This window comes from Dromiciops gliroides, chromosome 1, assembly GCF_019393635.1.
Source record: "Dromiciops gliroides isolate mDroGli1 chromosome 1, mDroGli1.pri, whole genome shotgun sequence".
NCBI classification, from domain to species: Eukaryota; Metazoa; Chordata; class Mammalia; order Microbiotheria; family Microbiotheriidae; genus Dromiciops; species Dromiciops gliroides.
Genome location: NC_057861.1, coordinates 532407073 through 532551251, shown reverse-complemented (window position 1 = coordinate 532551251; position 144179 = coordinate 532407073). Strand labels below are relative to the sequence as shown.

The window sequence follows — 144179 nt, the reverse complement described above, 5'->3', positions numbered from 1 at the left end:
CAGTCCTGCTTAGGTAAGATTCATTGCCCGGGTGACTGGGGTAAATCTTCCCCAGTCTCACTTGGCTCTCTCTTTCCCTTATCTTACAACAGACTCCCAGTAAGCAGGCAACAGGGATTTGATGGGAGTTCCACCATGATTTCTGCTAACTGTAAGGGGCTAAAATTCTAGCTAGTCTGTCTAAAATATCTAATAAGTGGTTGCCAATAAATTATAAGCTTTAGCAAGAGTTAGACTTTTAAGCATTTATTAAAGAGAATAAGAATTTGGTAAAAAGAAAGAGAAAGGCCTAGATTCATCTATCTATTAAAGAGAGAGTGCATTTCTAGCTCCCTTCTCCACTTGAGTCCTGAGGAAAAAGCACGAGAGCGCCAGCCTCGCCCCCTCTTCCTCCCACAAGCAAACATTACTTCCTGACACCAAAGAGCCGCATGTCTTGCCCTCAGACGCCTTTTTCTCATGGCGTAGTGTCCTGCAATAAATCTCCAGCAGGTGGCGTCATTCCAATCATTACACAGCCAAGGCAGGATTCAACATATTGCCACATACTTATGGTTAGGTCAAGAATCACATCCACCTAGTCTAATTCATGGTGAAGGGGTATAGAGCCAAGTTTTTCGAAACTGGATCCACCACAATAGGGATATTACATGCCAAGTCCTTTCCTAGTCTCCAGGAGGAGTGGGCATCTTCTCCATACTGTCCTTCTGCCAGTGAATCTGTTGGTTAACTAGCCATCTTTGCTCTAAGGGGCAAAAGTTCCCTTGAGCTCCCAGAGTCCTGCACTGGCAGTTGGGAGTTATCTTTAGTGGGTTTGAGGTTGAACCATCTGTGTAACACCTGTCTAGGATATAGGATGTTCCAAAAGTCTCAGTGTAGTTTTATACTTTTAAAGCTTTCACTTTAATTCAAGCAATTAAATTTTGTTTAATTCAATTATTAATTGATTGATATTAATTATATAATTATATATTTGGTATTATTTATTAAATTATTAAAGCTGCAGTAGGACTTTTGAAAGAGCCTGTATCTGTACTCATGAGCTATCTCTCTAGCTTATCTATTCAACTGCATTATCATATTCAACTGGACCATAGGCATTGATCCTGGGAGGATATATAGGCCAAACTCTGGAGTGATAGTGATGCGGGAGGATAGGGCTTGATATATCATTCTTATGTCATCTAAAAACAGGAGCATATGAAAAACCTTCTCTCCCCCTCCCCACGTAGGACTTTCCTTACCACTCTCTTAACTTGGACCCTGTACTGTTTCTCCTCCATGAGAGTGACCAACACCTTGTTGGGCATGAATCTTTCTATTCTGTACCTCCTTTGGTATTAATAGTCAGAGGGTGACCAAATAATCTTTTGTATAATCTGAAGGATTTTGTATGTTTTTGGGGGGGTTTTGTGAGGCAATTGGGGTTAAGTGACTTGCCTAGAGTCACACAGCTAGTAAGTGTTAAGTGTCTGAGGCCGGGTTTGAACTCAGGTCCTCCTAAATCCAGGGCCAGTGCTCTATCCACTGCGCCACCTAGCTGCCCTGTTGTATGTTTTTTTTTTTTTTTAACACATACACAAGAGAACCTGGTTGAAGAAGACTCTTTAAGGAGGTGTTTTGTTCTACAAAACCAAATGTGTGTTTATCATCATTCAACAGGTGATAAGCTCAGCGGGCTCTTGAATCTAATTTACAACTCAGTCAGTTCTGTGAGAGTAAAGGTATAGATATTTATGGTATGTAACATACAGCTATAGTATATGTATATATACTATATGTATAATATAGAATGCAGAATATACTAAACTATATTTAGTTTATGACATAGAATAACACCTGAGCTTGCCTGTCCCCTTCTAATGCCCTCTTCAAGGATGTCCTCAGCTTGGGTGCAGATTTGCCTAACAATTTATATAGATGGAAAGAAGGTATATTGGAGAACACAGTGGGTTCAGCTAAATGAAACTCCGTGAAAGCTACCTTGGCTCAGTCCATGGGGAATCATCCCTGGAGTGGGGGTGGGGGTGGAGAGGTGCCCAGAAACAACTTGTTCTGAGGAACCTTGGGAGACCACAGAGTCAAAGAGTCTAGGGGATCCCAGGTACTGTCAGGACAAGGGCAGCTAACTCCAACTACCATCTGAGTCAAGAGCAACAAATATTCCTCCCAGCAGAGCTGATTTCTCAGAAGTCTTAGCCATCAGTGGCTATAGCTCCATGATCCTGAGAGATCCCTGGCTAGGTGGCTTACAATCTGGCCCCTGGTGCTGCCACTGTCAGCAGCAGGCAGCCCTATTTATAGAATCAGGTAACACTGTCATGTTCCTTTGGAGGAAAGCCAACATGGGCTGGTCATTAAGGCAAATGATAATGTTGGGAGGGGTTGGGACTACATCATTTCCAAGAAGAGTAAATCAAAACTCTAAAGTGGATTGGTTTCCTGAGTTTCTTCTGAACACTTAAATCCAAGGGGATGAAGAACGGGGATCAGTTGTGATTTAGGCCAGGGGGTCAGTACTAGTCAAGATATAGGGAGTGGAGGAAAAAAAGAAAAAAAAATTTTTAAAAAGATATAGTGGTTAAAGCACCGGCCCTGGATTCAGGAGTACCTGAGTTCAAATCTGGCCTCAGACACTTGACACTTACTAGCTGTGTGACTCTGGGCAAGTCACTTAACTTCCATTGCCTAAAAAAAAAAAAAAAAAATGTAAAAAAAAAAAAAAAGATATAGGGAGTGTTGGGGAGCTAATTATTTCTATGGCTCAACCTGTCTCCTCAAAGCTTTGTCTTTGGGCTAGGGGAAGACCCTGCCTTCACTGCGTAAGGCATACCAGTGTTTTTTGGAGCCAGTATCCTTTCCTGAGTCAGTATTCCAGTAAAGCCACAGGCTTAGAAAATTCCATTAGGCAGGAAAGTGGCATGTGAACAGGGACAGGGAATAGTAAAATTTAGCTAGAAAATAGAGTAGAGAGGGAAATAGTATGTAGTAAGGCTGGAAAGGTAGGATAGGCTCAGGCCAGGTAGAATACAAGGGGTTGGAATGTTAGTAGGCAATAGTGAGCTATTAACGGCACTGAGGAAGGAGAGTGACATGAACAGATCTAGGTATGAGGAAGAATTTGGCTGGAAGTGATTATGAAGGATAGATCGGCGATGGGAAAGTAGAGGCTACAAAGAGTGCTAGGTGGTCATGAAGACTATGTGAATCATATTCTGAATTGTATAGATTATCATGTAAAATTATATTTGTCACATGTATCTGCTGAAAGGGAGCTCAAAAAATCACTTTGTTTAGACCCCTACCTTACGGCACAAAAATGATTATCCTCATTTTCACATAGGAGACAACTAAAACCCAGATCCCACTCCTACTTTATAAGGGGGGGGGGGACGGTAAAAGCTTGGGACACTTAGGACATAGTCCTGGAGCTATTGTGAGCCAGCTAGATTATGTGAATTAACACATTTGACATTTTCAAGTTTTAGCTTAATGGCCTGTGAATTTGGAGAAAACAATTTTTCACCCCAATTCGCCTCTCAGATATCGCAAGAGGAGATTTCAATGAATATGAATTCAATGATTTGGGGTTTTCAGAAAAGTGTGCCACCCAAGCCAAGATATTTTACTATTGATTGTGGTGGGCGAGAGGGAGTACAGAGTTCCTTCATTATAACTTCCATGTCATGGTAATCAGGAGAATGAAAAGGAGTTTACTGAAGACAAGTGCTACAGAATTGAGGGTAGAGGGTCTATATAAGCTTATTGCAAAGTTAGAAAACTAGGTTGGTTCACATGGATCAGGGAGGTGGTGCTGTGTTGGAGGGCTAGAGTGGACTCAATGCTGAAAGGATTCCCTGAAACAAAGTGGAATTACATTTTCTGGGGTGGCCCACTGAGATGGAAGAAACCTGCTGGGTGCTTTTCTTTTGGGGCTCTTCAGGGCAGAAAGAGAACATTTTGATCAATCCTTAATAACAGTCTTCCCAGATTTGGCAGGGCCATACATCCTATAGAGTCCGGCTGAAAAACAAGTCAGGGCCAGTTACCAACCACCAGCCTGAGCAGTGGAAGTTGGAGCAATGGAGTAAGCAAATTCACTGTGTTTAGGCTCATTCCAATGGAGTTCATATTTTCTATGGAGTTTAAACTTGGAAGTAGGAAGAAGGAAGCAGATAGAGAGATAGAGAGGGAGGCAGACAGGAACAAAGAAAAACAGAGAGAGACAGAGAAAGAGACAGAAACAGAGACAGACACACACATACATATATACATACATATAGAGAGAGGGATTTTTTTTATACATAGTTATAGAGATAGAAAGAGATATATAGAGATACAAAGAAAGAGACAGATTCAGAAGGAGACAGAGAGATACAAAGAAAGAGAAAGAGGGAGAGAGAGACAAAAAAGAGACAGAGAGAGAGAGAGAGAAAGAGAGAGAGAGAGAGAGAGAAACACATGGCATAAGCTTCTGGCTGGTGTTTTCATGTCACAAGAATGTCTGTAGGTAATTGTGCTCTGTCCAAGCTGAGCCAATTCATAGGCTCAGATCTTACGATTGCTCACTAGGAAAACTGTTTATAAGCACTCAGGCTGCACTTCTCCCTTGCTGGGTATTATTTCCAGCTCCAATTGTCTGTGACAGCTTAGAAATGTGTTTCTACAGTATTGCTGTAGAGCTGCTGATAAAAGGTGTAGTACAGCAAGGCCAAACACACCCAAAAGTAAAATGAAACCAACCTAAAGTGTCTATTCCCACAGGGCAGTAGAGGGCCCCTTTCTGTGGGGCTGGGGCTTGCTCAACAATTTACATGGGGGGACTCAAATCTGCCCCTAGTGGTGCTGTCAGAATTACGGGTGAAGAAACTTCAGGGAGGATGCTTCCAGCCTCTTGGCACTATGGGTGTGGAACAGGGCATACGTTTTCAGACATGCCAATGTGTCCATTCATTTTCCTGAACTGTGTTTCTTTGTCATAGGGGAAGGTTCTATTGGAGGTCAAAGGGAAGTCATTAAGGAGTGACAGTAATGTTGAAAATAAAAGCAGCCATAAACCATTTAAAAAAAGAAACCTCTGAAGGTATGATGATGCCATTAAAGAGAAACTTCTCTGCATATTTTCTTAAAGAAACAGGACACAAAAGTAATAATAATAGTAATAATAGCTAAAATTTGTATAGCACTTAGTCTGTATCAAGTACTTTACAATTATTATCTCATTTAATTCTCAAAACTACTCTGGGAGGCAGAAGAAACTGAGGCAAAGAGAGGTTAAGTGACTTGCCTAGAGTCACACGGCTAGTGTCTGAGACTAGATTTGAATTAAGATCTTCTTGACTCTAGGCCCAGCACTCTATCCACTGTGCCACCAAGCTACCCCAAGTAGATGTCCTGAGGATTTTAGTTGAGGACTATTTTTTAAAATAATAAAAATTTCTATTTATACACCTGGGCTCCAATTTTTATCCCTCTTTCCCTCCTTCCCCTCCCCTCTCCCTGAGACAGCAAACAACCAAACATGGGCTCTACAGAGAGAGGACTTTACATGTCTTAAGGGAACAAGGATAGCATGCCATGGAGGCTACCACTGACCAAAACACATCTTCACTGAAGAGAGATGAAAAGGACCTCAAGTCCTCACCCAGTCCAACCTGTATATGACCAAGTATACTTTCTTTCTTTCTTTTTTGCAGGGCAATGGGGGTTAAGTGACTTGCCCAAGGTCACACAGCTAGTACGTGTCGTGTTTGAGACCAGATTTGAACTCAGGTCCTCCTGAATCCAGGGCCGGTGCTTTATCCACTGTGTCGTCACCTAGCTGCGCGCGCGCCGCCCCCCCCCCCCCCCTTATACTTTCTAAATGTTCACTGATGCATGATCGGCCAGCCTAGATTTCCAGGGAGGGGAAAATCCAGTACACTTCCACCTTCGGAGAATGCTAGCTGTTAAGGACTTCTCCTTTACACTAAACTTAATCTGCCTTTTGGCAATTTCCACCCATTGTTCCTCTGGGATATGAAGCAGAATAAGTATAATCCCTCTTCCGTGAGATCTCTCTTCAAATATCTGCAGACAGTTAATGATGTCCCACACCACCCCCTAAACCTCCTCCTTTCTCTTCTCCAGGCTAAACACTCACACTTCTTTCAACTGATCCATGTATGGCATGGTTTTCAGTCTTCTCTCCATCCTAGCTGACCTCTTCTGGACAAACTCCCATTTGTCTATGCCTTTCCTAAAATGTGCCCAGAATAGAACAGTACTCTGGAGGCAATTTCCTTCCATCTGGACAACTCTTTATGTTGGTTTTTGTTGTTGTTTCTGTTTTTAAGGCTGTAATTTCATACTATGGAATAATTTTGAGTTGCAATCTATCAAAACCTCCAGATCTTATTCACAGAAACTGTCTAGCCACATTTTTTCCTCCATCCTGTCTTTTTTTTTCTTTTTGGCAGGGCAATGGGGGTTAAGTGACTTGCCCGGGGTCACACAGCTAGTAAGTGTCAAGTGTCTGAGGCCAGATTTGAACTCAGATACTCCTGAATCCAGGGCCAGTGCTTTATCCACTGCGCCACCTAGCTGCCCCCCATCCTGTCTTGATGAAGTTGATTTGCGGGGGGTGGAGAAGGGGAGAAGACTAGCAGAGTGTTGAAAGGGAAAAAAATTCCGGGTTGGGAGTTAGGGGAATCTGATTTATGAAAACTAGCTTTACTCTTTGCTACCTACGTGGCCTTGAGACCTTTTGGGGTCTGTCTTCATATCTGTAAAATTAGGAGATTGGGCTAGATCAGGGCTTTTTAAACTTTTCCCACCTGTGATCCCTTTTTGCCTGAGAAATCTCTATGTGACCCTGGTTATATAAAATAGGTATATACAACCTTTTACTGTTGCCAAATTTTTCCCAACCCCCACATTCAGTTACACAACCCTATATAGGATCATGACCCACAGTTTAAGCAACTTTGGGCTAGATGGTATCAGAAGGTCCCTCCCAGGTCTAAATCTATGATCCTATGAACTTGCCATTCATCCTTATGAAATTTTTCTTTTTCAGTTCAGCTGATTTTTCTAGCCTGTCCACATCCTTTTGGATCCCAACACATTGGGTTAGTATCCCTCCCAGCATTTATCACCTATAAATCTGGCAAGCATGTCATCTGTGACTTCATTCAAGTCCCTGATAAAAATATCAAAGAGCACAAGCTCAAGATGACATCCCTGGGGTATTCCATTAGAGATCTTCTTCCAAGTTGCCATTGACCTATTAATGACTACTCTTTGAATCAGGTCATTCAAAAAGTCCTAAATCATCTAGAAATGTCTTCTCATCCTGTCCATAAGGAGAGCATGGATGACTGTGTCAAATATTTTGCTAAAATCGAAATATTGCATTCATTTAGCATTTCCCTGATCAGTCAGTCAACAGGAATTTATTGCTTATGATGTGCCAGGCACTGTGATGGAAAGAAAGAGAGGCAGGGTCAGAGGGAAGAAAGAAAAAATGAAATTAGTTTAGTTCAACATGATTTTGCTCTTGCTGAAACTCCCTGACTTTAAGTGATCACTACTGCCTTTTATAAATGCTCACAAGTCATAATGTGTTATAGAACTTTGCCAGGAAAAGAAGCCTTGTTTTAAAACTTTCTTTAAGCAGAGGTAATTTCATTAGAATTACAAAATGAAAAACAAAAACAAATAAATGACAAATAAACAAACAAAAAAGAATTATAGAATGTCAGAGACAGAGAAAAGTGGGCTGGATAATAGTAAAATTTGGTGGATTAAGAATTTGTTGAGGGGCAGCTAGGTGGCACAGTGGATAAAGCACCGGCCCTGGATTCAGGAAGACCTGAGTTCAAATGTGGCCTCAGACACTTGACATACTTACTAGTTGTGTGACACTGGGCTAGGAGGCACTTAACTGTCAGCGCCCTGCAAGAAGAAAAAAAAAAGAAGAAAAAGAAAAAATAATTGTTTGAATAACTAGGTACAAATAGTAGTCTAAATAAATTTGGACGAAAGTATGTAGTGATTTGACTGAGACAGTCCTTTGACAGTCCTTTGGCCTGTTCCGTTCAACATTTTTATCAATGACTTGGATGATAGCATAGATAGGATGCTTACAAAAATTTGTAGCTGCCCCAAATTTGAAAGATAGCTAATGTATTGAAAAACATGAAGTCCCCAAAGATGTTTGATTAGAATGATGAGTCAATGATGACATTTAATAGGGGCATTTGAGTTCAAAAATTAACTATATATATAGTGGGGAGGAGGTGTAGCTAGATAATCAGGCTTTGTGAAAAAGATCTGAAGGTCTTAGTGGACAATATGGTCACTATGAATCAACAATGTGATGTGGCTGTCAAAAAAGCTAATATAATCATAGATTATACTAAGGGAAGGACAGTGCTCCTGAATGATGGGAATGGGGGTGGGGTTGGGGACGTGTGTGTGTGTGTGTGTGTGTGTGTGTGTGTGTGTGTGAGATAACTCTGCTCTACTCAGCTCTATAGTCAGATCATGTCATCTAGAATATTGTATATAGTTCCATGTACCATCTTTTAGGAAGGATGTTGGCAAAATGAGTAAACAAAAGAAGGCAACCATAAAAGCAAAATTTAGAAACTATGCCATGGGTGAATTGTTTGAAAGAACGCAGGTGTTTATTTTGAAGAAGAGGATACTTAGTAGGGCTTGGATAGCAATCTTCTTGTATATGAAAGGATTCTCCATGAGGAAGAGACTTTTCTGCTTGATCCTGGAGAACAGAACTAGGAGCAAGGCATGAAAGATGTAGTTCAGCTGGACAGGAAGAGAAGTTTTCTAAAAATTAAAGCTGTCCCCCAAAATGGAATGAGCTGCCACAAGAATTAATAGCTTCCTTACAGGGGTATGCTGGAGCCAGCTCAACCTGGCTAGCAAGAGAAGATTGTTAAATTTTCAGTGTGAGCATTTGTATATTGGAAGGGAAATCAGCAAACACTACAAATTTATTGTCAATTGTCTAAGCTTAAGAAAGTGATGGAGAGGGCAGCTAGGTGGAGCAGTAGATAAAGCATTAGCCCTGGATTCAGGAGTACCTGAGTTCAAATTTGAACTCAGACACTTGACACTTACTAGCTGTGTGACCCTGGGCAAGTCCCTTAACCCCCATTGCCCCTTGAAAAAAAAAGTGGAGAAAATATGAATAATGTCTGATTGCTTACTACCTCAAGGAGGGAGGAGGCAAGGTGGGGAAGGAGGGATAAAATTTGGAAGTCAAAACTATACATAAAAATGTTATTTTTTAAAAATGTGAATAATGCAGACCAGGATTAAAAGTGTTTTGTGTACATTTTTTGGGTAGTGAGCTCTTGGCATTTACCAGCATGATCCTACTTCCTTGTTACCAGAAGTTTTCAAGTAACGGCTGGACAACCAAGTGAAATGACTCTTCCTTTCACATTTTCAGGTTTTAATCTCTAGTTCTGTGATGAATTTTGTGCAAGAGCTAGAATATTTCAACATCTTCTACAGTCCAGCCCAATCATATTACAGATAGAGAAGCAGGCTGAGAGATCAGATGGTTAATTAGAAAGAGAGCTAGGGCTGGAACTCAGTTTTTCTGACTCCTAGTCTGGTGCTATAACACTTTTTCTTCAGGACAATCCATCTTTACATGAAGAGAAATCTAGGTGGCAAGGTGGATAGGGCACTGGACCTAGAGTCGGGAAGACCTGAATTCAAATCCAACATCCGACACTTAGTAGCGGGGTGACTCTGGGCAAGTCACTTAACCACTCTACCTCAGTTTCTTCATCTATAAAGTGGGATAATAGCACTTAGCCCTCAGGTTTGTTGTGAGGATAAAATGAGATATTTGTAAAGCATCTGGCAAACATGAAAGTGCTATACAAATGCTAATTATTTATTATGTATCATGACTGTTGCTATTATTATTGATCGAAACACTAAATTCATTGCCAACAAGTGTGAAGGACAAACGGGGGGGGGGGGGTTGGCAACTTTTCTTTCCTCCGCTGTAAATCCAACAAAACCACTGATGTCATTAGCTTTGTGGGTGAATTTGAATTTTAGTCCAGAAAGACTCCACTTGGTTTTTTTCCCCCTCTCAGTCCAGACATCTCCCATAGATTTTCCCAGGGCTGCAATGGAAATTATTCATTGAGAGCTCATTTCTAAAGCATACAATCGTTCCAGTCTTCACAAAAAGAGGGTGACAAGTTCCCCTGTGAACTAAAGCCAGAGCCAAAAATACCCTTATACTAGGGACATGAGAGAGAGTAGGGAGGAGGGAAGTAGATGGTGCTAAAGTAATTAAGAGCTCAGTTACACTTGGATGGAGGCCACTCCCCAGATGTTTCTGCTCCAACAGACCCCTGTATGGAGAGTAAAGAACAAGTAAGCAAGCCTTCAGTCTCCACAGAGGTGCTGAGGTTTATTGTGTATTTTTTTTTTTTTAGTCCTCTATCTTTTGTCAGCACTAAACTGAGCTTGGAGGGCTGACAGCTGCAGCAAACACTTGAAATAACATGGAGACCTGGCTGGATAGAGCCGACGTAAATCACCCAAGAACAGTTTTCAATCTGCTTGTAATACAAAAAAAGCCCAGTGCTATTAATGGCTGGAAGAAAGACTACACTGTCTATGGGAGAATTTCAAGCATCTTGCACAGAATGGGGTGAAGGCTTAATATTGACATTGCCCAGAGCTGGGCTGAGGTGGTCAAATAGTGGAATCACAGAATGTTAGAAATGAAAGGGACCTTAAGAGATCAACTAAGCCAAAATGAGGGAACCAAGACCCAAAGGGCCAGGTTAGTGGCAGAGACTGGACTCAAATCCAGGGTTCCCTACTTTATGGTCCAATGCCCTTTCTGTTTTTTATGATTCAAGGCTTTAAAAAAAACACCTTTCATTTATTTAGAGGTGATTTATGCATTAGCTTTCCTTACCTAGAGTATAGCCAAGAACCAGAAAGAAAGTGTGTTTATGTGTGCGTGTGGGGGTGAGGGGCAGTCAAAATCAGATATTACAAAGTCCATCCAATATGAAGTTTACTTAGCCCCTAAGTCCCTCTCTCAATGTCTGTTTACGCCTACTTAGCACACTATCCTAACAAGTTTAGTTATTTATTTCCTTATTATATAACAGGCTATAAATAGCAAATGAGAAAGGGGTGGGGGGAGATTGCTAGAGGCAGATATAATGACAGTGATCAGCAGTGAGAGCTGACATGGAAGAAGGATATAAAAAAATCTATAAGAAGCAGATACTAGCATAAAAAAAAGCCTGGGAGTCTGGTGCAATTAACTCTATAACATACTTTAGTAAGATCTGAGGATATCTCTTTATTATAGAACAGAACATTTATAGAAGATATTCCTAATAACTATGGAAGCATACCTCATAAGATCACTAATACTCTTTATTTTTCAGCTGAGGAAACTGAGACCCAGACATTGATGGAAAGAAAAAAGTTACAACCACATTAGGGTCTCCCTAGGCTTAATGGCCCAAAAGATCCATTGAGCATTACAAATTATGTTAAATAATGTGACCTTTTAGATTTGTCACTTCTCCGTTTGGGGCTTATCATGGAATGTGGTATAAAATGCTGATGAAAACCTAATTTCTGCCAAATTGGTTACCAGTTTTCTCCCAAACACTTGTTAAATAGGGATCTTGTCAATTCCTATTCCACTGATCTGTTTTTTCATTTTTAAAATTAATACTAAAGAGTTTAAATGATTACTGCTTTATGAAATAGGCTGAGCTCTAATAAAGCTAAAGGCCATTCATTCCTACTTTTATGATTATTTATCTTGAGATTCTATACCATTTGTTTCTCCAAATAATTACTCTGTCTAGTTTGATATAACACTAAATCTGTAAATTAATTTGGTAGTTTCATCATTTCATGTTGGTGTGGCTTAGAAACAATCCTCTCTAATTATTATTCATGATTTATTTTTGAAGTGTTTTGAAGTTGTATTTATACAAGTCCTGTGTGTGGCTTGGTAAACTAACTCCCAGAAACTCAATGCCTTTTGTAGTTATTTTGAAAGGAATTAATCTATCAATTCCTCCTAGTTTGTGTTAATGCTATATAGAAATGCTGATTTTTGTGGATTTTGTATCCTGTTGTTTTGCTAAAGTTATTAATCATTCTTGATTAGTTTCTACACTGATTCTCTGGGGTTTTCTAAGTAAACTATCATGTCATTTACAATAAGATAATTTTATCTTTGCCAGTGTTACACCTTAAAGTCATTTTCTTTAGTTTATTGCTATAGCTGTTATTTCTGGAATTGCCAAATTGTATTGAGGAAAGGAGGCACCCTGCACTTAAGTGTTCAGTGTTTTATCATGCAAATGATACTAACACTTGGTTTTAGAGATAGGCTTTTTATCATATTAAAGAAACACAGAATCATAGAATTTGAGAATTGGAAGGGCAATGAGGGTTAAGTGACTTGCCCAGGGTCACACAGCTAGTAAGTGTCGTGTCTGAGATTGGATTTGAACTCAGGTTCTCCTGAATCCAGGGCCAGTGCTTTATCCACTGCACCACCTAGCCACCCCATCATCTAATCTATTTTAAAGAAGGGTCCTTCCAAGTTTATGCCTTTTAGGGTTTTTTATATGAATGAGAGCTATGTTTTATCAAAGATTGTTATAACAATATGGTTTTTATTGTTTGTTATTAATTGTGCTGTTTTCCTAATATTGAACCATCTCTATATTCATAGTATAAATCCAACTCGGTTATAATGAATAATTTTTGGATATACTGCTATAGTCTACTAGCTAAAATTTTATTTTGTATTTTAGCATTAATATTCTCATGAGACTCATTTCTAATTATCTTCCTCTATTTTTATCCCTCCCTGATTTGGATATCAGGTATAAATTCTGTTAAAACAAATGTGTCTTCATTGGAGGGAGAACCATGAGTGTGTATTCCCTCAAAGCCCTACATATTCTTTTTTTTTTTTTTTGAGGCAGTTGGGGTTAAGTGACTTGCCCAGGGTCACACAGCTAGTTAAGTGTTAAGTGTCTGAGACCGGATTTGAACTCAGGTACTCCTGACTCCAGGGCCAGTGCTCTATCCACTGCGCCACCTAGCTGCCCCAGCCCTACATATTCTTAATGTGTTCCCTCCCTGCTCCTTCCCCCCCGCCGAGGTAAGATGAAGTTCCTTCCCCAAAGTCACGATTTCAGAGTCACAAGATCAAAAGATCATAAATTTAGAGCTGGAAGGGACCTATTATTGTTGTTGTTGACTCATTTCAGTCCTGTCTGGCTCTTCATTACCCCATTTGGGGTTTTCTTCGTAAAGATAATGGTTTGCCATTTCCTTCTCATTTTATAGATGAGGAAACTAAGGCACACAGGGTTAAGTGACTTGGCCAGGGTCACGCAGCTAGTAAGTGTCTGAGGCTGGATTTGAACTCAGGAAGATGACTCTGACTTCAGGCCCGGCACTCTATGCACTGTGCCACCTAGCTGCTCTAGGAAGGGACCTAAGAGGTCAGCTAATACAACCTCTTCATTTTACAAATGAGGAAGCTAAGGCACAGGTGAGTTGCCCAAAATTATACAGATAGTGATTGGCAGATTCAGGATTTTGAATGCATTCTCTGATTCCAAATCTGGTGATCTTTTTACTGCATCAGTTTTGTTTACTATACTGTTTATGAAAATATATTACATCTTAGAGAAATTTTCAGGCAAAATGGTTTAAAACAAAACAAGTTTTGGTGCTTAAAGGGGAAAGCTTCTTTTATATGGCAAATGTACTTATGTGGAACAGCTCATTCCCCTGAAGATGTTGTATAATGCAGGCCTTACTGTAGTTTGATTTGGCCTGTGAGTCTCCATTACTAGGAAGGAAGGAGATAAGCATGGAAGCAGGCTGGTGAGTGATAGCATATAAAATCCACATTGTATCTTCCTGGCAACCAGCCATAAGTGCCAGAATTCAGGAAAGCATAAAAGGGAAAAAATATGGTTCTTATCCTCAAAATTCTGTAATGAATTTGTAAAATTCCTGCTCGGCTGCGGCCAGAAGGGTCTTGGAGACTGAGGAGTTTCCGATGGTCATGTCATCTTCTTCCTGCTGTTCTCGCCAGTTCCTCCCAGCTCAAGGAGAAAGAAAAAACATTTGAAGAGAAAATCAGAATGAGGCCAATAACTAAGATATATGGCAACAGATCCAAGTCCTGGAACCCTGAGAGATGGAGGCAAACAATGGGATGGCAAAGAGTAGTCAATGAGAACATTACCTCTCTCTAGCAATGCTCTATTTTAGGGTGGATTACATCCAAGGCAATCCCTAGTCCATCCCTTTCCCTCCCTCCCAGGGATAGGACACCTTCCCAACCCTGGGCAATAATACTTGGCTACTGGATAGTGAGTGATTGACTTAGACAGCTGGCCGCAAGAGAAGTAGAGAGTTCCTTTAGCTGATTCTTAAAAATAAATAAATAAATAAATAAACAAACAAACAAACAAACAAATAAATAAATAAAAGGAGGCAGCATGGTATGGTACTGGGTTTAGAGTTTGGAGACCTAAGTTTGTGTTCCACTCCAACACTACCTAGCTGTGTGACTCTTTGGGTATCACTTTCCTCCTTCATAAAAAGGGAATGGATGATAACAACACTTGAGTCAAGTAACTCATGGTATTGATTAAGAAAGTGCTTCATAAACCTTAAAGTGCTATAGAAATGTGAGTAGTTACTATTATTAAAGAAGTCAGACTAGTGATCTCTAAGGTCTCCTTCTGGTTTGTAATTCTATGAAGCCGGAGGCTCAGCTACAAATAATCAATTCCATAAAATGTCTTCCCTTACTAAGGTAAAATCAGGAGAGACTACCCCTCTACCTTTCTGCTACCCTCCCCTTCTCTATATCCAGGCTCTACTATTTTGTGGCTTCAAAGCTTTCCTTGTTCATTATAATCTGTTTTCATCAGGGTAAAAAGGAAAGAAGGCATAAGAGAGGGAAGAGGAAAAGGGAACAGTGTGATCTACCCAGAGCCCTCCCTGTCCTCCACCAGGAAGAGTTTTGGTTACAATGTCTCATTGCCCAGGACTTAATTATGTAAAAGTTCATTTTCCTTACTCCGTCTATAAACCACACATTATAAAGAGAAGTTACTTCTATCATCAGGCTAATTAATCCCAGTAAGCACCATAGTACAATGCAGGGACATGACTAAATCCCTTTCTATGACACATTAAAAATCAATTACAATTGACTCTTTAGAAAGACCGTTTTAACTTCTGATCTCTTCTCACTGACTGAGCAGCAAGGTTGTATTCATAAGGAGGCAGCTCTAGTGAACATTTCATATATCTCACAATAGTGTTCATTAAACTCAAATCAAATGTATCTGTCTTCTCTAGTCCTCTCCCTCAAAGCCAAGTTCAAGTCCTCCCATAGTGTCTGTTCTCTTAACTAGGGCAATGACTGTATCATCCATTGAGCTCTTGGCATATGATCATGCATTTATACATACATACATCTCACACACACACTCAGGTCCTGTGAATCCGGGCTATACGTGTGTATACATATATGTGTATATACACACATATACATATTCATGTGTGTATATGTATATGCACACACACAGCACATCTATGTATATGCATACACACACACACACACAATAGGCCATGTGGTTTAAGTGGTGCTGGATTTGGAATGAGGACCTGGATCCAAAGGTCAGCTATGCTGTCTACTGTGTGACCTTGGCCAAGTCCCTTAGTCTATGCTTATGTTTTCTCATCTATAAAAGGTTCTCAAGGGTCTTTCTATATCCTTAACACCTAGTGTAGTGCTGCTCAATAAATGTTCATTTAATGCTTAATTCACATTCCACTCCACTCCCACAGATGTACTCAGGAAGCTATGAGTAGTACCTCAAGGATGTGTAATTTGGCACCACATTTTGGGAATGTCATTGAGGGAAGCTGATGCACCTCTACAAGGGGTCCTCCAGGATACTTAGGGAACTTGGAACTGTCATATAAAAACAAGTTGAAGGAATTAAGGATATTTAGCTTAGAAAACATATGGTGGGTAGTGGGGCTGGTGGTCATCATGAATGTACTTTTCAAATATTTGAAAGGATATCATGTACGAAAGGTGTTCATCTTATTCAGTCTGACCACAGAGAACAGAATTAGGACCCATAGGTAGAAGTCCCAGGGAAGCCGATTTCTCTCAATATAGGGGACTTTCTTATATTTTGGTTTTTTGTTTGTTTTTTGTGGGGCAATGAGGGTTAAGTGACTTGCCCAAGGTCACACAGCTAGTAAGTGTCAAGTGTCTGAGCCCGGATTTGAACTCAGGTCCTCCTGAATCCAGAGCCAATGCTTTATCCACTGCGCCACCCAGCTGCTCCCAGGGGACTTTCTAACAGGAATGGGCTGCCTCTAGAGGGTAGTGAGCTGTCACCTAAACTCTTCAAGCAGTATGCTAAATGATCACTTATTCTGGTTGCTTTAGACAGTTTTAGGATAGATGACTTCTAAGATTCCTTCCTTAATTCTAGGATTTTATAAGATTTTACAAAGCAGGGAAGGATAAGAAGCAGCTAGAAGCTATCTTGGAAACACAATCAAACCCCACCCTAATCAGTCTGTTCAAAGTTCTGTATTAAGAGATACAAGACAGCTAGGTGGTACAGTGGATAGAGCACTGTCCCTGGAGTCAGGAGGACTTGACTTTTTTTTTTTTCCGGGGCAATGGGGGTTAAGTGACTTGCCCAGGGTCACACAGCTAGTGTGTCTGAGGCCAGATTTGAAGTCAGATCCTCCTGAATCCAGGGCCGGTGCTTTATCCACTGTGCCACCTAGCTGCCCCCAAGGGTTCTAATATGACCTCAGACACTTACTAGCTGTATGACCCCGGGTAAGTCACTTAAAAGAGATAGAGGACAAGGGAATTACCATATATATGCTTTTATTCCTGGAAAGGGTGTTTGCCCTAGTCCCTATCTTCTCACACTGATGACCTGTCTAGGACAACAAAGTAGAGTAGTGGAAAACAGTGAGGATCCCTCATAGCCAAGGAGAACTGACTGGCTCTAGGGTTCAGTTCATTGGTCCTATGTGCCTATATATTCAAGCACTCAGTATGACCTGATTGAGTCACATGCACATGCCAGCTACATTTTCTCTCATTTGTTTGCATTAAAGATTCACTTAATCCAGATCCCTTGGGGAATCTGGGGGCATCAAAGGAAAGGATGATAGTGAGACTTGTAAGGATCCATGACTATGAATCTGGGGTGGTTGTAGGTGGGTGGGGAAAATCTGCAAATTCTAGGATGCTCATCTCCCGTCTGGGCTCTTCTAATGCTGTAGCTGCCATAGACACACCTAGTTACATCACAGCTGTAGCACTCTTCTCCTTTCCTCTCTTCCAGTAGCCAGGGACTTACACTTTCTCCACCCCTGAAAGTCCCATGGATGCCAGACTGCCTTTTCTCTTCTCAAGGTGGTTGCTATAAGAGCTCTTCCCATCTTCTTTTTCTTTTCAACCTCATTGGCTTGGTGGGCTTACAGCCTGCTTCTTTTGAATAAAAAAAAGCTGGTTCTTACTCCATTCCATGGACAAGGATGACAGAAAGTGAGTTGTGGCTGGAGAACAATTTAAGGACTGCATTAAGGTAAATGGCTGGCTTTATTTCCGAACTCGGAACAGCGCTTCTTACAGTGGGAATGAATTTGAGCCTTCCTTTGAACCTCATGCATGCTATTATGCTGCTGCCTAATTAATATACGGGTCATGATTCTTGTGCTCCGCCCTCTGCCTCTGTCCAATTGAGACTAACACCATGGAAACAACGACACTCAAGAAACTAAACTTTCCTCATATTCCTTAGGTCAGCAATGTCTAACAGACATGCCACTCAGAGCTTACACTGGACTAGATCAAATAAGATATTGAAGCATCTGCCTTTACCTTGACAGATTGACGGGGGAGAATGCTGGGTAAAGAGCCATGACATGGAAGGAAGAGATCCAAGACCTATTCCCCCCACTTTCCCTCCACCTTAATTGTTAAAGTTCTGAACCCTCTAGAAAGAATAACAGCTCACATTTACATAGTGCTTTACAATAGTCTAGTAGGAGGGATGAAACATGTACACAAATAACTATAATACAAATTAGAAAATGCTTAATTGCATTGGAGAGGTCAAACACAGTTGTCTAGGAAATACAAGAGCTAGATTTAACCTCAATAAATCATTTATGAACACCAATTGCATACAAAGAGTGCAAGCATTAGCACCCTCATTTTATGGGTGAGAAGCCTGAGGCCTGAAGAAGTTATAATGTCTACAATCCAACGGCTGAACCTGAATAGATATTTTCTAATCCCAGGCCCAATGCTCCTTCTACTATAAAACCTTTTTCAGAAATATGGAAAAGAATGGAAAGGTAAAGAAGTACTTTCCCCCTAAATATCCTAGGGTCTCCTACACTCTAAAGTATTCTGAAAATGGAATTTGGGGATAACCCATGGACACCAGTCTTTGAAATGGCCATTCTAGTAGGAAAGAATGTTCCAGAGGTATATGCGCTCCATCTCCGTGGGTTTTTCCTTTCCCATATAGAGAGCAGTCCAGAGCAAGAATGGAAACTCTTCCTTGTGGGAACCCTGAAAGTACAATTGTTAAATCATTTGTAAATGGTGAAATGCAGGGCATGCTAAGACTGGGTGGTCCCACCTTCCACAATTCCAGTGCAGAACACTCACAACACAGAATTTGACTTTCTGCTAATAAATACAAGTCTCATTGAAATAAAGGAACTCTTGGGGAAGATATAGGTTTGAGGCCTGAAGCTCTGTGGCAGAACACTGTTTCCAATGGTTAATGCAGAATCCTGCAGGTCTTTCTTCCTTTGGAGCAAATGCCAAAGTTTTCCAAATGAGTAACTTGTCACCGGAAAACACTGAAGGGAACAAAGATACTGCCCAGCCTCCAAACACAATTTACAAGGCAATCTTGAAGGGACTAAACCAACATAAACCTGGGATTTAAAGGGTCAGAGCAAGCAGAAAGCTCAAGCAAGCAAGAAAGGGAACATGTAAAATTTAATCTGAAAATCACCTTGTTGAAACTGTTCTTTGCAATCAAAGGAAAACAAATAGAAGAGATAAAACCCATCAAGTTTTTTTGTTTCACTGGACATTTCTATGAGTATTGTTTGAATTTCAAGGGAAGGCTTCTTAACAGCTCCTGAAACAAGTATTCAGTGAAATTAGCAGAAATACTCCTTGACTCTTCAGTTTTGTACAGCTCCACTTCTCATGTGTGTACACTAGACAGAGGATTAAAAGATGGATCAAGGAGCCATCAGTCGAAGTAGACCTTTTATGTTGGCAGGGTAGAAAGACAAACGCATCAATATCCTGCCCATTTCTAGATTTCAGGACTCATGTTATGACAAGAACAAAACTATGTAAGTCCAAGAAAATGGGATTTCTAAAGCCTTTGTGCCAAATGAATTAAAGCAATAGCACACCTGGAAGTAATTTTCAAAGAACCATTTATAGGGCAATCAAGACAATTATTCTGCAAAACAACTTTTATTTATAAAGACTAATAATGAGAGGCAAAGTAAAAACCTTTCCCATTCCAAGAGATTCATGTACACATTATTTACAAGATTAGAACAGTTCTAAATAACAAATTTAATTAAAAGCAATTCTCCTTGTAGCAATCCAAGTTAATAATTTTACATTTTATTCTTTTTAGAGTCTTCCTAATTTCTCCAACTCAAAAAAATATTATTTAACCTTCATCAGCATAGGACTAGGTAAAATAGTATGCCACATTTATTTGGACATAGGCACTTGAAGATAGGATAGTGTGAGAAATGCAAGTCCAGAATCTAGTCAAGGCATCATGGTATTGTACATGCTGCATCACACTCTTGCATCCTCCAGTCTACTGCAAATCCCTATAGATTATGGAGGAAGAGCAACATTTGAACAGACAGAGCTTCCGTAACAAGAAAATGGAACCTTTGCAATTATATTAGACATGTTATAATGGAGTTTAATTTTCATTTTTACCTTGAAGACTTTACAAGGTCATTGGTTTTTTCTGCAGGGAGCATTTATTTCTTGGATGTATTCCTTGGAGCAAAGCTTAGCTGGACCTGACTTGATAGATCCAAGCCAAGTTGGTCTATCTTTTTCCTAAAATCAATTGGTTTTCTCATTGGGAAAGAGGAAAAGAAGGTGAATGGGCTCTGATCCATTTGGAGAACCAAGGTTACATTTCTTTCCTCCATTTTTCTTTTTGCAATGTTTCTTTAATAGGAATGATATAAGAAAAAAAGTACACATTCCTAACATTTTAAGCCTCTTCCCCTTCACCCTATATCTCTGCCTCGTTTTCCATCATGAGGTCTAAGCAGAGTTTTAGAGTCACTGCATTTCAGTCTACTGGAAGACATGTCTTGTATAAACAGTGTTTTGTTTGACCCTCGCTCTAAGTGGGCACTTCTTCCCTTTGCCCTCAAATCCTTTTCTCTGATGGGAAGCAGCTAAACCATACCTTCCATGCAATAGCTTTCCCTTTCTCTGGGAATAAGACACAAACACTTCCAGCATCTGAAATTTAACTCCATTCAAAACATTTACAGTTCAGTTTTAAAAAAAAAATGGGTGTCCCTGTAATGGATTCTAATGTGCAGCTAATAGTTTTTCATTACTGTCTAATTCAGTAATGGAGTTTTCTTTTAATGGTTTGCATCACCTAAACATATCCCTACCCAGAAGAGACTGTGAAGCTGTGTCACTTTGGCCTTGACACCTGCATCATGCCACATATCCTGCCCCTCTCCACACTTTCTTTTCCCCATATCCCAAATGGGTGAATCTGAAGCAAGTGATCCATACAGATGTACCACCACTTAGATTAATTAGAAATCACTCCCACATGGCTCTCAGGGCATCTTCAGAAAAGCTAATGGAACAACCTGTCCCCAGTTTCTGACAAAGGTATTTTCCCCGCTATCTCTGTAGAAGAGAACGATTATGGATGTGAAAGCTCAGCAGGGGTAATCCATGCAATGGGGAAGGTCAGTTCCACAGAATGGGCAACAGTGGGGATGGAAGGTTCCCAGAAGCAGCCTATGGAAACTGTTCAGACAGTATTTCCACAGAAGGGATAAAAATGGAACAGCCTTATTGTGAAGCAGCCATCCAGTTTCCTTTGGCCGAGAATGCTGGTGTGAGCTATGATAAGCCATAGATAAAAAGCCCTCTCAGTCCCTTAAATTCAATGGAAGCATCATTTCATCAGGCACCATCTCAACAATGGTTACTGACAATAAACACACACACACACACACACAACCCAAACATGTTTTGGAGAAAAGTGATGAAACATTCTGTATCTATAATTAAGCTTTCTGTTCACAGAGGATGTCATCACTTCTACTTAAAGAGGGTATCTGAGATTGAGAAAGTTGGTGTTTTTTTCTTCAAGATTTAACTTTGTACATGCTAATAACAGAAAGCAGTATCTTGCTTCTTTCCTTATGTTGTTTATATTTTCAAGGGAATGCAGTGGTGTTGGGGTGAAAGATATTAAGCAAATAGGCCTACGACCTGTAATTCTATTTATCCAGAGAGGAGGTTCAATTGTTGAGTCATTTTTCAGGCATATCCAACTCTTCATGGTCCCATTTGGGGTTTTCCTGGCAAAGGTACTGGAGTGGTTTGCTATTTTCTTCTCCAAGAAAGGATGTAGAAGGTAGCAATACAAGTCCTTCTCCCTTCAGAGGAATGAGCCACCATCTTCAGGTGAGTGGTCTGAGCCAAAGCCTACCCATGAAGACTATTAGAATAAATTAGGCTTTTGAAGTGTGAAAACATAATCCTTAGGATTAAGGTCCCTAGTTTATTCCACAATGTTCTTAAATCTTCACCTTGAGATTGATCCAGAAACACTAATATAGGCATTTGGCTTACTTCTGAGATTCTTAAATGATTTTCAATAAATGTAGCTGTTTTCTGCTCAGGCAAATGGACAGTTTCCTAGGGAACTAAAAAAAAAGGTGCAAGTACACAGATGCATCACGGAGAGGGTCATATTGTAGGTAGCAGAATATTAAGAATGGTTCTGTTAAAAAAAAAAAAAAGGACAGCTAGGTGGTGCAATGGATAAAGCACTGGCTCTGGATTCAGGAGGAACTGAGTTCAAATTCGGCCTCAGACACGTGACATTTACTAGTTGTGTGACCCTGGGCAAGTAAAAAAAAAAAAAGAATGGTTCTGTTCAACTGAAGGAAAATGCACAATCTGGAGAAAGGGGCCTATTTTCTTCAGCTAGGCATGTCAGCCTGAGAAGCTTCCCTTTCTCTTCATACCCACAAGTCACACTTGGGTTTGGCACATCTTCTTTTCCTGCCAAACACTGCTAGCAGCAGCTTTTTCTGCCAAATTTAAGTAGCACACAACAGAAAGGACCGTACATAGAACGGCAGCCGTAAGACACACCAGAAGCTGACAACATCCTATGCTTTTCTCCAGGAAGAGAGCTATCGAAATTCCTGAGCACAGGCATTTCAGGAAACCACAGTAGTACATGCCCCTCTTCTGCTTAAAGGGGTTTTCTTGCTCTGACAGAAATGCAAAGAGCACCTGTTCCCTCAGAAGGCTAGTCGTAGATGAAGTTCAGTTGCTGCAAGATGAACTTATATATTTACCCCCTCCCCTCCAAAAAAGGCCCTTAAATGCAGTATTAAAGCATAACATACAGGAAAAAGAACATTTACAATTCTTACTGGTATCCACTTGAAAACTTAAGCCTACTAACAAAAACAATTCTCGTTACATCAGAAAGCTGAAGAAAATGGTGTGGGTTTTCCCCAATTTATTACTTCAACAGACATGTATGGATCACATCATAAAGGTCATCTGTACCTCCTCTTGACATTCTGGAAAAGAATCAAACTTCTCTGACTTGACTGCCCTAGTAATCAGTGTTTGGGTTGACAGTTGCCTGTTATCCTGTCGCCATACACAGCCTTATCTGGACAAGAAGCTTTGGGCTCAAAGGTAGAGACAACCAAATCTCCTAAGAGGAAAAGGAAGTCTATCACCCCTACCCCTTACCCTCTCCCCAGGAAGTTATAAATAACTTCTTGGATCATTAATTCCTAAGAGTTAAAAAGCAAAAGCAGAAAGAAATTGAATACATTTCTTTTTTTTTTAAGTGGGGAAGTAGTAAATAGAAATTTTCATTTTTAACCTATATTGGCTGAGCAGTTATGGGCAGGGATTTCTTGGATTTAACTGAATCCTCCTGGTCTTTATACCTTATTGAACAGATTAACTCTGGAACCCAGTGAAAGGAAGGAGGAAGATCACAAAGAAACATGTGAGGCTGAATCCTGCAAATGCCAAAAAACATCAATCAATTCAGTCAAACCACCAGGCAAAAATATTTTTTTCAAGGAACAATTATTTGATACCATGACAATTGATAACAAAGCAAAAAGATCGGGGCATTTGAATGAATTTTTCACTTTCCAACTAGTTCTATAGAAACTGCCTAACTGGAGAAAGCCGCTGGTGTAGACTGAAGGATGACTGCAGCAGACAGTACAAATATGACCTCTGAACTCTAAACACTCTACTGATTCGATCCTGTCAAACTTATGATGGAGACAGAACTTTGTAAGGGGACAGAGCATTGGAGACAATTCATCGAGTCACTGGACAGAAGAAACATGTCAGTCAGTCTCTCCCACCTGCTTCCCTGTTGCCAGTGCCTGCTTTATGCTACAAAATGATTGCAGAACCAGGTACTTGTAGTGGAACTCCTAGAATAACTCCGGAAATCTGGGCATTAATGTGACATTTGGATCTTGCTTTCTAAGAATGCATCACATGTCTTCTGGCCAAGGGGCATTTGAAGTTTCATCTCCTTCCTAATTCTTACACATATCCATTTAAATGGAAGATAAGTTCTGCGTGTAAAGAGAGCACTCATCTGTGATTTCCTAAGGGAAAACATATTCCTCCGAGAAGATAAGGCACTCTTCTGACATACACAGTCCCTAAGTTTCAAAAGCTGTTCCTTCCAAGGATGGCAGCTCTTTCCATTTGGGGCAGCTGGATTCTGGAGAAGTTCAACATTTGGCCTACTGTTGGTTATAATAGTCTTTACAAGGGCTGCTCAAAATATAAGGGTGGTCTTCACTATGCAGAAGGAACAAAACAACTGATGACGAGAATGAAGGGCTTTTTATATGTCAGAATGGGAGGACTTCATTTTCACTTTGTGATCAGTGATTTTTCCTCTCTTCAGTCTGCTTGCTAAACCAATCTAATACATTTTCAAAACTAATTTTAATGTAGCTTCTTTGGTTTATAATTGTGTGTTTTTTAGTTTTTATTTTCCCAGTGACAAAATCACCAGCTCCACTTTGAAGACTTATACTATTGTTCAGTAGAGAGCTCTAAAGCAGCGGGGTGGATATGCCCAGGAATGTGGGAAGTATCATGCCTGCTGCAAGAGGTCTACTAGAAGAAACTGAAATTCAGCTTTTGTTCTTCAAAATATAGCTCTCATCTACTAATAATGTTGATAATGATACTTTCAAAAACAAAGGGAAAAACTACCCAGGACTCTACCTGAAGTTTTCTTTGATCCTCTACCACTCATAACTTTTGCATTGTGGCTAGCTTGGTGCCTTAAATCTCTAAGGGTAAAAATAGATGTCATTTCCCTACTAATCAAACTGTTCTTCCAGCATTAGAGAATAAGCGCTCAAGGTGGTCCTATGTGCTTTTAGCCTTAACCTCATCCAAGAATAAAGAATAGCTTCGTGTGTGGGGCAGTTTCTGTGGCAGTTACAACAGCCTAAAACTAAAAATGGGGAGGATTTTTTTTCTTCACGGGTAGAGATGGAGAGATGACGATATCATCGGAATCGTCGGAGCTTACTTCATCCACTGGTGGAGCAACAATGGACTGCAACCGGGTGTGGGAGGAAACAGCTGAAATTAACCACAAAGAAAATGAGATTCAATAACACCATATAAGCTCCTCAAGGAAACAATTCTCTCCAGGCAGCTGAACTTCCAGAACAAACAGGACTCATTTTAGAAACACAAACATCATCAGCTCTCCCCCTACAGGCAGGAGTAAAAAAGCAGTACAATATAGACCACTGCCAGGGATTAATCTTTTCATTCCATTACAAATGCCACTCCCAAATGAAGGAATGTGGAGCTGAAAGCACCAGGGCCATCTCATTAAGGAAAATTGACCCAGTGAAAAATAGGCAAAGTCAAAGTGGGATGCTTCAGGCCCTCCTAGGTGAGGCCTAACAAAAGAACACAATTGTCCTTAAGATAACAACTGTACTAGAATGTACTAGAATGTATGCAACAATGTATGTGCTTGAATGCAGTCACCTGAGGATACACATTAGAAAGAGTGTTGCACTGGGAATCCCAGGAAGCATGCTGGCTACTTATTACTCCTGTGACCTTGGAGAAAGTCTGTCATTGACTCTCTCTTAACCTCAGTTTCCTCAATTGTAAAATAAAGGAGTTGAACTAAAAGATTGCTAAGGTCTCTTGCATCTTTAAATCTATGGTTCTTAAGAATTATCTTCAGAACCAGGTTGTAAGGCATGCAAGAAAATCAATTTAAGTACTTTATAGGATCGTAAGTTTAGAATAAGAAGAAACTTAGTCTAACCTCTCAATTTATAGAAGAGGAAATTTGAGGACCAGAGAGTGAAATGACTTGCAATATCACACCTTTGAAAAATGCACACATGCACAATGGCAGAACTCAACTTCAGCAATAAGAGGTGGAAAAGAATTCAACTTCATCACCCACCTTTTTTACCAGACTTGGCTCCAAATGACTTTGAGCAATTTCAATGATTAAATCCATACCTGAACAGTTAAAGTTTGCCATCACCAAAGCTATTCAAAAGAACATACCTTTTTGTGGTAACAAATAACTGGAAACAAAACAGATTCTTAATGTGGAATAGCTAAACAAATTGTGGTATGTGAATGTAATGGGATATTATTTCCCCATGAGAAATGAGTATGAAGAATTCAGAAAAGCTTGGGAAGACTTATGTGAACTGATCCAAAATGAAGTAAGCAGAATCAGGGAAATAAATACACAATAACTATGGCAATGTAAATGGAAAGAACAAAAGAAATTAAATAAAGTGCTGCATAATTATAATGGCTAAGCTTGGCTCTGAAGAAGAGATGAAAAATACCTCTGTTGCAGATGTGAGGAACTAGGAGTGTAGAACACTGCATAAACTATCAGATGTGGTTAACATGTTGGATAGCTGGGCTGAATTTCTTTTTTTCTCTCGTTTATATTCTTGTTACAAAGGATGGCTTTCTGGGTATGGGAGGGAGAAGGATATATTTAGAAATAAAGGTGATGTAAAAACAAGACTTATCAATAAAAATGTACAAAAAACAAAATAGAAGAGTGGGCAAAAAAGTTCCAAAGGCAACTCCCACAAAGGAATTCTAAACTTATTTTCAATAAGAAAGACACTCAAATAAAGTGACAGCTTTGAAAAGGACTGCACCCATTTGGATGCATAAGATCCAGTATGTATATTTTTAAAGACTCTTTTCATTATAGTCATACCTTACATAAAATGAAAAAAGGAAAAGATGATTCATAAAGATAAAAGTCATCTCTCCAAATACTTCATTGTATCACAATTATAATTATTTTTCTTTTCACATGCATTATGTATCCAGTCTTTCACCTATTCTCAGAAAAGAATTCTACAAACTTAATAGGAAAGGAGGGCATTCTGAAATACTACTCTGGACAATTCCAAGACTATGATTTTTTAAAAAACAACATAATTGCTATTCAAATTCAACCGTGCAACTGATACACAGTTGTTTGGAAAAAGGTGCACTCTCCCTCCACATACCAAGGAAAAGATACTTCTCTAATTGGTTCATAAAGATGTAAGTATTACACTTAAATGAGCTATGAGTATGGTTCCACCAACAGACCAGGACTGCTTTCCAAGGACCAATTATAGGGAGGTTCATCACCAAAAGGATGACTACTTGGTGATGAATTCTTTGGTTGTAGTAGCTATGATGTTTGAGATACGGAGAAGAAAACTGCAATTACATCCTGCTTCAGATATTGTAATTGTTCTCTCTCTCTGTGTTTCCTATAATCAGATTAAATGACAGCTTGAATACCAAATTGTCTTGATTTTAGCTTTTCTTACAGACTCATTTCCTAAGTGAAAACAGAATGATAAAAGTAAAGTATCTGAATGACATGAATACACATTCATTTTAGGCATAAGAATAAATCTTGACTTCAGAGTTACTCTTATTTAACAAGAAGACAAATGGGGAGCACAAAAACATTCTTCCACAAAAAATTTAGCACCGATTTAAAAAAAACCCTAAAGTCCACTAAAAGCCAGCAAGAAGCTAACCTATTCAAGCTTTTTAGGGGTCTGAAAGTTATTGGAAGGCATTTTCAGGACCCTGGTACATTGGAAACTAACTGAGCTTTCAGTGCCTTAAGCATCTGTTCATCTTTCTTTTAAATTCTTAGGCATTTGTGTGTGTGTGTGTGTGTGTATGTGAGAGAGAGAGAGAGAGAAAAAAAAGAGACAGAAGCAGAGACAGATAAAGAGACAGAGACAGAGAGAGATCTGTAATTTAGTCTGTGTTTGGGCCACAGGCAGATTCAGTGATGTGTCCATGGTCACTGTGCTAGTGTATGTCAGAGGGAGGACTTAAGCTGAAATCTTCATGACTCAAGGCTATACCCTGCATACATTGATTAGGCTTTAATAGCATTGCTGATAACATAATTTACATTTCTCTATCATTTTATGGTTTACAAAGCTTTTCTCATACCAACTCTGTGAGGTATCAAGTGCAAGTCTTGTGATCCCTACTTTACAGATGGGAAAACAGACAGAGGCTCAGACAGATCGAATGCACAGTCAGTAAAGGTGGGGGCCAGAACTCAGACCCTGGCCTCCTTATTCCAAGTCCAGTGCTCTCTCTACCAGACCATGCTGCCCAGATAATTTGGTCAAATTTAAGCATCTCAGAATTCAGTTCCAGGAGCTGGAACACTGGTGCGAATGGTCAGAAATATGACCTAAAAGGCAGTGATCTCCAGGAATGATATCCTGAGCTCACTTTTTGAGGGCTCATGGCAGGCCAGTCAGGAAGCGCAGACATGGGACTTGGGAACTAAAGGACAGATCGTAAGGCCTATGTGCTCAGATCAGTAAGCTATCCTGTCCTGTCCTCTCACCTACATTGTCTGGTCTGTTCCTTTAGCCAGGTCGATGTTTCCTGGTCAGCAAACAAATGAACGTTCCCATATGCCTGAGAAATTCTAATTCTGCTTGTGAAAGAAGAGCCTGTTCAGGCTTCTTTCCTGAGATTAGCTGAATGTATATGGACACTCACCACAACAGGATTGGTGAACCAGTGCCTTCAGCTCTTTCGGTTGCATACTCTCATCATCATCAGCTGGGAATTCTTCTACAGCCTCTTCACTACTAACTTCACTATCTTCTTTACCTAGAATAACTCAGAAGTCAGAAGCTTCAAAGATGAACATCAATGGCAAAGCAAATAAACTCTTGGATTTATAATACATTGCATCTTTTCTTCTCTGCCCATTTCCATTTTATTGGTTCTGCCCCACTTCTCCCCACCCAAGAGGTGATGCCATCTCTTAGATTAGAAAGAGCTACAATGAAGCCTGTAGTAGTCTCCTTATGATTGACTCTTTGAATGGCAGTAAGGAAGAATAGGACTATTAGTCTAAACATCGCCACACCAGAGGATCCCTCTATACTCCTTGTTCACTCTCCGTGCTATGTTCACAAATGAAAACCCCAAGACTATATTTTGTGGTTGAATGGTATCTCCAAATCTCAAAAGTTTTTACTCATAAAATCAAATGGTTCGGGGCAGCCAGGTGGCGTAGTGGATAAAGCACTGGCCCTGGATTCAGGAGTGCCTGAGTTCAAGTCCGGCCTCAAACACTTGGCACTTACTAGCTGTGTGACCCTGGGCAAGTCACTTAACCCCCATTGCCCCACCAAAAAAAAAAAAATCAAATGGTTCCTTATTGCTCGTGTTTAGTGTTATTCTGATGTCACATGAGACACGGCAGATGAAGGAACTCAATTTGTTATTGCTCCTCAGTGGGCAGATAGAAGCCTATGCTTCATTCACAGATTCATAGGGTTGGAAAGGACCTCAAGATCATATAGCTAAAATGCCAAATGTAATCTAGAAAATGCATATAATGCTACTCTGGGCTTTAATGAAACAAGAAAGGAAATTAAAAGAGATATGTTTCTTAGGAAAGAAACAAACAAAAAAAAGCCATTGATCAAGGTAGAAAAACCATTCTTTTCCAGCAAGAGCTGAGTCTAAAAATGAGAGAAAGAAGGAAGGACATGCTGGATTAGGTTAGAAATAAATAAAATACCCTAATAAAGAATATTAAAATATTCCTAAAAACTAAGTAATGTGAATAAATTGGGGTTCTTTCCTTCTGGGTACATTTTTTTAAAAAGATGGGATGAACTATATTGATTTGAAACTGTGTCAAAGATAAGCCTCAGTCAGGGTATAGTGTATAAGAATTATTTGGGCCCTGTTATTTTCCTGTATAAAAAGGAACTTAGAGCAGCTATCCTCTTGGCTTAAAATAAACATTCCCTTTTATCTAAGTTTTTAAAAAATGAGATTACCAAGAGAAGATGGTGCAGAGACTAGAGAGGTTGATTTCTTTGCTGAAATAGCTTTCTTTTCATTTATGGGAGAGTCAGAGGCTGTTTTTGCACTGGAAAAAAAAAAGAATAAAAAGATCTTTAAAGGACACATTGTAGTGGTTTGAGACCCAAAGCAGGGCTCATTATTTTGCCTGTGAGGATAAAGAGAGGGATCTGAAGAAAGATACAGTTATAATCAAGGAAACAACACAAACTTTAGCAAACAGGCTAAAGGCTTGTTTATAGACTCATAGAACGTTCAGAGCTGGAAGGTACCTTAAAGATCATCTAAACTAACATTTCACTGTACAAAGAAGGAAATGGAGGCCCAGCCTGTTGAGATTTTGAGATTTCATAAACAGGCTTTTTACACCATCCTTTTCCCCCTTCTAGTCTTTTGGTGCATTATGTCTTTAGGTAACCCCTAAGGCTTTTCAAAGAAAGTCGGGAAGCACTATAGACCAAAGGTAGGAGGAAGTGTGGTTGGACAGAGTCACTGTAAAGCCTCGGAAGAGATTAGATTATGGAACTGCTGTTGAAAAAAAGTCTGTGCAATGAATGAAGGAGTCTATTCTGGGCCTTTTGGGATATCTCATCTGTTAAATACCAGAATTATACATTTTTTAAAAAAAAGTAATAATACAGGAAGTCCACATACTCATGGTTACCTGGGCCATCAAGTGACCAAAATATTATCTATGTATTTTCCACCAGAGCAAAAAAAGCAAAGTGATCATGGAATCTTTCCACAATGATGAGATCCCAAGGGCTCTTCAAATCTGATCAGTTAAGGCTCACCATACATCCACAGTGCACCACCTGTTCATCAAAAGAATTGGAAAAAACAAAAAACAAAAACCCCCAAAACCATGGCCTTTGCTCACAAATACCTGACATGTTAACAGCCTGCTGCAACAAACTGTCTGCCTAATGCCTACATGCTATCAGGTGTTACTCCTGGGTGACTGTGGCACAGCAGTTTTCCCTTTTCTGTCTTTGAATCCTATGTTTTTTCTTAATACAGAAATAGGCCTAACAAAAAAATGAATCACACTTTGAACCAGCTGCTTCTGACTTACTGGTATCCCATCCGTGTTGAATGTGCCCTGAAAATCGACTGGATGACTGCAATAGCCTCGTCTTCCTCCTTGTCATCAGCCACCAAAACTGAGGAACTATGACAGCGGGATGTGTTGGATCTCTACAATGTAATGATATCAAAGGAGGAAAGTAAAGGTTTGACATCAAACCTTTCACAGTAATGTTAAGGTTCACCACCCTGGAAACAAAATAGACAAAGAGCAAGATCTCCTTCTTTGGGTGGTTCACTGGATTACTGCCGCAAATAAGTGAGCAACCACCTGATTATAGGTTTGTATACTTTGAAAGCTGTTGAGTTACAAGTCTTTTCTTGTGGGAGGCGGTGGCTAAAATGGGGGTTCTTATATCTTAGAAACAAGTTAAGATGTGCTACTTTATTCTCCAGTCCCCCAACAGTAATTTAACCTCCAAAACTAGGTTTTCCTGGGTTGGGTCAGAGGCAAAATTAGTGGGGTCTGAAAATACACTACAGCCTGGAGCATTAGGTTAAGCCCACTGGGTGAGAAAGCTTTAAAAGACTAAGTTAGAAAAATGTCTAGTACTTCCCCTAGTTGACAAACTGCACCAAAAGAAGAAGCAGTGAGTGACATATTGGGTCTGTGTCCAGCCGTCTTGATGGCTACCTTATTTGGAAAGCTGGGCATGCTGGGAAATTCTGAACCAAATGTATCGCTCGAAAACAGCTTCTCCCGTGCTAAATGTCCCCTGAAAACTGCTTGCAGCACAGCAGCCGCCTAGCAGGGAGAAAGAGAGAAATGGATGTTAATTCCCTGGAAAGATGGCAGCCACAAATTAAAGCAGATTCAAGAAGGAAAAGGTAGAACTACAAAGCAAATGAATTTCCTTACTGTTGTATAATCACAGAAATATTTAAGAAGAATCTTTTCCCCCCTCACTCACAAAACCTACTGCAATCAGAAATATCCCATTCCACACTGAGAACAAACCCACTGATCCTTGACCTCATGGTTAAACTGATCCTGAAAATCTAAAAATGATGTTACTTGTCAATGTAATTACATTGTAACTGCTTAATACTGGTCCATATTTGACAGCTCGAGGCATGTGCTAATGTTTTCATGTTAAGAGTCTAGTTGTCCAAAGGCTCTGGCTATTTCATACACAAATTCTAAAATCAGGCAGAGTGTGACAGGCCCTTGTGGCATGACAAAAAAATTTTTTTTCTTTTCTTCTATTTTTGGAAGTCAGTATGGAGACTTCACAGGTTCACAGGGATAGAAAGTGGGGTTAATAATAAAACAAACTTGAATGAGCCTACCTTCATTCTTGCTTAAAAATATCAAATGCTTGACAAGGAGCTCTCGTCTTATTTTAATCAAACAATAGACAGACATACTGAGCACAAACTTAACATTAGTTTCAAGGCCCAGACATTTTTGTCATAACTGTCATGTACAACGAAAGCATTTCAGTTTTTTTTTTTAAGGAAGGATCATAGTATTATAGATTTATTTGGATGAAGGACCGATTTTTGATAAAGGTGAGGAAACTGTCACATATACTGTAAGTAAAAAAACAAAACAAAACAAAAAATGACAAAGAAAAGAGCCTGAACATCAGTTGGTTGAAGAAAAAAAATTAAAAGAGCGATAAATTTTGGAACTAACTTAGGCTTACTTGGGCAACAATTAAAGGCCAGTCATTTCTCTTTACCAACATCCTACTTGCCATAGTTAAGAGGGTGGCTATCTTTAGTAGTTACTGAAATGATATAAAACCAAGGCCCAGGTAAAGAGGATCAAAAGGAAGTACTCCTCAGGCCAATGATAGGAAGGAATGGGGAAGCATTGTGATGGCTATGTTTAGCCTCTACGAGTAGAGAAATCTTTCTACTTAATGAATGAAAAAGGCCACACACTGGATGAACAGGGAATAGAACTTCCAACCTATAGAAGAAATCCCAAACAATACCTTCGACAAAAAGAAGGAAGTGAGAAAAATGGCGGGGGAGTCGGTCGGGGAAGAGTAGGGAGATTTCCAGGATGCCAGAAAAACACACATCAGCCTACTCTGTCCACTCTTTCCAGAAAAGATGAACTGATCCTCAATAAAGAGGCTGCTGAGGAGTGTCATATGTCTGGTACTATATATACACACATATCTATAGCGTTTAGAACTGCATATTTCATCCTCATCATGAAACATCAAAATCACATTATATATTTGAAAAAAAATGAAATGGCTTTAAAAATCTCATTGCTAATGTCACTTTCTTATTCTAAATTTAATAATGGGATTTGTTTTAATTAAAATATGAATACTTAAAGAGACACCTTTGAAACCCACACAAATTTAGTAAGCTTCAATATTAAAACATCCCCTGATGTTTCATGTTACATTATTGGTGTAATAACCCACACTTACCTCATCCAGATTAGCCTCTTTTTTCTGAAATAGAAAAACAAATTCTAAATTAACATTAGAAGGTCTGGTGGCCTTTTAAAATCACATTCTTCCCCTAGGGGATTCCATTTTTCCCCCTTACCACTGCTATTAGATCAACTAAGGGACTAAAAACCATGGTTATTGTGTAGATAAAAGCAAAATGATAACACAACTTGGACTGAAAGCACAATGAAATCTTTCTTCATCACCAGCTACTTCCCCTACTCTCTAGCTAACTTGTGCTAAGAGAACACAAACTCACTGATGACCCTAACCCAAGCAAAACAAAAATAGGAAGACAAGTCTGAAGAAAAATTCTCAAATTAAAGGTAAAGGGTTTCAATATTATTTGCTGTTTGGAGCTATCAATGCCCCAGCTTCTCTATATTAGTATGTTTAGTAGTCTCTGTTAGTGTTTGTCACTAATGAGAAACACTGCATTAACCAGCTGATCATTAATGATAACCTATATAAGTAAAGAGCACAGCATTACAGGGAGAAGACCTGTCCATCACTAGAACAAGAAATAGATGAGGATAAGGACCAGGGCAATGTAGAACTGAGTGAGATAAAGCTGCATTTTAATGGGAAGGAGTAAGGAGTGGGCACATGATGCAAACAAAGATGAGGTCCAAGGTAGAGGAGAAAAGATCAATTAGCACGTTACAGAATAAAAGCTGACAAAATTCTATTAGCAGAATGTAAGTTTCTTTGGAGCGGGGGCTACTTAATTTTTGCCTCTCCAGCATCTAAGAGTGTTTTGGGCAGAGTAAATGTCTTAATGCATGTCTGTTGAATTGTCACAATCCAGAGAAGAGAATTGAAAAGAATAATAAATTTTGAAACTATTTTAGGATTACTTTATCAAAGTTACTTCTATCACCACTATTCCTTTTTTTAAAAGTTGAATTAGAAAGGGACTTAATTTTCTTATTAGAGTTATTATTATAATATTACCATGACAGTCAGTGAAGCATTTTGCTTAAAGAACTGGCCTCAGAGTTGGTAAGACCTAGGGTGAGAGCCCTGCTTTGTGACCCAGAGCAAGTCACCTAATTTCCCAATGCTTCCGGCAACTCTTTAAGGCTCTAAGTAGTCTAGAAGCCCTTGATATACTTTAGTAGAGGGAGTTTCCTCACCAGATGATTCGATATACCAATGAAAATCACAAATCTAGCATAACAACAATAACAAAATTAATGTATGTGAGTTTTAAAACCCTACTATTTACTATTGTTAGTATATTAAGGGTGCTTATGGGAGTACCTCTGATGGTGTCAGATGTGCAATCTATAACTAGCCCTTTGCTGAAAATGATAACTCCTCATGTGCACAGGCACCTTGGCAAGGATCTAGGAAAGAAATATGGTCCAGTAGAACCACAATGGATTTGGAGTCAGAGAACCTGGGTTTGAGTCCCAGCTTTGCTACCTACAGGATCATAATAACATAGATACAGAGCTAGAAGGGATTTTCAGAGGTCATCTGCAGACGAGGAAACTGAAGCCCAGAGAAGCCAACTGATTTATCCAAGGTCATGCAGGATTGAGACCTAGGTCTTTTGACCACAGAGCTAGTATTCATTCCACTGTAGCACCACTATTCCTAACCGTAACTTAATATCTACAGAAATTCTAACTTTCTGAGTGTGCACTAGATATCAACCAGAAGTGGCAGCTCATGTGGCTATCGACCAATCCCTAACTGTAAGGTTAGCTGTGGCTTGGTTTTTTTGAAAATTAAAAGAAAACAAAATTTCTTCTGTAGCTTTGTACAAGTATTATCTCACTTATTTTCAAACTCTCTCTTTGGTGGAGAATGAATATTGGAAGATATTTTTGACTGAGAGTAGAATGGTTTTCTTTGGGAAGCTGTGAGTACTCCATCACTGGAGGTCTCCAGTGGTCAAAGAGGACCACTTCTCAAGTCATATTATAAAGAGTATTCCTGTTCAGGTACAGGTCAAACCCAGATGACCCCTGAGGTCCATTCCAACCCAGAGATTCTATGATTTCATATTCTTCTTATTTTACAAAGAAATAAGCATTTATTTATCAAGCACCTACTATGAGCCAGGAACTGCACCAAGCATTGGGTCTTTCCACTTATAGATTGATTTTTTTTGGAACACCTTCTTAGAGGTGTAGGTTTTACAATAAAACAGGCACAATATAGACAAATGATATTCAGATGATCGTATTAGTACTATCAGATTTATATTACATTGCAACTTTAGCAAAGTAAGTTGAGTTAGCAGAATCTGGAATTCTCTTCGTATAGCCTTAAAACTGGAGAGGGAAAACCTAACCCATCTTGTTAATTAGTCCATCAATAAACATTTATTAAGCACCTATTATGTACCAGCTACTGTGCTGAGCACCAGGGATACAAAGAAAGGCAAAAGACTCAATCCCTGCTCTCAAGTAGCTTAATGAGGAGACAACACATAAACAACTATGTAGAAACAAGACACATTCAGGATAAATTAGAAGTAATCTATACAGAAATGGCAGAAGGCATTAAGAGGGATCAGGAAAGGCTTCTAGTAGAAGATAGGACTTTAGCTGGGATTGATTCACCTATTCACTAACATCTGTAGAGTAAATAAGAGAGGGACGCTGAATGAAAGTGAAAAGCTGGGTGGTTATTGAAGATTAAGGGACAGAGGAATGGGGACAGTGTATGTTCTGGCCTACAGCATTGCTCTAGCAGCTCCGCTGTTGTATCTACCAAAATGGAAAGGCTCACTATGATTTGCAGAACAGTAATATATTCCTTCAACCAGGAGAAGGGGATTACAACTATTCTTTGAAGACAATGCAAATGGAATCTCATGCATTGGGGCATAGGCATCACAGTGATCAGGTAAACAGGTAAGTCCATGCTTGTTTTAGAAAAAAACAAAAATAAAACATCAACAACCCAATAAATCAATTACATTTTCTCTCTAAGATCCTTTGTTACACATTTAGTGTCTGACAAGTTCAGCAAGATATATATATATATATATATATATATATATATATATATATATATATATATATAGAGAGAGAGAGAGAGAGAGAGAGAGAGAGAGAGAGAGAGAGAAAGGTTTAATTTCTACCCTCCCTTGAGGTATTTTAGTTAAGCTTTAAGACTGTTTGAATTCCTAGTATTTACATCATGTATAAGTTTCCATAATCATGCAACATTCCCTACATATGCTTAATCTTTTTGGCATTTTTAGAGAAATTTTTTTTGGATTCTCTGTGCCCATACTTTTCATAACTAAGGTCAAGTAAATAGTACTTGTCTCATAAAAACCAGTCTGCATTCCTTTAATAGAATTAGAGATAAAATTCCCAGATATTAGAGTGTTAGAAACATTTGTCTGTTATCAGAGGCCTTGACTATATGGTCAGAGATACAATAAAGACACTTTTGTCTTAAAGAGTTCTGGAAGAGTTAGCTCAGTTGGTTCACCATGCAAATGAGACCAAGGCCCGAGGGGTTGATCCGCACATCAGTCAATTGGCTTTGTATCATAAAACTCGGTCTTGTTAAGGCAGATTGCACCTCTAATGCCAATTAATCATTTCACAAATCACATTTTGCTCATCTGATTGTCAGGTGAATATATGAATGGCTTCAAGACAATCCATCTTAGCTACTAGAAAAATAACTCAAAAGTACACAACCTTTGGGTACTGTGGGTCAATCGCATTGTTTTTCTATGGACAAAGCAAAAGTCCCATGATTTTGATGTGAAATGATGTGAAATACATATTTGCTACATATAAGCTGTAGAGTGTAGATTACAGGTGTGATTAAGAATTAATATAGGAATTAATCTCATCTATCTCTTACTGGGATAGCTTCTGGGATAATGCCACTCACCTACATGTCAGCAGTGAGAAAACTCAATTGGGAATCAGGTTCTGCTGCTGCCTACCTGTGTGTCTTTGTGGAAATCATTTCACCAGGCTAGGCCTCAGTTTCCTCATCCATAAAATGAGAGGGCTGGACCCATCGATGGCTCAGCTCTCTAAGCTCCCTTCCAGCTCTAAGAGTCTATGATTCTAGAAGAGTGCTTTTCTAAGAACACTCACTGGGAAGCTAGAGAGTCTAGAACAGGAAGAGGAGACAGCTACATGGAACTACTTTCTTTTCAGGAAATATCACCTTTCTATTGAATATCTTCCACTGAGATTGGATAATTCTGGCAGCTTTATCTCTTCTGTGCTCTTTTTTTCTTGCATCAGAGTGGAAAGTGGGAGGCTGAGAGGACACATTACTTGAACTCGATACAGAACCTTGCTGAGTCTGGATACAGGTAACGTTGGAGGAGATAAAGGCATCTTCCGGAGCCTGCAAGAAATTCAAGATTGAAACGAATGAGTGATGGGAGGAAATGAATAAGGAGAAGCAGGGTAGATGACTATCTGGTAAGGTGGCAGGATATTACTTCGCATGATAGCAAGATATTCTGATCATACTTTTTAATTTGGAGAAAAGTTGTATCCACTGCTCAGCTTGACAGAGTCTTTGGTGAAAAACAAAGTAACAACTGTAAAATGGATTCAAAGTCATCTTTCATTAAAGTCTCTAAACTTCTTTCTGGCAGTACTCTTCTTTTTGGAAAAAACCATGACATCACTTATGGTCCTGCCTGCATGGCAGTATTTCAGTCTCTTTCTGGTGGGTTTCAAAACCCTTCCTGACATGATCTAATTAATCCTTCTTACACCCCAAGATGCTAAACAGGTGAAAAATGTCAGCATCCCTATTTGATAGCTTGAGAACACTTAAAGCACAGAGAGGGTTATTAATTTTTTCCGAGGTCACAAAGCAAGTTAGCAGCACTAAAGAGGACGAGACATAGAATGCCTGACTGATCAATAGCAACAATAATGATACCTAATATCAAATGATGGGCCAAATTCTTCTGCTGGGAAAGATATTTCCTAGGGTTGGAGAAGAGGAGGGAGAGTTTTGAGTTTGAATTAACTTTCTTAGGCCAAGAAATATTTCTAGCATTACAACTATTTCTATGAGCCTGAGTCACTATGCCTATAAAATGGTTTATAATTTAAATAATCATATCTTAAATTAGACCGAATGAATAAAAGCACATTTCTGATGTTACAGAGATGATAACTGGAAAAGCCCCATTTTTTGTTTTTGTTTTTTAAAACCTGGCTTAATATACAAAGAGTACAGTTAGTAGAGTTAACCATGATAAATATCAGTTTTGGTTTAGGTTGGAAGAAAGAAGTTTTTGTTTTTTGATACTGTTTCCATATTGTCACCAACTTTCTGGTACATATTTTCTGTCTATACGTCTTGATTTCATATTCTTTACAACAATGAAAATACTAATCTCTAAACTCAGTGGAGACAAAGTTAATGAAAAGCTCTCACAAAGGAAGCAATCCAAAAAACTATTTAAAATTTATAACTAGGCCAAATGCCTAAGCCAGATAAATAACTGGTTTTAACAGAATACTGCCCAGAACAATTAGTTGCCATCATTTCTGTTTAGCTAAGACCACCAACCTAATTTCTCCCAAGGTTTCTGTAACTTGATTTAGTCACCCTGTTTTATTACCTGGTGAAGACCCCTCCCTTCCCTCTCAGAGTACTGTGATCTCATGGACATTGATGCTCTACTGGAGGGAGCAACTTGTCAATTTACTCAAAGTGTAATGGGAAAGAATGGTAATTACAACTGCATGTGATTATAGCCTGCAAGGTTTTTTACCCTTAGAACCTATTAACATACTTCATACTTAGTTGAAGAAAAGGAAGTTTTTACTTAAACAACTTGGCAAGTTCTAATTTTTCAAATTATAATACATTTCAATTCCTTATGGCAATGGCTAGAAGTAATTAGCTTGATTACACTGTTCCACTTAAAGTTATTAAAATGATCACTAACAATTAATAATATCCAGACCTCTCTTCCCTAAAGGACTACTCCAACCCTACCCAAAGCCTCACCTTTCTTTGAATTATCACTAGACACTCTTAGCTTCTCTGCTTTAAAAAAACAGAAACAACAAAGAAAAAGTGGCTATTCAAATAAAATAAAGTTGTCATTTCAATTACTTTATTACCCTATTTTCTAAAGAGATTCTCTATCACCTATTTACTATACAATTTATGGCCTATAGCAAGTAAATCCAAAAAAAAAAAGGAAACTAATTAGGAAGGAAAAAATAATTAATAGATTATCTCCCAGTAGAAGCAAAGGGATGTCTAAAAATAGCAATTGTTATGAATATCATGAATATAACTGTATAGGGGCCTACGCTTTAACAGAGTATCCAGTTTTTCACCACCTTAAAGCATTTATTTCTAATGACAAGAGTTTGAGACTGTCCAATTTGGGAAGAAAAAAAAGATGATAAAACGAAAAACACAGAGGTACACTGAAGAGGCACTGGACAAATTTCCTCAAAGTCTTAGTCAAGACAAATTTAGCTGCTGACTACAGTACTGAATACTTTGAGGCCAAGGCAATAACTAGGGAGGAAAAGGTGTTAGGAGCCCCTGCTGATATGGCAACTCAGCATTTAATTGACTTAATAGAGGGTTTCAATGCTGAATTACTGAGATTAAGTAAAAGGAGGAAACCTCTTGGCAAGGGTGAAAAGGGCATCAGATATATGCTTCCATCCTTTAAGTTCAGATATAACCAGCCACAATATCAGATCCTTAAGAAAATGAAAGGAGAAAGAATGAAGAAAAAGATGAACAGCATACAAGAGAATTGTCTTTCCTGACTGGATCTGGGTCCAACATAATGGTATAAAGATAGGCGATCCCTGCACTAAAGCCACTTCTTCTCTAAGTCTCCAAATTAGTATGCTGAAAAGACAAGAAAATAGGATAGATGTGTTTGTCTCTAATTTTTCTTCAATGACTTGGAGAACATCTCATGGGGGAAGAGATTAAGAAAAACTGGGATGAGCTTTAATCTAAAATACTCTAAGAAAACACATTCCCTAACATGTGGAGAAATCCTTCTTTCTCAAGGAACATGGAATTTTTCTTTAAAAGGGTTAAAATTCTAAGAAGAGTATCCAAATTTACTGAAGGAAACTGGAGACTCAATATACACAACATAGGTTTAATAGGGTTAACAATTTTTTGAGTCCAAGACAGCCCTCATTTCCTCATTCATTCATTCATTCAACAACCCTGATGAAGCACATAGTATGTATATGGTACAAGAAAATATAAAAAATAAGACAGTCCCTGATCTCAGAGAACTTATGTTTGTAGAGATGAGATGTACAAGATAGAACCTGATATGTACATAAAAGAAGTGTGAACGAGTTGCTATGAGAAATCACAGGAAAGAGAGACATTGCTTTTAGCTGGGGCTAATGTAGGAAAGCATCTCTATGTCATCTGAGAAACTCTTCCTAAAGTCAGCATTCTTTTGTAAATATTTTTTACAATACCTCCAAAAATAATTAGAAATATATGGCTAAATGTTAATCTTATCTGAAACCTAAAACAGGAAAAAATATAACTTGGTTATATAGAATATCATGTCACTGAGGTGACTAGAGATCCTGGTGTTCTTGGGATATAGAATAGGTGACTCTGAACACTACTTTGCTGCCATTCTGTTTCCAATCAGAGATCCTGCCTAATCTTAGAAAATATCTCACAGCAAATCTGAGCATTCAGGCAAACAAAGGAACTTTCAAAAAATGTTTCTGCATTACTCAGTATGTAACCCAACACACTGGCAAAACCACCACAAAAACACACCTTAGGTATAGTGTATAAATTATACTTTATTCAACAATGAAAAATGTTTTCCAGGAAGGATTAATAGGAATTTCTCCAGGCAGCAGTGTGTGTCAATAACAAGACAACACTGCACAAGCTATTAGGTAGAAGTCACACTAGCCTGTACTATTGGAAAACTTGATTTCTCCCTGCTTAGCTGTCAGGTTTGTGACTTATCTAAATTTGCAACTAAAACTGTGCTAGTGAGGTCTCCCAAATACTTAACAAAAAAAGTTTTTGCATCTATGCCAAAAGTTGAGGTGCTTATAGTTCTATGCTTATCACAGGATAAAGAACCATAAAATTAAAAGCAGCACATACATGAATCAATTTTGTTAAAGAAAAAGAAAAACTAAATACAAATTTCATTTTCAATTGGCTACATAAACACAGAAAACTTTGGTGGTATTAAATCCTTTTTTAAATGTCTCCCCACAAAACTACATAGAAATACAGCCTTTAAAAAAAAAGTTTCTCAAAGGAATGCCCATCAATTAGGGAATGATAAATAAACTGTGGTATATGATTGTAAGAGAACATTACTGTGCTATAACAAATGACAATCAGGATGATTTCAGAAAGGCCTGACTAAAGACTTACATGAACTGATGTATAGTGAAGTGAGCAGAACCAGGAGACTGTTGTGTATAGTGGCAGCAATACTGTTCAGTGAAGAACTGTGGGTGACAACCATTCTCAGCAATAAAATAATGCAAAACAATCCCAAAGGACTGATGATGAAGTATACTATCCATCTCCAAAGAAAGGGATGGTATTGATTGAACAGACTGAAGCATGCTATTTTTCACTTTCTTTTTTTTCCTTTTATTTTTGAGTTTTCTTACACAAAATGACTAAGATGATAATGTTTTATATAATTGCATATATATAACCTATATCCGATTGCTTACCACCTCAGGAAGGAGAGGGAGGAAAGGAGGAATAGAATTTGGAACTCAAAACTTTAAAAATGTTTAAATAAAGGTTGCTTCTAAAAGAAATAAAGCCTTGAAACTAAGATGTATTGAATCTGTGGTCCCTGTGTAGCAGGTAGAAGCCAAAGACATCGATCTGCCAGCTGAGCATCAATTTCAACCTTCCAGGTTCCTTTAAGAACAATGAACAAAGAACTATAGCCAAAGAAAGTAAAGATTCTACAGAATAAACAACTTCCCTATTTCAGATACGTGTTTTTGGGACAATCAAGCCTAAACTATCCTTCTCCATAACATACATACATTATGCTTCTCTCAGAGCATGTAGCAGCCTAAGGGATTTTAATGTTTAAACTTTCAGTCTGGTTTTGGTTCTATTTTGGTTTTCCATAGTAGGGATTCAAAAGAATCCATGAATAAGCTAGCAGGGGAACAATGGAGAAGAACAAGAAGCTTAGAATCAGAAGGGACCTCAGGGCTTATCTAGTCCAACCTCTATCTGAACAAAGGGTTACAGCCAGAAGGGACCTTAGAAATTCTCTAGTCTAAGCCCGTCCTTCTACAGATAAAGAAAGAGAGGATTTTGGGAGAAGCTGTGACTTTCATGGTGCCGTACAGCAATCGGACCTTTCTGACATGTTCAAGGTGGGCAAAGGTCAACCCAGGGTACCTGCTGGCAAAAAAAGAAAGCCTCTAACAACCTAGCCTGAGTGCCCCAAAGTCCACATGTTTAGTTCTGTTAGCAAAAAGGAGTGGATGTGTCCAGATGGACATCTGTCTGCTCACTAGGATCTGAACAGAGATCTACCCATCTTTCCATGTGCATCTAACAAGATGTTTATAGTCTAACCAAATCCCTGTCTTCTCAAGCATTATACTGTAATAAATTTCTCTTGTCAGCATAATTACCCATTTGAAAAGTTCCATTTTTTGAATTTTTTGCATATTTCAAGAACAGTAGTGAAGGAAAGTGCCAGAGTGAAATGTATCCTTGCTTGTAATGCCATACCAATTTACTATCCTAGAAAGAAATGTAACTGAAGAGCAAAACCAACTCTTGAAGTAAAAGCAGGTTACTGGTTCAATAAGCCAACTTATCGACAATAAATTAATTGTAAACTTCAATCTACAAAATAATAACTTAAGACATAGAAACCTGTTAGGATAACAAATGGTAAATTCATTTGTGAAAAGCCAGTCAAGAAAGTTTCAAACTGAGAAAAAGTAAAAACCATCCCTTAAAACTAACTTCATAGACCCTCAGAGCCTGAACATGGGGTAGGGAAAATACAGCTACGCTATACCTCATGTGTTATCTCCATGGGGTCATCTTCAATTTTTCTCTGGTCTACTTCCGTCTCTTGCAACTTCTTGGTAAGTCTTTGAATTTCCTCTCTGAAGTGGTAAGGGCAAAGATCAAATATTACTTGTAATCATAATCTTTCTTTTGAATGGTGGAATTTGATGAATGTCCCACAGTGAGAAATAGGCACTCATTAGGTTGTCCTGACACATTGGGGATGACCTGGGGATAACATAGTCATGTTGATATTAATAACGTGTTTTGTCTGACCCCAAAACCTAATGAGACAAAATGAAAATTACACAGGGACCAGATACCAAACCTGGCTTGGACTCAGATGTAGCATTAACTTAAAAAGATGTATGGGGGCAGCTAGGTGGCGCAGTGGATAAAGCACCAGCCCTGGATTCAGGAGGACCTGAGTTCAAATCCGGTCTCAGACACTTGACACTTACTAGCTGTGTGACCCTGGGCAAGTCACTTGACCCTCATTGCCCCGCAAAACAAAACAAAACAAAACCAAAAAACCAAAACCAAACAAACAAAAAAACAACAAAACAAAACCAAAACAACTTTAAATAGATGTAAGCCTGAGAGCAGGAACCATATAGTTCCATTATAAAGTGTTGTCTTATTTAGGTTAAATGGTTGTAATAAGCAATGAGAAGGGGGAAAATATAATTCCTCATTACAAACACTAAAGATGGAGAGAAGACAATATATTTCAGTAAATATATCCTTTCCCGATTTATTTAAATTCCCACTTTCTTAAAAAAAAATAGTTAAGTACTATTTATTCCCTTCATCTCCCCCTCACCCCCCAAACAAATCAAGTTGTCCTCTTCACTGATCATTTCCAGGAAATTTCTTACTGATGACTCTCAGTGCAAAATATTTCTGTTTAGCTTCTGCTGTTAGCTCCTCAATACTTTCAGATTAGATCTTCACATTTTTGCACTTTTTGACCCCATTCCAAATACACCAGCATGCACTTTGTATTCTCTTTACAAATTCAGGACACTTCAATCCATTTACCTCATGGTATCTTCTTTTTCTTTTCTGTCTTTCTCTGTATCCTCCACTTTTTTCAGCTCCTTCTCCAAAGCAGCTTTTGCCTGTAGTAACTGCTTCATTTCCAAACTGAATATACAGGACCAGAGGGAAATTTCAGTGTTCATTTAACATGTTCTTACTTATCATTATCTAGCTTAATCAAATGATTACAGAAATTATTTGCTATTCAAAACAATTACCTTAAATACCACCTATTTAAATGTGAAAATTTCAAATTTGGAATTAAAGTGTTTCTTTGTTCACACAAAACATAGTATTTTAATTATAAACAGAAGGATAATGGGAATTGACAGGATTTGGCTTCTATGGGATACAGTCTAGAAAGACAACTTAGTGGGCTAAACCACCTGGACCAAAGTAAATCGCCACCCAAACAGCGTGATACTCAGAAACTACACAGATAAACTCAATCTCTAAAAATTAGAGTTATCCTAACCCTGACCAAAATTGTGACTAGACGGAGGAAAGAAACAGCTATGCAACTACAAGAGGCACCACACTTCAATTAGGCCAAAAAACAAGGCACTAGAGAAAGAAAACTTAATAGGAAAAAAATTAAACATTTTTCTTTTGCTTTACCAAATTCTCACAACAAAAATGAAATGGATATAAGATTGGATCAAATACTGTTATAATGGTAAAAAAAACCAAACATACAAAAAACCAACTCAGTCAATGGCCTGTTTATTTCAAGCAGCATATGATAAAATTTCACTATAAAAAGAATTGGAAACTCCTTTGGAAGTTACTGCAATGGGATATGACCTGGCTTTTCATTTTAAAGTAATTTTTCTAATAGTGTGATTTCACCCATTTTGGATATATTGTAATTTATATTGGGGTAATATTGCATTAGGGGTAACTCAGCAAATGTTTTATTACCACTAAAGCAGAATTTGAAGCCAAAGTCTAAGAAATTTCAGCATTGTAAACAATTCTTTATTGAATACTGCCAGTTTTGGGCCTAGCATAAAGATGGATTTCCCCCAAACAAAGCTAGATTTACTTCAGGAGCAAACTGTTTAACACGAAGAAGCAAGAACTTTTTCACATGGTGGAAGGAGGGTAGCTGTGTTGCAAAGAGACGTACTCTTTATCAGACAGCTGAGCTTGCAGGGCGCTCCGGTCCCCCTTCAGCTTTCTTACTATCCCTCGAAGGCGCTCGCACTCCTCAGAGTGCTCAGATCTCAGCAGATCCTGCTGGACTGTGTTTGGTGCTGACTGAATCAAGGGAACCAATCTGACCTGTTCTGGAGAATGAGATCCTGTGTTCTCGAGCTCACCCACTTTCTGAAAACAAACACAAAATACTTAGCTATTATTTTTCTTATTCTTAGGTTTCACAGGCTTTACATCTGGAAATGACCTTTATAGGTCTCACACTGAGGCCCTTCTCAGGGACATAGCTTGCCCAAGGTCCCACATTAAGTAGCAATGCTGGGATTCAAACCCAAGTCTTCTGACTCTAAACCCAGTGTTCTACCATAGTACGATTATTTGATGAGGTCCAGGGTAAGCAAAAGAAACCAAAAGGAAATTAGTCTTAAGGCACAGGGAACTTTGTATGTTATACAGTATGCTGAAAGAACAGAGGTTGTGATTCACTAAAAATTCTGAGGCTTTAGGAATGCTATCCAATATAATACAGGGATTTGGAGAAAAGAGAAAAGTTCTTATGAGAATAAGCAGACTCAAAAAGGTTAACAACAGAAATGTAAATCAAAAGTTTGCTCTAGATCATTTAATAATATTAGCTTAAATTTTTATAACATTTTATAGTTTACAAAAGACATTCATTAGAACAACCCTGTGAATTAGATAAGTATTATTATCTTCATTTTACAGAGAGGAGACTGAGGCTCAGAGGTGAGGCAACTTGTGCAAAGGTATACATGGCGAGTAAGAAGAGAACCAGGATTTTGAATTTGGGTCTTGTCAGCTAAGGCCAATCCTCTTTCCATTCTAACATGAAGCATCTGGGGGAAAAGAGATTAGCGTTCAGGCCTAGAGTCCTGGCTAGTTGCATGGGATGAGGAAGCAGCCAAAGGCTGTTATAAATGGACATGAGCTGTAGGCTGGTGGGCCAACAAATGTTAGCATTTTTGATACGGTCATTTGTTATTTCTCATTCTCTGGATCCTTCTTATAACCTACAAAACTTAATGTTTGGTTTAAGAGAAAAAGATTTGTTCTGATAGCTATTTGAACCAGAAACACTTCCACTCTCCGTTTGTCACCTTTTCTCTAAAACTACTTACTTTGAAGAAACTTTCCAGAGATGCCCAAATTTTTTGTAACCACATTTAAGGTCCTTAAACTTAACAAAATTTATTTTTAAGATATTTGCCATTTCTCCTAAACAGATGCTTTACACCACTGAGAAATTTTAGGAAAAGATTTAAATTTTCCCTCTAAAGTGTGTTGACATTATTAAATTTCAAAGGAAGCAGTTTGGTTTGTATATTAAAGATTTGTATTAAGGATTTAGAAACGCAAATTATACAATAAAACTCTCCATTTGGTAAAGTGGTACATAACATTGTGCATTACATATACAAGTAGAATACAAAAAAAAGAGAGAAAAAATATTAGTTACTCAGAACTAAATGTAAATAAGTATAAACTAGGCTGTATCTTGAAAATGTAAGATTTTTAAGAAGCCACATCATATATATCTAAAGCTGGCTACCTGCACTATTGAAAATGCTAAAGGTATTTTGTACTGCACCAAGGTGAGATCTAGGGCAGGCTGCTTAATGTTTTCTTAAAGCCTCTGTGTCTTTCTTTATTTTTTTTTATTCTGAATTTACACCCAAAGAGTTCTCCACACATAAAGCAAAACATAAAAAAGATAATTCTATATGAAACTATGGATTTCCATCTCATATCACTTGCTTGGTAAAAAAAAATTAATAAATTCTACACATTACTGTCCTGTTTGTGCTTCCTTCTGAACTCTATTTTCTTTTTTGCATTCAAAAAATGATACAATGGGGCAGCTAGGTGGCACAGTGGATAGAGCACTGGCCCTGGATTCAGGAGTACCTGAGTTCAAATCCGGCCTCAGACACTTGACACTTACTAGCTGTGTGACCCTGGGCAAGTCACTTAACCCCCATTGCCCTGGAAAAAAAAAAGATACAATGGCCTTTTGGGGGCATCACTATTATGAACCCCCTCTCCCATTCTGGAGAGCAATTTGGAACTATGCCCAAAGGGCTATAGGACTGTTCATACCCTTTGGTCCAGTAATACCACTACTAGGTATGTATCCCAAAGAGATCATAGAAAAGGGAAAAGGACCCATATGTACAAAAATATTTATAGCAAAAAAAAAAAATTATAGCAGCTCTCTTTGTGGTGGCAAAGAACTGGAAATCGAGGGAATGCCCATCAATTGGGGAATAGCTAAACAAGTTGTGGTATATGAATGTAATTAAATACTATTGTGCTGTAAGAAACGATGAGCAGGAGATTTCAGAGAAACCTGGAAGGACTTATATAAACTGATGCTGAGATGAGCAGAACCAGGAGAACATTGTACACAGTAACAGCAACATTGTGTGATGATCAACTGTGATAGACTTGGCTCTTCTCAGCAGTGCAATGATCCAAAACAATTTCAAAGAACTCATGATAGAAAATGTTCTCCACATCCAGAGAAAAGAACTTTGGATTCTGAATGCAGATTAAACCATACTGCTTCTACTTTTTGGCGTTTTTTTTTTTTTTGAGGTTTTTCCTTTGTGTTCTGATTGTTCTTTCACAATATGACTAATGTAGAAATATGTTTAATGTGATTATATATATATAACCTAAATCAGATTGCTTTCCGTCTTGGGGAGGGGGGAGGGAAGGGAAGGTGGGAGAAAAATTTAGAACTAAAACTCCTATGAAAACAAATGTTGAAAACTATCTTTACATGTAACTGTAAAATAATAAAATACTCTTATGATTAAAAAAAATAGAGATAGCACCTAAAAAAAGGGGGGGGACCCTTTAAAAGATGGGGGCAGCTAGGCAGTGCAGTGGATAAAGCACCGGTCCTGGATTCAGGAGGATCTGAGTTCAAGTCCGGCCTCAGACACTTGACACTTACTAACTGTGTGACCCTGGGCAAGTCACCCCTGAAAAAAAAGAAGTATATTGATGCCTCACACAAAATAGGTATTTAAGAAATGCCTGTTTACTAAGAGACTGGAAGAGAAGTGGGAGAAAGAGGTGGGGCTAAGCCCTGGGTTCTCCTCCTTCTACCACCCTAAAACAGAGAACAGAACACAAGAAAGACCAAAAAGAATCATAGAGAAGCAGGATAGTTTTGAAAGTTATGTACTGAATTTATTATCTATTTTTAAAGAAAAACAAACTTTACATAATAGAGCTTTGCAATTTCTTGTACAGTCTTTTCCTGTTCTAATAATATGTGTGGAAATGCTCATTTTATTTGGTTTTTGTTAGGTTCAGAATTTTAAAAATTAAATGAAAATGTTTAAAAAGAGAGACAAGAGGACACAGAGTAAATAAGTTATGATTAATAATGTGCTGGAGGAACAGCTTAGAGGCAGGAAGAGCTGGTTCAAATCCCACTACTGAAGCCAAGTTTTTGGTGCGACTCTGTGCTAGTCACTTAACTACTCAGTGTTTCAGGTAACTCTCCAAGCTGCAGAACAGTGGCTGATCTCCATTGCTGAAGCTTCATCATTGAGCATTCCCTACACCAATGAAATCACAGGTCTGGACCAAGTTAAAATGGTCACAATTTGTCAAGAAGGCTAATATCTTACCCATTGGACCAGTTTTTAAAAAATCATTTAAAAATATAGTCATGTCACTTAAAAAATTTTAAATAGGGGGCAGCTAGGTGGCACAGTGGATAAAGCACTAGCCCTGAATTCCGGAGGACCTGAGTTCAAATCTGGCCTCAGACACTTGATACTTACTAGCTGTGTGACCCTGGGCAAGTTACTTAACTCCAATTGCCTCACCCCCCCCCCCAAAAAAATTTAAATAGTCTAAATTTAAAAAATAGTTTAAGAATTATTTTAAAAAGAATTATGTCACTCACCTTTTCCAATTCTGAGATTCGTCTCATTAGCCTTTGTTTACTCCATTCACTATAACCTAAAGGGAACAACAATGCCTTTAATAGACAATCAATCAGCATTTATTAAGCCCCTACTACAGGTTGGGCACTGTGCAAGGTTGTGAGGATACAAAGTCAAAAATGGCAATCCTTCCACAGAAGGCAAGATATACAAAATAAATATGAGGTACAGGAGGGAAAGAGAAAGGAGTGGCACTACAAGCAACACAAAAGAGGCTGGAAGAGGCACTGAAGCAGAGTCTGGAATGAAATGGGAGATGCTAAAAGGTGCAGCATGTCACAGGTGTGGGTCACAAGGGCACAGAGATGGGTAAGAAAGGTAGTTTGGCAAACCATAGGTATGTACAGGGGACGAAGGAAGGAATAACAAACAGAACCTAATTACAAATAGGTACAAATTACAATAACAAACAGAGGCTAATTACAATTCAACTTTCAGAAGTCAATAGAAAAGGTGAGATAAGGGGGAAGGAAATAAGCATTTATATAGAACTTACTATGTGTCAGGTATTATGCTAAGAGTTCTGCAAATATTATCTCATTGGATCCTCACAACAAGCCTAGGAGGTAGGAGCTATTATTATTATTATTATTATCCCCATTTTGCAGCTGAGGAAACTGAGGCAAATGGAGGTTAAATGATTTGCCCAAAGTCACGCAAGTCAGTAAATGTCTGAGGCTGGATATGATCTCAGGTCTTCTTGACTCTAGGCCCAGTGATCTGTCCCCTGTGCCTCTATAACATTGAAACCCTGAATAACACTCCTAGACCGTGCTAAAAGTAAGAGGGCATTTTTCAAGCTATGTCAAGGTTCACTTGCCTAATGGTAAATACAGAGACTCATATCAACTGCACCCTTTGACTTTTCAAAGGATAAAATCTCCCCATGGCTTTGCAGCCTTAGATGCTGGTGACATGCCACCTAAGTCATGTGTCTGGGCAGAGTAAGGGGCTGGGACTCCTGTGGTATCCTTGCTCTTTGCCCTTCATTTGGTTTTTTTTGTGTTGTTGTTGTTATTGGGTTTTTTTTGCTGGGCAATTGGGGTTAAGTGACTTGCCCAGGGTCACACAGCTAGTAAGTGTCAAGTGTCTGAGGCCGGATTTGAACTCAGGTCTGGTGCTTTATCCACTGCGCCATCTAGCTGCCCCTTTGCCCTTCATTTGTAAACATACTTGCAGATGATATTTGTAGATGATACCTTTTGCTTTATTAGAAATAGGGGAATTGCTTAGCACCCGGTCCAGATCTTCCTTCAAGCTTTGGTTCTCCTCCTGAAGTTCTTGAACATTCCTTGACAAGTGTAGAACAGTAGCACTCAATTTCTTCTGCCTTTTCTGAGTTGACTTCTTGTCGGTTGGGGACCTATATGTCAAACAAAATAAAAAGTACAATAGCTCAATGATAAACAAATGACTTCTAAACATCCAATAAATGTCATAAATCAGGAAAAGAGATATCTTTCTCTTCAGAAACCATTTAAACTAAAATAAACTAATTAGACATCCTTTTCAATGTCTAAGATAAACCTTAGCCCATGAATTATTTTTCCTATGCTTTAAAAAAAAATCACAGATAACTCTCTTACTTCATATTCAAAGAGAGATCTTGCTAATGCTAAAATACAGGTAGCTAGAATGGCAAGGGGTGGAGGAAGAGAAACACTGTCTTTGAAAATACTTTGGTGGGTTCAAAGATATGTTGTTCAATTGTTTTTTAGTTGTGTCCAACTCTTCATGGCCCCATTTGGGGTTTTCTTGGCAGAGGTACTGGAGTGGTTTGATATTTCCCTCTCCAGGTTATTTTACAGATTAGGGAACTGAGGCAAACAGGGCTGAGTGACTTGCTCAGGATCACACAGCTGTTGAGTGTCTGAGGCCAGATAAGAACTCAGGAAGACGACCTGATCCAGGACCAGCTATATATAGGACACTATAGCGCCACCTAGCGTCCCCCAAAAGTGATACGTTCCTTTTAAAACTACCTTTCTTTGAAACCTTCTGATTTGCCTATTTTTACTATAGTTAACATGAAGAATCTTGAAGTTCTATAAGTCTAATCTCAAGAGAAGTTGCAACCAGATAACACGGAAACTGTTCCAAATTGTGGTAAGGAGGGAGAATTTGAAGTCAAATCAATGATCCAAAAATGTGACAACCAGAACAATAAAGCAGAAGAAATCTATGCTAAGACAGAACCTCTGATTAGACCTTAGTTATGTCTCATCTGCTGGACCACTGGAGAGGGCTTCTGCCTGGCATTTTATGTCCTTCCCAATCTTGCTCCAGCTTATCTTTCCAGGCTTACTGCCCAGGACTATATTCTGTGTATTATATTCCAAATAATCTGCCTCTGACACTCAAGTTTCCTCATTTATGAAATGAAGACATGATACACTTAACTCCTAGAGCTACTGAAAAGAAAGTTCTTTGAAAACCTTAATGCATTATATGAAGGTATTATTAATAATAATCATGCAGATGTTTAAGAACTAGCATCGCTATAGAAGAGCTGATTGATTAAACATACTATCAACAATTAACAAACTAATTATGAGAATGATCTCTGTGATTCAAGCTCAGATGCCTAGATGTGAGAGGTCTACCTCTAACCTCTTTTTTTTTTTAAAGGAAGGGTGTTTCAAGGTGCTTGAAAGTAATAGACTAGGTGGTTATTTTCTTTGTTAAAATAGTTTAAATAATGTGAATCAATATACAAAATATGTGCCCCCAAAGAGACTAACATACTTCTTTCCGGTAGTTTCAGTATTTGCCAAAAGAACCTGGAGACGATGGATCTGTAAGATACCAAAATTAGAATGCATTTTTAAAAGCACATCACTAGCGTGGGAAAGAGCCTCCTTTGTGGACACTTCCACTAGAGTTCTGAGCATTGCTTAGGACCAAGACGAACCAAAGTGTAACATTATGTTTTTACCTAGAAGTTATAACCAAGTAAGAGCACACAATTCCGGCAATACTGACCTCAGCAGCAAGACTCTAGCTTATATAGTCTCTTCAGTTTTATTTAGTGTAATTAGAATATTGCTCTCTGTCCATGTTCCGTAACTTCCCTTTCCCTTGATAATACATTAGGAAAAAGAGCTTAATACCTCCTCATAATAAGTCTCCATGGCGATCCTCATTTCTTCCAAATTAGTCATCTTTATATCTGTCTGAAGTTTACTGAAAATCCAAACAAAAAGTTAGCACAGAGATCCTGGTATTGCTAAGATGAGTCTAATATCCTGATGGTCTTTCTGATACCAGGACATGGCACAAACGCTTCATGGAAGTCACATCATCTTAAAAGAACAGACCTTCATTAAAGAGAGCTGAATTTTGCTCCCGGTTTGTCATGGTTTAACTTTGTGATCCTGGGCAAAAGACTCAGGTTCTTTCTCTGTGATGGAAAACAACAATAGGAATGTTGGGAGGATATTGTGCTTTGCCAACTATTAAGAATAAGTAAACCTATAATTATGCTGGTTATTAAGAGTAAGTAAACCATCCAACTATTCTGGAGAACAATTTGAAACAATTACCAAAAGACTATAAAACTGTGCATACCCCCGACCCAGCAATACCACTACTAGGTCTGTATCCCAAAAAGATTTTTTTAAAAAGGGAAAAGGACCTATTTTTACAAAAATACTTATAGCAGTTCTTTTGGTGGTGGCAAAGAATTGGAAATTATGGGGATATTCAGCAATTGGGGAATGGCTGCACAAACTATGGTATATGATTGTAATGGATTATTATTGTACTGTATGAAAAAGCAAATAGGATGCTTTCCAAAAAACCTGGAAAGACTCACATCAATTGATGCAGAGTGAAGTGATCAGAACCATGAGACCATTGTACACAGTAAAGTGATATTCTATGATGAACAACTGCGAATGACTTAGCTATTCTCAGTAATAGAATGATCCATGACAATTCCAAAGGACTTATGATGAAAGATGCTATTCACCTTCAGAGAAAGAACTGATGGAGTCTGCATGAAAATTAAAGCACACTACTTTTCACTTTATTTTTGGGGTGTGTGTATGTATGTTGTTTTGGTTTGTGTTTCTTTCACATGACTATTATGGAACTATGTTTTGCATGATTGCAGATGTATAACCTTTATCAAAGTGCTTATAGTCTCAGGGAGGGAGAAGAGGAAGGAGAGAAGGAGAAAATTTGGAACTCAAAATCTTAAAAAATGAATGTCAAAAATTGTTTTTACATGCAATTGGGGAAAAAAGTATTATTTTTAGAAAGTTAAGTAAGCCTTTGAAAATGTTGGTACCCCTAAAACACTCGAAGTACTTTTGAAGATAATTATCAGTGAGTGGGGGAAAAAAGCAAACCCTCACCTTCAGAGTACAGGAAAAATGATAACTACTACTAGGTCTATATCCCAGAGATATAAAAGGAGGTGAATGACCCCTAAGCATAAAAATATTTTTGGCAACTTTTTGTGGTAACAAAGAAGTGTAAGCAAAGTGAGTGACCATCAAATGAGGAATGGCTGAACAAATTTTGATATATAAATAGAATGGAAGATTATTACACGTTAATAAATAACAAAAGAAATGGTTCTCTGAGAAACATGGAAAGACTTTTATGAACTGATACAGAGTAAAGTGAGCAGAACCAGGAGAACAAATTATACTATAATATCAACATTGTAAAAATGAACAATTTTGAAAGACCCAAGGACTATCTCTGATGAACACAATGATCAACCATTATTCCAAAGATCAGATGATGAAGTCTGCTAGACACATTTATGAACTTGGTCAATATGGGAATTTGTTATAAGGGCTTTGTTTTTCTGCCTTTTCTTCTTTTCAATTCCTTAATTTTAAATATTCTTACAAAAATGATATTTTTAAATTGACAGGCATTTATTTTTTCTCCCTCCTAGCCATGCCTCCCCACCTCCAAAAAAAGGGAAATAGGTGCAGAGTCACAAAGCTATTCCCAGACTGAGCTCACCCCTCACCTGGAATATTACAACTACATCCTAATTGGCCTCCAAACTTCTACTATCTCCCCTCTCCAATCCAGCTTCTACACAGATGCCAAAATAATTTGATCCTATCATTCCCCTGCTCAAGAGTTTTTCTTTCCTTCTTTCCTTCCTTTCAGACTACTTCAAAGAACAGTGACCAAATGTGCAATGATTGTGAAATACATAAACCACACAAGGTTGATCCAAATGACAGGGATATTCTTTTTTTTTTTTTTTTTTTTGCAGGGCAATGGGGTTTAAGTGACTTGCCCAGGGTCACACAGCTAGTAAGTGTCTGAGGCTGGGTTTGAACTCAGGTCCTCCTGAATCCAAGGCTAGTGCCTTATCCATTGCGCCACCTAGCTGCCCCCGACAGGGACATTCTACAAGATTATTATTCTAGCAATAGCTTCTGAGTGACTCAAAATTGATCCACTTAATAAGGCAGATAGAGGTGGAGTGTAAAGACAGAGAGTAGTAGAGGATATAATAACTAGCTCTGCAGGTCCCTGAGGAATTCACCCAAGTATAGATCATGCCAAAACCAAAATAGTGGTTAAACAAGACTAGATGGAGCTCATTAATGAAGTTGAAGCTAAGCATGCTGTCAGACCACTGTTTTGTATCACTCTTCACTGTGAATTTTGTAGACCCAAGTTCACTGTTCAAGGATGCTGTCCTGGGGTTTAGGACTTAAATTTTGAACCCAGAGGGGTTAGACAGAATTTTACTACAATTGTGGAATATACACAATGTCTCCACTCAAGAGTAAAATCCCTCATTGGAAGAAGTAATCTATCAGGTCAACCCTGGGAAGTCAAGGGGAGGCCAGGGCCTGGCTTTCTTAAGGCTCTTGGGAAATTAGCTCCTGCCATAGCAATTGTTCTCTGGTCCATCCTCCCTAGACACATAAGACACCTGTGTAGCAATGACAGTGACAAATATAGTTTCTCTCAATGCTAGACAAGGATTCTAGGTAACAATTATATGCTAGGTATTTTATGAAGAAAATATGAGGCATGTGTCTCTATTGAACCAGTCATCTGAGTGAGAAGAGCTTTTCATATCAGAATTATATCATAATATATTTTGTGTCTAGACACAGACACTATTTCTAGGGCTTTTATATTGATTAGAATTAACTCCAGACTGTTCAGAGTACTATCAAAGGACCTCAGGCAGTAAGTTGGGCAGGAATTAGTACCTGAACACTCTATCCATTCAAAATTAATGTGAGAAGCTTACAATTGCCCAATCAATAAGCATTTATTAAGCACCTCCTGTGTATGAAGCACTGTGCTAAGTGCTGATACAAAGACAAAAATGACACAGCTGACACTTTTTTAGAGCTTATAGGCTCTAAGGGGGGAGACTTCTATAGATGTGTCGTCAAAAAAAAGAAAACAAAAATACAAAACATTAATACTGTACTTTCTGTTTTAGGCCTAACTGCCAGAAACAATTTTATTTCATTCACCATTAATCTAACATTTAAGCATCTCTAGGCTAGAGAGAGCTGTCCAATCTGGCACAGTCCTCTGCTCCTGACCCCATAGCCTCACACATACTCTCTCCCCAGGAATACGAGGTTAACATAGGAATCTTGAATAATAATAAGGCTATCATATGTTAAAATGCAGTTTTGGGTTAACATTCCTGAATAGTTAGTACTCAATTGCTTCTGTGAGGGAAGAGAATAAAGAGAAATAAGCAATAGTATAATGCTTAAGTTCATTATCAGAAATTCTGAATAGGGGATAAAGTCCTTTTGTGAAATCTTGCTATCACAGGAAAGCAAAAGATAACAGATCCAGTGCAAAGTTTATTGTTGTTCAGTCATTTCAGTCATGTCTAACTCTTCATGACCCCATTTAGGGTTTTCCTGGCAAAGACACTGGAATGGTTTACCATTTCCTTCTCCAGCTCATTTTATAGATGAGGAAACTGAGGGTTAAGCAACTTCCCCAGGGTCACACAGCTAGTAAGTGTATGAGGCCAAATTTAAACTCCATTCTTTCTGACTCCAGGGGTACTCTCTCCATTGTGCTACCTAGCTAGAGTGAAAAGTTATTCTATATAATGCCAGTTCAAGAGATTAAGTATTCTATAATACAGAATTGATCCAGCAAATGACTACGCCCTCACAAAGGCAATGTATCACAGTGACTGGATGTCCATAAAGGTATTAGTCAGGCTGATGAAAAGAAGAGGATTATGGGAGAATTTGCCCCAGGAAGGTGCATTCATAGACAGAGAAAAGCCTATATAAGGATGATTCAAGTCAAAATCTAAATGAATGAGAGAAAAACTTTGGACATTGAGGAAAGATGCCAGGATTTCTTTAATCTGAGAAGACTTCTCCCTGGCCATGGAGTGTCTACCTCTGGCTACCCCTTTTCTGTACATTACTCCAGGTTTGGCAGTTCTAAGGCAACAGCAACCAACTATAGGGTCTGATCCTTAGGGGCAGGGATAGTCCCATTAGCCTCAGACCATCCACTGGCTAGAATATGGACTTCAAGTTGGCTGCCCAAGGATTTCTCTTGCTCAACAGGGGATAGAGAAACAATGTTCAGAAATGATAAGTCAGTATAGGTTCCCAGACGATATGGTCAGTGATCGGGCTAATGTACAATGTTCTGGAGATGATGAACAAGGATGTCACCCGTGTAGCTCACTGACATTTGATGGTAAAGGGCAATATATGCATTAGCTGGAGGATGGCACACATCAAAAAGGGGGAATATGTAGTCTAATATCAGTAACTGTACTATGTATAACTCAAGGACTGCGTATAATGAGATATCTCATGACCTATATACCTCATTAATTACATGTAACTTAACTGTGTATGACCCAAAGAATCTGTACCTGTAAATAGGACATGTATGAGGTGTAATGAGAAGGGATAACACATTTTTAGGCAGCTAAATAGCACAGTAGATAGAATGCTGGGCCTAAAGTCAGAAAGACACAAGTTCAAATCTGTCCTCAGACACTCCTGCTTGTGTGACCCTGGGGCAAGTTCCTTAACTTGTTTACCTCAGTTTCTCTAACTGTAAAACAGGGATAATAATGACATCGACCTTGCAGGGTTGTCGTGAAGATCAAATGAGATCTCTCTAAAGCACTTAGTGCCTGGCACACAGCAAGCACTATATAAATGTTTATTCTCTTCCCTCCCTTTCCTTCAACTGGAGGGAGGATTCAATGTAGCAGGTAGGTACCACAAAGAGTAAGTGGCACCCCATTTACCCTTATATGAAGGGGACTTTCAAGGCACTTGAGAGGAGCCCATTCCAAAAAGAACCATGAGGACCAAGGAGGAGAATGACACAGAGATACCATGCTACAATGCTGTGGTGAAGATCAGTGTATCCACATGCCCCAGAAAGACATTTTGTGTTTTGTTTTGTTGGGGGGTTTTGTCAGACTTTTAAATAAAAGCTCTTTTCATTTTTAATGTCATGTTAACTTAAATGTTAACATTTAGGGAAGTTTAGGGCACTTTTGGAGGGCCAAAGAGACAGATATTGAAATCCCTGTGGTTTCCCTGGGTAGGATCACAAGCTAAAGAGATTTCTGAAATGTCATATACAGAAGTTTCCTGGGATTTCCTTAGTGAGATAGGAGGCAAGAGATACTTTGTGAAAGCTAACTCCTCCCAGATTGTATCCAGGTCCTCAGGTCAAGAGAGACACTGATATCAAGAATTCATAAGTATCTAACCCTTTTAGTCAGAAAGTGAGTAGGGTGAGAGTAAAGATAGAATTGGAAACAGGGTCAGAGAGATTCTGAGGGTGGAAAATCAAGCTGGAGCTTGAGAAAACTTGGTGGAAGACGATTTCAATAATAAAGTAAGCTAAATGTAGCCCTTTCAAATGGCAAAGATGATTCTCAAGATTCTTCCCAACCCACACAAGAGCCCAATGCAAAAGTCTCCATACGTGATAGTATTGTCCTTTTCCTTGCACTGCTGTTCCAACTTGATAATTCTCTGTTTTAGTCCATTAATGACCTGCCAAAAGAATATAAACATATCAAGCTTGGAGGTTTCTAATATCCCTATTCCATCGGTCTCCTCCTGAAATTTGGTCTTTTTCAATCTCTCTTTATAGTGTTACGTTTAAACAAACATACAGCAGACAGCCACCAGTACACCAAAACAGGAATGAAATCCTAAACATGTTTATCATTAGTACTAAGAAAATATACAGGAACAGGATAATTGATTTAAAAAAAAATTTAAGGTAGCTCCAGCTTTCTGAAGATTAATTTATTAGACAATCCTGTTTACAGCTGCCAAATAAAGGAACAACCCTTTATATGATTTCTCTATTCTCTACTTTTAGAGTTGGAAGGGAAGACATAACAGATATTAGTTTATCTGAAGAGTATTCCCTGAAAGGGTGTTGGGTAAAGTCCAGTTGCCTTAAATATTTTTAAAGTAAGTATTACTGATACCTCTGATTTTTAAATCACAATCATTCCTGAATACACCTTATCACCACCAAATAAGCCCTTCTTGTATTACAAAGAAAAACAGCCAAAGAAAATCAAAGGACACATTAACTGTGTCTGATAGCATATGTAACACGCCACTCCAGTAAAACCCCCACCTCTTTCCTCATTTGCCTTAAATATGTGTACCCCATGCACTGTTATTAGTATCAATTTTGGAAATAGCATCTGCTTTTTCCTCAAACAATATCCTTTCAAAAGCGATCACCCATATCAGGAGAGCATGACTAGTCTGTCTTAGTAAGTACCACAGAGAAATCCACTTTACCACAAACTGTAAAGAATAGAGATCTACAGAAAGACCAGGGAAGGGATGTCTCCCTTTGACATCTTTCCATCTAGGAGTCTTTCCTCAGGGTTCTGACTGTAGTTCAGATATTCAAGTATCATTAATTATCAGACCTAAAATCCTTCTGTGACAAGAGTTAAGGCCTATACAATTTCAAAGCACTCTAGGAAAATGGTTCTCAAAAGCATGTAGGAGCAGTGGGAAACATCACCTCCCAGGTCAAGAGTGCTACCTCCTGTATTGACTACAAGTTTTCTTGGAGCTTCTGACCATTCTATACCCAACTCCTAGGTAGTGAATGAGAAATGATGAGCTCATGGCCCACAAGAAAACAATAGGGGTTTATCTATCGCCCCTCAGATCCAGAGCCCATGGTACTGTGAAATTAATTCTCTCCATATATTATGCAATAAAATGTCTTCTTTGGGCAAAGACTATTCACATACATTCTGAAGGAGTACTTCAGTGCTCTTCCTTCACATCTATCATTGTAATCTCTTTAAGGAAGGAATAGCTCTCGTCTGAATGTTGGTTGGCATTTTAATAAGGTTTCAATAGGAAAGTTATTTGCCTTCCTGGAGATCACACTTACCCAGCCAGTACCAGGCCTTTTGTCAACCATACTCCGGGCAAATTCACAGCCCTGTAGCAAAAAAATAATATTTTTAAAAAATAGTCTGTGGAATTCAAATTTTATTGATTTTTTATTTCACCTAATCTGAGGAATAGAAATTTACATTTCCCTCAATCTTAGGGGTTGACATATCAAATGAAGAATTGAACCATGAGTTAAGTGAATGAGCCCAGTTACTGTTGCCCCTGGGCAAGTCATATAGTATTGGTAAATGCAACAAGGGTGTATAGAACCGGCCTGGACATTTATAACCCATGTCTCCCTACTACTAGCCCTAAAGGACGAGCTAACTGCTGAACTCTTGTATTTACCAAAACAGGGAATTTTTGCCTTGGTTATAACTATAGATTATCCCATTTCCACACTCTACCTAGCTCCTTAATTGATCTAAGTCCGTGCATTACCCTCCAGCCCTGATCCACAGCTCTTTCCACTGCCATTTAGCTTGCTTCCATGATTATGGCACTTCTACCAGTCAAGAGTGCCATTTTATTTGTTCATCCCATAACCCATTCCCCTGATTCTAGGATAACAATGGAGAAAGCCAAGTCATTAAAGACTGTTAGCAGACCATTTCTTAGGATCATAGATTTGGATCTGAACTGGCCAAAGTAGTGGCTCCGAAAGAAAGAGCCAGTGCTTTCTAGGTGTAATTGGATGAAATAAAATGTCAAAATTAGAGTTTGCAAGGTAAGATGGCAATATTAAAAGGGAAACACTGAAAATGCCCACTGTACCTGCCCAGCTGAGTAAGCCCCTGGGGAAATCCAAGAGGCAGGCTGAAGAACTTGCTGGCTTATGGGTGAGGCCACAGGGCTTTCCCACCAACCAACTGAAAGTCTGATTCCCATCCTGTGATTATTGGTCATGCTGCCTGGCATTCTTGATAGGAAACAGTGACCTGCTAAAGAGGTTCAATAGTGGTATGACAAAGATCCCACAGCGATTTTAGGGCCCACCATAGCCTAAGGCTGCAAACCAACAGATCTGGTAGGTCTGACGAGGATTTGCTGGGAACACCCTTCAGGCTGTAAACTAAAATCTCAAGTAGAACACAGATGCCTGTACAAAGCAATCCAGGAAGTCCTTGTGTATGCCCAGGAAAATTTGGCTACTTCATTCCAGAGCCCCTCTAGCAATCCAGAGAGGGAATCTATTTCTGATGAGCTCAACACATTCACTTTTGTCAGTTTGTTTCTCCTGGCTCAGCCACAATGAGCTGGATAAACCGGAAGATAGGGAATACCTTTTATCTGGCTAGCCAGGCATTCAGTGGCCAAACCTCAATTCAATTGACAAACATTTTTTACTAAGTATCTAATATGTGCAAGACACTGAGGAAAGACAAAGAGGCTTTAAAGAAGGACCCAGGTCTACCCTGATGTCACCTAGTATGGATGAATAATAGGTCCAAGGCCTAGGCCAAGAACCTGGTTGGAAAAACTATGGGGTTTGGACCTTGCAATGGGGTTCTCTGAAGCTACTTCTTACACCTCCCCAATCATGACTGACAGTGTCTCTGGATTTCATCATGGATTTGCCCCTGTCCCAGGACCAGGTCTTCATGGTGGTAGATGACTCCCTAGAAGTAGTACTGGGTGATGGATTAGAGTGTTGGATTCAGGTCCAAGAAAACTTGGGCTCAAATCCTGCCTCAGACACTTCAGTAGCTGTGCAACCTTAGACAAGTCACATGACCTCAGATTCCACATCTGTTTAATGAAAGGGTTGGAACTGATAGACTCTAAGGCCCCTTCCAGTTCCAAATCTATGATCTTTTGTTATGATTACCAAACTGGCCCACTTTCTCCTCTGTGCTGGATCTCTACTGCCACAAAGACCACCTACCTACCAACTCTTTTAGGAAATCTGTTACTTAGATCACCTTTCCATATACAATAGGCCATGGATCTCAGTTTATGGCACACATCTGGGGAACAGTCCTCTGAGTAAAGTACACCTTTCCACTATATAACTAATTCTTAAACTGAATGAAGAAATTGTACCTAGAGTAATAACCCACCGTACAACTAGATCACCATTCTGCCCATAAGAGAACTCTTCTTTAACAATTCTATGCATGCTGCCACTCAGAACACACTCTTCTGCACCAACTACTGGCTTCCTTTCATTTCTGGTACTTTCCTTCATTCGCACTCAGGTACCACACATCCCTTTTCGCCTGCCTGCCCATAGTTAATAGCTACTTTGAAGAGTTAGAAGCTGCCCAAAGGAAACTTCATTATGACCATTCCTTATCAGAAGTTAGAAGATGGGCTATTATGAAGGACCCCATAGTTCTAAGGGATAGGTTCTATAGCTTTTCCATTGAATCTCCCTCAATAAATGCAGGTGTCATTCCAAAATTTGCAGGAGGACATGGGCATTCACCTCCCTGCTCCACAGCTCCCTTGGCATGGGTACATGGCTAAAAGGATGAGTACTGGACTCATGATGGCCAACTCCAATATCTGGTAGAATGGGAAGGCTATAATTCAGCAGAGTTCAAATGGAAATCTGCCCAGAACATCCATACAACTGAGTTTGTCTAGGCCTTTCGATGACAGTAGCTACATAAATCCTAACCTAAACTAATCCTGACCTATGGATCTGGATACTCTCAAGTTTTGATCTGTGCGATTAATGACTGAATGCTCCTTACCATGGGAATTACAACAATCAGGATTATACAACTTACTCGATTAGGATCTAGGAGGTGTTCAATCTGCCGATCCTTTCTGCTGTTCTCTTCTTCTAATCGTCGAAGCTTTGTTTTCATAAAATCCACATCACCTTTTTGAGAGTGTAATGACTAAAAGGAAAAAAAATCTACAGGTTTGGCTTTGTTGTTGTTTGTTTTTAAATATACCCAGATAGTCAACTACAAAGAGATACCATTTTTAATCTTTAACCACAGTCGTAAGCTTGGGCTATATAGCTCAGTCACCTAGTACTCAGGGAGTGAAATTCAGATTTGATCCAATTAATTAAGCATTTACTAAGTGCCCACTATGTGAGAGGCACTCTCTTAGGCACTGGTGAGATGAAGACAAAAACTGAAAGTCTCTATCCTCATGGAACTTATATTCTATTAGGAGAAATAATATGCACATATATAAACATATACATACATTTTATACACACATACACACAAGATATATATATATATATATATATATATTAAAAAAAATTTTTTTTTTGCAGGGCAATGGGGGTTAAGTGACTTGCCCAGGGTCACACAGCTAGTAAGTGTGTCAAGTGTCTGAGGTCGGATTTGAACTCAGGTACTCCTGAATCCAGGGCTGGTGCTTAATCCACTGCGCCACCTAGCCACCCCCTATATATATAAATTTAAATAAGAAAATTTGGGGTTAGTAGTTGATAGAAGATGGAAAGGCCTCATAGTAGCATTTAATTGTTCATGAAGCAGAAATAAGGAGGCAGTGTACTCTCAGCATAGGGGAACAGCTTGAGCAAAAGCAAAAAGATAAGAGACAATGTCCTGTGTGAGGAAAAGGAAAATGGACAGTTTGGCTGGAATGCAAAATTTGTGAAGGGAATTTTCTTATGATAAGCCTGAAAAGCTGGATCTAGGTAGGGGACTTCTGATAATGTTTAACAAGCTCTCTGAAAAAATGTATGCAGGACACACTTTTAAATGTAATCTATATCATTAACATTTTCTCCATCACTTTCTTAAATTTAGACAGTCAACAACAAACAATTCTTGATTTGTAGCACTTGCTGATTTCTGAGATACAACTACTCACACTTAAAATTTAACAACCAGCTCTCATGAACCAGTATGAATTAGCACCAGTACACCTCTGAATCGAGGTTGTAAAGGGCTCTAAATGTCAAAAAGAGGAATTTGCATTTGATCTCAGAGTTAATAAAGAACCACTGGTGTTTACTGATCAGAAGAGGATGTGATCAGACCTATGTTTCGGGTATATCACTTTGGCAGAGGTGTCGAGGATGAGCTGGAAAGGGGAGAGACTTGAGGCAGAGAGATCAATCATGAAGCTATTAAATAATATAAATGAGAGACAATGGGGGTGTGAGCTAGAATCACCCCCATACAAGTTAATTACCTTAAAGCACAAAATTTCTGTTTAGTGATCAAACTAGCTTGCAAATGCATATAGCATGTCAAAAAGAGGTTAGGTAATAAATTGTGAATAGTTCAATACAATTCATTACAATCACTGGAAAGACAACCTAAGAAGCTGGTTCTATGGACATTGAGCTAGAAGCATCATCTTCATTGTTTTTAAGCAAAATGCTAAAAATGATAACATAGTATGATTAGATACAAATAACTAGAAATAATATAAATCAGAGATATCAAATTGGCTGCCCATAGCTACCTGAACCAGATTAAAATGTAATTGGGAGGGGCAGTTAGGTGGCACAGTGGATAAAGCACTGGCCCTGGATTCAGGAGGACCTGAGTTCAAATCTGGCCTCAGACACTTGACACTTACTAGCTGGGTGACCCTGGGCAAGTCACTTAACCCCCACTGCCCCGCAAAGAAAAGGAAAAAAGTAATTCGGAAATGTTTAACAAAATTAATAAAAACACAATACAATACAGATAATGTTAATTTGTGGTTTTCAAAGTCAAGATGTAGCCCCAATCTGTTTCTATTTGAGTTTGACACCACTGATGTAAATAACTTAAAATAAAATGACTCTAAGTTTAAAAAGAAAAAAAATTCAACAGTAAAACTGCATTGATGCTTTAATGTTTAGTTGTATCCAACTCTTTGTGACCCCACTTGTAGTTTTCTTGGCAAAGATAATGGAATGGTTTGCCATTTCCTTCTCCAACTCATTTTACAGATAAGGAAACCGAGGCAAACAGGGCTAAGTGACTTGCCCAAGGTCACTCAGGTAGTGTCTGAGGTCACATTTGAATTCAGGTGGTCTTGACTCCAGGCCCCACTCTATTCACTGTACTACCTAGCTGCCCCAAATAGATAGGATTTTATTGTTGCTGTTGAGTTATTTCTGACTCTTTGCGATTCCATCTGAGGTTTTCTTGGAAAAAATATTGGAGTGGTTTACCATTTCCTTCTCCAGTTCATTTTACAGATCAGGAAACCAAGGCAAACAGGGTTAAGTGACTTGTCCAGAGTCACATAGCTTTCAAGTTCTGAGGTCAGATTTGAACTAATGAAGATGAGGCTTCCTGACTTCAGCCCAGCACTCTACCCATTGCACCACCTAGCTGCCCTACAAATATATATTTATCAATAATATGTGAAATGTTAATCATATTATATACCAAGTAAGTTTATCAATAATAAATCTCAGTGAATACACACCTTAGTTGAATAAGCTTAGGTGGCTAGCAGACTACAATTTGAAGGTTTAGGTATTTTCCTGGTCAGTGTATACTTTGTATTATTATAAATCAACAAATACTTATTAAGCATTAGTCTGTTCCAGGTACTATGCTATGTACTAGAGATAAAAATACAAAGCAAAAAATAGTCCTTTCCCTATAGATTAGAATGTAGACTCCATTCTAATGGGAGAGACAATATGTACGCAAAAAGGTACTTAGGGAATACATACAGAGAAGATGGAAAGTAATAAACAGGAAAGACACTAGCAGCTGGGGAAAATGATAAGCCCCATGCAAGAAGATGGTACATTGTGCTAAAGCAGGTTAAGATGTTAGATATGAAATGGGATCCCTGCTTTCTATAGAACTTAAAGCAACTCCTGCCCAGTAGGAGCTAAAGTCTTGAAGAAAGTAAGAGATTCTAAGAGGCTGAAGGGAGGTGGGAGAGCATTTGAGGTATAGAGAGGCAGCCAATACAAAGGCTCTGAGACTGACTAAAGAATTTCATGTGTGAGGAAAAGCAAGTAGATCAGTGTGGCCAGACTGTACAGTGCATGGAGGGGAATAACATATAAGAAGGAGCCAACTGAACTGATTAAGAACTTTAAATGGAAAATGAATTTACATTTCATCCTTAAGTTAATAGGGAGCCTTGTCAAGCATTATTTTTCTTTATCCATTGCCAGAAATTTTCATTGTGTTAAAACAGTAGAGAACAAAAGAAATACTACCTTCTTCAATTCAATAATCTCATCATACATATCTTCCTTCTCTCTATAAACAGGGGCCCCAGGACTATGACCTAGAGAAAGACACAAAGCAAATCACTTATAAGATTATTTGGAAGGGAAAACAAAATCCTTAGCTTTACTATAACCAGGATCAAGAACATAATGTTTTCTATAACCAAAGATCCCAATGTTTCAGACAGAAGAGAAAAAGTTATTTTTCTCACATAATACTAAGCATTTAATAGGATTTTATAAACAATCTATATTGTAACACATAACCAATTACAGAAATTTCCCAAAGACAGAAAGCAAGAGTGAAATTCAAGAAAAATAAGGATAGGGGGCAGCTAGGTGGCGCAGTGGATAAAGCACCAGCCCTGAATTCAGGAGTACCTGAGTTCAAATTCAGCCTCAGACACTTGACACTTACTAGCTGTGTGGCCCTGGGCAAGTCACTTAACCCCTCATTGCCCGGAAAAAAATTTTTTTTTAATTAAAAAAAAAATAAGGATATAAACACATAATTTTTAGTCAAAATAGAATAAAAGGAAAAGTGTAATAGGACTGGAACATTGAGACTCTGTTTAAGATCTCAGTTTAAATTCTTCAGATTTGAGGCTCCCAAGACAAAGACTGTGAATACTTATTTCTTTGTTGTTTAGTTGTTTCAGCCATGTCCAACTCTTTGTGACCCCATTTGGGATTTTCTTGGCATCTTAAAGATACTAGACTAGTTTGCCATCTTCTTCTCTAGCTCCTTTTACAAATGAGGAAACTAAGGCAAACAGGGTGATGTGCCCAAGGTCATACAACTACTAAGTGTCTGTCTGAGACCAGATTTGAGATTGGGAAGATGAGTCTTCCTGACTTCAAGCCTGGCACTCTATCCACTGGGCCACCTAGTTGCCCAAATCCTTATTTCTGAAAGATAATTAACACGCTGATGTTAAAGTTTATATAGCTTAAAATACAATGACCAGCAACCAAAAAGAGTAAACAACTCATGTATGGGACACAATAAAAAGGAATTAGAATTTAAGTCAGATTTTAAAACTGAAGTGATTATCCTGTGGAGATGAAAGTAAAAGTAAGTAAAATAGTTAAAAGTTTTGGGAAGTAGGCAAATACAAGCTCGGTAGAGATTTCACTGGGTCTTTTTCCATTAAATCTTTTTGTTTGTTTGTTTGTTTGTTTGTTTGCTTGCAGGCAATGGGGGTTAAGTGACTTGCCCAGGGTCACACAGCTAGTAAGTGTCAAGTGTCTGAGGCTGAATTTGAACTCAGGTACTCCTGAATTCAGGGCTGGTGCTTTAACCACTGCACCATCTAGCTGCCCCTCCATTAAATCTAAAAAGAGTGTATAGTTTGTTTAGCTCCTGCTGGGAATCACTCTAATTTTTTTTTTAATTTTTTTTTTTTATTATTATTTTGGTGAGGCAATTGGGGTTAAGTGACTTGCCCAGGGTCACACAGCTAGTAAGTGTCTGAGGCCGGATTTGAACTCAGGTACTCCTGAATCCAGGGCCAATGCTTATCCACTGCGCCATCTAGCTGCCCCAATCACTCTAATTCTTAAGTGGGCAGTGATCCTATTTCATATGCTACCTCCTAACCTGCTGTATAACAGCATGTATACCTGAAGTAAAAAAATCTCATTGTCACAGTTGTAAGGGCCCTGAAAGCCCATCTATTCCAACCTGTATCTGAAAAGGGATGCCTTCTACAACATTCCCAACAAATGGTGTCATCTAATCTTTTCTAGAAGACCTCTAGTAAAGGAGAATCCAATACTTCCTGGTGGCAGACAATTTTATTATCAAACAGTGTTAACTTGCTATAAAGTTCTTCTTTGTGTCAAAATTAAGTTGTCCTCTTACAACTTTCACCCATTGCTCCTATTTCTGCTCTCTGGGACCAAAAAGAATAAATCTTTTTGTTGTTGTTGTTGTTGTTGTTGTTTTTGTTTTGCAGGACCATTGTCCTGCAAAATGACTTGTCCAGGGTCACACAGCTAGAAAAATAATAAATCTTTTTTCTACATGTCATCCTTTCAGCTACCTGAAAATAGCCATCATATATCCATGTAGGTGGGTGGTACAATGGATAGAACATTGGGCCTAGAGTCAGGAAGACCTGAGTTAAAATCTGGCCTCAGAAACTTACTATCTGTGTGACCTTGGACAAGTTAACTTCCATTTGCCTCAGTTTTTTCAAGTGTAAAATGAGAATAACAGTAGTACCTACATCCCAGGGTTGTTGTGAGGATCAAATATTATCTCATTGATCTCAAAGGAGATAATATTTGTAAAGCTTTTAAGATAGTGCTTGGCACATAGTACAGCCTTAATAAATGGTGTTTCTTTCCTTCCTTAGTCTTCTTTTCTAAGGTTAACCATCCCAGTTTCTCCAACAGATCTTCATCTGGCATGATTGCCTCAGCATAGACTGCTTCCTTATGGATGCTCTCTAGGTTGTTACTACAGGTCTCAGAACTGAGCACCATACAACATATGCAGGCTGTTCATAATGCAGCAGGATTATCATCTTCCATGTCATAGATTCCAAGCCTCTTAACATTGCTTAAGACTTCATTAGTTTTTTGGGGTTTTTTTAACTTCCATACTGAACTGTGAACTCATCTTGAGTTTTCAGTCTAGTAAAACCCCCAGATCATTTTCACAAGGACTCTTGTCTGGCCATGCCTCCTCAATCTCGTACTGGTGAAATTTATTTTTTCAAACTAAACAATAAGATTTTTCACTTACTTCATTACATAAATGTTTTATCTTATTAGATTCAGCCTATGATTCCCACCTGTTGAAATATTTTGTCATCCTTACTCCCAGTCAATGTGTCTAAGCTTCATGTGACATCTACGAATTTGACAAGTGTGCCTTCATCCTATTTGGTGGTAAAAATCTTGAACAGAATAGAGCTATAGACAGAGATCCCTCTGTCTACTAGAGGCTTCCCTCTAAGTCATGAATGGATACTCTTTGGGTTTCATTAGTTCAATAGTTCTCAATCCACGTAACTCTGCAATCTTCTACTCCATATTTCTCCATCTACTCCAAAAGCAAGCATACAAAATATCCTGCCATAGCGATTAGAATGCTCAATTTGAAGTCATAGAAATTGGAGTCAAATTTTTGCTCTGGCATCGTCTAGCCATGTTAACTAAAAGAAAGTTACAATCTTTCTAAGTCTCAGTTTCCTCTTTGTAGAATGGGAATAATAATGTCTTTAGTACTTACCTCACAGAGTTATTATTAGAATCAAATGAGACAGTGGTTATAAAATATTTTGCAAAATTCAAGGTGCTATATAAAATCAGCTATTATTATTGTTCTTCTTGTAATTATTTTACAGAATTCTCTATTAGTAACCCTGTTAAAAATGAAAGTGAGTTCTTTTAGGTCTTTTACCCAAAGAAATCATGGAAAGGGGAAAGGGTCCCACGTGTACAAAAATATTTATAGCTGCTCTTTACGTGGTAGCAAGGAATTGGAAGTTGAGGGGGTGCCCATCAACTGGGGAATGGCTGGACAAGTTGTGGTATATGAATACAATGGAATACTATTGTGCTGTAAGAAATGATGAGCAGGAGGAGTTCAGAGAAACCTGGAGGGTCTTACATGAGCTGATGATGAGTGAGATGAGCAGAACCAGAAGAACATTGTACACAGTATCATCAACATTGAGTGTTGACCTACTGTGATGGACTATATTCTTCTCACCAATGCAATGGTACAGAAGAGTTCCAGGGAACTCATGATAGAAGAGGATCTCCAAATCCAAGAAAAAAAAAAGAAGGAAAGAACTGTGGAGTATAGATGCTGATTGAACCATATTATTTCTTTTGTTTTGGGTGCTGTTGTTTTTTTTTTCTATTTTGAGGTTTTGCATCACTGCTCTGATTTTTTCTCTTGTAACAGGATTAATGCAGAAATAGGATTAATGTTATTATGTGTATATATATGTGTGTGTATATATCTATATCTATATGTATACGTATAGAGATATATAGATATAACCTATATCAGATTACCTGCTGTCTAGGGGAGGGGGGAGGGAGGGGAGGGAGGGAGAAAAATCTGAAATTGTAAAGCTTGTATAAACAAAAGTTGAGAACTATCTTTACATGTAACGGAAAAAATAAAATACCTTATATGTAAAATAAAATAAAATTTAAAAAAAAAGTCAGACAAGACAAATGCAGCAGAATATTATGGTAAGAAACAATAAATATGTAGAATTCAGAGAGAAAAAAAAAATGAAAGTGAGTTTAGTTTGGTATGACTTTTGATCAAGACCATGCTGGCTCTTTGTGATCATTGCTTCCCTTTTAGATGTTTACAAACTGTCCCTTTAATAATAATGCATCTAGAATTTGCCAGAAATTGTAGTCGCTCACAGTTCTACATTCTATAGACTCTATTCTTTTCATTTTTTTTTTTTGAAAGCTGGTTCTTTTAGTACCCTATGAAGTAGTTTTGTCTGGGGCTAGTGATTTGAACATATCAAGGACCACTACCTTTTTACTTATCCTGTGTTACAACTCCCTATTAAAAAAAAAAGACAGACAGATGTATGTATATATACATAAGCATATGTAAAAGTATATGTATATGTATATGTATGTATGTGTGTATAAGGGCAGCTAGGTGGCGCAGTGGATAGAGTGGTGGACTTGGAGTCAAGAAGACTCATCTTTCTGAGTTCAAATCCAATCTCAGATACTTTCTAAGTGTATGACCCTGGGCAATTCACTTAACCGTGTTTGTCTCAGTTTCCTCATCTGTAAAATGAGAAGGAAATGGCTATTCCAATATCTTTGCTAAAAAAATCCCAAATGGGGTCACAAAGAGTCAGACATAGTTAAAAACAACTGAACAAATTAAATACTTTCATCTTTTCAATCCAAAAACCATGCTCCTTGACAGAGAAAACAAAAGCAAAATAAACATTGAATAATTCTGTCTTCACTCCATTGTGTTATTATTTTCCTATCCACCCAGATCAGTGGTACTATCCCTTCTTTAATCTTCCTTCTCTCTCACGACTCCCCACTAATGGCTAAAAAAGTCCTTTATGTTGTATTTAACATTCACCACTAGTCTTCATTTATTCTGAGCTTTGGCAGTCCTGATATTCTTTTTCTGTCATTGTTTTTGTTTGCGGGGCAATGAGGGTTAAGTGATTTGCCCAGGGTCACACAGCTAGTAAGTGTCAAGTGTCTGACGCTGGATTTGAACTCAGGTCCTCCTGAATCCAGGGCCGGTGCTTTATCTACTGCGCCACCTAGCGGCCCCCTAGTCCTGACATTCTTACAGAGATACACCATGCTTTTGTATTCAACCTCCTTTATCTGCCAAACCTCATCATGTCAAATGTCACAATAAACCCAAAGGTTCTATTGTTTTAACTCAAGAAAAGTGATTTTTATCTACACTCATATGTTCACATTGCTAACAAATGTGCTTTTGCTTTTTAATTCCTAGTGCTTCCTTCAAATATTATGGAGTATTACTAGAGGGGTTAGTCCACACATGTCCTAAGTCTAGGTCTGATTTCATAAGTTGAATCAAACTTCTTGAGAAGAAAACAGCATGAATTTAATGTGATGCTATCAGCACAAAACAGGTCAAGCTTTACCCTATAATAACTAACCAATATTCCTGGGTTAAGGTAAGCTGTGCCAGTACTCCTAAATTCATATTACCCAAAACCCCAAACCCAAATGTACAGTCATTTAGTTTGAGAGAGCATCATAATCTACAAGTCATATGACATGACAAATGCTAAAAGCTTTAGGAGTGAATAAAAGTTACCTAACTCAAACCATTAGGATAATGAGTTGCATTCTATAAGTTGCATTCTAGACCATCTTCCAAATTTTCAGGAACTCCTCCAGGAGGATTTCTCAGCAGAGATGCAATGAATTGAAGCAGTCATATACCTTGTTTTGAAGGTCCAAGCCATAGCTTCTGTGGGGTTAAAGCCATCCTGCCACTGAGAGGCATTGTCCCTGTTGCCTTTAAATATCTCCAAGATGCGATCTGTTTAGGCTTAGTGTGATAGGGAGACTCTAAAAAAGAAAGATGGAGACAATGTCAGAATAACAAAATACTATTTATCCCTCAATAAATTTGCTGAAATAAATATAAGAATAATACCTCTACGCAAAATTTTTCTGCTCAAATTAGTTATATGCACTTAGAATTATAAATGTATAAGCCAAGAAAAATTCAGAAAAAATTTTCCCTTCAAAAAACAAGAAAAAAAGTTTTTATATTTTTCCTTTATTTTCTACATGTCAAATTTCTAAATGACCAACTATCATAATTCAATGATCAGACCAAATTATACATAATATTCTTTATATCCCTAATAAGGTAACTATAAATATGTCAAACTCAAACTATTTGAAAAACTGTACTGGGATGTTTAGAAAAACCAAATACAAAAGCCCAAAGTAATATCTAATCAAATAAAGCTAGACTGATCCATCTTGAATATTTATAATGCCCTGAAATGCTTGCCTTTCAGGGATAATAATGAGAAAATGATCATTGTAGCTGAAAGATCATTCACAGACATGATTCAAAAATTAGAATGTTTAAAAATATGAATATTCGAACATTTAAAACCCACACACAATTTTTTAAATTTAATGATATAACAAATCCTCAATTTTATTATTCATGTTAATGGAGAATAATGCAAAATAATGGATAATAAAATTGTCTCCAAAATGTAATATATGCTTTGGAGGAGTAGTTTACCTTTCTAATTAAGTTTGTCTTAGGCTAATATGAAAATGAATTTGTGTTCCTCATGTACACACCAGACAGAATTTGCCATGATGCAAAGGAAAGTTAATCTATGATTTAAATTGTGCTACAGATAACTCCAAAGTAAATGATTCATAAACAGATGATTGAGAGTTGGTAGTATGCATATTACAGTAACATTAAATGCAAAAGAGGACAGACATATACCACACATATCCACAAATATTATTCTAAGTTTGATTATAAAAACATCTCTTGCTTATACACAAACAGCAGTTCCAGCATATCAAGCACTTCAGTACTAGAGGTATAGAGGCTATAACCAAGGAGAGTAAAGAAACCTGATTAACTGTGCTTTAAGGGAATCAATAATATTATTCACAACACGTGTACATGAAAAATATGCTGTTTATAATGTGAGAATAAACTATAAGTCAGAAAGCTAGGCATTAAGGAATAGAATATCTATTAAAAGTTATAGAAGAAATTGGAAACCTGTTCTCCTGAGGGTTGATCCACTGGGGTAAAAACAGTTGAGGTCTATACCGAGCCGAGAGTCAAGTCATGAACTTATATCACCTTTATTAAGTATATACCAATTGTTAAAACACTCTTCTAAGTGCTGGGGATACAAAGATGAAAAATAACACTGTCCTTACCCCTTAAGCAACTTACTATCTAAAGAAGGGTTAGGGAAGGAAACAGGTATATATACAAGTAACAACGATAAAAGGCAAAGTATGATTAAATAAGTAAGAGGACAAACAAGAGTGATGTGATGGGGAGAAATTGCAAGGAGGAACATTTAGTCTTGAGGTAAGGGGAAAAAATCAAAGATAACAAAGTTATCTAAAAGTGGAACAGGCTGCCAAAGCCAGTAGCTTTCTCCACAAAGGAAGTTTTCAAGCAGGCAATGGATAACTACTAGTAATCAGTTATACTGTAGAAAAGATTCTTTTCAGAGATAGTTGGACTAGGTGGCTCTGAGGTCCCTTTTAACTTTAAGATTCTGCAAAATTTGAGAGATAATAGACTTCTAGCTAAAGGGATAATGAAGATAGTTCCTGAGCTAGGCCTTAAAAAGAAAGATTTCAAAGTGTGGGGATAGAGTAGGAGTGTCTGCTCCAGAAATGGAAAAAAAAAATGCATGGAGGTAAGAGAAGATAGGGTGATATTATAGAACTTCCAATTGTCCAGTTTAGCTGGAGCGTAGAATACTTGAAGATAAATATTGTGAAATATAGGTGGAAATGTACACTAGAGATAAATTATAGAAGGTCTTAAAAACCAAACTAAAATGTTTGCATTTTACTCATTTGACAGTGGGAAACCACTATACAAAGCTCTATGATTTTTTTTTTTTTTGGTGAGGCAATTGGGGTTAAGTGACTTGCCCAGGGTCACACAGCTAGTACGTGTTAAGTGTCTGAGGCTGGATTTGAACTCAGGTCCTCCTGAATCCAGGGCCGGTGCTTTATCCACTGAGCCATCTAGCTGCCCCTATACAAAGTTTTAAAGTGAGAGAAAAGGACAGAATCAAAACTGTACATTAGTACTTAAGCAGCTGTATAAATGATAGAGAGGGGAGAGTCTAGAGGCAGACAAAACAGTTAGTTAGGATACTACCTTCAAAGTATAGGTAAGAGGTAAGAAGAGCCCTAATTAAAATGGTGGCAGTAAAAAGGGAAAGGAGGCCTGAATGTGAAGGAAAATTAAAAGGTAGAACACAGATAGATGACTTTGGCAGCTAATTTGATATAAGGGGTGAAAGAGAAGGAAGAGTCAAGGATTACTATAAGATTTTAAGTGGGTGACTGAGAGAAAAGTGGTACCCTCAACCAAAACAATGAAGTTAGGAGGAGAGATGATTATAATATTGGTGAAACAGCAAAATAGTAACAGTTGAGAGACTGAAGTTAAAAGTAACCAAAGTTAGAATCCTATGTCATAGATTTGGAGATATAAGGGAACTTAAAGGCTATTTAATCCAACTCCCCCTCATAGATGAAGAAACTGAAGCATAGGCAATTAGGGAACCAAAATATAAAAGCCTGGCATTTATGGCCTTCTACAATCTGGCTCCCACCTACCTTTCTAGCCTCATTTCATACTATTCTTTATAAATTCTATGCTCCCACCAAACTGGACTACTAGTGATTAGTAACTTGTGATACTCAATGTGCTAATTTGGGGGGGGGGGGGCAATGGAGGTTAAGTAACTTACCCAGGGTCACACAACTAGTAAGTGTCAAGTGTCTAAGGCCAGATTTGAACTCGGGTCCTCCTGAGTCCAGGGCTGGTGCTTTATCCACTGCACCATCTAGCAGCCCCCTCAATGTGCTATTTTAAACAGCTACTCCCCATGCCTGGAATGTACTCCTCTTGATATCTGTCCCTTAGTATCCTTTTGCCTTCTTTCAGGACTCAGTGTACACCTTTCCAAGAAGTCAGCCCTGATTCCCCATCCACCCACACACCCACCCAGTTGCTGGTCTTCTGTCTCTCCTCAATTCCTCTTGAATTTTACTTATTTTTTTTTGTACATCTTGTATACCCCTTCCTCCCCCCCCCCTTACAATAAAAGTTCCTTGAGACTATTTCATTTTGTCTTTGTATTCCCAGGGCCTGGTACAATGCCTTACAAACAGTCAACGCCTTAATGTTTAGAAAAATATATATATTTTTAATTAATCTGGAAGAGATATCTAATTGAACTTATCTGATTTTAAAATTCAGAACAGGGAAAGTAAAACTTAAATAAATAACTAGAATACTTAAAAGTATACTTCAGTTACATATTTTGAAAGAAAAAAAGAACGAAAAGGAAAATAAGGAATATCACTTGGGGAAAAAAAGGAGGACAGAGAAACAAAAGAACAAAAAGGAAGAGAAAAAGTGACACAGAAAGGGAAAATGTGACAGAAGATACAGAAGAGAGAGTGAGGCTCTCTCTCTGCCGGGGCAGTGAGACTAGAGAAGGAATAGTAAAAGAGATGGGTTCAAGAGAGTCTCAAGTTTGGGGTAAACTATTCTTTTCATAACCTTCAGTTTATTCACTAGGACTTTAGAGTAATAGAGTGTTTCAGGAGGAAGTGGGGCAGAGCCAAGATGGCAGAGAAAAGGCTGTAACTCTGGGGGCTCCCCACACCATCCATCCACATACCTCCAAACAATGCCATAAAACAATTCCTGGAACAGTAGAACCCACAAAAGAACAGAGTGAGATCATTTTCCAGCCAAAGACAGCTTAAAAGGGCAGCAGGGAAGGTCTTCTGTACCAGGGTGAGAGGGGCGCGCAGCCATGTTGCACAGATCCAGTCCCCAGCAGGCCAGGCCTCCAGAGCCTCGGAAACATTAGCATCAGCAGCTACTTCTGGAATTCAGCTCATGGATCAGTGAGGGAGTCCAGCGGTTGGCTGGGGGTGGGGGTGATAGCAGGGGTCTCTGCTGGAGCTGAGACAGAGCACCTGTGTTCTAAACCAGGAAGCAGATTTGAGTGGCAGTGGCCCAGTGGGGGAGGGACACAAGCACACCAAGCTTACAACTACAATGAATCAGATTTCTGCTTCCGTGTTAAAGAGTAAGCAGGCTCGTGGTTACTTACAGGCCAGGTGAGCTGAGAACATGCCTCTCCTTAAATTGTACCACCTAGGACCTCCTGACACTTGGGACAGTGAGTCCTGGAAGCAGAGCCCCACTTTAAATTGGAATTAAAAGCCAAGAAATAGGCTAGGATAATGAGTAGGTAGAAAAAGCTGTGGACCATCAAAAGTTTCTTTGGTGACAAGGAAGATAAAAATATACCCTCAGAAGAAGATAACAAAGTCAAAGCTCCTACATCCAAAGCTTCCAAGAAAAATATGAATTAAGTCTCAGGCCACTAAAGCACTCAAAAAGGACTTTGAAGATAAAGTAAGAGAGGTAGAAGGAAAAGTAGGAGAGGTAGAGGAAAAAATGAAAAGAGAAATGAGAATGATACAGGAGGGTCATGAAAAAAAGTCAACAGCTTGAAAATCCAAATTGGCCAAATGGAAAAGGAGATACAAAATCTCTCTGAAGAAAATCATTGCTTAAAAATTAGGACTGGGCAAATAGAAGCTAATGACTTTATGAGAAATCAAGACAAAATAAAGCAAATCCAAATGAATAAAAAAGTAGAGGGTAATGTCAAATATCTCCTTGGAAAAACAGCTGACCTGGAAAATCATTGCTTAAGAATTAGGATAAAGCAAATAGAAGCTAATGACTTTATGAGAAATCAAGACACAATAAAGCAAATCCAAATGAATAAAAAAATAGAGGGCAATATGAAATATCTTCTTGGAAAAACAGCTGACCTGGAAAACAGATCCAGGAGAGAGAATCTGAAAATTATTGGACTATCTGAAAACCAAGATCAAGGAAACAACTTAGTCATTTTCTTCCAGGAAATTGTCAGGGAAAATTGCCCTGATATTCTAGAAGCAGAAGGTAAAATAGGAATTGAAAGAATCCACCAATCACCTCCAGAAAGAGATCCCAAAAGGAAAACTTCCAGGAATATTATAGCCAAATTCCAGAACTCCTCAGTCAAGGGAAAAAATATACATATATAAATATATAAATAAATAAATAAATATATATATATATATATATATTTTTTTTGTAGGGCAGGCAGGGTGGGGTGGCTTATGTCTGGGGCCAGATTTGGACTTAGGCCTCCTGGGACCAGGGTTGGTGCTTTGTCCACTGTGTCACCTAGCTGCCCCATGATGACATCTTTAAAATAAAATTAAGGGGTGAGAGGAATACAATGGAAGAAAGGGAAACGGAGAGATGGAATAGGACAAAGTAGCTCACATAAAAGAAACAAAAATGCTTATGGAGTGGAGGGGAACATGGGGAAGGAGTGGGGGAGTGAGTGAACCTTACTCTCATCAGAACAGGCTCAAAGAGGGAATAACATACAGACTCAAGTGGGTATAGTAATATATCTTGCCCTGCAGGAAAGTGGGAGGGGAAGGGGATAAGGAGGGAGAGGTGAAGGAAGGGAGGGAGAGCAAATTAGGGGAGGGAGCAGTAAAAAGCAAAACACTTTTGAGGAGGGTTAAGGTGAAAGAAGATAGAAAACAGAATAAATATCAAGGGGAGGGAATAGGATGGAGGGTAATAGAGTTAGTAATAGTAACTGTGAAAGAAATGATGAGCAGGATGCTATCAGAAGGATTTATGAAAAATGCAATCCATCTACAGAGAAAGAACTGATGGTATCTAAATACAGATTGAAGTATTTTTTTGGTTAGTTCCTCTTTCTAAAGTTATTTCATCTGTTTTCTTGCACAATGTGACTAAGGTGGAGATGTTTTGCATGACTACACATATATAACTTATAGATTTCTTAGGAAGGGGTGGGGAGGGAGGGAGGAGGAGAATTTGGAACACAAAAGTTTTAAAAAATGAATTTGAAAATTTGTTTTTACATGTAACTTGGGAAAAATTCTAAATAAATTATTTAAAAAAAAGTTTCAACTTCTTAACATTGCTCTTTCAAGTCCTAATTAGTTGGTGAATCCTTGTTCTCAGCTCATTTGATTTTTATACTTAAAAGTTTCAGAGGGGGGCAGCTAGGTGGCACAGTGGATAGAGCACCAGCCCTGGAGTCAGAAGGACCTGAGTTCAAATCTGGCCTCAGACACTTAACACTTACTGGCTGTGTGACCCTGGGCAAGTCACTTAACCCCAATTGCCTCACCAAAAAAAAAAAAAGTTTCAGAGGCTCCTAATCTTTATAGGATAATCCCAGCAGCAAAAGTAAAGAAAATCACAAAGGAAATTGAGGGATGGTGGAGAAAGGGCAGGGATTTGCCTGAGCTCTCCCAAGTTCCCTTCCAAACATCTTTTAAAATGCCTCAAAACAAATTCTGGAGAGACAGAAGTCACAAAAGGACAGGGTAAAACAATTTTCCAGCCTGAGATAACCTAGAAGGTTGGCAGGATTCTGTTGCACTGGGATGAGAGTGGAGTGCTGTCTAGCACAGCCAATACCTTAACAGACTAGTAGCAGGCCTCACCTCTGCAAGCCAGCAGCAGGCCTTGGGAGCAACTGAATCAGCACCAGCAGCTTCTGGGCTTCCAGAACTCTCAGCTGACAGACAGTAAAGGGGTAAGACAACTGGTCAAAAAAAGATCACAGGCCTCCCTTTGTTGCCACTGGGTGCAGGATTCTGTTGCATTGTCCATATACAATTCTAATGTGAGAATATTATTGATATTATTGGGGACCCCTTGCTGTGTGAGCATGAGACAGTGTATGTGAGAATAGGTCCCCTGCTGTGTGAGCATGTGACCACCCTCAACCAATCAGTTTGAAGTAGTGTGTAAGGAAGATGGTTTAGTCAGTTGGTTTTGGGAATTGGTGGCTGGAACCTTGACGGGTTGGCAGCTGAAACAGGGGTGGCTGAGGTAGTTAGGGGTTCTCCTATTCTTTCAGAGATACTTGTTCTCTCTTTGTTAACCTCTAATATATTTTAATAAATGTTTAATATCTAAACTGTTAAACTGTTGTCCTAGTTAGCTTTCCCCACAAAGGGACAGATAGGGTAATCACACACATTTAGTTTTACTCGTTACACTGGGTCTAAGTCCTTGGTGTAGTTCCAGGGCAAGAAGGAATAGTAACAGAGCTTGTGGCCATAAGGGAGTGGGGGCACCCTGGTCACAGTTCCAAGGCAGAAAAGAATATTTGTGGTTGCTCACAAACCAGAAGAGTAGTAAACACATCTCTTCTTAGATCAAACAACCTTGGAAAAACTGAAAACTTACAACCCCGCAGAACTAGCTCTAAAAATAGTGGCATTAAAAACCCTGAAGCTTGGGACAGTGCTCCCTCTTCACCCTGGGAGCAAAACCTAATTTTATCATAAAGTTAAAAAGTCAAGAAATAGGCTGGGAAAATGAGCATAGAACAAAAAAATAACTTGACCATAGAAAGTTATTATGGTGACAGGGAAGATGGAAACACAAACTGAGAAGACGACAAAGTCAAAACTGCTATATCCAAAGCACCGCCCCCCCCCAAAAGAAAAATGTGAATTATTCTCAGGCCTAAAAAGAATTCCTGGAAGAATTCAAAAAGGATTTTTAAAATCAAATAAGAAAGGTAGAGGAAAAATTAGGAAAAGAAATGAGTGATGCAAGAAAATCATGGAAAAAAAAGCCAACAGCTTGGTAAAGGAGGCACAAAAAATGAAGAAAATAACACCTTAAAAAAACAGAATAGACCAAATGCTAAACAAAGCACAAAAATCCACTTTAGAGAAGAACTCCTTAAAAAGCAGAATTGGCCAAATGGAAAAATATGTACAAAAATTCACCAAAGAAAATAACTTCTTAAAAAGTAGAATTAGGGGGCAGCTAGGTGGTGCAGTGGATAAAGCACTGGCCCTGGATTCAGTAGGACCTGAGTTCAAATCCGGCATCAGACACGTGACACTTACTAGCTGTATGACCCTGGGCAAGTCACTTAACCCCCATTGCCCCACAAAACCAAAAACAACAACAACAAAAAAGTAGAATTAGCCAAATGGAAAAGAAAGTACAAAAGCTCAGTTAAAAAAAAATTCCTTAAAAATTAGAATTGGGCAAGTGGAAGCTAATGATTCCATGAGACCTCAAGAAATAATAAAACAAAGTAAAAGGAGTGAAAAAATGTGAAATGTCTCATTAGAAAAAAACAAGTGACCTGGAAAATAGATCCAGGAGAGATAATTTAAGAATTATTGGGCTACCTGAAAGCCATGATCAAAAAGATAGTGTAGACCTCAAAAAACTGCCCTGATATTCTGGAACCAGAGGGTATAATAGAAATAGAAAGAATCTACCAATACCCTCTTTAAAAAGATCCCAAAATAAAAACTCCAGGAATATTATAGCCAAATTCCAGAGCTCCCAGGTCAAGGAGATTGCAAGCAGCCAGAAAGAAACCATTCAAATATTATGGAGTCACAGACAAGGTAATCCAAGATTTAGCACCTTTCACATTCAAAGATCAGAGAACTTGGACACTTATATTCCAGAAGGAAGAAGAGCTAGGATTACAACCAAAAATCACCTACCCAACAAAACTGAGTATAATACTTCAGGGGAAAAATGGACATGTAATGAAACAAGAGGCCTTTCAAGCATTCCTGATGAAAAGACCAGAGTTGAATAGAAAATTTGACTTTCAAATACAAGACTTAAGAAAAGCATAAAAAGGTAAATAGGAAAGAGAAATCATAAGGGATTCAGTAAGGTTAAACTTAAGGGGTGAGAAAGAAGAATGCACTGGGAGAAGGGGAAAGAGAGAGGTAGAATGGGATAAATTATCTCACATAAAAGAGGCACAAAAAAGTTTTTATAATGAAGGGGAAGAAGGGGGATTTGGAGGAAGGGAGTGGAACGCTTGAACCTTACTCTCATTGGAATTGGCTCTAAGCGGAAATGATATACGTACTCAGTAGGGTATAGAAATCTATCTTACCCTACAGGAAAGTAGGAAGGAAAAGATACGGGGAGGGGGTGATAGAAGGGAGGGTGGATTAAGAGAGGTGGTAGTCAGAAGCAAACACTTTAAGGATGGGCATGGTGAAAGAAGAGAGAGAGTAGCATAAACAAGAGGAAAAATAAGATGGAGGGAAATTCACAATAGGACGGGAGGGAAAGAACTGTGAAAAAATATTTGCAGAGAGTTTCCCTGATAAAGGCCTCATTTCTCAAATATGTAGAGAACTGAATCATATTTATAAGAAAACAAGTCAGTTTCCAATTGATAAATGGTCAAAGGATATAAATAAGAAGTTTTCAGATGAAGTAATCAAAACTATTTATGGTCATATGAAAAAATGCTCTAAATCATTATTGGTTGGGGAAATGCAAATTAAAACAATTCAGAGGTGCCACCCCACACCTATCAGATTGGCTGATATGACAGAAAAGAAAATAACAAATGTTGGAAGGGATGTGGGAAAATTGAGAGACTAATGCATTGTTAAGAGTTATAAACTGGTTCAACCACTCTGAAGAGCAATCTGGAACTATGCCCAAAGGGCTACAAAACCATGCATACCCTTTGACCCAGCGATGTCACTACTAGGTCTGTATCCCAAAGAGATTTAAGAAAAAAAGGGAAGGGACATATATGTTCAGAAATATTTGTGGCTGCTCTTTTTGTGGTAGCAAAGAACTAGAAATTGAGGGAATGCCCATCAATTGGGGAATGGCTGAACAAGTAAGTTGGGGTATGTAACAGTAATGGAATATTATTGTGTTATAAGAAATGATAAGCAATATGGAAAAATCTGGACATACATGAACTAATAATACAAAGTGAAATGAGCAGAACTAGAACATTGTACACAGTGACAGCAATACTGTATGATGATCAACTGTGAATGACTTAGCTATTTTCAGCAATAAATGATCTAACACAAATTTGAAGGACTCATGATGAAAAATGTTATCCACCTCCAGAGAAAGAACTGAAGGAATCATAATGGAGATCAAAGCATACTTTTTTTTTACTAGCTATTATTTTTTTATTGGAAGCAAACCAAAATAAATCCTATTATTATTTCCTACTACTTATTACCTTCTCTTTTTTTTTTAAGTAATATATGCTTTTATTTAGTTTTGAGTTCCAATTTTTATACCTCTTTCCCTCCCTGAGGCAGTAAGCAATCATATATTGGTTATACATGTATAATTATGTAAAACATGACTATATTAGTAATTTTGTACAAGAAAACTTGAATAAAAGAAAAAATGAAAGCAAGTGAAAAATAGAATGCTTCAGTCTGTGCTCCATCAATATCAGTTCTTTCTTTGGAAGTGGATAATATGTTTCATCAACAATCCTTTGGGATTGTCTTAGATCATTGTATTGTTGAGAATAGTTGTCATTCGCAGTTCTTCATCAAACAATATTGCTGTCTCTCTGCACAGCATTCTCCTGGTTCTGTTCACTTCACTATACATTAGTTCATACAAGTCTTTCTAGGCTTTTCTGAAATCATTCTGCTTGTCATTTCTTATAGCACAATAATATTCCATCACCATCATATACCACAGCTTGTTTAGCCATTCCCCAATTGATGGACATTCCAAAGTATAATTTTAAAAGCTTTTTGACTTTTTTTTTGGTCTGTGTTTTCTTTCACATGACTAATATGATAATGTTTTGCATGACTACACATGTATGACAAATATAAAATTGCTTGCCCTCTCAGGGAGGGGAAGGAGAGAAAGAATTTGGAACTCATAATTTAAATAAAATGAATGTTGGGGGCAGCCAGATGGCGCAGTGGATAGAGCACCAGCCCTGGAGTCCGGAGTACCTGAGTTCAAATCCAGCCTCAGACACTTAAAACTTACTGGCTGTGTGACCCCGGGCAAATCACTTAACCCCAATTGCCTCACCAAAAAAAAAAAAGATGAATGTTAAAAATTATGACATGTAATTGGGGAAAATAATAAAATATCAAAATATTGAGGAAAAAAGCAATATTTTTGTTTTTTTTAATTTGTCAATGACAGGAAATCCTACTCTAAAATCTCATTCTGGTGCCTCATCATGATACAGTGTTTCTCAAAAATTATGCCAACAAAGCACAATCCTTGGCAAATGCTACAAAAAAGGGTTGAACAAGAATCAGGTGTGAGTAAAGATCACCTGAAGACAAGCCTACCTGAAGTTAGACAGGCTCATCTAGCCACCAAGTGGTGAACTGCTTTTTCACTGTCCCAGGAGGACTTGGGAATACAAAGACAAACAAAATAGTCCTTACCCTTAATAAACTGACATTCTGTAGGAGCAGACAACATGGATACATAAATACAAATATTTGTAGCACACCCTCTGGTTACCCCCTCAATTTGCAGTCACACTCATAATCTGGGTCCACAGAGGACAGCTACCCTGTGACCACAGCCTCCTACACTCAAGTGCTGCCCATTAACAGGCAATCAGTAGATACAATTAGCTCTTAGTGACAACATTTACTAAGATGGACTCACAGGAACAGTAATAACAAAACATTTCCCTCTCAGAAACCTACCACAAATACAGTGGCTATGAGGTAAGGGGAGGAATAACATGAAATATAATTTGAAAGATTGGCTAGAGCCATATCATGGAAAATATTAATTGTCAAGCTGAAGAGTTTCTATTTTATCCAAGAGGCAAGAAGTAGCCATTGAAGTTTCTGAATAGGGGAGTGACATGACTAACCCATTTAAGAAGGAAGATCCTTGTGAAAGCTATGGGAAAGATGGATTGAAAAATGGGACAATGGAGAAAGGAGCACAAGTAGGTGGCTATTAAAGTCATCTAGAAGAGGGGTGATGAGGGAATGAATTAGGGTGGTAGTAGCCAGTAAGGAAAATCAGATGGCTTTCCAAAGAAGTTGGACTAGAGTAAGACTTCTTCAACTTTTTCTACTCGCAACCCCTTTTTGCCCAAGTTTACGCAACCCTGGTTACAGAGATATATAAAACAAGTATACAAAACCTCTTACTGTTGCCTCTCCCACATTCAGCTACAGAATCCCACATGGGGTCACAATCCAGTTTAAGAAGCTTTGGACTAGATTACTTCTGTTACTGCTTCTAACTCTAAAATGATACAATTCAACAAAAGCCCAAGTCCTATCCCAGAGACCACTATAAACATAAGCCAGGAAACTGAGCTGTCTGACTTCACCCATCTGTAGAAAGAAATTATCTTGGCCTATTTCCTAGGTCACTAGTGAGGAATATAACACTTCCAATATAAAACACTTTATGTGTTTCTCTATACGTATAAGATCAGAGGAAAAGAACTATATCATACTTACTTGGTGATCTTGGTGGATATTTGTGAAAAGTTTTCTTTTTTGATTTCTGAAAGGCAGAAGAAATGATGTCAAAATAGGCTGTGTTTTTAAAAACTACCACTAATGAAACACTTAACGTGTGACCTGTAAAAAAGTTCAGAATAATTTGCAGTAATATGTCAGAGGGGGTCTCATAGCAATTAACTTATCTGACCTAAAGAAGAAGACTGAAAAGGCTTACAACACAATGGTCCATCAAAATAAGATCAGATTTAGCCTAAACCTAAGACTTATATGGGGATTCAAAGACATGTATGTAATAATACAAAGGAAATGTAGAAAGCCTGACAACTTAAGAAGAATTAAGCCAGATTAGGATGCTACCCAAAAAAGGCTATCGACAACTCCATAACTCCTTGTCCACCATAGCTTAGTTATAATTGGTAGCTTTTCCAACTGCTCTTGATATAACAAGCTACCACCACTATAAACAAGTGTAAGTCCTGTTAATGAAGAGGCAACCAATGCAAAAAAAGTATTCTCTCTGAAACATTGTTTTCAACAGTATAGAATGGCCCACTATACATCTGTAGAAATTAAGACGTCATTAAGAACTACAAGAGCCTTTCTTTTGGAGGAATTTGGATGTCTTTATTTCCTAGTAGAGACAATGAACGTTATCATTTATTTGAACTCTGCCACTGAACAGTTGAAATGCTGAAGATTTTAATTATTCAATTTGTAAAAAGAACTTCTTTGAGAATCTCAAACCTGAATTTTTTAAACCCTAAGGAATATTTTACATTTCTACTTCAAAACCTGACCCATACAGAGTAAAAATGGGACCAAAGTACTGTCTAGGATGTTTGAAAGAGTGAATTTGCCAGAGTACTGAAGCATACAGCTGATTGGAAAGTGTACACTTACCATCTCTAAGTCTGATTCGTAGGTAATCGCAGATAGACTGTCATCTCCCTAGAAAAAAGAGATGTGTACACCATCATTTTATGAATCTGACTTGGCTCCTAATACACTCATCTCATAAAATCTCCTAAGCTAGCAACAGTGAATTTAACTATACTAAGAGAAGAAACCAGACCTGTGAATACACACACTGGTCTAGGGAACTCTCAACAAGGAAAATCCCTCTTCCAATGTTATCCATCCCTGGCATCCTTGCCATTTACTCTCTCACTCCTCACCCCTATCCCACCTGGAATAGCACACTCCAAAATGATCATCCAGAGACCCTTTCTCCCCTCTCCTCCCAGGAAGAGTTAATTCACTCAGTTTTGGAATTCCCATCCTGGGGCTGGTCCTGATTGACAAATGAGTGAGTGCATACAAACTTGCCTAACCCAATATATCTAGGCAGCCCCAGACCACATTTCATATCCCATGGAGCTTTTTGCCCTAGGCAGCCAGATATCTGCCCTCCTTTGGACCAGCAGTCTGTTCCCCTTCCCCTTTCCACAGGTTGCTCTAGGAACAATAAGAAAATCAGTACTAACATTGATCCCGTAAATGATATGGAAATGAAATGACACTCGCTTGTTTCCATCTCCCAAGGCCAAAACTTCCTTTCCTGGCTACCACTCCAATTGGTATCTATTAGAAAATAAGCTGGGCAGCTAGGTGGCACAGTAAAAGAGTGCTGGCCTTGCAGTTAGGAAGATTCATCTTTCTAAGTTCACATCAGGCTTCAGACACTTACTAGCTATGTGACCCTGGGAAATCACTTAACCGTCTTTCCCTCAGTTTCTGTAAAATGAGGTAGAGAAGGAAATGGCAAACTACTAAAGTATCTTTGTCAAGAAAACCCCAAATAGGGTCACAAAGAGTTGGACAGGACTGAAGAATGACTGAACAACAACCGAATATAAGCTTCTTGAGAGCATGATGAACTACCCACTTCTATATCTGTATCCTCCACAAAAAAACCTAAATAAGTGCCTTTTCATACATTCAATGCAGATTTGTACCATAAGGACAAATAAAGTTCCCCACAGAATGGAGTTAATTAACTTACTCTAAGTTACAGAATCCATATATGTCAAAGATAGGAAAGACTTGAATTCAGGTCTTCCTGATTCTAAAGCAGCTCTCTTTTTCTACTATCTCACAGTGACTCTCAAGACTCTGGTCCAAAAAGAAGAAAATCTTACAGACTGAATAGCTGCTACTTTATTCACTCTTGCTATCGGACAATATAGGTAGAAAGAAAAAAGAGTGTTGATTCATTAACAATAAAACACACTAATTGTTTTCTACAGAAACTCTAGATGTTTTTGTAGTTCTGGTTTTAAAATAGTTCTAAATAAAAATGTTTCATTTTAAGGAAGAGGTGCTCTTATTTTCTCCTTCAATAAACGCTCTTGGTGATGAGAAAGGCCACAGACTATATAATGCATCTAGGAACCTCTTCTGTTAAATGCTTGTTGAAAATTCTGTCTTCAAAGCCCACTCACTGACGTTACCACATTGGTGAGAAAGAGACTTCTATTTACGAAGATCCTTTCCCACTTCCAATTTTTAGAGGTTAGATATTAGCTAGGTGAATGTGTTGTCAAGACTGGGTTGCCAAGTAGGGAAAAAAACCCATATTTCTTCATATGGAAGAATATGCCAATTTACCTATTCCTAGTCTAGATTCAGTTGCTCAGAAACAGAAAAAATGGAAAGTTTTCAATGCCTTTCAAATATAATGGATACTTTTATCACCAAGTGCTGAAGATCAAGACTAACAATGTTACATTCAGATTTTATAGCAAGTATGTTGCAAGAGACATGATTTGTCTCACGTATACTATTCAAGGCCAGGTAATAATATGCTGTTAGAATCCCACTGCATTTCTCATGCCTGGGGGCTGTTCAAAAAGTCATTTACTAGGTTAACCACTGGTGCTTTATGCACAGTACAGTAATTTTGTTGGTTCTACAAAATTTATTCAGACATGTATAGCAATTGTTATAGTGGATCCATTTCACAGTTGCTATACATTTTTTGGCTCTTTTATAATATATTATTACCTGGATTTGGATAATCTTCAGAAATAAAAACACCTACTGGAAAATGTGATCTTCAGCACTAGGTGCTGACCTTAAAAGAGGTTGATATATTCAGCCTGAGCCAAGACAAATGTTTGGTTACAAGATTATGCATAACCATTTCAACAAAGGAAAGAATATAAAGTAACCACAGTATCCAACAGCAGCATTCATCAGCTCCCAACCTTTGGTCTAGGCTCCCTAAAAATTCCACGTTCTAGTTAATGAACCCTAAAAAGAGAGAATCTCATAGTGGGATGCCATTTATGCCAATGAGGGAACAAATGATAGTCATTTAGTTGTTTGAAACACATTATTATTAATTAAAGTATTCACATAGGATAAGGATATGAGCTATTTTGAGGTAAAACATGTTTTGGTAAGTACTAAGCTATCTTCTTTCGATCTGCCTAAAAATTTCTGAAAGCATGTTTCTGTTCAAAATTCAATTAATAGTTACCAAATATCAACAATGTTGGCTGGCCTACAGTGCTATAATAATGCAATAGCTGCGCCTTCTTCCTTTATGATTGCAAATCTATTTCAATTGCTTGATTTATAGCTGAAGAAACCACAGCCCAGGAATGTTAAAGTACTTGTCCGTTAATCACACTAAAGGGCAATAAGTAAGTAGTGGAAACAGGATGTGAACCCAGGTCTTCTGGCTCCAGATATACTACACTGCAAATTATTCAAATATAGGATTCCTCAATCCCATATTTAAATTCTTTCATTAGAATGTAAGTTCCTTGAGGGCAGAGCCTCTCTAATCTTTGCGATTATATTTAGCACCCAGCATAGATCCTAGCACTTAATAGGCACATAATAATAAATGTCTGCTGGCTGACTGATTCCAACACCCTGAATAAAAGACACTATTCTTTATTGCTTATGAAGTCAACTTAGGTGCTTCCTGGTCCTTTCTGGTCAACATTTCTGTCCTAGGGTGAATTTACTTGATTAGAAGAGTGATTTTTTTTAAAAGAAGTGAAAATGAGAACCTGGTGAAGCAAGAAAAATGTTAATGGGTAGGGATAAAAGGGGAGAATGAAAGACATCATTTACTGACACAATTTCAGATGAAGAAGGGACAAATACCACATACAGTGTTTAATTTCCCAAAGGAAGAATTCCTTGTAGCATACCTGTCTTGTTATTACTCAGCTCCTTTATTAACATACTACTACATCTTTCAGTTAATCATTCTGCTCCCTGCTGTGATAACACCATGCACAATGCTTAAAGAGGGACAGGATGGGTTGCTTCACAGGAGGAGGACAAAAAATCAGGGTATTTGCATACCGTTAGAGCATTTCTACACCCTTGCTTTCAATTCCTGCAAGCTTTTCTTGACAGTTTTGAAGAAAAGATAAAAAAAATTTGATGTCAGTCAAGAAGGCCCTCTTCACTGTTGATAATCCCTATTTGATGATCAAATTACATGGCTCAAACCCATTATTGTGCAGAATTTTACATGATTTTGCAATCTAACCTAGACATAACTTCATGACTTTAATCCACCCTTTATGATCTAAACTATTGGATAAAAAAGTGACAAAATATAACCCTAATTAGAAATTTAGTGAGACATATGAGACTGTGAATATATCCTTATACAAGTCTATGTAAACTCCGACCTCTCTTAATTCTTCTGGAATATAACTGGACAGTAGGGAGTTGAGGGGACGATGTAGATAATCCATAAATCATATAATCCATTCAAAGTTAACAGAGTTAAATTGGTTTACTACAGGATTTCAACCTAGTGCTACAACTACTACCAGGCTTGAGGGTTACCTATATTAAGGTGATGTGCTCTTTCACTTAACCTCTCAGCCTATTTCATCCTCTATAATGTAAGGATGAGGTTTAACTCAATGGCCTTAAAGGTCCCCTCTAGCTCTAAATCTATAATCCTATGATCCAGGCACATCTTAGCCATTCCTTTCTCCCTTGAGCTTTCATAATCATCACCACTAAGTTAAGCTGATTTTACCCACTATAAATTTGTTATATAGTTTGAGAAACACAGTGGTTTAGTTGGTATAACTTTGGAGTGAGGAAGAACTGGATTCAAATCCTGCCTCTAACATGGATTAGCTATGGCACCAGAGACAAGTCACTTCCCTTATCAATGCTTTTCAGGCAACTGTACTGCTTATCAGTTACTAATCTGCACTAGAAGAGGGAGTTTCTAAACTGATGAAATCAAAGATCTGGATAAAGCTCTAGCATAACTCTCACACTTTCCTGTCAAATCTCTTGAGCTACAATTTCTACTCCCTAGAAAATTCTCCAGTGACTGTTCCAAACATTTCCTTCTTTCAAGGTCCCAGACCTTATAAAATCCAGGGTCCTTTCTAGCTCTAATCGTATGAACTGTATCCCAACCCCTAATACTTATAGCAAATTATAACTTCTTACTTCATTGACAAGACTAGGGTCATCCAACAGAAACTCCCACAAGTCCCCTCCTCCATAGCTCATAGTTTCTCAGCATCATCTGTACTTTGGGAAGATCACTTTGGCAGCTAACTGGAGGATGTACTGAGGAGGGAGACGGTGGAAGTAATTTGGGGTTAGGATTTGGCAGGATAGGAGAGTTAGTAAGGCATTAAACCAAAGGTCTAGGAAGGAGAGGATAGTAGAGGGTTAAACATTAAAGGCTCCAGCTTATGAAAGAAGAAAATTGAAGCAAGAACATAGGTCATAGACTGGGAAATTACTGAGGGATAAAATGTTTAGAGGTCACATTATAAGAATAGGTTAGGAGTAAAGCAAAGCAAATAACAGGAGGTTATGATTAGATGAAGAAATTTCAGAATTCTTTATCACTTAAGTGGAATACTTGCAGGTGACGGTGATGAAGGGTACAACCTTCCCTGGGTATTGTGCAGGGATTTCAGGGAAGGGGATGAAGAGTAGGTCAGGGGAATTGAAGAGTTTGAGGAACTGGTAAATTGAGGTATTTGACTATCAAATTAAGTCCCCTTGTTTAAGTAAGAGCTGAGATAGTGAGAAAGTCTACGAGCCAGGTACTGAATTTCTTGAGAAGAGGAAGAATGGTATGGCGGCTGGTTGAAAACAACCCCCAAATTCTAGATTGGGTAGATTTGGATAAAGTGAATTTCCAAAGAGAAGCTGCTGAATCTTGGGAGCAGAGAGAAAGTCTGGAAATGGCAATGGTTTATAACAGTATTTCAATTTCTCCTCAAAGACCAGTGTGTTGGGAGATAGGAGAGAGAGTGCAACCAGTAACGGAAAGGATGGCCAGGGATGTGCTGTCTCTGGGAATTCCAGTAGTCAGAAAGAAGAGAAAAAGAAACCCAAAATGACGGGAAGGTCATTAATTATGGAATGGGAATTGCAGAGGGCACAGTAGAAAGAGCTGCAGTATGTCAGGGAGGGATAGGGTGAAGGTGGAGGATGAGAGAAGAGGGGTTGGGTCACTAGATGATCGCTCCCTTCACTTCCAGTTCTAAAAGTCTACAGAATGCCACAGGATTTGTAAAAATACAAGGACACGAGTCTAAAATCCGGCCTTGCCATTTATTTCCTTGGAGAAGTCCCTGCCCACCCTGCCACGCCCCCAATTTCCTCATCTGTAAAATAAAGATTAGATTGGCTATGTGACCCCCAAGGTCCCTTCCAGTTCTAAATCTTTTTTTTTCTAATAATTTTAAAGGAAGAACAAATGAAATTGCTACTTCCTTTGCCAGGATCAAATGAAACAATAAAAACAGTATAAAAAAGCATGTCCCAAAAGATTCAGCGCCTTTTCAAGCTTTCATACCTTAACGCCGAGCTTTAAAATGTTTATCATACACTAAGACTTTTAGGACACTGTCTCAGCTTATTATTAGAGCTGGAAGGACCCTCAGAGGCTAGTCAGCCCCTTCGCTTTCACGGAACAGAGGAGGAAACTGAGGCCTAGGGAGATCAAGTAAGTGAACCGAGAGGATCAGGGGCAGCATTTGAACCCAGGTCCTCCGCCGGCCCCACACTGTGCACCCACACCCCTCACGGGCCACACCATGCATCGCATCACGGGGGCGGTGGTGGCCGTTGAGCATGAGGAGGGAGGTCCCCTCGGGGTGGGCCTGTTTCCTTCCCTTACCGCTTCCGAGCTCTGCTCACTGATTTCCTGTAACATAGTGGCGGCCGGGTGGGGGGCCCTCGGGAGCTGGGAATGGCGGGATCCCCGCTAGGAGGCGCAGCTAGTCACAGACTCGGTGGGCCCCGGCGCCTCACGCCCGCCATACCCCCCACCCCCCGCCGCCACCGCCGGCGCCGCCGCCGCCACCGCCGCCCGCCGAGTAGGCTGCAGGCACAGCTAGCGCCCCCAGGCCGGCCCCAGCACTTCCGGGGAACCGTCTCCATGGCAACGGCATCGCGCAACCAACGAAGCTCCGGCAAGCCCGCCTTCAACAACTCCGGAAACAGAGAGCGACGGTGAACGTTCCCAGGGGATAGCCGCAGGGCTCCCTGGGAAAAAGGAGCCGGATGGAGGCGGCAGCTGGTGGGGCCGGGACTACAGAGAGCGCGCCCAGAGTCTACAAGCTTGAACTGCAGGAGGAAATAAGTCCTGGGAGAAATGATCTCCCCAGGCTTCTTAGCTCTGGCCAGTGACGTGGGTTCTGGAGGATGGGGAAAAGGGGAGAAGGATGAGAAAGAGGAGGAAAAGGACTGTGGGTCTCGGTAGGCATAGTAGGTATGCGTGTACGATAGCTAGATGGATGATGTAGAAATAATGCGTATGTTGTTTTGTTTTGTTTGCGGGGCAGTGAGGGTTAAGTGACTTGCCTAGGGTCACACAGTAAGTGTCAAATATCTGAGGGCGGATTTGAACTCAGGTTCTCCTGAATCCAGGGCCTGGTGCTTTATCCACTGGGCCACCTAGCTGCCTCCCCCCACACACACACTTTAAAAAATATGTGTTTCTAATACATATTGTTGGTGGTCGTCCTCCGTTTTCTAAGGGGACCAGTGACATCAAGGGGAGATGTCTTGACTTGCGCTTGAATTGGATTTAAGTAAGACAGAGCTGCACAAAATGGTCAGCCTCACTCTGCCTTCCAGAGCCATCGAGGTCCAGTGGCAGGACAAAAGTCAGGACTACTGGTGATGGCCTGGGATAAAGCGGATGGCTCTGGTGTCTTTGATGTCTGACCAAGCTCCAAGCACTGCACAGCAACTGCTTCAGTCGCCCCTACGGGCGACTATATATATATATATATATATAGTCAAATATATATATATATATAGTCAAATATATATATATGATGCATAATACATTATATGCTATATTATGCCAACCATATATAATATATAATCTATCATATTTATATATAGCATATGGGGGAGCTAGGTGGTGCAGTGAATAGACTGCTGTGCCTGGAGTGAAGAAGACCTGAATTCAAATCTGCCCTCAGACACTAGTTGTGTGACTCTGGGCAAGTCATTTAACCCTTTTTGCCTCAGTTTCCTCATCTGTAAAATGAGCTCCACTATCTTTGCCCAGAAAATCCCAAGTTGGGTCAGGGAGAAACAGACATGACTGAACCACAAAAAAAGTAGCATGTGTAATATGTAACACATATATATGTAATATATTAACACATTTATGTATATTTTTGAATATTTATGATTTTCAATATAACATTTGTATGTATTTTAAGAATTTAAGACTTGTTAAGTATTATATAATTAATATAAATATATTACCACATACTAAAAGAGAAGAAGCAGTATTATCTTTTTTGACATTATGGTGGCTTACTTAGCATATTATAATCCCTAGCACCTAGTAGGTTAAATCAATGTTTATCAATTGCTTGATTTACTTAAACAGCCCAAGAGATTCAACAACAAGGTCAAAACAATAACTTCAGTAAAGAAGCAGAATAAAAAATAATCAAGAAAATCATCAGCCCCTTTTGTATATCAATATATATCAAAATATATATCAATAATAAAAGGCAGAAGGAACATTTTAAAAAATTTTATACAAAATAAGTACAAAATACACAAATACCTGGGAGTAAACCTACAAGCACACATATATGACATCCTAAATTAATGTATAAATTTAATCCAATACTTATTACTGAAGGACTACTTTTTGGAACTGGACAAAATAATATTGACATTGAAGAAACAAGTGAAAAATTATAATAGAAATAATGAAAATGCCAAGATGAATTATACAGCAAATTAATAGAAAAACAATTTGAAACTGTTTAAAAAGAGAAATAGATAAGTGGAGCAGCTTAGCTAAACAAAGTGTAGAAGAAAATAAAAACAGCAACACAATGTTCAATCAACCCCACACAAACTACTGGAGAAAGAACTCTATTCCAAAAGAAATGCTGGGAAAACTGGAAAGTAATTTGGCAGAAAATAGGTTAAGAGCAAAAACTTGTACTATAATACACAATAAACTCCTAATGGATAAGGGACCATAAGATGAAAGGAAACATCACAATAATTAGATAACTGACAGAGGTACCTTTCAGATCTGTGGCTAGGTTGAAATTTCCTAACCAAATCATAAAAACTAAAATACTTTTATTACATTAAAAAGCTTTTGCATGAACAAAATCAAGTCAGAAAACAAGCTGTCGATTGGAAACCCATAAGTATAGATAGATGTGAAGAGTTAAGTAAGCACAACTAGAATAATATTATGTACACAATGACAAGTTATGTAAATGAAGATAACCCAAATGGGCTGCTCAGCTCAGCCTAAATGCAAAGAACATTGATTCCAGAGGTCAGATTATGAAATACTCCTCCTTCCTATTAAGTAGACAGAGGAGGAACTATACATGCTGAATATGGAAAATGTATAGATCTGTTGCTGTATTGGTTGGTTTTACTTGACTGTTTTTATTATAAGAAAGGTTAAGGAGGGGGCAGCTAGGTGGCACAGTGGATAGAGCACTGGCCCTGGATTCAGGAAGATCTGAGTTCAAATCTGGCTTCAGATACTTGACACTTACTAGCTGTGTGACCCTGGGCAAGTCACTTAACCCTCATTGCCCTGCCCACCCCCCCAAAAAAGAAAGAAAGGTTAGGGAGCAGAGAATATTATGAAATGTTATATTTTTAAATGGCAATAAAACTTTTAAAAATAAAGTAAAATAAGGGTATTTGAGTGGATTGTATCACTCCCCTGCTTAGAGGTTCCCTATGCCTTACTGAATAAAATATAGATGCAAAAAAAAAAATTCAATAAAATACAGATGCAAATGTATTCAAGGCCAGCCAAAATCTGCCTCCATCCAACTTTCCAGCTTTGCTTCTCTTTACATCTCTTTATTCATTCTATGTTCCATCCAAAGTCACTATTAAGTGAAACTTAAGGTTTATCCTATCCTTTCCTGTGTGAGAGGGTAATGGATTTTGGGATGCCCAGAGGATAATACTGGTCACACAGGCAGGGGACTTTCTTTTTGGCCTGAGACTCCAAGGTGGTAGCAGCACCTTGTTCTCTCTGACTCCTCTATCCTAGGTATGCAGGGCTTAACTTTCTGAGCCTCGGTTTGGTATACTTTAATAAATGCTTAATGCCCCCAAACTGGTGCTAAAGCTTCTAATTTATAAGTAACAAATATATTAGAAATCTCAGCTAATTATCCCCAAACTTGGGACAGAAATAAGGTGACCACATATAATTTTAAATGCCACAGTTTTTTGTGACCATGAAGGGGGCATTGAACCCCCAAATCTTCTGATCTCTTCAAGCAAGTTGGGTAAGAAATTCTATTGGAATTGATTGGATTGACTTTGCTGATTAACTCACTTAAAGTTGACTTGATTGAAACCACACCTACCTGAGAGCCTGGCCCTCAGGGGGTGTGTTCTCTGAACTCTGACCTCAGCATGGTCTGCTCATGGACCACCCTCAAGTCCAGTAAACCAATAGATGTGAATGATGCTAGCCAATTAGTTTCGAGCAGTATGGAAGGGCCACCTCTCCTCCAAACCCACTCTCAGTTAAGCTCTTGGATGGGCTCATGGAGGACTTGGAGAAAGAAGGAAGCCAGGCTGAGCTCTATCTCTCCTCTAGGCTAGATAGGCCTTCTTAACTTTCTGAGCCACGTGTTCTCTCTTAACTAATATTTGGTATACTTTAATAAATGCTTAATGCCCAAAACTGGTGCTAAAGCTTCTAATTTATAAGTAGCAATATATTAGAAACCCCAGCTAATTTTCCCTAAACTTGGGACAGAAATAAGTCAACCACATATAATTTTTAATTGCCACACCTGCCTCCATTCATATGTACATACTGTAACCTATGCCTGGAATAAACAACCCTTCCCAAACTGAATTCTGCCTATTTAATGCTTCTCTTTCTTCAGTGCCCAGCATAGGTGCCACCTCCTTCATGAAACCTTCCTCTAGGTGTATTTTAATTTATATATTATTTTTGTTTCACCTTTTCTGTGGCTCTTCTTGGTAGTTTGGGCTCCCAGAAAGCTATCACTTAGAAGAATAAAAAAGGGGGAGGGGGGACAGTTTGGCAAAACTAACCAACACAAAAGTCTAATATTATTTTTTGTGGTTCATATTCCTAGTCCCCCAGCTCTGCAAAAAATGGAGAAGGACCTTATATTTCTTTGGGGGCCAAGCTTGGTCTTTGTAACTTTACAGCCTTCATTTTCAGTTGCTTTGTTCTTTTTCATTTATACCTCTGTAGATATTTGGAAAGTAGTAATTCTTGCTTTTGCTGACTTCACTTTTCATCAGTTCATGTGTCTGCCCATGCTTCTTTGTAATGATCCTATTCATCATGTCTCACAGTACAGTAATAGTCCTCTGTATTCCTACACCATAACATGTAGACATTCCACAATTGATAGACATCTAATTTGTTTCAGTTATGAATATAAAGGAGGATATAAACCAGCAATTGACTCTGAGTCAGAGTATCCTTTTGGATATTCTAGTCACTTTCTTCATATAATTTGCAATTTTTCTTCCCAGAATAGTTGTATCAATTTTCATGTCCAACAACAGGGCATTAAGTGTTCCTATCTTTCCATAACTTTTCTTTTTTTTTTTTAAATTTTTTAGTGAAGCAATTGGGGTTAAGTGACTTGCCCAAGGTCACACAGCTAGTAAGTGTTAAGTGTCTGAGGCTGGATTTGAACTCAGGTACTCCTGACTTCAGGGCTAGTGCTCTGTCCACTGCGCCACCTAGCTGCCCCCGTAACTTTTCTAAATGTTGATTCTTCCCATCCTTTGTCCTCTTTGCCAGTTTGCTTGGTAATGAGATGAAATTTCTCATTATTTTAATTTGTGTTTCTGTTCTTATTAGTGCCGTGCTCTTATGGAATCACTCTTCCAACCCCAACTTGAACTGATAGATTGGGTTCCCAGAAGGCAATGCCTATTACTCCCCTCAAGGTTTTAGGACTCATCTTGAGGGTTGTAACGTCTAATGCGTTTTCTATGAGCCCCCATCTGGTGTGCTTCCCCCAATTTAAAATCAATTTATATCAGTTTACATCAATTAACTATTATAAAAAGGGATTTTTACTGACAACATTCAGCAAGAAGGATAATTACAAAACAATCCTCACAAACTTAGGGGCACCTTCTCTCCTTGAACACACAAGAGAAGAATGGGCAAGTTTTTAAAAGTACTATGTTTCTGTGTTTTCTTTCACAATATGACTAATATAGAAATATGTTTTGCATGACTGCACATGTATAATCTAAATTTAATTGCTTGCCTTCTCAATGAAAGGAGAGAGAAGGGAAGGGGGGAAAAATCTGGAACTCAACATTTCAAAAAATGAATGTTAAAATTTGTTTTTACATATAATTGGAAAAAATAAAACTTTAATTTTAAAAAAATTAAATGTTTTTTAAAAAGTATAGCCTGGGGGCAGCTAGGTGTTGCGGTGGATAGAGCACCGGCCCTGGAGTCAGGAAGACTTGAGTTCAAATCTGGCCTCAGACACTTAACACTTACTAGCTGTGTAACCCTGGGCAAATCACTTAACCCCAACTGCCTCAAAAAAAACCCAAAAGCAAACAAAAAAAAAGTATAGCCTGTACTCTGTCAATATGCCATCTAATGAAAGTATCTTAGTCCAAAATTTTTTTAAATATACCATGTTAGTGAGGAACACTTAGAGAACATGCAAGGTAATGGGATACTTCACAATTCCTTGCATTGGGAGTTTTCTCCTTTCTTTGAGTTCCCACCAAGTTTGCCTCTCAATGTTAATCTCACAGATGAATGAATGAATGAATGAATCTCCCTTGCTTAGCTGGCCTAGTTTCTGGAAGGATTGGTATCTTAGTGTCTCGATTAATCTGATGTTGAATTGAGTCAAACATTACTTTTTTCAGTGTTGGCTCTTCACTGGATATAACCACTGTTGCTCCCAGCTCCGGTGGTTTCTGCTACCAGCTCTGGTAGTTAAAACTTCACATAGTTTATCTGGCCTTTCAAAACTTCCAAGGCCAGAACCCAGTCAATTGTATTGCCAGATACTTATTCACCTATGACCAAGAAAGAATAAACAACAACAACAACAGCAAAAAGACAAAAAGAAATACAGGCACCACGCATTCACAGACACACGATGGTCTGATGGGAGTTAGAACCTGTTGCTCCACCCCCATCCAATTGAGTTGAACTGAATTCTGGCCTTGTCAGTCCTCAGGGCTCTGAAGCCAATTAGTAAACTTCACAAAGCACCATGCCCTCAGTCACTCATAGCTGGAAGTAGGCTCACCAAGGCCCCATGTTTTGGATTGAAACAAGGCAGGGAGATATTGTATATACTCCAAGTAACTTAACAGGGAAAGCCAAACACATTGGTGTTCCAGGGATTGGACCCTCTTTGGTCAGCCTTCTCAGTCACCCCATTATACACTAGTGGTTTGGATCATTCTTTCATATAATTGTAAATAATTTGAAATTCTCTTGAGAACTGTTGGTTCATAGCCTTTGATAATATTGGGGGAATGCCTTATAATCTTATGTATTTTTGTTAGTTGTCTATAAATCTTGGATATCAGCCCTTTATCAAAAGTTATTGGATAGGGGGCAGCTGGGTGGAGCAGTGGATAGAGGACCTGGAGTCAGGAGGACCTGAGTTCAAATCTGGCCTCAGACACTTGATACTTACTAGCTATGTGACCCTGGGCAAGTCACTTAACTCTCATTGCCCCGCAAAAAAAAAAAAAAAAGAAAAGGTTATTGGATAACAACAAAATTTCCCAGTCACTTGCTTTCTATTTAATCCAAGTTGCGTTCATTTTGTTTATGCAAAAGTTTTCAATTTCATGTAATTCATATTATCTGCTTTATCTGTTTTTGTTGCCCCTGTCCCTCATTTGTGTAAGAATTCACCCTCTAGCTCTATTTTGAAAAGTTACCTGATCATTTTTTAATGATTTGACCTTTCATATTCAGATCATATATACATTTTGAGTTTATTGTGGTATCTTGAATAAGATGTTGGTCTAACCCTAATTTCTATTAGATTGCTTTCTTATTTTCCCAGCAATTCTTGTCAAATAGGGCACTCTTTCCTGGCATGATATCCTTTCAGGTACTGAGGAGATATACACAATAGCAATGTCTTCGAGTCAGGATATAAATCCCCATATTGTTTCTCTCAACCCTTAGGTTTTACATGGACTCATATGAACAGACTATGATTGAAAGATGAGACTTCTTATCCAGAACTGAAGGAAGGGCAGAAACCATAGCCTTGAAGCATCTAAAAGGGGAAAGAGAGGTGAACAGGGGAAAAATAGTGCAGATGGTTCCCTGGGAAGCTGAGTTGGGAGACTGGGAAAGCAGAATCCTCACCAAGTGAAAATGGGATAGCAGCAATGATGTCAACAGTACCTGAGCCATGAACCCTGTAGGGGCAGATCCTGTCTTGCTGAGATCATCCAGAGGGAGAGACTTAAGGCTGGGGATTCCTCCCTTCCTCCCTGGTTGGGAAAGGCATGCTTGTTTCCTAATCTCCATATCTTAAGAAACCAATATCATTAATGAATATCAATTCAAAAATTTTAAATGAAATCCTAATAAAACTAACAATAATTTATCAAAAAATCATTCAGTATTTAGATTTATATTAGGAATCCAAGGATAATTCAACATTAGGAAAATAACAATCATATTAAAAACAAAAAATAGCTAAAACCACATGATTATATTACTAGATGCAGAAAAGGCCTTTGACAAAATATAACATGCTAAAAACTTTACAAAGAATAAGGATAGACTTTTTTAATATTACAAAAAGTATCTATATAAAACCAAGCAGTATATTTATTTACCTAAATAAAGAATTATATTTAAGGGGGAAATACTAGCTTTCTTAATAAATACAGGAATAAATCAGGGTTATGTGACATGGGTCTAGAAATGCTAGCAACTGCAATAATACAAAAGAAGCCAAGTTGAGAAGTTAAAGGAATAAAGATGGGCAAAGGGAATAATAATTCATTGTATTTGTGGTTCTTAATTTGTTTAACCATACTTCTGTCAACAGGGATCTACTTTGTTTCCAATTCTTTGCCTTTACAAAAAATTACTGCTATATGATAAATACGGAGAAGTATGGGAAGACATAGGAATAAATGCTGAAAAAAGTAGAACCAGGGAAATAATATACGCAATGACTACAGCGATGTAAATTGGAAAGAACAGTAATAAAACCATTGAAACTTCAACCTTATAATGCAGATATGAGAAAGCATCTCCCATCCTTCTTTGCAGGGATGGGGAACTATGTTTAGAGAACACGTAATAATCATGTCCCACCTTAGTTTTGTCGAACCTTTTCTCTGTTTTAAAAGATGGCTCTCTGGGAGGAGAAGGAAGGGCAGATATACTGGGAAATGTAGATGATATAAAAACAAAAGATATTAATAAAATTCATTTTAAAACAAACAGTGCCAAGTTGAGAAGCAGTATGGAGTGGTGGATAGATTGCTGTATATGGTGTCAGGAAGACCTCTCTATTCAGTAGCTAATATTTATATAGCACTTTTGCAGAGCTTTTTAAAAACCTCATATTTTATTTGATCCTCACAACAACCTACTATTTTTACAGGTGAGAGAAACTGAGGCTCAGAGAGGTTGTTAACTGACTTGCCAAAAATAATATAGTTGATATGTCAAGTTTAGAATTTTAACCCAGGTCCCTCCTTCCTGACTCCAAATTCAGCACTCTTTCCACTATATAACAAATTCTATTTCTGATACTTACTAACTCTGTGACCAAAGGCTTCAGTTTCCTCATCTGTAAAATGAAGATAATAATATCTATAGTTCCTATCTCACAAGGCTGTTGAAAGGTTTGTAGAAGATAATGTATGTGTACCTCCTCCCTCTACCCCCTCCCCCATGGGCCATGTTCAATTGTCATTTCTAGGTCTGGATGACCATATGGAAAATGGAGGAGAGGGGATGATTGGGGAATGGACCGGGGCGGGGAGAGACTTTCCAGGTATGCTGTACAGCCAGAATTGCTGACCATTCCTCAATGAATATTGTAAAAGGGAGCAACCTGCCCACTCACCTCTCCCTTTCTCTCATAGGATTAGAAATGACTAATAGCAAGAACAGTTTATACATTGGAGGGGATGGCCAGTAACAAGAGAACTGGCCCAATCCTGGGTATTTTACAAGCAAACATACTGGAAATGGTTTGTTTGGACAGTGCCAAGGAGAAACGTAAACTGACTAAGTTAGTAGTCTTGCCAATTGATCTATGTTCTGACCAGATTTGAATGTTAACCTCCCAGTTAACTGCACCAGTATTTAAAAGTTAAGTTGCTGATTTCTGTTCTGTTAATATGTGATTGTGATATTTTATTTTTAGCATTTCTTGCACGTATAGGTATAAATGACCTGTCCCATACCCATGTCATATAAATTGAGTATCTCTTTTTACTCCCTCTTTTTGACAAGACCTAGATACAAGTCATAACCTGAGATATAAGTAAATCATCCCTACAGATGCCAGGATAGGAGATTTAATAAGCATATGTGTGTGAGAAAGGGGAGTCTAACCCCCTCTCATTACAAACAGGATCCTCCAGGACTGAACTGAATGAATCCAAACCACGTACCTGGGTACAGAACAGGAAGTGGTACAATCCCCTAGGCCTCTGTGAGCCAAGCAGCCTTCCTCAAGATTAGATGCGTTAAGTATTTTATAAACTAAAAAGCATGATGTATATGTCAGCTAACATTAAACACAAAGCCAAGTAGAAGAGATCAGTTAGGTAAGAGAACCAAGAGAGGACAAGGTCACAAAATCACAAGGAGTTTTGGGAGTAATGCAGGAGGAGGATGTGGTCAACAATGACAAAGGTTGTTGAGAGGTCACTAAGTCCAATCAGTTGAATTGGACTAGTTAACCTCAAAGCCCTTTTCTTCTAGTATGAATTGTCCTAGACTATGACAATGGAGCAATAGCACCACCCAGTGACCAATTCCTATGATGTTAAAATAATAATTGTTTCAGATTTTTCTTGAATTTATTGAGCACCTGCTATTAAATTCAACAATTCAACAAACATTTTTGCTATGTGCCTTCTAACAGCAAGGTATTGTGCTAAGTATTGGGGATGCAAACACAGAAATATTCTCTGCCTTCAAAAAGCTTTCATTCTACTTAGGATGTAGCAGAGGAATATAGAGTTAAAATTAGAAAGAAATCATCTAGGAAAATGAGGAAAATGAGGGCCCAGAAAAATTAATCAATTTACAAAGGTCATCCAGATTACAAATGATTCAGGATTTGAACTCAGGTTCTTTGGCTTCAAATTCAACAGTCTCTCCATTAGCACCAAATCTGCCTTTTATAAGTTGCAGAAAAGATGCTAACCTGCATTTGGTAGAAGGATTTTCTTTACCTGGTGAGTCCCTACATTAATAAAATAACAGATCTGATCCCTACTATTCCTTTCAAAATTTACATAACATTTAAAAATATACTGTTCTATTCACACCCCAGAGGTAAACAATAACATTACTATGATTGAATATCTTTGTAGATCATTATGTCACATTAAAATACAAAGATTCACAAACAAGCAGACAGTTATGAAAATTAGATGTAATCTTACTAGAAATTCTTTGCCATGTGCTAATCTCAGTAGAGGACAAGATGGATAGACAATATTATGGAAGCAATGAACGTGAGCTTGGACAGATTTTGGGAGATAATAGAGGATAGAAGGGACTGGTATACTTTGGTTCATGGGGTCATGAAGAGTCAGACCCAACTGAACAAATCTCAAATCGTATTTCAAAGGGATCTCCTATTTAGTATGTCACTTCATTGCTATTAAATGATGAAGGCACAGCCAGTGCAAGCCGACTTAAACCCATTCAACTATTGGACTAAAAAAAAATACTTTGGTTGGTTCTTCAGAAGGATTTCTTTTTTTCCAAGTAAATATTGGTCTCAATGAATAGCTCTGAAAATTCCCACAGCTGCAGTCTAATATATGATAAAAGATTTCACTATGAAGCAATGAATAGAGGCACTTTCTTCATAAACCAGATAAAGGAGAAAGACAGGTAGATATTTTGATTTTTTTACAGGTGGGAAAACTGAGGCTCAGTAAGGTTAAGTGTCCTACTCATGATCACGTATATGATGCAATCAAGATTCTTCCTGATGCAGATCTACTGACTACAAGACTAAGATATCTGTGCTTGGTCCTGTTTAATATTTTTATCAATGACTTTGATAAAGGTATAGATGAGATGGATGCTCATCAATTTGACAACAAATGAGGTGGGATACCTAATAAAGTGGTTGACAGAGCCAGGACCCCAAAGGATTTTGCCAGACTAGAGCATTAGGCTACATCTAATAAAATTAAATTCATTAGGGATATATGTATATGTATATATATACATATATGTATACACACACACACACACACACATATATATATATATATAAAGTCTTACACTTGTGTACAAAAAAATCAGCTTCACAAGTATAAGATGGAAGAGGCATAGTTAGATAGCAGTTCTGAAAAAGATCTGGGAACTTTAGTGGATCCCGAGCTCAATATGAGTCTCAATGTGAGACTGTTGTAGTAGCCAGAAAAGCTAATAGGGATCTTAAGCTGCATTAAGAGGGGGCATAGTTTCTGGAAATAAGGAGGTGATCATTCCATTTGTATCCTCACTTCCCTAATAAGACCTTATCTGCAGTAATGCATTCAGTGCTGTACACTTGTGGTTGAAGGACATTAAGATGGAGAGTGACTGGCTCTGGACTTGCATTCTGATTACTTTGTCACATATTAGTTGTGTGGCCTTGGGCAAGTCCTTTAGACTTTGGGGATGCCTCAGTATCCTCATCTATAAAAAGGGGGTCATTGAATTAGATGGTTTATAAGCTCCAAATTCCTTCCTGCTCTAAATCTGTGATCTTGAAACGCTCATTTGAAGGGTCTGGGGATATTTACCTTGGAGAAGAAATGATAGGGGTGGGAGGAGAGGAAGAGGGGGAGACATACTAGCTATTGGTCAAATATTTGAAGGGTCACCTTCTGTGAAAGGCAGAATCGCTGCTGTTTGTGAAAAGGAGATCAGACTTGCTGTTTGGCCCCAGAGATCAGACTGGATGAAAGTTTCAAAGCAACCACAATTTAGGCTTGATGTCAGAAGAAGTTTCCCAACAATTGACTCTTTCTACAAATGGAATAGGCTATTCCCATCCTTGGAGGTGGTGCTACTGGGCACATCTTTCCTGGATAGGCTGGACCGGATGGCCTCAACTCTTAAAATACTGTAAATCAGCTCCTGCGGCCCCAGCACTCTACACCACAAAAAACCGACTCTCTAGCCCATTTTTATTATTTATAGGGTTGGATTTTCTGGTCCCTAAGGTCCCTTACAGCTTTAAATCCTATGACCCCTGAACTTTGCCCGGTTCTTCCCCTTCACAATTTGAGGATTCTATTAGACACATGCTTTCCTAGAAAAGCCCCGCCCCGTTTAACGTGATCCCGCCCACTTTCCAAAGGCGTAGTCCCTCCTACTGCGCGCAGCCTCGGCTTCGGCATCAACTATTAAGTGCGCAGATGGGGGAGGCCGGTGAAATGCCTCTTTTTTTTGCGTGCCATCTTGCAAAGGCCTGAGCAGGATAAGTCCAACCAGAAGGATAGGAGAGCTTTTGTCCCGAGATAGTTCTTTAAAAATCTTGATGCCTTTGTGCAAAGGCGATTTTTCTTTATGCCCCGTTCTCCCCCTCGCTACTCTCTGAGGTGGTCTGAGCCAGAGGACGAACTCGAGGGGAGGGGCGGGGCGAGGCGGCGCCGACGGAGCGGAGTGTAGCCGAGCTGGTGAGGGGCTCGGGGGTGGTCTCCACTCTCGGTTGTCCGGGGTTGCTTCTTCCCAGTCCCCCATTCTATCCCCTCACTTTCCCGGGAGCGGTGGGGATGGGGGGGGTCTTGGCTGGGGGCTGGCCGTCTGGGGCCTCATGCCGGCCCGGGATCGGGGGAGGGGGGGAGGGAAGGGTCTCAACCTCAAACTAGGCGAGGCAGCGGTCGGGAGGAGCCCTAATTGGGGACGGCGCGACCTCTACGTGGCCTCTTCCTCGGCCCGGGGAGTTTTCCTATTCCCCTCCGAAGCCTCCCCGAACTTGGGAGACCCCCGCCCCCGACCTTCATATCCCCCCATCCTCTTTAAGATCGTGGTGGGTCTCGTGCTCGGAGGCAAACGGGCCATCCGTGCCACCAATAGCAATGTGCCCCATGGCATTTCATAAACTTGAAGCTGATACAGACCCCACAAATAACCCCTGAAACTGGGACATACATCCACGAAACCGCCTCTCTTGCTTAACGGGGAGTGGGGGGGGGAGTAGCCTAGGGGGCCTCAGTTTAACCTTCACTTAACTTCCCTGAACCTCAGTTTCCTTATCTTTAAAATGAAGGGATGGGACTACTTGGATTTGTGAGTTTTCTTCCTACCCCTGTTGAAGATCAATGACCCTGTCAAACATACAGCTTGAAATCAACTTGTTCTTTTATTCCCATCCCTCCGCCTCCTTCCTCTAAAAAGAGAAAACAAACAAACAAAAAAACCTGGGGCAAAAAGGCTAAAATCCTTACAAAACTAATTTCAAAGGTCTTATATCTCCTTCCCCCAGGGTGGGTCCATAATCTATTTTCTTGAACTCATTGTGGGACCGAAGTTTTCTATGATCCTGAGGAACCGCCTGTTTAGGATTTTGAACAAGCAAATATTTATTTAAGAGCCTACTATGTGCCATGTACTTTACTAGGCCCCCAGGATACAAATACCAAAGCTGACCAGTCCCTGTCTTTAAGAAGCAATTTTACTAGGGAGAAGGGCAAAAGACATACACCCACAGCTAAGTAATCACAGGGCTCTAGCCATTGACTCTCTGGTTAATGTCTCTCTGGCTCATTACCCAATCTGGCCATTGCATTTACATGTTACTTGAAGAAATAAGAGATGAGGTAATGCTAGCCAAGTATGCCAAATCCTATAACTTGAAGGGGGGCTAGCAGAACACTGGTTTCTGCTGTGACTGTACTTGGCCTTGAATATTGGGTCTAAGTGTTTTTTTTCCACATTTCATTAACAGGACCCACTGGATTCACTATGGACATTGAATGTTCACGGCTCCTACCTTCTGTCTGTGCAGTTTTGGTAGACCCAAAGCAGTTTGTAGCTGATGATACCTGTTTGGAAAAACTACTAGACTGGTTTAAGACAGTAACTGAAGCAGGTAATTGTGGTAGTGTTTGCTCCCTGTTTACCCATAGGCTGATGGATGTATTTAGAGAATTATGACATGGTACATGATGACTCAACAGTGCTCCACATGTCTAAATAAATGGATGTGCTATCCACCATCCTTTACAACAGATTCTAAGGGAGAGAAGGCAAATTGGATTATGGGGGGATTATTAGGGTTGTTTGTATTTTAAATTTTAATGTTAATTAAGATTCAAGAGAATCTTCAGTTTATGGTAGATTGCAGTTATGAATGTGGATAGAATTTTTAGAAGAGCAAGGATGAAAACTTCTTCAGGGAAATGGCTACCTTCATACTGAAAGAGGATAAAAAATAATTTCCTTCTTTAAAACAACAGGTAAAGGAAGAATCATCCTTTTTTTTTTCTTTTTTCTTTGATGCTTTCTTCTTATTCTTTTTTTTTTCTTTTTTTCTTTTTTGGTGAGGCAATTGGGGTTAAGTGACTTGCCCAGGGTCACACAGCTAGTAAGTGTCAAGTGTCCGAGGCTGGATTTGAACTCAGGTCCTCCTGAATCCAGGGCCAGTGCTTTATCCACTGTGCCACTTAGCTGCCCCCAAATCATCCTTTTCTTATGCTTGTTTATTCCACAGAGTCTAGTCTGCTGGTGTTACAGGAGAATCCTTGTCTGACAGAACTGCTCTTTCATGTGCTGAAACTACAGGATGTGAATTCCAATATCCTCTCCTTTACTCTACGACTTGCAGGAATATTTGCAGCCCATGAAAACAGCTTTCAGTATCTACAGGTGAGTTTAGTGGTGACCTCTTTGATGCTGTAGTAGCTTGTAAAATTCAGCTTGGCTGATAGGCAGTTGTGGTTTTGTGGGTGGTTTGTTTTTTTCTACTAATATGCATACGTATATGTACCATATGCTTGTACATTATACATACATACTTGAGTAAATGCATTTATTTTGATGGGTACATTTTCCATTGACACAGATTTCTACCCATCCATGTCTTTTTATTCTGTGTAATTCTTGTTGATGTCTTTTTGTTTTCCTGTAAGTTCTCCAGTAGAGATCCACTAAAACCACTGGTGGCCTACCTCTATTGTTTATGTTTCTTATATTGACCAAAGCAGTGTTCTGGCTATTCATTTGCTATATATGCCTATGTTTGTTTTCTGATCTTTTACTTGACTAAAGAAGTAGGATGTTCCCAAAGTCTTGAGTGCAGTTTTATAGTTTTAAAAGCTATAAAAATTTAAAAGTTATATAAAAGTATAAAAGTTGGGACACCCTGAATATGTATATATACACAACATACATCTGTGTGTGCACCCCACACATACACACATATACACACAGGCACACAACTCAAATCTTGATTTGTAGCTATTTTTTATGTATATTTTATATTTGAGTGAGATTTAGTGTGAAATTTTTAATCTCCTACCTGGGTTCAGTATAAATTATCTTGGAGGTATGGTTTGAAACTTGCATTCTTCAAAAGTGAATTGACTATATTTGGTATAACATGTGTTGTGTGACTAAAGGGCAGCTTTGAATCCAGGAAGACCTAGTGAACTGGGTTCAAGTCCTCTGTCTGACTTGTACTTAGTATATGACCCTGGGAAAGTCATTTAAACTCAGATGAGGTACCAGCCTGCATTGGTAAAGGGAGTTTTCTCTTTGGGAATTCAGTATTCCAATGAAATTATAACTTGGGCCATTCTCTAGAGAATGGCAAGGTGATTAAAGATTGATTTATCAGTAACTACGTTTGCATCCACAAAATATTTTAAGAACAAGAGAAAGACTTCCAGCGCTTTATGTAGATATTTTATAAATAATTTACAAAAAGACATGACTAAGCTTTGGTTCCTAGATCAGGAAAATACTGTAGCTATATAGGGTTTTTTTCAAAGCATTTGACAGAGTCGTTCCTGGAAAAAAATGGAAAAGAGATGGAAACAAGATGGTAGCACAAACTGGCAGGTGGATTTGGACCTGGGTACTTGACTATACCCAAAGAGTAGTTATCATTATTTCTATATCAACATGGAGATAGTTCTTCTCTGGAGTGTCCTAGGAAACCATGTGCTATTTAACATTCTTACTAGTGAATTAAATAAAGGAATAGGTGACATGTTCATTAAGTTTTAGATGATACAAAGCTGGGAGAGATGGCTAATAGTGGATAACAGAGTCAGGATTCGAAAAGATTTTAACAGGCCAGAATAGTGGGTCAGATCAGATGTGATGGAATATAGGGATTACAATGGGGTTCAGAAAGTCATTTTCACAAGTATAAGGTTGAGAAGTTGTGGTTAGATAGCAGTTCATTTGAAAAGATTTTTATGGTTTTTAGTAGATTACAAGCTCAGTATAAATCAGTTAAGGTATATATGGTAGCCAAGGAATTGAATATATTCTTAGACTGTATTGAGAGGCAGAGTATCCTGGACTAAGAAGATAGTGCTCCAACTAGACTCTGTTTTGGTCAGACCACATCTGGAATATTGTCTTAAATTCTGGGGGCCACATTGTAGAAAGGACATCCGTAATTTAGAGATTGATGAGAGCGGAACGTCCAGGATAATGAAGGGCTCTGTGATATGGCCACATGGTAATCAGTTAAAGGGACTGGTGATGTTGAATTTGGAGATGAAAAGACCCAGGGGGCATATGAGACATAATAGAGGGATTAGACTTTGTGCCCCTAGAGAATAGGAAGAGAAGCAAAGGATGTAGACTTCAGAGACAAATCGAGGCTTGATGATAAAACTTCTTTACAATCAGATCTACCCAAAAGTGGAATTGGCAGCTTTCAAAGGTGCTGTGAGTTCTCCTTTACTCAAAATCTTTAAGCAAAATCTAAATGTCAGTTTGTTGTTTTTGATGTAGAGGGAGCTCTTCTTCATCTCTGGGCTGGATTAAATAGACTCTGAATCCCTTCCAAGGCTGTGATTCTGTGAATGGACACAGCAGGACTGCTAGGCCCTGGAGGGAGTGTAGTTTAGGGGAAAAGACTTTAGTTGTTTTTTTAAAAAACATTTTTATTTATAGTTTTAGGTTCCAGTTTTTATCCCTCTTTCCCTCCCTTCCCTCACCCCTCCCTGAGGCGGCAAACAATCAGATATGGGTTGTACATTTATGATTATGTAAAACATTACCATGTTTGTCATTTTGTACAATAAAATTTGATTAAAAGAAAAGAAATGAAAGAAAGTGAAAAATAGCATGCTTCAGTCTGTTCCATCAATCTCAGTTCTTTCTCTGGAGGTAGATAGTATGTTTCATCAATAGTCCTTTGGGATTGTCTTGGATCATTGTATTGTTGAGAAAAGTCAAGTCATTCACAGTTCTTCATCAAACAATATTGCTGTGTCTGTGCACAAACTTCTCTTGGTTCTGCTCTTTTCACTATACATCAGTTCATACAAATCTTCCCAGGCCTTTCTGAAATCATCCTGTTTATCATTTCTTTCTTTTTTTGGCAGGGCAGTGAGAGTTAAGTGACTTACCCAGGGTCACATAGCTAATAAGTGTCAAGTATCTGAGACCAGATTTGAACTCAGGTCCTCCAGAATCCAGGGCTGGTGCTTTATCTCTGCTTATCATTTCTTATAGCACAATAATTTTCCATCACCATCATATACCACAGTTTGTTTAGCCATTCCCCAATTGATGGGCATTCCTTTGATTTCCAATTCTTAGTCACAAAAGTTTTCTTTTCTTTAAAAAAGTCCCAGGCCTAGTAGTTATTAACTTGTGTGAACTTTGGGCAAGTAAATTCAATTTGAACCTCAGTTGCCTTATAGAATGAGGATGGGAACCTGTCCACCTCAGTGCTTTATAAACTTAAAAGTACCAGAGAAATGTAATCTATTATAAAAGTCTTAAATAAAAGAATGGAATATCAATCGCTTCTCTTATAATGAGCATTTTATTAAGTGGTTCCTACATGCCAGGCACTGTTAGGTGCTAGAGATACAAAAATAGAAAATGAAACAGACCCTTTCTCAGGGATCTTATCATGCCTTCTTTAGGGAAAGACTCTGTGTCTGTGTGCACATAGCCTCAGCATAAATCAGTGTCATGGGGGCAGCTAGGTGGCACAGTGGATAAAGCACCAGCCCTGGATTCAGGAGGATCTGAGTTTAAATCCAGCCTCAGACACTTGACAGTTTCTAGCTGTGTGACCCTGGGCAAGTCATTTAACCCTCATTGCCCTGCAAAATCAATCAATCAACCAACCAATCAATCAATGTCATTAGGGAGGGCACTAGAAATTGAGTGAGAAAAGAAAAGGCTCATGTGAAAGGTAGTGCCAAAGCCTCATCTTGGTGAGGGATTCTTTGAGGCACAGGTTAGGAAAGAGTGCATCCTAGGGATGTGGGACAGCCCATGCAGAATATGAGAGATGGGAGTGTGAGAAACTGATGGCCAATTTGACTAGACCATACAGGAAGGAGAGGTATAAAATTGGAAAGATAAGATTAAGGCCTGGTTTTCAGGAACATTAAAAGTCAAACACAGGAGATTTATTTATTTATTTATTTATTTTAGTAGTGATGGGAAAACACTGGAGTTTTTTGAGTAGAGTTGTAGTGGTCATCTTTGGGCTTATGGAAAATCACTTTGGAGGTTATGGAGGAGTGAATAAAGAGGGATTGAAGAGCAGTCAAGGCAGGGAGACTAATTAGGAAGCTCTTGTCCAAGTGAATGGTGATGAGAATCTGAACAAAGGTGGACTGGTGAGCGTGGAGAAGGGCACAGGTAGGAGAGGTGTGATAGAGGTAGAAACAGTAAGGTTTGTAACTGATAGTCTGTGAGGATCCAAGGATAATGCTAAAGTTACAAACCTGCAGAGCTGGAAGAAAACATTTCCCTCAGCAAAAATAAGGAAGTTTGGTAGAGGGGGTGGATTTGAGTTTTGTTTTTTGTTTGTTTGTTTGTTTTTGCAGGGCAATGAGGGTTAAGTGACTTGCCCAGGGTTACACAGATAGTAAATGTTAAGTGTCTGAGGCTGGATTTGAACTAGGGTCCTCCTGAATCCAGGGCTGGTGCTTTATCCCCTGTACCACCTAGCTGCCCCCTAGATTTGAGTTTTGTCAGAGTTTGAAATGGCCACTACACATGGTGCTGTAGCAGGCCTAAAATTCAGTAAAAAACTTGTGTCTGAATCTGTCCATCCTCTGCAGTAATTAAACCTTTGGAAGCTAATTCGATTATTTTTTTTTAATTAATAAAGTATTTTATTTTTTTTCCGTTACATGTAAAGATAGTTCTCAACTTTTGTTTATACAAGCTTTACAATTTCAGATTTTTCTCCCTCCCTCCCCTCCCTCCCCCCTCCCCTAGACAGCAGGTAATCTGATATAGGTTTTATATATATATATGTGTGTGTGTGTGTGTGTGTGTGTGTGTGTATACACACATAATAAAATTAAACATATTTCTGCATTAGTCATGTTATAAGAGAAAAAATCAGAGCAATGATGAAAAACCTCAAAATAGAAAAAAACAGCAGCATCAAAAACAAATAGTATGGTTCATTCAGCATCTATACTCTGCAGTTCTTTCTTTTTTTTTTTCTTGGATTTGGAGATCCTCTTCCATCACAAGTTCCCTGGAACTCTTCTGTGCCATTGCATTGGTGAGAAGAATATAGTCCATCACAGTAGATCAACACTCAATGTTGATGATACTGTGTACAATGTTCTTCTGGTTCTGCTCATCTCACTCATCATCAGCTCACGCAAGACCCTCCAGGTTTCTCTGAACTCCTCCTGGTCATCATTTCTTACAGCACAATAGTATTCCATTGTATTCATATACCACAACTTGTCCAGCCATTCCCCAATTGATGGGCACCCCCTCAACTTCCAATTCCTTGCCACCACATAAAGAGCAGCTATAAATAATTTTGTACATGTGGGTCCCTTTCCCCTTTCCATGATTTCTTTGGGAAAAAGACCCAAAAGTGGTATCGCTGGGTCAAAGGGTATGCACAGCTTTATCGCCCTTTGGGCATAATTCCAAGGAAGCTAATTTGATTATTAGAAGAGAATCCAGGTGAGACCTTGGGATAGCATTCATTTAGGGGCTGGGATAGAGATGATCAACAAGCCAAGGAGAAAAGGAATGGTCCAACAAATTCTGTTACAAAAACCTGGACAAGGGAGGGTATCCATGAGGAGATAGAGTGGTCGTTGGGGGATTGTTGGCTCTAGAGTCAGGAAGACCTTGTTTCTCATCCTGCCTCTCACACAAACTGGCCTTGTGACCCCTTGGTATGTCATTTAACCTCTGGTGCCTCAAGCCTCAGACTCTCTAGTTTCTAAAACTACATGTTGGAGAACAGGTGCTGTTTTGCACCAGTAGAGGGGATTTCCTCACGTGGAATTCCTTATATTAAGGAAATCAGAGTTCTGATTAAATGAGCCCTTTGCCCTTGGAAAACTTTTACTTAATTATACACCATTATTTGCATTCATGTTTTTAACTCTGTGTAATAATTTAAAATAGTATGAAAATGGAAAATTCTAAGCTCATAAACAGAACTCAGTAACTTTTTTAGCTTTCAAGGCCATAGCTGGAACAAATGGTGCTTTTGGGTGCCTAAGACCTACATGAAAGGGGAAACAAAAGAGTGAGTGACAAAGCAAGAAAAACAGGAAGGGAGAAAAACATGAGGAAGAGAAAAACACTTTACAAGGTAAAGACTGGGGGAGTGCCGCAAGTAATTGCCACAGAGATTCTACAAGGTTATCTAGTGTACATTTAAAGAATTTATAGTACACAATGAAAATGTGGACCTTTATATTTCATCTGAAAAAAATAAAGATTTTCTAGTTAAATAAGTAGCTTTTTTGGGGGGGAGGGGTGTGGGACAATGAGGGTTAAGTGATTTGCCCAGGGTCACACAGATAGTAATATATAAGTAGTTTTTTTAAAAAATTATTTTCCCCAATTATATGTAAAAAGTTTTTAACGTTCATTTTAAAAGATTTTGAGTTCTAAATTCTCCCTCTACCTCCCTCCTCTTACCCCTCTCTCCTATTGTAAGCAATTTGATATAGGTAATACATGTGCAATCATGCAAAACTTATTTGCATATTAGTGATGTTGGGAGAGAAAACACAGGCAAAAAAAAAAACCCACCAAAAAAAAAAAGTGATAAATAGTATGTTTCTATCTGCATGACACTTGATCGGTTCTGAAAGTAGCTTTTTTTTCCTTTGTAATCTTATGTATTTTACTTATTTAAAAACATTATTCTGAAAAGATATCCATAGTTTCACCAGATTTCCAAAGGGATCCATGATGAAAAAAAAGCTTTCCCAATTCCTGTATTATTCCAACAGGAAACAATCCAATTGTTGGTCTTTTACATGTCCTTTGTGATATAGCTCTGTTTTGATTTTTATGAATTCTATTGATGAATTCCAGCAGAAAAATTCAAATTTCAGTATCTTTTCAAATTTTTAACATTTATCATGAACAACAAAAATGAAAATAAAATAATTTTCATATAAATCTCTAATAATAAAACTTAGGAGAAAATGTCTCCATTTAAAAATTATTGATAAGCCTAGATGGTGTGCAAAGTGAACTCCTGGTACAGTCAGTCTGAGTGACCCCATGACCTGTTAGATTTTGGGTATGTGCAAAATTGATGCTGTAAAATGTTCTCAGTCATGAGCCCATATTCCATCCTTTTATGAGACTGTGGAGGACTAGGCAACAAGAAGATATTGTAATGGGGAGGAGTTGGAGCAATACTAATCCCATTTCCTCATTTTGTCCCTCATGAGAAAACCAAAACCTAGATTATAATCAGTATTGTCTTGCCCTATTATAGAAGCTGTTTACATCTTCTCCATAAAAATGGTTTGCAGTTTGAATTCTGGACCAGTCACACACAAATGCCTTGCTGCCTCGTGTGCTAAATAAAATCCTTTGAACTTTCTTTCCCTGAGTTTGCCTGATTGATCAGGGTAGGATTTGAAGCAAGGTTTTTTTTGTTTTGTTTTAATTAAAACAATGGTATGCTCCCATATTCATTAAAGTTTTACCTTTTTTTAAAAATCTACTTTATTTTTTCAACCTTGTAGATACGCAGAATTTTTTGTTGTTGTCACTCTTTTGTTTTGGTCATGTTCAACTTTTAGTGACTCCATTTTGAGGTTTTCCTGGCGAAGAGACTGGAGTGGTTTGCCATTTCCTTCTCCAGCTCATTCTACAGAGGAGGAAACTGAGGTAAACAAGGTTAAGTTACTTGCCCAGGGTCATTCAGCTCTTAAGTGTCTGAGGCCAAATTTGAAATCTGGTCTTTCTATCTCTAGGCCTAGCACTCTATTCACTATGCTACCTGGCTGCTCTTATATTATCGCTACTAAATTTTATTTTATGAAATTCAGCTGAATGTTCTTTCTACTCTGTCAAGACCTTTTTGCATCCTAACACTCTTATTCAGCGCACTAGTTACCCTTCCAAGCTTTGTGTCATTTGCAAGTTAGATAAACATACCATTTATGCCTTAATTCAAGTCATTGATGGACAAAGTAGAACAGGTCCTGGCCAAGCACAGATCCCTGGGGCACTCTACTGGAGACTCCTTCCATTAATGACTATTATAAATCCATTCATTCAACCAATTCCAAATCCATCTAGTTGTACTTTAATCCAGTTCATATCTTTCCATTTTTTTTTAGAATAACATGAAATTCTTTAGCAAACATTTTTTTAAAATTTTTTTTTAGTGAGGCAATTGGGGGTAAGTGACTTGCCCAGGGTCACACAGCTAGTAAGTGTTAAGTGTCTGAGGCTGCCCCTTTTTAATATTATTTAAAAAAATTTTTTTTAGTTTAGCAAACATTTTGCTAAAATCTAAGTGAGCTACATTTATGAAAATCCCATGCTCTACACATTTGGTAATTCTGTCAAAAAGTGAGACATTTTCTAGATCTTCTAGAATCATCTCTTTAATTGAAAGTAGCTTTTAAAAACTTTAATCCTTGAAAAGTAATGTCTTTGAAATGCTTCACTGAAGGTGAGGTGCTGCTGATATTCTTTTTAAAAAAAAGAAACTAATTTACTACAGCAACTAAAGGCCCCTTTGCCTTTAAATCACAATTTCCTTATCTTTCAGATTGAAACCTCCCTTTGGCATAGAAAGGCAATTAAGCAAAAACTGGGTGACTTTTGACATGGTACTTTACATTCTGCCTGTTAGTCCTCCCCTCCTCATGTACACCATTTTCTTCCACGATGAGAGAAGTGTTATTTGTTTTCCAGTACCTTTTCTGGTTGTTCAAGTTACTCAGAATTTCTTTTAGTAATCTTTCCATTTACCTTGTTACCCATTGAGTATATTGGGTTTTTTTGTTTTGCTTAATTTCATTCTGGGTCAGTTGACATCTTATGCTTTTCAGAATTCCTCGTATTTATAATTTCTTATTGCACAATAATATTCCATACACCATAGTTTTTCTAGCCATTCACCAATCAGTGAGTAATGACTAGCTTCCAGTTCTTTGATACCACAAAGAATTTTGCTATTTCTTGGACCCTTTTTTCTGTCTTTGGCTTTTAAAACCCTTCATAAGTGAGCAGAACCAAGAGAATGTTGTGCACAGAGACCGCAATATTGTTTGATGAAGAACTGTGAATGACTTGACTTTTTTCAACAATACAACGATCCAAGACAATCCCAAAGGACTATTGATGAAACATACTATCCACCTCCAAAGAAAGAACTGATATTGATGGAACAGACTGAAGCATGCTATTTTTCACTTTCTTTCATTTTTTCTTTAAATCAAGTTTTCTTGTACAAAATGACAAATCTGGCAGTGTTTTACGTAATCATACGTGTATAACCTATGTCTGATTGCTGCCTCAGGGAAGGGTGAGGGGAGGGAGGGAAAGAGGGATAAAAATTGGAACCCAAAACTATAAATAAAAATTTTTATTACATTAAAAAAAAAGAAATGTAAAGCCCTTCATAATCTGCCCCTTTCTTACTTTTCCAGTCTTCTAGACTTTTCTCCCTCCATGCACAGCTAGGTGGCTCAATGAATAGAACTCAGCATCTAGTCAGGGAGTTAGATGTGACTTCAGGCACTTGTTTATTAGTTGGGTGACTCTGGACAAGTCATTTACTCTCTGTCTGCCTTAGTTTCTTCCTCTACAAAATAGGGATAATAATAGTACCTACTTCTCAGTGTTGTTAAGAGGATAAAACAAGTTAAGATTTGTAATGTAAAGTGCCTTGCAAACCTTAGAGTGCCGTCTCTATGTTATGAGTGGTAGTATTAGGGTTGTCTATGATTCAGTGGCAGTGGTGTCCCTGTTGTTCCTCTTATAAAACACTCCATATGCTGACTCCATTTATTCCCATTGGTTGTCCCTGGAATGCCCTCCCTCTTCACCTCTGCTTCCTGACTTCCTGCAAGTCCCAGTTCAAATCCTGCCTTCTACAAAGAAGCCTTTGCCCAGTTCTTCTCAGTGTCACTGCCTTCCCTCTGATCTGATCTTCAGCATATCCAGACTAGACCTTGTTTGCATAGTTGTTACGTGTTTGTTTATGAATAAATGCCATAGTTGAATCTAATGGGGAGGTGTTTAGCTCTCCATTAGACTGAACTCCTGGAGCAGCAGGGAATGTTTTTGCTTTTGTATGCTCATTGCATACAGTGCCGGGCATATCAATCAGTAAGCATTTATTGAGTATCTGCTAAATGCCAAACATCGTGTTAGACACCAGAGCTATGGGGACAAGAGTGAGATAATACCTGCCTTCATGGAGTCAGATTTTATCAGGGGACAGTATGTATACACATGGGTCTGGACAAAAGATATAAAAGGTAATTTTGTGGGGAAAGCACTAGCCAATGGGGAGATCAGAAGGCTGTGTCTGAGCTGAATCTTGATGGGAATGAGGGCTTCTAAGAGGTGGAGGTTAAGACAATGTATTCCAGGAATAGGAGATAGCTAGCACAGAGGCATGGAGATAGGAGGTGGATATGATGAATGTAGACCAGAGAGGATGCCTGATGGGCTGGACTGGAGAGTTTGTGAAGGAGGCTTCTGAGATGCAGTAAGACTGAAAAGGTAATTTGGAGCTAGGGTGTTAGGAGCTTTACAACTTTAAAATTGACACTGGTTTGTTGTCTATGGTGCCTTTCAGCATAAATGTAATTTCCTTATTTAATATTGTAAATTTTTGGTTTGTTTTGTCTTTTGTCTCTTACACGATTGCAACTCTTGGTTTTTTTAGAAGCACCCAATGCATAATTTGTTTTTTTTTTTTGTGGGGCAATGGGGGTTAAGTGACTTGCCGAGGGTCACACAGCCAGTAGGTATCAAGTGTCTGAGGCCCGGATTCGAACTCAGGAACTCCTGAATCCAGGGCCGGTGCTTTATCCACTGCGCCACCTAGCCGCCCCCACCCAATGTATAATTAACTTTGTTCCTTCCTTTTTTTTTTCTTCTCAGTTAAGAAGTCAAGTTAAATCTCCCTTCATCTCCTTCACTTCAGCCTGTTTTGTTTTTCATTTTCACAGCTTTTTTTTTTATCTAAAAAGGATTTCTTTTTAAAATTCTCTTCATTATTTCTCTTCCCTTTCTGTCTACTCTAGACTTTTATTCTTTGATTCATAGGCCTTATATTCATTCCTTCTTTAATATCTTTATTCCTCATGGAGGTAATAGGAGGAGGAAGAGGATTAGGTGTAGTAGCAGGTATAGTAGTAATAACTAGCATTTCTATAGTGTTTACTATGTGCCAAGCACTGTGCTAAGTGCTTTACGATCATTATCTCTTTTGATTCTGGGAATTAAGGACTATTATCATCTCCTTCCAAATAAACAATAAACTCCTCAGTTTATGTGTACTCCTTCAATTTTATTTCTTATAGTTCCTTTTATGTACTTAGGCTTCAGCTGAGCTCGATAAATCACTTTTCCCCTTTCTCATTCTGCTCTGTCCTTTCTCTTTGCAGCATACTTACTGTTCCCCATCTTCATCTATTGATATCCTTCTTTGCCTTTGAGGTCCAGATTAAGTGCCACTTTTATCTTTTCCCCCAAATTAGGAGGATTCTCTTATACCTTGAAATCTCTCAGGTCACTCTATCTGACCTCTCCTATATACTTAGCTATTTTAAAATATATTATAGTCATTACATACATGTCTCATCCCTCTACTTTTTTCTTTATAAGTTCTTTGAGAGTAAGGAATGTGTCCTTTTTCATCTTTGTATCCCCATTATCAGAAAAAAAAGCCATTTGTAAATGTTTGTTGTATCAGATTGGAACATAGGGACTGAAAGTTGAAGGTTAGTGAAGCACAGTGAGTCAGAAGATAACTTTTAGGAGTTTAGGAGAGGAAGAGAGAATTCTAGCTAGGTGATTCAGTGAAGGCTTCATGAAATATCAACATTTTGAGCTAGTGCATAAAGAATAGGCAGTATTTCGTAAGGGAGCAGCCTACAAAGGCATGGGGACAGGTAAGCACAAATCATGTATGGGAAATGGAAAGCAATACAGTTTTACTGAAATGTACAGTTTATGTAATAAGGAGATAAGGCTGTCAAGGCAGGTCTGATTATGGGAGGTTTTGAATTCCAGCCTTAGCAGTTTTATATTCCCCCGTTAGGCAGTGGAGAGCCATTGCAAGTTTTGGGTCAGGGGATCATTGACAGTACTGTTGTACTTTAAGAAAGTTATTAATTAGGTAATAGTTTCTTTGTGGATATGATAGTTTAAAGTGTTTCTTCTCTAAAAGACTTGCCTTCCTCTCTTAGAGGCAAAGAGAACACCAATGGGGCTGCTTTTACTAAGACTTCATGGGAGAAAAAACTGTTGCCTTGAACAAGTGGGCATATAAATATGTATTTTTGCTCAGACATATGGAAAGATAGAGTGATTTTCTCAGTGGGAGGCACCTTTATTAAAACATCTAAATCACAATATCGAGAAGGAGTTCTCAGATTGGATTTAAGCAGCAGGATGTTAAGATGTCATAATGAGACATTGTGTTGGAAACATTTTGCAAACCTTAAAATGTTATATAAATGTCAGCTAATGCTCTCTCAGCTAACATGTAGGAAATGTTGACTGGCAGGTCCTCATGTGTCTGCTTCTTTTTTGTTGAGTCAGCAGGGGGAGGTGTTGCTCAGCCTTTTCAGTGAAGCAGGGCCCCTCAGCAGGCCAGCCTGGGAGGATCCCTCAGTGCGCAGCGGCTGGATCCAGGGTGTGGGCAGCATGGTACAGCATGAAAGGGCCGTGCAGTTCCTATGTGACTGTGGTGAGTACTGATGTCTCCAGCTTCCCAGGAAGCTGCTCTTGAGGCCCTTTGCCATTGGCTTGCCCTTAGATACAAAGCGGGTGGGTGGCATGAGGGTGCTGGGAATTCCTCATGTCCCCATTCTCAATTCAGAGAAAGCCTATTCCAATAGCTGTAATTTCACCTTTAGACATTTGTCCTTAGACGCAAAGATACAGCTTTCTGATAATATATAGAAAACTCAGGAAGGAATAACCCATTAAGCCTTACCAGCTTTTAATATTTTAGTATGAATTAGTATGCCATAGCCTTTCTCATTGGACAGATATCTTAGAGCACCTTTCTTCAAAAATCAAATGTGCTTTGGCCTGATGGAGATGAGAGAAGGAAGAGAAATTCCATGTAGGACACTGCACTGTGAAGCCATAACAGGCAGGTACCAGGTTTCTGGGTAGTGGCAGAAGTGCCAAAAGGTTATAGAAGAAACAAAAAGGTGCCCAGCACTGAGCTTGCAGGTATATTTTGGAAATACCTTTCAAATTAGTTTTAGTATAGTCAGTTCTATAATTCAACACATATTCCCCCAAAGGATCAAGCTATGCAAAATCATGCAATAAAAATCACAGGGCTTATTGTAAAACTGGGATGGGGGATACAAGGCTGGAAAACTTCAGTGATGTAGAAGATACAATTCCATAAAAATAGTAGTGCAGTTTTATACATGTTAAATGATTAAGAAATACATAAATACTATAATAAATATTGGTGGTCTCAGGCTAGTAAAGTCTTGGGCAAGTTGGGCAGGCCAAAACACCAGTCCTTTGAACTTCACAGCCAGAGTCTGGGTGGAAGTTGTATGTGAGGAGGTATTTGGACCAATCCTCTTATATCCACAGCTCCTATTGCACCAGAAGATATCCAATAAATATGATACTTCACCTTAAAAAAAATCTGAAATTTGCTTGTGGAAGTTGGCTTTGAAAGGATTGCAACTTTTGAGTTATCATGAAGTGGTATAATTTTCTATATTCTCCCTGTTTCTTGAGAAAGAAATTATGCACAAGCAAATTGAAATTCAAGTTAGGCTCAAAATGTTCCTTAATATATGAATTGCATTGGAACAAATTTGAATTTTCAAAACAAGTGTTATAGTAGAACTGACTGCAGTTCCACCGAAGAATTAGGATGTGAACCTGTAGAAGCATAGAAATAATAATCAGCTCACTTAATCTGGCTTAGTAGGGAAGTTTCTTAGTCTTTTAAAAATTAAATCATAGGGGGCAGCTAGATGGCACAGTGGATAAAGTACTGGCCCTGGATTCAGGAGGACCTGAGTTCAAATCCGGCCTCAGACACTTGACACGTACTAGCTGTGTGACCTTGGGCAAGTCACTTAACCCCCATTGCCTCACCAAAAAAGGAAAAAAAAAAAAAAGAAAAATTAAATCATAAGAGCTTAGATCCTGGAAAGATTACAGGGTAAGCTATCCAGGAAACTTGGTATAGTATTGAATCTACTTCCATACCTATACATTTAATTTTTTTCACTTAAAAGAATAACCTTCGGGGCAGCTAGGTGGCGCAGTGGATAGAGCACCTGCCTTGGAGTCAGGAGTACCTGAGTTCAAATCCGGCCTCAGACACTTAACACTTACTAGCTGTGTGACCCTGGGCAAGTCACTTAACCCCAATTGCCTCACTAAAAAAAAAAACAAACAAAAAAAAACCTTCCACAAAAGTCCCATTACATTGCCCTGTTGTGGCATAGAAATTGTCCCATGTTCTTGAAGACTGTGCCAGTGATGTCTGTAATAAGGACCTAATGCCCAGCTGTGTCTGTTCTACTAGAGGTCAAGTTAAGTGGAGAGAGTTTCATCTCCAGGTGGCTGGTCACTGACTGATGAGTTTTTTGGCTACACTATCTGTGAAACCAAGAAAAATCTCAAGTGGCCCTCAATCCTGTGCACTTATGCTTCTGCAGAGACTATGGCAGTGGTTGGGTGTAGGGAAGGGGAGCAGATGGTAGATACTCAGAATCATGTAGGTTTTAGAATGTCTATAACATGAATCTAATTATTGGCCCTCTAATCTTTGTCTAACGTAAGATTGGAGAAACAATCATATCACTGTTGACATTATTATTACAAATAAAGCTAAAAGCTTTACAGAAGGATGGCTTTATAGGTTCTCCTTGGAATTGGGTGCGTTGTTTATTCAAAGACAGAAAGAAGCACCATTTTCTGGGATGCTTGGTCATCTTGCCTGAGTGTGAACATCAGCAAAAATGATCATTACTAACAGAATTGAAACTTACGGGCTAACATGTGCTGCAGAAAACGACATAGAGAAATTCTACAAAGATCTTGATATACAGCCTTCCATATCAACATATACTTTAATCCTTGATGCCTTCAGTGCACAAGTGGGCATAAGGGAGAGAAGGGAAAGATGTACTGGAAGGTAGTGCAGAGGATTAACACAGGAGAGGCCAAAGATTTGTAGGACACACAGAAATATTATCCCTACTTATCATGAATACTTGGAAACATTTTTTAAAAAATTAAGAACTATCAATGAGGGGGCGGCTAGGTGGCACAGTGGATAAAGCACTGGCCCTGGATTCAGGAGTTCCTGAGTTCAAATCCGGCCTCAGACACTTGATACTTACTGGCTGTGTGACCCTGGGCAAGTCACTTAACCCCCATTGCCCTGCCAAAAAAAAAAAAAAGAACTATCAATGGAAATAATGTGTATTTATTATAAATTTAATAACCATTAAAAAACCATGCAAAATCTTATTCCACATATTTGGCCTTTGACAAGACAGAACTGAAAGAATGAATAAGCAAAGAAAATACTTTTTTCTCAGTGTCCCTTTTTAGGCTTGCCCAGAGTCCTACTACTTTTGACCCTGTCTCTTCCTCTCTTTAAGAAGAGAGTAAGGGGCAGCTAGGTGGTGCAGTGGATAGAGCACCGGCTCTGGATTCAGGAGGACCTGAGTTCAAATCTGACCTCAGACACTTGACACTTACTACCTGTGTGACCCTGGGCAAGTCGCTTAATCCCCATTGCCCTGCAAAAAAAGAAAAAAAAAAGAAGAGAGTAAGAGGGGCAGCTAGGTGGTGCAGTAGATAGAGCACCAGCCCTGGAGTCAGGAAGACCTGACTTCAAATCTGGCCTCAGTTACTAGCTGTGTGACTCTGGGCAAGTCACTTAACCCCAATTGCCTCACCAAAAAACCCAAACCAAACCACACACACACACAAAAAAAAAAAACCCAACAAAGAAAAAAAAAAGAAGAGAGTAAGAATTACAAAAAAGTGAAATTGACTCTATCTTAACAGATAGGAAACAACTTAATGATGTGACAGACATTTCTGAATCACCTGATTGTATACAGTCACTTGTGTGTGTGTGTGTATATACATACATACATATATGTTTGTGTGTATGTGTATGTGTGTATATATATATATATATATGTTAGATCAAATATTAACCAAATTTGAAGAAAGGGTAAAGATGAGAAGATATACTGTGCAAATAAAACAGTTCCATCATCTTGACTTGTTTTGACAAGTTATACATTTTTTAAAATGGAAAATAAATAAAGGATCAGACATACCATAGGTTATTACCATGTCCTATAGACAAATAGAGGATGTAGTTGCTATAATAAGTAGACCAAAAGAGGAAAGAAACCATCTCAATCAGCCAATACTTTATCTCCTTTTCAAGCAGAAAAACATAGCAGCCAAGCACAATGTAGGTTTAGAGTATAAACTCACTTGTAAGACCTCTTGGAGGAGGCAAGTAGATCATGAGTAATGTTGCTTCATAAAACAGTAGGAGAGAGTAGAGGCAAAAAATGAATTTGCAGAAAGTTTGGCATGGGATTCAGTTAAACCAGATCCTCGTAAGAGTATTTCAAGATAGGGGGCAGCTAGTTGGCGCACTGGATAAAGCACTGGCCCTGGATTCAGGAGGACCTGAGTTCAAATCTGGCCTCGGATACTTGACACTTACTAGCTGTGTGACCTTGGGTAAATCCTTAACCCTCATTGCCCCACCCCCCCCAAAAAAAGAGTATTTCAAGATAAAACTGAAAGGCGGACATCAAGAAAAGAGTAGAGGAAAAAACTATCATCAGTTCTGTAACATCTGTTTTCTTCATCAATGATAATGGAACCACCAAATTTCAATTCTGACATCTTAGTCCCTAATGTGTCACATGCAGAAGTAGAAAAGATAAAAGTCAGCCAGCCTTTATTAAACACCTTTTGTGCCAGGTACAATCCTAAGCATTGGAGATACAAAGAAAAACAGAAACAGGCCTTCCCCTCAATGAACTTAGAGACTAAATGGGAGAAACAGTAGGCAAAAATGTACAAACTTATACAGGATAAATTGGAGATAAGTTCAGAGGGAAGGTACTAGTATTAAAGGGAATCAAGAAAAGCTACTTGCAGAAGGTAGAGGTTTGAAGCCAAGAAGCAGAGATGAGGAGGATCAGCCAGAGGAAATTCACAGATTCGGGAGATGGTGTGTCTTGTGTGAGGAACAGCGAGGAAACTGAATATGACAGATGGGGTGGAGGGCAGGGTAAGGGGTAAGAAGACTAGAAATGTAGGAGGGAGACAGGTTAGAAAGGGCTTTAAAAGCCAAAAAAGGCTTTTATATTTGATCCTGGAGGCAATAAGGAGCTATTGGAGTTTATTGATTATAGGTGGGGGATATCGTCAGACCTGCACTTTAGGAAAATCATTTTGACAACTGGATGGAGGATGGACTGAAGTGGGGAGAGACTTAAGTCAGGGAGACCAACTAGAAGGCTATTTACAATGAATGGTCTGGGCAGCTAGGTGGCGCAGTAGATAGCACACCGGCCCTGGAGTCAGGAGTACCTGAGTTCAAATCCGACCTCAGACACTTAACACTTACTAGCTGTGTGACCCTGAGCAAGTCACTTAACCCCAATTGCCTCACTTAAAAAAAAAAATACAATGAATGGTCCAAGGAAAGAAGGGAATGTCAGTGAGATGTGCAAGGTGAGAAAGAGTGAGGGATCAGAAGATGGCACCTAGATTGCAAGCCTGGGTGACTGGGAGGATAGTGGTACACTCAAAAGCAGTGGGGAAGTTAGGAAGAAGGGAGAACAGCGGGATGGGACCGTGTATGCACTGAAGAAATCTATGTTGTATGTGTCATAATTTTGCAGAATCAACAAGCATTTGCTAAATGCTTACTTTTACCAGGCACTGTGCTAAGTGCTAGGAATTTAAAGAAAGGTGAAAACAATCTTCACCCTCAATGAACTCATAATCTCATGGGGGAAACAACACGCAAATAACTGTACAAACTATATATCTACATTTTTATCTGTAGTATTATTATATATGTGATATGTAATATGCAACTATATGTGTATATACATACACATACATGAAATATTTGAGATAATCCCAGAGGAAGGCACTAGTGTTTTAGAGGATATTATAAAAGGCTTCTTGCAGAAGGTGGGATTTTTGTTGAGACTTGAAGGAAGGCAGAACATAGAGGTGAAGAGAGGTGAATTTATTTATTTTTTATTATTTGAGAAAAGACAAGATAAAAAAAAATCACAAATAGTATTAACTATCTTATTACATAAGAGCAATTGATAGTTGTCTTTGGCCAGGTATACTTTGTCCCCAGATATAAGTTTACAATCCTAAGAGACAAATATTTTAAAGATCTCTTTTACCAAGTACAAATATTCAGCAACATTTCATAGGTGCAGTCTTCCAAATACCTGCCTATGGGAGCCCACCTCGAGCAATTTAAAAAACAGCTTATTGGAAAAAAACAAAAAAAGGCAAAAAACAGTTCACCAAATTCAAAGAGCTACCTCTGCTTTCTTGATACCAGTTTATAAGATTCACCCAAGGGGCAGCTGGGTGGTGCAGTGGATAGAGCACTGGCCCTGGAGTCAGGAGTACCTGAGTTCGGATCCGACCTCAGACACATGACACTTACTGGCTGTGTGACCCTGGGCAAGTCACTTAACCCCAATTGCCACACTAAAAAACAAAAAACAAAAAACAAAAACAAAAAAAAGATTCACCCAAAAGGCATTTAGCCTCTCCTGTTTAGGATCTCTGTGACAGGCACTCATTAACACTGTAATAAGTACCCTAAGGCCTGGGCAGAACTATACCTAAAACAACAGGGTATCAATAACTACTGACCCATATACATACTTTCTCATCATTACAAAATCTTTTAGTGATCTACATGTTTGTTAAGGGATATCTTGATAAAATGTGAGATTGGGACAAGAAGGCTTTTGCAAATGATATTATTTAGCAAAAACTATTTTTATAATTACACAATTCAATATAAGAATTGACTGCTTATATTTTGTGATTACATGAAAGCATTTGATTTGGGAGAGTAAAATGCAGCTGTCCTTAAAAAAAAATCTATTTCCCATATATATGTTCAGTTCAAGCAGGTTTGAAACTATCCTAAAAAGAGATTAAAATATTCTTAGCTTTGACCTAGATATCCCACTCCTAGCTATATACCCCAGGGAGGTCAAAGACAGAACGAAAGGTTCCATATACTCCAAAATATTAATATTAGCACTTTTTGTGGTAACAAATAACTAGAAACAAAGTAGATACCCATTAATTGCAGAGAGGCTAAAAAATTACAGTATAAGAATATAATGGAATATTACTACTACATTTTTTGAAATGATGGATATGAAGAATACAGAGAAGTATGAGAAAATTTACATGGACATACAGGACTACGTAAGTGGAACCAGAAAATAGTATATGCAGTAACTGCAAAAGTGTATGGGGAAAATGCGTATGTGTACACATGCACACATATACAAATATACTACACACACAGACTAAATGCTATGTACCCATAAAAGTAAAGATTGACTATGAAGAACAGATGAGAAAATGCATCTCCCTTCCTTCTTTACTGAAATAGGGCACTACAGTTGTAGAACATTGTGTGTGCAGTCAGATTTGATTGATGTATTGATTAGTTTTGCCAGTTTCTTATTTTTTAAAATAAGGGATTATCTAATGGGTAGAGGAGAGGGAGAGTGATACTTTCAGAAATGACGATGATTTTTGTTTTATAATAAAAAATACTCATAAAAATACAACTTTTTAAAAAGATTCAACAATATTCCTTGATAGATGTAATGATGCCAATAACTTTAACAATCCTTTGATATCAGGCAAAGTGCAAAGCTCTGTTTACCCAAGGTGTGTGCCCCTACCATGGTGACCAAAAGGAAGTGAAGCCTCCCTATAGATGTCTCTTGTTTGTGGGCACCATCATGCGGATTACATGCAGCCCCAGAACACTCGAGGACCTCTTAAATGAGATTCGTATTTACTCAAGTTTGGAAAAATCAAGTGGGTGAAGAATGCCTCCTGTCTGCATGATAATAGGCTGACACTACAGATGTACAATGAACTAGACCCAGGATTGAATAGGAAATAGAGAAGAGCTATGGATTTCATTTGAGAAGTTGTATTTTTTGCAGTGAACTGAAGCTTTTCTCTGAAAAAAACCCCAAAACAATTCTTCTGGTGATTCCATGTCATCCTGTCATAAAAGACGATCTCTAAAAAAAAAATAAATCAGAATTTCACATCGTTCATACAGCAATGGAGAGATGGGTGGGAGACATAAATAGGTTGTAGACTATATCATTGGTGCCTTATGGCAGGAAATAGTATAACAATGATCATCTAAGAGAACTAGATGGGCGGTGACCTGCCCTATTGAAAGGAATATCCACATTGGTGAAGTCCCATGGTCCATTGAAGGACTGAAGTGCAAAAGGATAATCAAAGCTGACAGATTTTAAGGTTCAAAAGAACTCTATATCTGTTATATCTTTGAGCGTCCCAGTGGCCCAATAAAGTCTATATTCCAGATATTTTATATTTGAGGCAAATGAAGCGCAGAGAAGTGAAGGAACTTGAACCAGGATTTAAGCCCAGATCTCTGCGTCTGAATCCAGAGGCTTTTCAGCCAAAGCCATAGCTGACTTCCTAAACCAAAATGAGAGTTTGCTAATTAGTTTTTGTTTTTGTTTTTGTTTTGCAGGGTAATGGGGGTTAAGTATCTTGCCCAGGGTCACACAGCTAGTAAGTGTCTGAAGCTGGATTTGAACTCAGGTACTCCTGAATCCAGGGCCGGTGCTTTATCCACTGCACCACCTAGCCACCCCGATAATTAGTTTTAAATGAGGTAGTTGGGTTGGAGAATCACTAAGGTCCCTTTCAGCTCTTAACATTTCAAGAGACTAAACCACTATAGGTTTTAAGCTACAAAGTGCAGAATGTTGAACTTGTACCTTAATCTTATAAGATTTTGGTTCCGTTCCCCCTCCCCCTCCCTTTTTTTTAAAGTGAGGCCAGATTTGAACTCAGGTACTCCTGACTCCAGGGCCGGTGCTCTATCCACTGCGCCACCTAGCTGCCCCCCCCCCCCTTCTTAATGCAGGATTTATATAAACAAAAGGTAGATTTCAGTTGTTTGTTTTTTTAATTTTGTAAATTCTCATCATGCTTTCTGCTGTTTGAACTCTCACCTTTCCATTTAAAAAAATTATATGTGTCTGTATATTTTCTTTCAATCAGGAAAATTTGCCTTCTCACCCTCCCAACCCTTCCAATTGAGAATAAGGAGAAACACCCCCCTGCTCTCCCCCAGTTAACAAACATACATAGTGAAGCAAAATACATTTCTGTATTGACCATGTCCAAAAGACATGTCTCATTCTACACTCTGAGTCCTTCATCTTTATCAGGAGGTGGGTACCAAGCTTTATAATTGGTCCTCTGCAATTGTGGTTTGTCACAATGCTGATCAGAGTTCCTAATTCTTTCAAAGTTGTCTTTGGTATATTGATATCATTGTATTGTTTTATGGGGGCAGCTGGGTGTTACTGTGAGTAGAGCACTGGCCCTGGAGTCAGAAGGACATGCTTTCAAAATCCAGCCTCAGACATGTGACTCTTATTAGCTGTGTGACCCTGGGCAAGTCACTTAACCAAGATTGCTTGAAACATCCAGGGTCATCTCCAGTCGTCCTGATGTAAATCTTACTATCAGACCCAGATGACTCTGGAGGAAAGAATGAGGCTGGTGACTTTGCACAGTCCTCCTTCACTTAAATCCAATTCAGTGCAAGTCATGACATCACCTCCCAATGTTATGATCCTCTTTGAGAATGAAGAACAAAAAACAACAGTATCTATTCATATAAGTCTTCATGGGCTTGTCTGAAACCATCCCCTTCATCATTTCTCATAGTATACAATAACATTCCATCACATTTATATACCATAACTTGTTCGGCCATTTCTCAGTTTATGAGCACCCCTAAGATTTCCATTTTTTGAGGTCTCAAAAAAAACCCAAACAATAAATATTTTTGTATATCCCTAGAGTTTGTTTTGCTTAGGGGACTAATCCCTTCATTAATTTATCCTCCTTCTAATACCTCCTTTCCCTTTCTCTCCTTTCCCTCCTATTTCTCTTCTGAGTGAAATGCACATGCGCGTGTGCACGCATGTGCATGCATGTTCATTCACTTTGAGGAGGGAAGTTCAGATGGGAGTGAAGTTGAAGTTTCAGCTGCTCCTCTTTGCCTTTCTTCTTGTTCTTGTTTGTATAAGTATCTACTCAGTTATGTGAAATAATTTTTCCTTCCTTCTCCCTGCCACCCCAGTGTATTTCTCTTCCCCATTCTTCTCTTAAGATCATCAATACATCAAAGAAATACTCCTAGGCCTTGGCAAATTAGACACCTTCCATGACCCCAGATGATTTTATGGTTGAAAAGGGGACACATGTATCATCTCCCCATATTTGAATGTAAGCAATCTCTCCTTGTTTAGTCTCAGGGATTTTTCATTCCTGTTTACTTTTTTATGTATCTTTCCACTTCTGTGTTTGAACTTCAAGGTTTTTTTGTAGCTCTGTTTTTTTTTACAGGAATATGTAGAAGTCCTTTATTTCATTTAAGGTTCATTTTTTTTTCTCCCTGCTCAGTTTTTTTGAGTAAATTATTCTTTTTCTTTTTCTTTTTTTGGTGGGGCAATGAGGGTTAAGTGACTTGCCCAGGGTCACACAGCTTGTAGGTGTCATGTGTCTAAGGTCAGATTTGAACTCAGATTCTCCTGAATCCAAGAGCGATGCTTTATCCATTGTACCACCTAGCTGCCCCCTGAGTAAATTATTCTTGACCATAAGTCTAGTCTTCTATAATATCTTATTCCAACTTCTCTCCTTTATAATACTGGCTATTAAATCATGAATAATCCTCACTCTGGCTCCTTGGTACTTGAATTCTTTCTTTCTGGCTTCTTAAAGTATTTTTAATTTGACCTGAAAACCCTGGATTTTGACTATCATGTTCCTAGGAGTTTTCATTTGGGGATTTCTTTTAAGAAGACCAGTAGATTCTTTCTATTTCCACTTTGCCTTTTGGTTCTAAGAAATTTGGGCAGTTTTAATTTTTCTTGAAATAGGATGTCCAAGCTCTTTTTTTTTTTTTTTTGGTCTTGGTATACAGGTAGTCCAATGATTCTTAAATTTTTTTCTCCTCTATCAGTTTTCCAGGTCAATTTGTTTTTTGCTATGAGATTCTTTACATTTTCTTCTATTTTATCATTCTTTTGACTTTTGCCATTCAGATTTTTGGGAAGTTTGTTGGTTGAGTAAGGTTTTATACCTCTTGTGCATTACTATTAATTCCCTTTCAAACTTTGTTTCATAGCTTTCATTTCTTTTTCTTTTCCCTCAAGCACTCTCATTTCATTTATAAAGATATTTTTAAACACTTTAAAAAACTCTTCATCTCTTCCAGGAATTTTAGTTGAATGTATGACTAAACTATATTTTACTTTGAGGCTTTGCTTGTAGATATTTTCAAGTCATTTTCTTCTGCGTTTGTGTCTGCATGACCCTAACACCATAATATTGATTTTATGTTAGGATTCTTTTGTTTTGTTTTGTCTTGTCATTCTTTTGCTGCCTGACTTTGAATTTGATATTAGGGCTGGGCTCAGCACACTTCTATAGGGAAGGTCTGGTTTTGTCCTGTATTTTCTCCTTGTTGAGTGTCGTGTTATTCTAAGATCTCAGGGACAAGCTGGTGACCTGCAAGCTTTCAGTGCTGCTAAAGTGGTCCCATCCTAGGTAAACTGCTTGCTACCCACCCTGGTCTGAGCTCTGCAGGTTCCCTTTCTAGGTGTGAGCAACAGTAGACTGTTGTTGGACTCAGCTGTTATCAGCTAGCTGGAAAGCTCTATTAGTTCAGAGTAACAGAATTGTAGGTTCCCCATTCGTCTGGGATCTTTTCCCTGGTAACAGGACAGACTTCACACTGGTCTAGAAGCTAGAACTGAGGCTACTCTGCTCCTGAGTTCTGAGCCATACTGGATACTACTGGTTTTTGAACCTGCTCCTTTCTTGGTTCCTTACTTGGGACCTCCCTAATTGGAAACACCACCTAGGTAGGGTAGAGGTCCCCTTTGCAGTCCCTTCCTGGCTGGATCTATAAACTGGAACTGGGTAGTGGGCAACAAAGCTGCCAGTTGACACTTGTTCCTTCTTTTTGCAAGTGGTATCTCACTGTAGGTCTGTACCTACTTTTGCCCCAATGTGTTACCTTTTCCTGAATGCTGGATTGCTCTGTATGTTGTAGGCATACACCCAGCCAGACCCCATCCCCCATGTCTGCAGACCTCTCTGTTTCTCCCTATGCTGACCTAGCCTGGACAAATGACTCACTGTGACTTTTTCAGGATATCTCATCAGGATTAGATGTTTCTTTTTCTAGATGTATTTGGAGGACTTGTATTTTTAGTAGTAGTTGTTATTTCTTTTTGTTTTCAGGGAGAGTTCACTTGAGTGCTTCCTGCTATTCTGTTATATCGACTCTGTCTCTCTCATGTTCATTTTTATTCATAGTATTTAAAGTATCATAGAGGCAAGCAGTATTGTAGCTGAAGTGCTGAGTGTAAAGTCATGAAAATCTCAGTTCAGATATCATCTCTGGCACTTAACAGTTGCATAATCCTAAACAAGTCCCTCAGGCAACATTGTAGGAATTATCTACATCATAGATGCATGATGATTTGTGGCTGTTGATTGAGGAAATTCCCATTTTCATATCATGTCTCTTATTTTTCTACCTGGAGTTGGTATAGTTATCTATCTTAATGTGATATCCCCATACTTAGACTGCAGACTCAGTGAGGGCAGGTCTTTATGTTATGAGACAGCTGGGTGACTCAGTGGATAGAGCATTGACTGGACTGGGAGTCAGGAAAACCTGAGTTCCTGTATAGCCTGAGATATTAGCTAGCTATGTGACCTCAGTTTCCTCAACTGTAAGATGGAGATAATAATAGTACCTACCTCCCAGGGTTTTTGTGAAGGTCAGATGAGATAATATTTGAAAAGTGCTTAGCACAGGGCCTGACACAAAGTAGGTGCCTAGTAAAGCTTTTTTCTCACTTCATTATCTAAACTTGTATTTCTTTCTAGACATAGTAGATTTTTTTTTTAAAGTTTGTTGAATCGAATTTGTATACTATACAAAATTTGAATAGTAGTTTTGTAATTGAATAGTCTTTCTCTTCTCTCTACTTTTACTAGGTGCCATTGATGTGATCTTCTCCTTACAAGGAGATCCCAGCCTGTTTGTTGCTTCAGCGGCTAGTCAGCTGCTTGTGCACATCCTGGGCTTTACCATGCATTCCAGAAGCTCCCTGTCCCTCAGTATACAGGACTGTGACTGGCCAGTGTGTGCTCGACTAATTGTCCAACACATAGAAGAATCCCTTCGCTCAGGGAGTGTCCCTCAGATCACACAGGCATTGAATGTACTGACTACATTGTTTGGACGTTGCCATGACTCATGGACTGAAGTCCTTTGGATGCGGATGAATCCACTTGTGGGATCACTCCTAGAGAAAGAACCACTCTTGGCTGCACATTCACTGGTGGATCTCTTCCTTAGTATGGCGCGGTAAAGTTATAAAGAGTCTGATTATTTTACTCTGGATAAAGCACTACTAAAGAATCCCCTGTAGATTTGCTTTGTGACAGGCTGCAGGATGAGAGAGCTCACCCTGAGAACATCTCTTTATAGGGAAAAGGAATCAAAGGCTTAAATCAGAAACGTTTAAAAAAAAAAGATCCTGGTATCAGAGATAGCATGTTTTGTTGATGTAAATGGGATAAAAATACATAGGGGTGGGGGCAGCTAGGTGGTGCAGTGGATAAAGCACTGGCCCTGGATTCAGGAGGACCTGAGTTCAAATCCACCCTCAGACACTTGACACTTACTTGTTGTGTGACCCTGGGCAAGTCACTTAACCCTCATTGCCCCACCAAAAAACCCACCAAAAAACCCCCAAAAATAAAATGAATGATTTGGGGCAGCTAGGTGGCACAGTGGATAGAGCACTGGCCTTGGATTCAGGAGGACCTGGGTTCAAATCTGGCCTCAGATACTCGACGCTTACAGCTGTGTGACTCTAGGCAAGTCACTTAACCCTCATTGCCCTGCAACAACAACAAAAAATAGGGGCTTGATAGTGCCATTTCTGCATTCATGGGATCTCTGCGTAGGGCAGGATGTTACTGTCCCTCCTTGGTTGTCTGTCTTTTCAGCTCTCCTGTGTTCAGTCATCTGGAGTGTGATCTATGGACATCATCAAGACGGGCCCTGCACCGTCTGAGCCCGACCCAAGCAGGGTCCTTGGCTTTAGGCATTCTGAATCTCAAGGACTGGTATGGATTCTCATTTATGTTGTTATATCCTTTGATCAATCAAAATATTTGTCAGGTATTTATTGATTACCCACAAGAAGTCTAAAACACACACCTTCCCCTTGAGAAGCTGGAAAATAAGATATTGGGACAAGAAAATGTAAATAACAATGTAAGACATTTTATTGGGTTATTTTATTAGATTGTTATTTGAGTTATTATAAAGCGGTCACATGCTGACCAAATAAATGGTAATGAAGGTAAGTATTGCAGGAGTTCAGAGGAGAGGTCACCATGGTTGGTAAGGGCTGAGGATGTTTTGTGGAAGAGGTATTTGAGGGGGGTCTGAAAGGCTGCATGGCTGTAGGTGGGCAAGGGAGGAAGATCAGGCAGGGAAGTGGTATGAGTAACAACACAGAGTCAAGGAAACAAGGCCAGAGTGCAAAAATGACAAAGTGTCCCCTCTCCCAGAATGGCTTAGAAAATCTGTTATTTCCAGCTTGATTTTGCCGAGAAACAAAGTGACATAGTGGTTAGAGAGCTAGCCTTGAATTGAGGAAGACCTGGGTTCAGAGCCCACCTCTGACACACAATGACTGTGTAACCCTGGGCAAGACATGAAAACTCTGTGCTTTAAGGCATTTCTCTAAGACCATAAGTTGCAGAGAAGGTGCTAACCTGCACTGGTAGAGGGACTTTCCTCATCTGGGAAATTCCTTATATCAAAGAAGTCACAGATCTAACCCCTATCCCTATTCTATCCCTTGATTTTGCCAGGTTCAGACTGGAGAGGATTGATAGAAGAGCCCCAGAAATGACTAAAGGGATGGAAAGTAAGCCCTCTGTGGAGAGAAAACAGGAGTTTGAGTGGTTAGCATAGAAATGATAAAGCGAAGGAATAACTTAATCTTCAGATATATGAAAGGCTATCATAAGGACATGGATCTCTTTCTTTCTGGGAACCCTTTGAAGAGGATGGACTTAAAATTTGTCAAAAGATTTTTTATTCAATTTAAGGAAAAGTTTTTTGACTCTTAAGCATGACCGAACATGTGAATAGGCCACCAATAGAAGTTGTGAATTCACAACTTCCCCCAAAAGACTTTAAAAATAGACCAAATACTCATCTGTCTTATGATAGTTTAGGTGCTCACCTTCCTAGAGGCAGAATGAAGAAACAGAAGATGACTGTTGGAGGTTATTTTAAGTTTTATAATTCTATGGATTGTTGGGAGGCAGATCTAATTTTAAGGAAGAGAATTTTTAAAAATTATTTTTTTTTCAAAGCCCACAGACATTAAGAACTCAGGCTCTTAGTATCCTGCTTCAACCACTAGCTTGCGTTCTGCGAGCTGCCTCTCAGCCTCCTGGATCCCCAGGTATGTTGCCCTGGCAGGGCGAGACTGGGAAAATTAAGGTCATGTGGGCCCAAGAGGGCAATGTGGGGGATTTAATTACAGACTGTATCAGCTCTCTGGGTAAAGGTAACAATGGGAGTGAGGGCTGGTAATAGGTCTAACATATATAGCCTCTCTACTTGCTTCTGATATGTCATTGAAGCATTTGTCTTTGAATATAGATACTATTGAATAAGACGTTAGTTTCTAATAAGCAACCTAAATATCTAGTTTGGAAGTGGGGAAGGTACTGGTATCACATATCATTAATGCTCAGGTGACATCAGCATCACTTGTGAACATTTAATAAGATGGGCAGCCCTCATTGTTCAAACATTTGATAGGTTTTTGGTCCTCGTGTACTCGGTCACTTTAAAATTCTTGAACAGTAAGTGGAGCTGATGGGGCAGGACACCTGGTCCTACTTCTTGGACCTTCCGTGGGTTCAGTGTGACATTTAGACAGTTTGATTTGTCTTGCTTTTGAAGTCGTTAGCTTCATCTATTAAAAGGATGCATAATTGGCATCCTGTTTGTGCTTCTCAAGCTGGGATGATGTCTGAAGTATACTTGGAGCTTCTTGAAATGTGGTCTCTTACCAGGTTTGGCCATCACTAGTATAGGAGGGCGTAGAGAATTTTGTGACTTTTTCATTGGCTTTTCCTTGTTCATGAATGTTGTTCTTCCTTTAGTCTTCATTGCCTTGTGAAACAGTTCTTGTCTGTCTCTCAAGGTTTGCTGGATGAACCTGTGAATGATTCTGTGATCACTGATATCCTTCTCTCCTCTAAATCATCATGTGCTGCTCTCTTGTGTCAGACTCTGGCTCATCTGGAAGAACTGCAACCTCTGGTATGGAAACACAGGGAATTTGCTCATGATGAAAACCATCCCTAATGCCCTGAGGATCATTGTGTTCATACTAGGAACTTGTCATCTGTAATGTTCCTGCTTTATGTGAGGAAACAATGTTTCTTCGCATGAAGCACGGGGGTGGGGGGGTGGTGGTGAGAATTGGAATGACACCCCCTGCTGGGAGGGACATTGTGAGCTCTGGCCTGAAAAGAAAGCATGAGGTGACCTTTCTGGGGTTTCAAAGGTCGGATGGGTGTCTGGAAGTTATGTCTAATGCCTGTGGGTCTTGTCTATCAAAGTTACCAGCCAATTAGCTTGGAGCTGTGTGTGTGGACAGCCCTGTTTCCTGTTTCACAGGGGGCTTCTGGGAGAAGCCACAGAGAAGCGAGGTCTTTCAGTTCTGGATTTGGGGCTTGATTAGATAGCTAGATGAAGGTTGCTTTTTCTGCCCTCTCTCTCTCTTTGCTAACTTCTAATACACTTTAATAAATACTTAAAAGCCTTAACTCTTGCTAAAGCTTCTAATTTAAGGTGACCACTCATTAGATTTTAGACATCACAGCTAGAATTTTAGACCTTACACATCTAGTCTTTCTTCTTTGTCTTTCAGAGCCATTTACTGGTAGATTGGCCACATGTCCCCTTGCTCAATGCTGTAATGACAGTATTACAGTTCTGTAGTGGTCTGGCCACCCCAGCCTCCAGTACTGGAGATAGACTCTGTGGGATCTTGATTGGTTGCTTCAGAGTTCAGCGATCAGCACTTGATTTCCTGGGGACCCTTTCTCAAGGGTCAAGTAAGTGAGATTTTTCTTTCCTTACAAAGGATGAATGTGTCGATTAAACTCCACAAGGCTGTATCTTAGGTGAATAATGTCCAAACCTAATTGTTTAGTTTTTTATGTCTTCCCTGCAAAGTGGACTCTAGGCAATCCCTTAAAAAAAATGTTTTTTTCTTGGGCTCTCTTTCTGCCATTTGTAATCTTTTAAAGAATTGGCTTTTGTTTAGTTTGGTGTGTGGACAGTGATATTCTTCTTAAGACTTACCAGTTTGATTTAGAGTCTCTGGATGATACTGATTTGGTTTGAGGTAGTAGTAGAAGGAATGTGAACTGGGAGGCATCACTATGGGGGTCCATTACTTAATACATTTTTTTACTTTGTCCAAGTAACTTGAGACTGATTCTCAGCTTAGTTCTGTATAAAACAAAGAGGTTGGACTAGATGCTGGAGAAGGCTTCTCCTCACTCTAATAGACTGTGAGTCAGTGTGTAAGGTACTGTGTAAACTTCAGAATGCTAAGTAATAGACATGAGCAGCTATTCTTTTTTGGGTTTCATACTCATCTCTCTGTTGTAGGCCCCAGTGAATTGGTAAGACGAGTAGTTGAGATCCTTCTGGTGTACCTCAAGAGCCCAGACTCTAGTCCCACAGTAAGTACAGAATGGAGGAATAGAGGGAAAAGAAAGCCACAGGTAGCAATATCTTTTTCTTTTTTTTTTAATAGAAATATTTTATTATTTTCCAGTTATATTTAAAGATAATTTTCAGCAATATCTTCTATTTTATTTTTTACTCTTTTTTGGCTGGGCAATGGGGGTTAAGTGACTTGCCCAGGGTCACACAGCTAGTAAGCATCAAGTGTCTGAGGCCGGATTTGAACTCAGGTATTCCTGAATCCAGGGCCGGTGCTTTATCCACTGTGCCACCTAGCTGCCCCCCAGCAATATATTCTAATGAAAATTCATCTTAGGTCATGGTACAACCTTGTCTTACAAACTGCTTCCAGTGAAATCACTTCTTAAAAGCACATTCTGGATTGCATAAGACTGCCACGCCTGTGCTTGTATGGAGTCACCATACAGTCGTGAGCAGATAGAAGGAATTGTATCATAGGATCTAGGCCTCGAAGGGGACCCCTATGGTTCGTCTTAAAGCCCAGCCCCCTCGTTTGACAGATGGGGAAACCAAATTGCTTAAGTGATAACCGAAGTTTGTAAGTTCTAGACTTATGGGAATAAGTTAAACAGAACTTAGTCAACCTGCACTATTCTGTTGTCACCTAGTTTTCAGTGAGAAGGCAAGCATTAGTGCCATCTGCCAGTGCAAAAAAGTGGCCCCATTTTTTGTTAGCAAGATCAGTGTTAGCTCTTGGCCTTGCCTTTCCTTGGTTTTAAACCTCACATCCAACTGCTTCTGCCTTATCGAGAGGGAACCTAGCCTATCCTTAAGCCGTTGTAGAAAGCTCATGGTGTAGCAGATACTAAAGAAGCAACATTAACTAGCGATTGGCCTAGAAGACCAGCATCTCCCTCTGATTTTTACAGTCATTCTCTGCCCTATTCTAGGTTCTGAAGAAGGCATTTCAGGCCACACTCAAATGGCTGCTGAGTTTGTCCAAAACTTCTACCTCCAGTGACCTCTGCCCACAAACCCAGCATTTCCTTAGAGGTAATTAAACAGTTGCTATTGGTATAAACTGAGAAGGAACCGCAGCTACTGAGTGGCTTAATGAGTGACTGATTTTTGGTAGGCTTGTCCCACCTCCATTAAGTGTGATTGGCTAGGGACACTCAAGACTAATGCATGCAGTGGCATTAAAAAGAGGAAGATGTGGATATTGGCTCAGGAGCCAGCAGCTCCAGCCCTCACTCTTAAGTTGTATCCTTCCTTTCATTTTTGGACAGATCTCTTCCCAATACTGCAGAAGCGTCTCTGTAGCCCTTGCTGGGAGGTAAGGGACTCAGCCCTGGAATTCCTCACCCACCTAATGAAACACTGGGGAGGTAAGTGTCGAGGGGGACTTTAACCTTCCAGTGTCTGAGGAGGGCTGCCTTACAGTGCATTTGGTCCCAGACAAGCCTGTATTGCATACCAGGCTGGTCTCCAGTCAAAACACACCCCTCCTAGGGTGTGGCAGCTGCCCTAGACTGAATACTTCACTCCATCCAGCTCAGCCTTTGGAAGTGTGTAGCTGCTCAGTGGGTATCTGGCCAGCCTTGCGTGGTTGGATCCAGGATAGAGCAGCATGGCTTTCTGGGGGGGCAGGGGTGTGGGTGTGGGGGGGTGCTGTCAGTTGGAGTTAAGAGGACAGAAAGGTGTTTGCATTGGAATCCTTGTGGCTGCGTAGACCATTAAACCTTGTTTTTGTGGCTGGATATATATCTCCAGGGCGGGCTGGATTCAGACAAGCTCTCCTCTCTTCGGAGGTGCCAGAGCTTGCAGAGGATCTCCTCCGAGATCCAGAGAGTTACGTCCGAGCAAGTGCTGTGACTGCCATGGGGCAGTTGTCCAGCAGAGGCCTGTGTTCCAATCCCATTGGCACCGAGAGTAAAAACGATGAAAAGGTAGGAGACAGAAGGAAACCTTGCTTCTCCACCTTAGGGGAATGCCATTTGTTTAGAGTTATTTTGCTATCTAACTTAGCTGTCAATAGATAGTACATTCTGGCAGCGAGAGTTAACCCAGGAGAGTTCATTTTCACTGCTTTCAAGCAAGCTGAGTGGTTCAGCACAAAGGAGGTTTAACATTAAGATAAAGTATACTTCTATCATCTGTCCAGTTCGGTACCATGCCTCAGTGTCCCATTTGCCCTTCTCATTCCTTGTATTTGCTCTCTCTAGAAAAGCCTGTTCTTGGAGCTTCTAGAAATCCTCTCCACTGACTCAGAAGGCTTCCCTCGGAGAGCTGTGATCCAGGTTTTCACTGAGTGGCTGAGGGAAGGTCACACAGATGTGTCAAAGGATAAGGAGCAATTTGTAACCAAAGTGCTCCAGGTTGTGAGTTGTGACTTAGATTGGGAGGTCAGAGTTCAAGGATTAGAATTGGCTTTGGTCTTTCTTGTTCAGACCCTTGGGCAGCATGGGACTGAGTGCCCCTATGCTGTGGAAATGTCCTCAGTGGCTCAGTCTACCCTGCTTACTGAATCACTGCAGATGCTCTGCCGTGTGAAACTGTTTGAGTTTATATTTAGCGCCTTATGTGACTGTGACAGGCCAGTGGCACGTAAGTCCTGTGATATCCTCCTGTATCTGAAGGCCAAGCTGGCTCATCATGGCAGCCTACAGGGGAGTGGGGAAACTTGCACTGCATCTTTAGGAACCCAGAACACTGCTTGGTTGGAAACAACTCTGAGGAAGTGGAGGGCAAGGGACCAGGGTCAACCCAGTGGGCTTGCAGACAGAGTTGATTGCCAAGAGCCTGATGATGTGCTAGAAGTCCTGAGGTCAGTAGATTTGGAGGGACTTCGAGGGACACTAGCTAAGAGTAGTGACCACATTGAGAAGAGTCCTCAGTCCCTCTTGCAGGATATGCTGGCCACTGTAGGAATCCTGGAAGAAAATGAAGCTGACTGCTACTAACCTCTCAGGAAGTGGCATATCCCAAAGCTGAGAAAGAGCTTCCCTTGAAAGATATGCAAAGGGTGAGCATGTAGCTCACCTCAAGGGCTCCTGGACTGTAGTGATTACTTGAGACTGGCCAAGAGCAGGCTCAGGGGCCTGTTTGTGCACATGAGTTATCTGAAAGTCCTGTCTAAGTCAGGCTATAACTGTAAGCATACGTGAAGAAGGCAAACCATGTGACAGATAAGGACTTAATAAAGGCCAAGGTGGCATGTGCACATGTGCACGCGCACGCGCACACACACACACACACACACACACACACACACACACACACACACACACACACACACAAAATAGAGCAAATTCCAAACTATAAAATCTTTAGATTTCACAGGTAAAGAAATCTCTTATTTTTTAAACAAAATAAATTTTATTTGAAAATTACAGTGACTGTGTAGTTTGTTTTGAGACAAGTCAAGTTTGGCTTCCTAGTCCTGCTTAGGTCATGTCTCAAAAGAGTGCTAGGTGGGACATTTGCTTTGGGCTGTAATGGATGACTTGAGATTTAGAGAAGACCCTGGGATCCCAGAAATGCATCTGGAGATGGATCCCAGCTTCCAAGCTTGCTGAACAGTTAGTTCCTGTAGGGAGAGACATTCTGACCTAAGCTCAGTACTCTTTCTCTGTGCCTAAAAAAGGCATAGGTCTCATAGTATACACCATTACCCTTATAGGACCCCACAGTTAATATTTTTTTTCCTACAACTTGGGGAAGATACATGGTAGTTTCTATAAAAGTCAGTAGTAAATGTTAAGTGCCTATTTTGTGCCAGGCTTTGTACTAAGCACTAGGGATACAAATTTTTAAAAAGAGTCCTTGCCCTCAAGGATCTTACAATCTAATGTTTAAAAAAAGTGAATTCAGTTTTTATTTGGAGATGGTCCTCATCCTTCCCACTTTAGCCATTCTGGGCTAAAAGAAAATGCACTGCAAGAATGTGTTGGTAAACTGTATGAAATTTTCACTTTGATTTTATTTAAGAACAGAATTGCTATAAAGCTTATAATTTTACCTAAAAGGTACACCAAAAAGGACATGATTGTCTTTAATTTTTTTCTTAATATCAGTCTCAAAAGTTAGGGTCATTGCTATTATCAAACTCTCCTTATTAGTTTAATTAAAATTAAATGTGATTTTTTAAAAAAATCAGAATTTCATATTGAGTGAATGCTTTTGTTTTATTATAGAAACTTTATCAGAGGCACATGTGCTTGGCCTCAGGAGCCTTTACTGTTAGCCACAGAGCTATTATTTTTCCTGTTACTTCCAAGTGTGAAGTTGTTCCCTCTGGCTCAGTGAAGGTGCTAAATTTCACACCCTTGTTTCAGTACCTACCTTGGACCCTGTCAGCCTGTTCACAGTTTTGTAAACCAACTGCTGTGAAGGCCTCAGATTCATCATGGACCAGGAGAGCAGCCCAAATGTAGGAATAATAGGCATCCCCAAAGATTTGGGTAAAGGGGCCTAAGATGCATCCCTCCTATGGGTGAAGAAAAATGGGAGTTATGAAGCTGTATTTCCTAGCAAGTGAACATTCTCTCTTGTGGCAGAGGATGCTTTACGATGCCTAGTGAATGTACCATCTTATCTGTGAATAATCACCAGAAGGGGACTGGGGCATTATCTCTGTTAGATTGAACATCATACTGCAATCAGTTTAGGATTGGGGTGGGGGTGTGACTATTAATTACAGTTCTGTGTAATAAGTATCAAGTACTTAGATGCCATGCAGTTTGGGGCATTACAAAATAAGTAAATGATACAGTCTGTGCTCTGAAGAAACTTAAAACTTTGGGGGACGAGAAAAGGACATTCACATGAAGCTATCAGAAATTCAAGAGACAGTGTATAATTCTATCAAGATGGCAGGAAATGCTATAGACAGTCAAAGTGGGGGAGAACAACAGAATCAATTCAGTGGTACCTCCTTCCTGAAGCAGAAGACTGTTGTGTAGCAAGATGAAAGAACATTCTCTCAATTTGACTCAGTGTTGGTTTCATAATGGGATATAAGAGAAGTGCCAAAGACATAGTATATTTTGATTTCAACATGACAGTCTTTCTTGTTATCTTTGTGGAGAGTATAGAGAAAAATGGAGTGGATGGTTGGGTGAATTCATAGCAAAGCAACTGTATCCAAAGAATATTAATTCATCGATTGATGGGAGGCAGTGTGTTACAGTGATCTCATCAGTTGCAGAGAGTTTAATTAACATCTCTATGCAGATGAATTCTAGAACTGTCTGTCTAGCCCATGTCACTCTTGAGCTCCAGTCCTACATCATCATCTGCTTTCTAAACGTCGAAGATTGTCTGGCATCTCAAACACACTATGCCCAAAAGAGAACTCATTGTCTCTTCTCTTTCCTCCACAAGCTCATCTACTTTTCTGGACTCCCCTGTTATTGTCATGAATATAGCTACCATCCCCTCAGTCACCATGTTCATACCTTCAGTGTTATTCTCAACTCTTCTCACTCCACATACTCAGTCTGCTGCCAAATCTTATTTCTACCTTGCTTCCCAACATCTTTTGTATAGATCCCCTTTTCTGTGCACACAAACCAGCGCCTCTTCCAGATCCTTACCACCATATGTTTGAACTACTGTGATAAGCTTCTCATTGCTCACCTTGCCTCAAGTCTTTCCCCACTCAGATTCACTTTCTACTCAGCAGCCAAAGTGATTTATCTAAAGTACGTATGACCATGTCAGCTATTTTAGTAAATTTCAGTGTCTCCTCATTAACTCTAGAATCAAATATAAAGTTTCCTATTTGCCATGATAGCCTGGGCCCTTCATACCTCCCCGCTTCATCCTTTACCCCTACCGCCATCACATACACAATCTAAAATCCAGCTGCACTGGCCTACCTCCACACACAACCAGTCTTCATTTCTTTGCATTGACTATCCCCCCTGCTTGGAATGTTCTCTTCCCTCACCTTTACCTCTTAGAATTCCAGTAATGCTTTAAGGCTAAGCCACTCACAGGAGCATGCTCCTGTAATCCCGGCACCCAGGAAGGCTGAGGCTGGCAGATCTCTTGAGCTCAAGAGTTTTGAGCTTCAGTGGGCTATGACCATTAGGGGTCCAACATCAATATGGCGAGCTTCTGGGAGTAGGAGACCACCAAGTTGTCTGAAGAGGGGCAAATTATCCTGGGTCAGAAATGGAGCTCCCATGCTTGAATAGTGGTGGGATTGGGCCCATAAAAAGCCCCTATACCGCCAGCCTGGAGGAGATGGAGAGAAACCCAGTCTTGTTTAAAAAAAACCAACAGCCCATTTCCTTTAACCCAGAGATTCCACTGTTGTTTACATAGCCAAATAGATCACTGGTAAGAAGAGAATCCCTTTATACACCAAAATATAGCAATACTTTTTGTGATAGCAAAGAACTGGGAACAAAATGCCCAAAGATTGGGGAGTGGCTTAACAATCTGTGTTACATTAATGTCATGGCATATCAGTGTACTATAAGAAACAGCAGTTATGGGGGCAGCTAGATGGCACAGTGGATAGAGCACCGGCCCTGGATTCAGGAGGACTTGAGTTCAAATCCGGCCTCAGACACTTGACACTTACTAGCTGTGTGACCCTGGGCAAGTCACTTGACCCTCATTGCCCCACCAAAACAAAAAGAAAGAAATGGCAGTTATGTTGAATGTAAAGAAGCATGGAAAGATTTACATGGTATGATGCAGAGTGAAGTAAGCAGAACCAAAAATACAATATACACAATATCTGTGACAATATAAATGGAGAGAACAACCAATGCAAAACAATGAAAATTAAATACTACACAATTACAAAGAACAAACATGACCTCAAAGAGAGGTGGGAGGTTGGTCGATGTGGGACATTTACATATATTTGATCAGTTTTGTTGATTTTTTTTCCCTTCTTTTTCTTTAA

General features: G+C 39.0%; 2 protein-coding genes across 4 annotated transcripts; one reads left to right on the top strand and one right to left on the bottom strand.

Annotated features, from left to right (window-relative positions):
* Positions 1-22891: 22891 nt before the first annotated feature.
* On the bottom strand, positions 22892-91998 carry IQCE (IQ motif containing E). 2 transcript variants are annotated; one of them, XM_043976822.1, is made up of 22 exons: positions 91864-91998; positions 85626-85673; positions 84720-84765; positions 72036-72164; positions 66078-66148; positions 62692-62805; positions 59952-60002; positions 58497-58567; positions 52661-52733; positions 52296-52345; positions 50750-50913; positions 49511-49566; positions 45536-45735; positions 44407-44511; positions 43373-43463; positions 37510-37695; positions 33328-33351; positions 31566-31676; positions 30921-31042; positions 29821-29912; positions 28520-28633; positions 22892-25054 (listed from the first exon to the last, which is right to left on the bottom strand). In XM_043976822.1, the coding sequence occupies exons 1-22, from the start codon at positions 91897-91899 to the stop codon at positions 24924-24926; spliced, it is 2085 nt and encodes a 694-aa protein (XP_043832757.1). In that variant the 5' UTR covers positions 91900-91998; the 3' UTR covers positions 22892-24923. The 2 variants fall into 2 exon arrangements, with proteins under 2 accessions (XP_043832757.1, XP_043832758.1); XM_043976823.1 differs by lacking the exons at positions 84720-84765; positions 85626-85673 and having other exon boundaries at positions 91864-91987.
* A 12931-nt stretch (positions 91999-104929) lies between these two features.
* On the top strand, positions 104930-143758 carry BRAT1 (BRCA1 associated ATM activator 1). Of its 2 annotated transcripts, XM_043977698.1 has the most exons (14): positions 104930-105110; positions 106382-106525; positions 107147-107301; positions 119671-119818; positions 132487-132859; positions 133507-133626; positions 134893-134984; positions 135735-135853; positions 136467-136653; positions 137216-137289; positions 138205-138307; positions 138544-138642; positions 139028-139203; positions 139480-143758. In XM_043977698.1, the coding sequence occupies exons 2-14, from the start codon at positions 106399-106401 to the stop codon at positions 140215-140217; spliced, it is 2511 nt and encodes an 836-aa protein (XP_043833633.1). In that variant the 5' UTR covers positions 104930-105110; positions 106382-106398; the 3' UTR covers positions 140218-143758. The 2 variants fall into 2 exon arrangements, with proteins under 2 accessions (XP_043833633.1, XP_043833634.1); XM_043977699.1 differs by lacking the exons at positions 104930-105110; positions 106382-106525; positions 119671-119818 and having other exon boundaries at positions 107193-107301.
* Positions 143759-144179: the final 421 nt, after the last annotated feature.

Excerpts from the sequence above, each read along its gene's own strand:
- IQCE (XM_043976822.1), bottom strand. The coding sequence starts at position 91,899 with ATGTTACAGGAAATCAGTGAGCAGAGCTCGGAAGCG. Across the intron at positions 31,677-33,327 it reads AAGAGGCTAATCTGGATGAG|GCGGCTGCTGTGCTGCAAGC; the intron begins GTAAGTGTGGGT and ends TCTCCCTGCTAG. Across the intron at positions 29,913-30,920 it reads TCAACACGGATGGGATACCA|TGCAAAAACAGCCTCTGACT; the intron begins GTAAGTCAGAAG and ends TTTTTTTTCCAG.
- BRAT1 (XM_043977698.1), top strand. The coding sequence starts at position 106,399 with ATGGACATTGAATGTTCACGGCTCCTACCTTCTGTCTGTGCAGTTTTG. Across the intron at positions 132,860-133,506 it reads CTCTTCCTTAGTATGGCGCG|CTCTCCTGTGTTCAGTCATC; the intron begins GTAAAGTTATAA and ends CTGTCTTTTCAG. Across the intron at positions 137,290-138,204 it reads GCCCAGACTCTAGTCCCACA|GTTCTGAAGAAGGCATTTCA; the intron begins GTAAGTACAGAA and ends GCCCTATTCTAG.